Source organism: Ahaetulla prasina, chromosome 3 (assembly GCF_028640845.1).
Source record: "Ahaetulla prasina isolate Xishuangbanna chromosome 3, ASM2864084v1, whole genome shotgun sequence".
Classification (NCBI taxonomy): domain Eukaryota; kingdom Metazoa; phylum Chordata; class Lepidosauria; order Squamata; family Colubridae; genus Ahaetulla; species Ahaetulla prasina.
Window position 1 is genome coordinate 8,648,730 of NC_080541.1, and position 124,059 is coordinate 8,772,788.

General features: G+C 41.9%; 4 protein-coding genes across 15 annotated transcripts; 2 read left to right on the plus strand and 2 right to left on the minus strand.

Annotated features, from left to right (window-relative positions):
* The first annotated feature begins 4,001 nt into the window (after positions 1–4,001).
* Positions 4,002–15,350, plus strand: LOC131194916 (proto-oncogene Mas-like). The gene is made up of 3 exons (XM_058176502.1): positions 4,002–4,138; positions 4,672–4,882; positions 11,904–15,350. The coding sequence occupies exon 3, from the start codon at positions 12,601–12,603 to the stop codon at positions 13,555–13,557; it is 957 nt and encodes a 318-aa protein (XP_058032485.1). The 5' UTR covers positions 4,002–4,138; positions 4,672–4,882; positions 11,904–12,600; the 3' UTR covers positions 13,558–15,350.
* A 10,946-nt stretch (positions 15,351–26,296) lies between these two features.
* LOC131195756 (proto-oncogene Mas-like) lies at positions 26,297–99,647 on the minus strand. 12 transcript variants are annotated; one of them, XM_058177942.1, is made up of 6 exons: positions 99,513–99,647; positions 88,164–88,206; positions 75,676–75,815; positions 31,359–31,452; positions 30,791–30,848; positions 26,297–27,479 (listed from the first exon to the last, which is right to left on the minus strand). In XM_058177942.1, exons 4-6 carry the CDS (start codon positions 31,381–31,383, stop codon positions 26,480–26,482), a joined length of 1,083 nt encoding a protein of 360 aa, XP_058033925.1. In that variant the 5' UTR covers positions 31,384–31,452; positions 75,676–75,815; positions 88,164–88,206; positions 99,513–99,647; the 3' UTR covers positions 26,297–26,479. The 12 variants fall into 12 exon arrangements, with proteins under 12 accessions (XP_058033925.1, XP_058033926.1, XP_058033929.1 ...); XM_058177943.1 differs by lacking the exon at positions 88,164–88,206 and adding an exon at positions 90,700–90,742; XM_058177946.1 differs by lacking the exon at positions 99,513–99,647 and adding an exon at positions 92,574–92,640.
* On the plus strand, positions 75,364–77,774 carry LOC131195757 (proto-oncogene Mas-like). Its single transcript, XM_058177955.1, has 2 exons — positions 75,364–75,900; positions 77,490–77,774. Exons 1-2 carry the CDS (start codon positions 75,529–75,531, stop codon positions 77,772–77,774), a joined length of 657 nt encoding a protein of 218 aa, XP_058033938.1. The 5' UTR covers positions 75,364–75,528.
* A 7,341-nt stretch (positions 99,648–106,988) lies between the features above and the next one.
* On the minus strand, positions 106,989–109,549 carry LOC131194180 (proto-oncogene Mas-like). The gene is made up of 2 exons (XM_058174906.1): positions 109,519–109,549; positions 106,989–107,857 (listed from the first exon to the last, which is right to left on the minus strand). The coding sequence occupies exons 1-2, from the start codon at positions 109,547–109,549 to the stop codon at positions 106,989–106,991; spliced, it is 900 nt and encodes a 299-aa protein (XP_058030889.1).
* Between the last annotated feature and the right edge of the window lie 14,510 nt (positions 109,550–124,059).

Sequence of the window (124,059 nt, forward strand, 5' to 3'; positions counted from 1 at the left end):
TCCACTGTCACATGACCCATCAAGCCACCAAATAAGCCACATCTACAGAACCGGTAGTGAAAAAATTTAGAACCCACCCCTGGCCTGAGCACTAAAGCATATGAAAAACGGTTGCAGGATTTGAGTATAGCTACTCTACCGAAAAGAAGGACTAGGGGGTGACAAAATAGCAGTATGTAGGGCTGGCACAAAGAAGAGGATGTCAACTTATTTCCCAAAGCAGCAGAAAGCAAGACAAGAAACAATGGATGGAAACTAAGCAAGGAGAGAAGCAACCTGAAATTCTGGAGAAACTTCCTAACAGTGAGGACAACTAACCAGTGGAACGGCCTGCCTTCAGAAGGTGCGGGTGCTTCATCACTGGAGGATTTTAAGAACAGGGTGGGCAGCTACTTAAACGATATAGGGTCTCCCAGTGGTGAAATTCAAAAATTTTCCCTACCAGTTCTGTGTGCGTAGCTTGGTGAGGGGTGTGTGTGTGTGTCATGGGACTGGGTGGGCATGGCCAACTTTTTTTTGAACTTTTTTTTAGCATTTTTAATTAAAAAGAGTTTGTAAAAAGTTCTGACCATCAGCTGTGACTATCAGCTGTGCCCACGATCATCAAAACCTTTACTTTTTTAAAGTATATTTTTACTACCGGTTCAGGAAAACCAGTCCGAAACAGTAGCATTTCACCCCTGGGGTCTCCCGCTTGAGCAGGAGGTTCAACTAGAAGACCTCCAAGGTCCCTTCCAGCTCTATTCTAAATTGATTTGAATATAATGATTTGCATCCAGTTTTGGTCGCCACGATGTAAAAAAGATGTTGAGACTCTAGAAAGAGTGCAGAGAAGAGCAACAAAGATGATTAGGGGACTGGAGGATAAAACATATGAAGAACGGTTGCAGGAACTGGGCATGTCTAGTTTAACAAAAAGAAGGACTAGGGGAGACATGATAGCTGTGTTCCAATATCTCAGGGGCTGCCACAAAGAAGAGGGAGTCGGGCTGTTCTCCAAAGCACCTGAGGGCAGGACAAGAAGCAATGGGTGGAAACTAATCAAGGAGAGAAGCAACTTAAACTAAGGAGGAATTTCCTGACAGTTAGAACAATCAACAAGTGGAACAACTTTCCTGCAGAAGTTGTGGCTGCTCCAACAATGGAATTTTTTAAGAAAATGTTGGATAGCCATTTGTCTGAAATGGTGTAGGGTTTCCTGCCTCGGCAGGGGGTTGGACTAGAAGGCCTCCAAGGTCCCTTCCAACTCTGTTATTCTATTATATATTATAATAAATATACAAGCTAAAGCAGATGGTAGTCATAAAGGCAACAAAAACTTACAAATCTTAATTAGGCTTTAAAAAAAAGGATACATTCCCCTCCCCCAAAATCTCAATATATTAACAATAACAATGAACGATAGTCATTACAGTATATAAGCAAAGAACCCACACACCTAATAATTAGTGCTATAAACCAGGAAAAACCCACCTTTTCGATCTCAGGAATAAGCAGAAAACAAGGTCAGACAATGCAGAAGAGGAAGCAGGAGAAGAAGACCAGAGGAATGGGGAGAGTTGCCTGTGGTTTGCTTTTGATCAAGGTAACCACAGCAAGAGAGTGTGATACCCACAACAGGTGGCAAAAGGAAATGATTTGTTTCAATAGAAGAGAATATACATAGCTCAGATTTGAACCGTGGAGTCCTTGATGCTCTCTGAGCTTGGTTCTTTCCTTGGTTCTTTCCTGTCTAACTCAGACATTTCCTTACCCCATTAATGTAGCTGTCGGGGTTCCGACGGATGCCCTAATTATTTCATGAGCCTTGAGCCAAGTTTCAAAAGAAATCCAGTTTATTTATTTATTTTATTTTATTATTCGAATTTATATACCGCCCTATCTCCCGAAGGACTCAGGGCGGTTCACAGGCATATAAAACATCAATGTACAAATTAAAATAATCCTTAAAAAACTTATTCTAACGCCCAAATTATTAAAAAATAGAAATATAAATATAAAATATAAATATTAAAATCAATTTAAAACCCCTCTAAATTTAAAATCTAAGCCAGTCCTGCACAGATGAATAAATGTGTCTTGAGCTCGCGACGGAAGGTTCGAAGGTCAGGAAGTTGACGGAGTCCTGGGGGGAGTTCGTTCCAGAGGGTGGGAGCCCCCACAGAGAAGGCCCTTCCCCTGGGTGTCGCCAGACGACACTGCCTCGCTGACGGCACCCTGAGGAGTCCCTCTCTCTGAGAGCGCATGGGTCGGTGAGAGGTATCTGGTCGCAGTAGGCGGTCCCGTAGATAACCCGGCCCTATGCCATGGAGCGCTTTAAAGGTGGTCACCAAAACCTTGAAGCGCACCCGGAAGGCCACAGGTAGCCAGTGCAGCCTGCGCAGGATGGGTGTTATGCGGGAGCCACGAGGGGCTCCCTCTATCACCCGCGCAGCCGCATTCTGGACTAACTGCAGCCTCCGGATGCCCTTCAAGGGAAGCCCCATGTAGAGAGCGTTGCAGTAATCCAGGCGAGACATCACAAGAGTTATTTATTAGGAGCAACATGTAGGCACATCCCCAAGTGGAGTTAGCTCTGCCCCATGTAATTTACGTCCCAACTATGACCCTGTTTCCCCTCCTCCTCCCACATTCTCCAATGGAGCACTTTCACAGGCTGTAGAGAACACACCTCTCCAGCTATTTCTAGTAAGGTAGGCTGTGGCCTTGAGAAAGGTATGCATGGAATGTGCTTCTGTTCGCTGCTGTGTTGCTCCATCAGTTTTCCCCCCCTCCTTCCTGTGGCAACTCAAGAGCAGCCCAGGTATGCTTTACGAGTTGACAGTAGCATCTGCAATGTGAATGAGTGTGGTGTTTGATGTCTATTTACATACAGTAGGTTGCCCTGCCAATGTTCAGTGTGTATGTGTGTCTGAGTGATTTTTCTTTGTGGAAAGGGAACATTTGCAAACAAACAACTAAGTTCAGACTCCAAAAGCAGAGGCATCTGTTGTGACCCAGGCCCAAGTAGGTAGTAGTAAACTCAGTCAGTGTAAAAACAAACTTTATTCGAATAGCTGAGAATTATTTCATTCTCAGCGTAGTCCAACTAAATTAAAGCAAATTCCTCTCAACACAATTCTTCAGTCCTATCACCAACCTTGATCCAATTAGGCAAACTGCCAAAGGCCTTTCTTGGCAAAAGTTCAGAAGGCGCCGATACAAAACAAATGCAACAAGACAAAGCTATCAACATTGTTTTCCAGCAAAGAGCCCAAACGCCATTGCTGGTCTTTTAAGCCTTATGGGAGGGGCCAATCATCTCTTGGCCCTACTCCTGAGTCATCCTCTTTGCTTTAGCTGCTCTTGCCTTCTGGCAGGTCTTCTCATGCATGCATTAGGCACAGGCTCCTCCTGTTCTTCTGCATCACTATTGTCGGCCTCTGGAGGCTCTGGAGTCCGCACATCACTCCCTGATGGCACTGGTCCCACCTCTGCCTCCGATGCAGAGCCCTCATCCGGGCCTTTTCCAGCCTCCAGGACTGGCCCATGTTCTTCTTCAGCCTCATCGCTGTCTTGATTCCATTGCCAGATCCGCAGGCTGCTGGCAGACCACAACAATATCTTTGTGATCCCAGGAATAGGCAGGATCTCAAGACCAGGCAGGATCTTCTGCAGGTAGGAGGCAGGAAAACACAAGAGTTGAACCATAGCAAAGGTATGTGATAACCACAAGAGATGACAAAATGACTCATTTCCAAAGAAGAGAATTGTGCAGTTCTTGATGTTCTTTCAGTTTGGTGGTTTGCAAACATTTCATTAACCTATTAAGGTAACGTCTTCAATGAATTTGAGTGTGGGGGTTGATACCTGTTTATATACTGTAGCTTGCCCTGCCAGCGTTGGTGGGGAATGGGGATTCCAAGCAACCAAGCTCGGAAACCACCAAAGACTCCGTAGTGACTAATTTGTTCCATATTAAACTTCATTTAGCTATAGAGAAGACATTTTCTCTGAATCTGTCCAGTTATACGATCAAGAGAAGCAAAGAAAGGAAGGGAAATTTTGTATGCAGAAAAGGGTAGGGGACACACATTTCTTCACAAGAACAATGAACGGGGCAGATTCTATAAGCGGATTTTGGAAGTCGGTAGCACAGGTAAGACGATTTTTTTAATCTAATTTCAAAGAGTTGATCATGAAGCATCGTTTCTCGGGGCCTGTAGGAAGAGCTAGAGAAAGAGATCTTTGAAGACTTCTGAATACACAGAAGAGTTGGAGCCAGACAGATTTCAGAAGGGATGTATCTTCATAGGTTGGAACAATGACACCTAAGGCAAATATAGCCCTGTTCAATCTTCTAGTGAACCTCACAAAAAATAGAAAGCTACAAAAAATATCTATCTATCTATCTATCTATCTATCTATCTATCTATCTATCTATCTATCTATCTATCTATCTATCTATCTATCTATCTATCCATCCATCCATCCATCCATCCATCCATCCATCCATCCATCCATTAAATTGACTTGAATTTTCATCTAAATATTTCAAAAATAACTAATGTTTGCAAACAAAGGATGAAACAGGATTTAGGTTCCCTTCCATGGGTTTTCTCATTCTCACAGAAGTTCTAAAGTTTTGCTTCTCCTTCCAAATTGTGATTAAGTCTTTCCTTTGCAAAACAGCTGGAGATACCCTTAACAAAATGTGAAGCAAGTTCCTCTTCTTTACTGGAAATCTATTTCTAATGCCGAATAAATTCTGCATGCTCACCACAGCCGCATCAAAGGCAGACCAAACCGGAGTCGTTCAAGAAATCTGAAGCTTTCTGAGCTTCCTTGGATTCTCAAAGAGATCTGTTTAATCACACCAGGAATTCTTTTACTTCATCATCAGGTATGTCCTTAGCAAAGATAGAACTCTCATCATGGGAACTGTTATATGAAAAAAAAAAAAATCTCCATTCAGAATAAGTCTCAGAAACTGCAAGGACAACATTTGTTGATAGTATGATTTCTTACGAAAGGTTATCCATCACAGATGACCAGTTCTTTTTAAAAAAAACAAAAACCCAGTTATTTATTTATTTAATTTATTTATTTAGTTTGTTAAATAGAATAGAATAGAATAGAATAGAATTTTTATTGGCCAAGTGTGATTGGACACACAAGGAATTTGTCTTGGTGCATATGCTCTCAGTGTACATAAAAGAAAAGATACGTTCATCAAGGTACAACATTTACAACACAATTGATGATCAATATATCAATGTAAATCATAAGGATTGCCAGCAACAAGTTATAGTCATACAGTCATAAGTGGAAAGAGATTGGTGATGGGAACTATGAAACGATTAATAGTAGTGCAGAATTCAGTAAATAGTCTGACAGTGTTGAGGGAATTATTTGTTTAGCAGAGTGATGGCCTTCGGGAAAAAACTGTTCTTGTGTCTAGTTGTTCTGGTGTGCAGTGCTCTATAGCGTCGTTTTGAGGGTAGGAGTTGAAACAGTTTATCTGCAAATATTTTCATGGCCCTCTTCTTGATTCGTGCAGTATACAGGTGTATAAGATAACAGATAAAAGTATAAACATGATTATGAATACAGGAAATGGATACAAATAAATGGACAGTAGGACAGGGACGGTAGGCACGTGCGCTTATGCACGTCCCCTTACAGATTTCTTAGGAATGAAGTGAGGTCAACAGTAGATAGTCTAAGGTTAAAGTTTTGGGGGTTTGGGGAAGAAACCACACAGTCAGGTAGTGTATCCCAGGCGTTGACCACTCTGTCATTGAAGTCATATTTTCTACAATTGAGTTTGGAGCAGTTTACCATAAGTTTGTATCTATTGTGTACTCATGTATTATTGCAGTTGAAGCTGAAGTAGTCATTGACAGGTAGGACGTTGTAGCAGATAATTTTGTGTACTACACTTAACTCAGACCGAAGGTGGCGTAGTTCTAAATTGTCTAAGCCCAAAATTTCAAGCCTAGTGGCATAAGGTATTCTGTTGTGAGCAGAGGAATGGAGGACTCTTCTCGTGAAATACCTCCAGACTCGCTCAATTGTATTAATGTCCGATATACAGTGCGGATTCCAGTTAAATGATTGGTTGGAGTAGATACATCATTTCTAGATGTAGCCATTGGTATTTACATGCCAACCGACTTGCCATGAAAGCACTCATGGCTCCAGCTGAGTTTTCACATATGTTTGGAGGCGATGTGCAGGTTTCTGATGCTCCCATAGAGTGTTTCCATTGTGTAACCCTGTGAATTGTAAGCCGATACTCTTTAGTGAGGTCTCAGACTTGGCCAAGTGATCCCAGAGCCCTAAACCTACACATCTGCTCTTTCTCTTCTTGACAGATGTGGCTGTTTGTCAAGAACATTGTTTCCTTTCAAATGTTTTTTTTAATTTAATTTTGTAATAACAGTATACATAAACATTGTCATAAGTAAAAAACATATCATGAAATATATATATATATATATGTGTGTGTGTGTGTGTGTGTGTGTGTGTGTGTGTGTGTGTAAAGAATATGCATCAACTATATTAATTTGATATAATGAAGGGAACAATAGGAAAGGAATGGTAGGCACTATTGTGCTCTTATGCACGCCCCTTATAGTCCTCTTAGGAATGGGGTGAAGTCAATAGTAGACAGTTTTTGGTTGAAGATTTTGGGATTTTGAGTAGAGACTATGGAGTCAGGTAATGAGTTCCAAGCATTAACAACTCTGTTGCAGAAGTCATATTTTCTGCAATCAAGTTTGAAGCGGTTGACATTAAGCTTGAATCATAACATAACATAACATAACATAACAACAGAGTTGGAAGGGACCTTGGAGGCCTTCTAGTCCAACCCCCTGCCTAGGCAGGAACCCTACACCATCTCAGTCAGATGGTTATCCAACATTTTCTTAAAAATTTCCAGTGTTGGAGCATTCACAACTTCTGAAGGCAAGTCGTTCCACTTATTAATTGTTCTAACTGTCAGGAAATTTCTCCTTAGTTCTAAGTTGCTTCTTTCTTTGATCAGTTTCCACCCATTGCTTCTTGTTCTACCCTCAGGTACTTTGGAGAACAACCCGACTCCCACTTCTTTGTGGCAACCCCTGAGATATTGGAACACAGCTATCATGTCTCCCTTAGTCCTTCTTTTTGTTAAACTAGACATACCCAGTTCCTGCAACCGTTCTTCATATGTTTTATCCTCCAGTCCCCTAATCATCTTTGTTGCTCTTCTCTGCACTCTTTCTAGAGTCTCAACATCTTTTTTACATCGTGGCGACCAAAACTGGATGCAATATTCCAAGTGTGGCCTTACCAAGGCATTATAAAGTGGCACTAACACTTCACGTGATCTTGATTCTATCCCTCTGTTTATGCAGCCCAGAACTGTGTTGGCTTTTTTAGCAGCTGCTGCACACTGCTGGCTCATATCTAAATGGTTATCCACTAGGACTCCAAGATCCCTCTCACAGGTACTACTGTTGAGCAAGGTACCACATATACGGTACTGGTGCATTTTGATTTTTTTGTCTAAATGTAGAACCTTACTTTTTTCACTGTTGAATTTCATTTTGTTAGATAGCGCCCAATGTTCAAGTCTGTCAAGATCTTTCTGTAATTTGAGCCTATCTTCTGGAGTGTTGGCTATTCCTGCCAGCTTGGTGTCATCTGCAAATTTGATGAGTTCCCCATCTATCCCCTCGTCCAAGTCATTGATGAAGATGTTGAAGAGTACTGGGCCTAAAACAGAGCCTTGGGGTACTCCACTGCATACTTCCCTCCATGTGGATGTAGTTCCGTTGAGGACTACACGTTGAGTGCGGTTGGTCAGCCAGTTACGAATCCATCTGGTGGTGGTGCTGTCTAACCCACATTTTTCTACTTTATCTAGTAGTAGGTTATAGTCTACTTTATCAAATGCTTTACTGAAGTCCAAGTAAATTATATCGACAGCATTCCTCTGGTCTACTAATTTTGTCATTTTGTCAAAGAATGCGATAAGATTACTCTGGCATGATCTGTTTTTGACAAACCCATGTTGGCTTTTGGTTATTACTTTGTTTGCTTCTAGGTGTTTGGTGATTCGTTGCTTGATTATCTTTTCTAGAATCTTCCCCGGTATTGAGGTCAGGCTGATAGGTCTGTAGTTTCCTGGGTCTGTTTTTTTTCCTTTTTTGAAGATGGGAACTACATCCGCTCTTTTCCAGTCCTCTGGCAGCTCCCCTGAATCTAGTTTTTGCTCTTGTAATATTGCGATTGAAGCTGAAGTAGTCATTTACAGGAAGGATATTGCAATAGATGATTTTGTGTGTTAAACACAGGTCATGTCAAAGTCGACGGAGTTGTAAGTTTTCTAATCCCAGGATTTCAAGCCTGGTGGTTTGTTAGAAACTTTGTGAAGATGTCGCTCTTGGCTCTTTTCTACTGACTCTCCCACCCGGGTGATGCAGTTCTTAACTCCTCGTTTTCATTCTGGAGAACTGTCGCTTGTGTTGTGCAACCGAACTCCTTGATTATGGTTTTGTTTTTTTTCAGGTCACAAAGAGCAGAGATATTTCTGCAATTGTCTCCTATCTATCAAATATTCTTGTCTCTTGCTTACCTTTTCCCTGCTCTTACACATTTTATATTATTGCAAAAATATGTCCTTATGTTTGGGCCATTCTACAAAAGAGGATTGACTTGGGGCAGATGATTTTTTTTAAAAAAATATTTTTTTATGATTATTATTTTTAAACTAGGCATCCATATTGTGTGTGAACAGAGTTGATTCTGGGTATCATTCATATTAATCCAATTCACAATAACAGTGTTAGTAATCTCTATCACGTTTATCAAATTTAAGTAATCCTCATTTTATTGTTCAAACATATATAAGCAAGAAATGCCTAACTCCTCATCTTCATCTCTGCCTTCATCTGTGTCTTTCTTATTCATTCTAAACCTTTAAACATTGTAAGAATATTCTTTCTGCGCCAACTCAGTAAGCTCAAACTGCCCAAGGAGCTGCTGATTCAGTTCTACAGAGGAATTATTGAATCTGTCATTTGCACCTCTATATCTGTCTGGTTCGGTTCTGCAACCCAACAAGAAAAACACAGACTTCAGAGGATAATTAGAACTGCAGAAAAAATAATTGCTACCAACCTGCCTTCCATTGAGGACCTGTATACTGCACGAATCAAGAAGAGGGCCGTGAAAATATTTACAGATCCCTCACATCCAGGACATAAACTGTTTCAACTCCTTCCCTCAAAACGACGCTATAGAGCACTGTACACCAGAACAACTAGACACAAGAACAGTTTTTTCCCGAAGGCCATCACTCTGCTAAACAAATAATTCCCTCAACACTGTCAAACTATTTACTAAATCTGCACTACTATTAATTTTCTCATCGTTCCCATCACCAATCTCTTTCCACTTATGACTGTATGACTGTAACTTTGTTGCTGGCAATCCTTATGATTTATATTGATATACTGACCATCAATTGTGTTGTAAATGTTGTACCTTGATGAAGGTATCTTTTCTTTTATGTATACTGAGAGCATATGCACCAAGACAAATTCCTTGTGTGTCCAATTACACTTGGCCAATAAAAAATTCTATTCTATTCTATTCTATTCTATTCTATTCTATTCTATTCTATTCTATTCTATTCTATTCTATTCTATTCTATTCTATTTCTCTGTTATATATGAACAAATTTGGCTGGGTATCATTCATATTGATCCAATTCACACTAACATTGTTAATAATCTCTATCTCATTTATCAAATTTATATAATCCTTTTTATATTATTTAAACGTACATAAAAGGAGAATCCCTAATGTCATCTCTTCTAATAACAGTATTAGCAATCTCTATCACATTGATCAAATTTAGGTAATCCTCATTATATTGTTCAAACATACATAAACAAAAAATGCGTAACTCCTCATCTTTGTCTCTATCTTCATCTGTATCTTTCTTGTTCAATCTAAACATTTCTCTATTGTATATGATCAACTTTAACTAGGTATCATTCATATTGATCCAATTCGCACAAACATTGTTAATAATCTCTTATCACATTAATCAAATTTACGTAATCCTCATTATATTATTTAAATGTACATAAAAGAAAAATGCCAAATGTCTGTAAACTTCTAATCTTTCTATTATTTTTATTCATTCTATAAACTATTTATTTATTTATTTATTTTTATTTTTATTTATTTATTTTGTCACAACATCATACAAACAATAGGACAGGAACGGTAGGCACGTTTGTGCGCTTATGCACGCCCCTTATGGTCCTCTTAGGAATGGGGTGAGGTCCATAGTTGAAAGTTTTTGGTTAAAGCTTTTAGGATTATGGGAAGAGACAACAGAGTCAGGTAAAGTATTCCAAGCACTGATGATTCTTTTACAGAAGTCATATTTTATGCAATCTAGATTAAAGCGGTTAACATTAAGTTTAAATCTATTGATTGCCCTTGTATTATTGCAATTAAAGCTGAAGTAGTCTTTGACAGGAAGGACATTACAATAGATGATTCTGTGAGTAAAACTTAGGTCTTGTCGAAGGCGACGGAGTTCCAAGTTTTCTAAGCCTAGGATTTCAAGTCTGGTGGGATAAGGTATTTTGTTGTTTTCAGAGGAATGGAGAACTCTTCTTGTAAAATATTTCTGGACACGTTCAATTGTATTGATGTCAGAGATGTGGTGAGGGTTCCAAACAGGCGAGCTGTATTCTAGAATTGGTCTAGCAAATGTTTTATATGCTCTGGTTAGTAGTGTGGTGTTTTTGGAAAAGAAGCTACGCAAAATTAGGTTTGCAACTCTTAGAGCTTTTTTTGCTATGTAGTTGCAGTGGGCTTTGGCACTTAGATCATTTGACATGAAAACTCCAAGGTCTTTAATGGGATGGGGGTCGTCTGTAAGGTAATGTCCATCTAGTATGTACTTAGTTTTTGGGTTCTTTTTTCCTATATGTAAGACTGAGCATTTGCTGGTTGAAATTTGGAGCTGCCAATTTTTAGACCAAGCGGATAGAACATTATGTTCTAATGTTTCCCCTGTGTAATTTTATTTCTGCCTCCTTAGCTTAAGGTGGCTTTTCCGGTGTTCTATGTGGCCGTTGTTTCATTGTATACTTTATTTCATTTCATTAGCTTGCAGTTTAGCTTGGTTTGGTTTAGTTCAATGAGATGGTAGCTACCTAGAATCCTTGCGAAATTGTCACCAACCATGTGAGATTCTGCATTATTAGAAATATTTAGTAGGGAAGACCTTTATCAGTTAATATTCCAAAAAGATATTTTTTTCTTCTCTTGTGATGTTTATCTGGGAGCAAACATAAACCAACCAGAATGTTATTAAACGTTCTGTTATTTATAAGGTAAAGGTTCCCCTCACACATACGTGCTAGTTGTTCCCGACTCTAGGGGGCAGTGCTCATCTCCGTTTCTAAGCCGAAGAATCAGTGCTGTCTGATGACAATTCCGTGGTCATGTGGCTGGCATGACTCAACCCCCAAAGGCGCATGGAACTCTGTTACCTTCCCACCAAAGATGGTCCCTATTTTTCTACTTGCATTTTTACATGCTTTCAAACTGCTAGGTTGGCAGAAGCTGGGACAAGTAACGGGAGCTCACCCCGTTATGCGGCAATAGAGATTCAAACCGCCGAACTGCCGACCTTTCTGATCGACAGGCTCAGCGTCTTAGCCACTGAACCACCACGTCCCGTTTTTATTATTTATAGGTGGTCCCAAAGAGAACATTTTAGAAGGATAAGAATTATGATTAATAACTTTGTACGGCAGTCGATTTGCACTTTAAAATAAAGATGGAAAGATCCATACTGTATTGTATGCCATTAAAGTAATCATCTTTTTTTTTTTAAATTTTAGATATGACACAGTTCTTGGGAAGAAGCAGAGGAAACCAAACTACCCACAAAACAGAAAAGATCTCCTCTTTTAACTGACAAAGTGATCACGTTAACTGTTCTCCATGAGTCATTTCTGCTTTGCTTGTATGGAAAGGCATTAAGGTGAAACAAGACCTCGACTCTGTAGGAGTCAAATTCTTTACGTGCTCCGAAACCAGAAGATGCTGGATGATGAATTGACCCATATGGCTGAAAACTGATGGGAGAAAATAATCTACAGACACTGATGCAGTGGTGGGATTTAGCCAGTTCGTACCACTTTGGGAGAACTGGTTGCTAACTTTCTGAGCAGTTTGGTGAACTGGTTGTTGGAAGAAATCATTAGGGCAGAGAACCGGTTGTTAAATTATTTGAATCCCACCACTGCACTGATGTCACCATTTCTACCTTCTTGAACAAGAACCGATGCAGAAGTACCCAAAAGGATAACCCAACTGATTTTGTTGCTGAAGATTTTCTGCGAAATTGTCCACATCTTGTCCACCTACTTCTTCCAAAAATCAGAACAGATGCAAAAGTCACTTGATGGCTGTTGACTAAACCAAGGGTGAGGGCTTTGTCCTTTAGCTTTTTCTGGATCCATCCTTGGCTCTCAAGACGAAGCAGAAACAAGACAATCAGAGTAAGATTCATTTCCACAGACGACAGCAACCAATATGAAAACTCCATACTTTTCTGGAATAACGGATGCCGAAACGGGAAGTTTTGCATTCAGGTATAGCGATCACAATGAGACTGAGGAAATCTACTCAAAGAGCAGCGTCGATCAGCCGGAATATCAGAAAAAAGTCATCTATTCTTTAATCCTTTTAATCTGTATTCCAGGCATTATCGGAAATGGAATTGTCATCCGACTTCTGGGATGCAAGATTAAGAGAAATTCTTTCACTGTCTACATCCTCAATTTAGCCACGGCTGACAGTGGGACCCTCATATTCCTATTTCTGACAGGAATTCTGTACCTGACTAAGAGATGCTTCCCCTTAATAACAGCAGAATGTTTCATATGCACTTACTGCACTGGTCAATTTCTTCTGACAATCATCAGCATCGACCGGTGCTTGGCTCTCTTCTTCCCAATTTGGTACCGATGCCACCAGCCTTCATATTTATCCCACATACTCTGTGCCTTCTCATGGCTGGTCTCTTTGCTCCTCTGTGCAATTCACTATGCTCTGTTCGATGCAAGACTGACTAAAATCTTCCCTTCGTTCTATCACATCCTCATATGTACCTCTATTTGTATCCCACTCATGTTGGTTTCCAGTCTTGCCCTCTTCATCAAGGGCTACCTTAAATCACAGATGCAGAGGCGGGGGAAGCTTCTCAAAGTCACCTTGCTGGCCCTGTTTTTCTTCCTCGTCTTTTCTATTCCACCATGTGCCATTTATCTCAACGAGACTCTTTTCAAGCACAAGTTCGCCAATTTAACTACCTATGGCTACCTCTGCGCCTGTCTAAACAGCAGCGTTAACCCACTGATCTATTTTCTGTTGGGGAGAAAGAAAGAACTTCATTCTACATGCAACCTAAACATTATCCTCCAGAGGGTTTTCAAGGAGGAAGAAGAAAATGGAACGCAGACGGAGGTCCAGGTTGATAGCCAGTTATGATTTACTCATGAGAGTGATAAAAAATAATAATCCATATTTCTATAGCGCCCTGCCAGGAAATTGATAATTAATTCAGAGAAACCTCCTCTGGCAAACCAGTATTGGCAAAAATATAATGCCAAGGAGATTAGGAAATTAGCCTGTCTTTTTCTCAATTGTAACAGTGGTTTCTAAGACATTTTGTACAGGTCCTATTGAGGTGTAATACAATAACAGAGTTGGAAAGCACATTGGAGGCAGGGGTGAAATCTACTTATCTTCTTTACTGGTTCGGAAGTGCATGTGATGTGCATCACATGTGATTTTGAACCTTCTGTACATGCACAAAGCCTCCTGCGCATGCACAGAGGGTCAAAAACAGGTTACTTCCTGGTTAAAACCAGGAAGTAAGGACATCTGGGTGGGTGGGCGGAGCCTCACGCAGCCGCCGCTACCCCTGCTTGGAGGTCTTCTAGTCCAACCCTCTGCTTAGGCAGAACACCCTACACCACAGGTGACTTTAACAACTCCTGGATTAAAGGGGTTAAAGTTTTCTTCAATCTTGGTAATTAATGATGAGAAGCTAAATGAATGGTTTTCCTTACCTTCATATTTCTGCAGCTGATGTTTGTTCACCTGCAGGCATAAGTCAAAATGTTCCAAATACTGTTTCAACTGCTTTGATGTTCCTAGGTATTTTATCCTCGCTGTCAGTCACCCAGCAAAGTTCATTTACTAGTGAGAATTGATCGGTGATTCTGAAAACTTGATTCTGTGTTAGCATCCATACTAACAGGCCATCCACCCAATATATATATAAATATTTGTTTTCTGAGGTTTTCGCGGGTATTTGTATGTAGGTCTTTGGTTATTCGGGTTTTTTCCCATGTAAAATTGGAAGTGTCTTGGCGTCTTTCGACGAAGTCTCATTCGTCATCTTCAGGCTTCAGCTTCATTGCTCCCAGAAGCACGAAGCTGAAGCCTGAAGATGACGAATGAGACTTCGTCGAAACGTCGCCAAGACACTTCCAATTTTACACGGGAGAAAACCCGAACAACCAAAGACCTACATACAAACACCCGTGAAAACCTCAGAAAACACACACACACACACACACACACACACACACACACACACACACATATAACCTCAGAAAACAAATATATATATATTTATTTCATACATACATACATACACTTCATTAATATGTCATGCAGATGTATTGCAACGTTGATTTCAAATTTTTTTGCCACCTTGCAAACTGTCTTGATTTTTTTTTGTAATATTTTGTGTAATAACAATTAAAGTTTACAAGCATATTCATTATTTAATCTATTTTTAGCTTAATACCAATACTTTAAATATCTAATACTATGACAATCCTCTTCTTAATTTATTTAACTCTATTAACTCTATTAACTTTATTAATACATTTTCTATATTTCACCCATCTATTTTTATTTCTAATTTTTATATTTGTTCTCTAACCATCAATAAAATGACTCCCATATAATATAATATTCGGTTTGTTCTTTTCCTTTAATTGCCAGTGTTAACCTATTCATTTCTGCACATTCTAGTATCTTCCTATTCACATTCTCCTCGGTAGGGATCTCTTCACTTTTCCAATTTTAGTGCAAATACAATTCTAGCTGCAGTTATTACATGGATAATCAAATATACATTTTCTTTTTCCAATTTCTGATTTTGATTTAATTAAAATTGTAGTCATCTATTTTTATGGTTTGTATTTTCTATTTTTATCTCTTGTTAGTCATTTTAAATATTGAATAAACAGAAAGGAAGGATGTAAATTTAGCAAATAAATGAATAAGAAATAACAGTTGTGTAGAAGTCATGTATTTGCCTCTGACCCCTGAGATTCCCCATTTCAAAGGATGGATGGAAGGCCGAGTCAACCTTGAGCCTGGTGAGATTTGAACTTCCGAATTACAAGCAGCCAGCAGTAAGTAGCCTGCAGTACTGCATTCTAACCACTGCGCCACAGTAATGCTGGATTGTTCCCACTTTTCTTTTCTACCCGCCAAGAACGATCTTCCTCTTCTTTGAAAATTACTCTTCTATTACTCCAAGATCGTGGCCAGAAAGATCATATAATACTTTCTCCACTCTACTCAATTCTTTTTTAAAAAAAATAAATTTTATTAAATATACAATTTAAAAACATTAGACATGGTGTGACTTGTCCGGTACATACTTTTCTAACACTTTTTCTTTCGTGTAGATTATAATATAACATCATGCATATTCCATATATACTTTTTGTACATTCAATCACACTCCAGTTACATACATATTCCCTTCATATCTATTCAAATCCTGTTTACTCCTAATATTACTACTACTACTACTACTACTACTACTACTACTACTACTACTACTATTATTATTATTTTCTTGTTTTTTTCTTTTTTCTTTTTCTCTTTTTCTTTTTTTTCTTCTTTCTACTCAATTCTATGTTGGTCAAAGCCAAGTATGGAGGGTTGAGAAAAATACCACCACCAAGTTCTTTTTAAATGGAATTTTTTTAAAAAAATAATGACTGGCTAGGATTAGTACATGGGGAAGAAGCTTAAGATGAGAGGCAATGTAAATACAGTGTAAATTTAGACCAATCTCTAATCTTCCACTCCAGGGTAAAGTGACTAGGAAGTTGGTGAGCTCACAGCCCCAGTTTGACTTACTGTATTTTTCGGAGTATAAGACGCACCTTAGTTTTTGGGGAGGAAAATAAGAAAAAAAGCTGATTGGAAGGTGGATTGGACTCTCTGAATACCCCCCATCAGCTGCTCTCAGAGGTGAATTTTAGCAACAGGCTCCTTGGTTGTGAGCTCTGTGCCTTGCTTTTTTTTTTTTGCTTTTTTTTCTGCGTCTGAAAGCCTCCGAAACAGCTGCAGAAAAAAAAGCCTCTGAAGCTCTGTTTGGAGGCTTTTTTTCTGAAGCTTTTTTTCTGATGCTTTTTTCAGCCTCTGAAACGTCTATTTGAGAAGCTGGGCGGGGCTACATTTGACGTGTAAGACGCAACCAGATTTTCATCCTCTTTTTTGTGGGAAAAAGGTGCATCTTATTCTCCGAAAAATATGGTAAATAATACTGATTTTCCTGGTGCCTTTTCAATGGGATTTAATTCACATTATGATTTTAAGATTGCTTTAGTTCAGATTGTACTAATTTAGTGGTAAAGAGTTTAAGAAACTGAGGTCAAATGTCGAAAGCATTATGAGGTAACTTCAGAGGGAGAGGTTAAAATATAAGAGAGGTTAAAAATAGCTGCGTAGAACATTAAAAACAAGGGTAGCTCAGTGGCTGAGATGCTCAGCTTGTCGGTCGAAAGATCGGCAGTTCAGCGGTTCGAATCCTTAGTGCCGCATAATGGGGTGAGCTCCCGCTACTTATCCCACCTTCTGCCAACCTAGCAGTTTGGAAGCACGTAAAAAAAAAAAATGCAAGTAGAAAAATAGGGACCACCTTTGGTGGAAAGGTAACAGCTTTCTGTGCACCTTTGGCATTTAGTCATACCGGCCAAATGACCATGGAGACGTCTTCAGACAGCGCTGGCTCTTTGGCTTTGAAACAGAGATGAGCACTGCCCCCTAGAGTCAGGAACAAGTAGCACAAATGTGCGAGGGGAACCTTTACCTTTTGAACATTAAAAATAACCTTTTTTCAATTTTTATTTTATTTTCTTGTTTTTCTTTTTCTTTTCTCTTTTCTTTTTTCTTCTTTCTACTCAATTCTTTTTAAAAAATAATGACTGGCTAGGATTAGTACATGGGAAGAAGCTTAAGATGAGAGGCAATGTAAATACAGTGTAAATTTAGACCAATCTCTAATCTTCCACTCCAGGGTAAAGTGACTAGGAAGTTGGTGAGCTCACAGCCCCAGCTTGACTTACTGTATTTTTCGGAGTATAAGACGACCTTAGTTTTGGGAGGAAATGGAGATTTTACAGTATCCTTCCTCTGCCACACCCACAAGTCATGCCACCTCCCCAAGCCACACCCACAGAACCGGTAAGTAAAATTTTTGAAACACACCACTGATAAAATGTTGTTTATTTCAAGTTTTAGCTTGACCAATCCTCAAAGTACTTTAGGTTGTTTACAATAAAACATTAAAAACAAGGGTAGCTCAGTGGCTGTGATGCTCAGCTTGTCGGTCGAAAGATCGGCAGTTCAGCGGTTCGAATCCTTAGTGCCGCATAATGGGGTGAGCTCCCGCTACTTATCCCACCTTCTGCCAACCTAGCAGTTTGGAAGCACGTAAAAAAAAAAAATGCAAGTAGAAAAATAGGGACCACCTTTGGTGGAAAGGTAACAGCTTTCTGTGCACCTTTGGCATTTAGTCATACCGGCCAAATGACCATGGAGACGTCTTCAGACAGCGCTGGCTCTTTGGCTTTGAAACAGAGATGAGCACTGCCCCCTAGAGTCAGGAACAAGTAGCACAAATGTGCGAGGGGAACCTTTACCTTTTGAACATTAAAAATAACCTTTTTTCAATTTTTATTTTATTTTCTTGTTCCCTTTCTATACATTTTCCAGATAGTTTTAGTTTTGTTTAATTTAAAGAAAATGTTTCAGTAAAAATCAGAGAGAGAGGTTAAAATATAAGAGAGGTTAAAAATAGCTGCGTAGAACATTAAAAACAAGGGACGCGGTGGCTCAGTGGCTGAGATGCTCAGCTTGTCGGTCGAAAGATCGGCAGTTCAGCGGTTCGAATCCTTAGTGCCGCATAATGGGGTGAGCTCCCGCTACTTATCCCACCTTCTGCCAACCTAGCAGTTTGGAAGCACTGCTTAGTCAGTAAAAGTTCAGGTTGACTTTTACTGACTAAACCACATTTCTTAAAAGTGTGGGTTAAGTCCTCCTGCGGTTCCCCATAACCCACCCCTCCCAGGGTCCAGGTCAAGAATATTATCCCAAACAGCATTAGATTAGATGAGAGAAGGAAAATGCCATAAAACGCAGAGGTGGGTTTCAGCAGGTTCTGACCAGTACTGGAGAACCCTGTAGTGAAAATTTTGAGTAGTTTGGAGAACCGGTAGTAAAAATTCTGACTGGCTCCACCCCCATCTATTCTCTGCCTACCAAGTCCCAGCTGATCGGGAGGAAATGGGGATTTTGCAATATCCTTCCCCTGGATTGGGAAGGGAATGAGGATTTTGTGGTAACCTTCCCCTGGATTGGGGAGGAAATGGATTTCAGTGAAACCTTTTTAAAAGGGTTCAGTATTTAGAATAGAATAGAATAGAATTTTATTGGCCAAGTATGATTGGACACTTGGCCAATAAAATTCTATTCTATTCTATTCTATTCTATTCTATTCTATTCTATTCTATTCTATTCTATTCTATTATTTCATGCCTTTCTTTGGTTGTATCCTCTTAAAGGCTTCCTCCAGCCAGATAATAGAATAGAATATAAAATATGATCTTTTTTTTATTGGCCAAGTATGATTGGACACATAAGGAATTTGTCCCTGGTGCATAAGCTCTCAGTGTACATTCAAACAAACAACAAAGTGATACAATCATAAGATACCCATAGGAAAAGATAACAGAAAAGATGAGAAGGATAATAGTAATACAGCACTACAGCATGGGTAAATATCTTCAAGGATATGACAGTGCTGTGGGACTTAGGTGTTAGCAGAGTGATGGCATGGGGGAAAACTTATCTTTGTGTCTAGTTGTTTTGGCATGCAATGCCCTATAGTGGAGGAAACATGGAGGAGGAGCAGAGACTGGCGGGTGGGGGGTGGGGGAGAAAGTGGAGTTGGAATTGGAGTTGAAATGGTCTGGTCTGATTTTAGGATTCTCTTTTTCTCCTGGTTTATTCTCGGGTCCCACTGGGGCACCTCCTGGTTGAAAATCAGGCAAAAGAACCACGGACCAAAATCAGTAGCGAGGTCCAACATCAATGGATACTGACACTGATTAGCTGTGGAAGCCCAGGGAGAAAGCAAGTGATGCCATGGCACAAAGACTGGATTATGTGATTTGTGTGATTTAAAAACAACATTGTTTTGTATGATGACATCAAGATGTGCGCAGAGTTGCCTGTGTTTGCAGGTCAGTCTGGTCTTAACTTAGTTGGAGTAGTGGATGAGGGGAAATGATTGAACGATTCCTTCCTTCCTTCCTTCCTCCCTTCCTTCCTTCCTTCCTTCCTTCCTTCCTTCCTCTTCTTTCCTTCTTTTCCTTCCTTCCTTCTCTTTCCCATTTTCTTTTGACTTCTCCTTCCTTCCTTCCTTCCTTCCTTCCTTCCTTCCTTCCTTCCTTCCTTCCTTCCTTCCTTCCTTCCCTTCTTTCCTTTTTCTTCTTTCCTTCTCTTTCTTTCCTTCTTTTCCCTTTTTTCTTCTTACTTCTTTTTCCTTCCTTCCTTCTTTTTGTTCCTGCAATTCTGTTGGATGCCTCAAGGCCTTAGTTTTCTGCTACTATGGTAAGTGTCTGCAGCAACTTCCATCAGATCCACTTTCTAACCTGGTTCTAAATAATGTTTACATTATATAAATTAACCTCATGAAATCTGTCCTCCCCTATTTGCTAAACAGATTTAAAAGTTCAGGTTGACTTTTACTGACTAAACCACATTTCTTAAAAGTGTGGGTTAAGTCCTCCTGCGGTTCCCCATAACCCACCCCTCCCAGGGTCCAGGTCAAGAATATTATCCCAAACAGCATTAGATTAGATGAGAGAAGGAGAATGCCATAAAACGCAGAGGTGGGTTTCAGCAGGTTCTGACCAGTACTGGAGAACCCTGTAGTGAAAATTTTGAGTAGTTTGGAGAACCGGTAGTAAAAATTCTGACTGGCTCCACCCCCATCTATTCTCTGCCTACCAAGTCCCAGCTGATCGGGAGGAAATGGGGATTTTGCAATATCCTTCCCCTGGATTGGGAAGGGAATGAGGATTTTGTGGTAACCTTCCCCTGGATTGGGGAGGAAATGGAGATTTTACAGTATCCTTCCTCTGCCACACCCACCAATCCAAGCCATGCCCACCAAGCCAAGCCACACCCACAAGTCATGCCACCTCCCCCAAGCCACACCCACAGAACCGGTAAGTAAAATTTTTTGAAACACACCACTGATAAAATGTTGTTTATTTCAAGTTTTAGCTTGACCAATCCTCAAAGTACTTTAGGTTGTTTACAATAAAACATTAAAAAAAAACACAACACCCTGTAACAATAAAAGCAAGTAAGTGCAAAATAAAACTGTCGTGCGAACCGGGCACCTTGCAAGACAACCGTTCAAAATGAAATTAAAGTCAAAAATTCAAAAAGTCCAGGAAAATAGAAAACAAAAAAACTACGCCTGGTGCCGAAAAGATGCAAACGCCAGACTTTCTGGGAAAGGAAACTCCATTAATGGACGAAAAAGTTCTCCGAAGAAGGAGGAGGAGGAGGAGAAGGAGGAGGAGGAGGAGGAGGAGGAGGAGGAGGAGAAGGAGGAGGAGGAGGAGGAGGAGGAGGAGGAGGAGTGGTGGAAAAAAAATCGCCACATGGGTAAAGAAAAAAGAACAGGAATGTAAATTCCTCCTTTTAAAAACATCCTTTTGTCTATGCACAGTTCTGGAAAAATGAAAAGGTACCAACAGAGGAAGAAATAATCAAGAAAATTCTGGACTGTGCGGAGATGGATAAATTAATGAAAGAAATAAAAGAAAAGGAAGAGACAGAATAGAATAGAATAGAATAGAATAGAAGAGAAGAGAAGAGAAGAGAAGAGAAGAGAAGAGAAGAGAAATAGAATAGAATAGAATAGAATAGAATACTAACAAGTATGGATTAAGTGGTATGACTGGTTAGAGAATAGGAAAAGTAAATATGAATAAATGACAGAGAAGAGAAGATGATAAATGTATAAAATATTGTCAGTGAATAAAACTAGATATAAAGGGAGGATAGAGAGAAAGATAAGAGGGGGGAAAAATGAGGAATACATAAAGGAGAAAGTATGTGGAATGAAACTGACATGTAAAGAGAAAAAACATATTATGTGTTTGTGTTTGTGTTATAGATGTTTGTGTTGTGTTGTATTGTTATAGTAAAATTAATTTAAAAAAAAATTGGGGGGAAAATAAAAACATCCGTTTGGGTTAGCAACATTTTATTTTATTTATTTATTTATTTTGTCACAACAATATATGTAGGTATCATACAAAAAGATTATACAGTATATAAACACTTATATGAGTAAATATAAGGAGGTATAAGCATATATATATATATAGGAAGAAGAAAAGAAAAACAATAGGACAGGAATGGTAGGCACATTTGTGCGCTTATGCACGCCCCTTATGGTCCTCTTAGGACTGGGGTGAGGTCAATAGTAGAAAGTTTTTGGTTAAAGCTTTTAGGATTATGAGAAGAGACCACAGAGTCAGGTAAAGTATTCCAAGCACTGATGATTCTGTTACAGAAGTCATATTTTCTGCAATCTAGATTAAAGCGGTTGACATTAAGTTTAAATCTATTAGTTGCTCTAGTATTATTGCAATTAAAGCTGAAGTAGTCTTTGACAGGAAGGACATTACAATAGATGATTCTGTGAGTTAAGCTCAGGTCTTGTCGAAGGCAACGGAGTTCCAAATTTTCTAAGCCTAGGATTTCAAGTCTGGTGGGATAAGGTATTTTATTGTTTTCAGAGGAATGGAGAACTCTTCTTGTAAAATATTTCTGGACATCCCGTCCTCTGCCATGCAGAAACTCAGGGAGGCTTTTATAGAGTCGTTTTATTCCTCCCCTCATTCCAAAGCGATCCCAGATATGAAGGCGACGATGGCTGATGGTTAAGGCTGTTAATAATCCGGATTTTTCTCCACCTTGAACATCTGGTTTCTGTCTCGTTAGCCCCGCTGGCTGGCGATCCTGAAGGCGGTGCGCTCCGGAGCCAGACCATCCAAATCCTCTAGTCCGAGAAGGGCGATTGGGTTTTTTTTCTCCAAGCCCTCTCCGGGAAGGTTGTCCGTTTTCCCGAAAGCATCTTCCCAACGCCGCTGTCCAAAAGTCACCCGCCACGATCGGCCAAGCTTGCAGCCGAGAAAACTTCCTTTCCGAAGTAGCGAAAGAAGGACCGGAGCTGGTTTATAAAGGACAGCAAAAATCAGCCCAGCCTCCTTTTGGCCCACCAAGCAAGAGTGAGCTTACACGGCTGTGCGTCCTTTGCACGCCCTGGGGAGAACCCAGCCTTTCTCCTGCTCGCAAGGCTGAGTTCAGCTCCCGAACCGTTGAAAGGGGAGGCTCGACTCAGCCCGGATGGGATCTTGCAAAACGGGAAGCGCTTTGCCTGCCGCGGAATCCGGCTCTTGCATTCACACGACACTGGGGGCGGGGGGGGAGCATCACAAACTACCCCCCTTCTCTCTCTCTCTCTCTCCTTCTGCCCCCCGCCCCGCATGTTGCAGTCCTCAAGCTTGGCCCGCGGAGTTTGGTGGAAGGTCCGATGCTTGAGTCTCCGGGCGAAGGGAGGAAGTTGTGGGCGAGGGTGACGTGAGAATGGTTGGACTTCTCGGTCGGGTCCTGCAGAGACCGGTGTCTGCTTCGGGCGGGGTTTGAAAGGACTGGAGGTTTTATTTATTTTTATTTTTAATTTATTTTATTTATTCCGTCAAGCATGCGGTTTATGACAGATGCACGTGTAAACTACCATATCGCAAGGTCTAAAATGGACAGCTAACATCAAAAACGTCATCAAAAAAGCACAGCAAAGAATGTTCTTTCTGCGCCAATTCAGAAAGCTCAAACTGCCCAAGGAGCTGCTGATCCAGTTCTACAGAGGAATTATTGAGTCGGTCATCTGCATCTCTATAACTGTCTGGTTTGGTTCTGCAACCCAACAAGAAAGACACAGACTTCAGAGGATAATTAGAACTGCAGAAAAAATAATTGTTGCCAATCTGCCTTCCATTGAGGACCTGTATACTGCACGAATCAAGAAGAGGGCTGTGAAAATATTTGCAGATCCCTTGCATCCCGGACATAAACTGCTTCAACTCCTACCCTCAAAACGACGCTATAGAGCACTGCACACCAGAACAACTAGACACAAGAACAGTTTCTTCCGGAACACCATCACTCTGCTAAACAAATAATTCCCTCAACACTGTCAAACTATTTACTAAATCTGCACTACTATTAATCTTCTCATTGTTCGCATCACCCATCTCCTTCCACTTATGACTGTATGACTGTAACTTTGTTGCTTGTGTCCTTACTATTGATATTGATTGTTTCCTGATTGCTTATTTGTACCCTAGGACTATCATTAAGTGCTGTACCTTAGAATTCTTGATGAATTCTTTCTTTTATGTACACTGAGAGCGTATGCACCAAGACAAATTCCTTGTATGTCCAATTACACTTGGCCACTGAAAAATTCTATTCTATTCTATTCTATTCTATTCTATTCTATTCTATTCTATTCTATTCTATTCTATTCTGTTCTATTGTCTCTCTTCTCTTCTCTCTACCTTTTCCTTCCCTCCCCTCCCCTTCCATTCCATTCCATTCAATTCTTCTCTCTTCCTTCTCCTCTTCTCTCCTCTCTGTTCCCTCCCCTCCCCTCCCCTCCCCTCCCTTCCCCTTCCATTCCATTCCATTCCATTCCATTCCATTCCATTCCATTCCATTCTATTCTATTCTATTCTATTCTATTCTATTCTATTCTATTCTATTCTATTCTTCTCTCTTCCTTCTCCTGTCCTCTCTTCTCTCTCACCTCCCCTCCCCTCCCATTCCATTCCATTCCATTCTTCTCTCTTCCTTCTCCCCTCCCCTTCTCTCTTCTCCTCTCTCTTCCCTCGTCTCTCCTCCCCTCTCCTCTCCTCCCCTCCCATTCCATTCTATTCTAATAATGAAATGTCTGCAAGGAAAGCAACCCAGCCCAGAGAGCTCCAAGGACCCCTCATTTCAACCCTGAGCTAAACATATTCTCCTTTATTGAACCAGGGGCCTTTGATTCTTCTAATCATGTTTTAAAAAAGGAAATCAAACTTGCAATCCTCCCTCTAGGGGGAGAAACATAAATGAAAGCCAAGGATGGGGATTGCAAGGTTTATTCTGCTTTGCAATCAAGGTTTGTTTAGTCTTTGGTCATCAAGGTTTGAATTAATGCTGTGCCAACCTTTGCCTTTGAGGAGCTGACACAAAGAAGAGGGAGTTAAGTTATTCTCCAAAGTACCAGAAGGCAGGACAAGAAGCAATGGATGGAAACTAATCGAGGAGAGAAGCAACCTATAACTAAAGAGACATTTCCTGACAGTGAGAACAATGAATCAGTGGAACAACTTGCCTCCAGAACTTGTAGATGCTCCAACACTGGAAGTTTTTAAGAAGAGATTGGACAAGCATTGGTCTGAAACGGGATAGGATTTCTTGCTTGAGCAGGGGGTTGGACTAGAACAGAGATCCTCAACCAAACTCTGCTTCATTTGTTTTTGTGGCTTCTGGACGTTTGCCAGGAAGGCCTTTGGCAGTTTGCCTAATCGGACTGAGGTTTGTGAGATAACTGAAGAATTTGTGTTTGGGAGGCATTTGTTTTTATTTGAGTTGAATGACGCTGGGAATGAAGTAATTCCCAGCTGTTTGAATAAAGTTTATTTTTCCACGGACAGTTTACCTACTTAGGCCTGGGCAGGCAGCCCCATGGGCCAGATCTGTGCACCCCGTGGCCAGATACATCCCACAAGCCTTGAGTTTGACACTCCAGTTTTGGAGGAATCTGGGGATGTCTGTGTATTCTCAATATAGCTAGCAATGCTGATAAAAATGTAACTCAGTTTCCTTCTCAAGTGCACAAATGGTTTGATGTAAAATGCTCTAGAGTGAAGCGAGGAAGAAAAGTGGCTGATATGAGCATAAGGCACAGGAGTACACATTGATCAGTGTTGGAACCCCATTTTTGGCCTCTGTGCATCCCATTTTTGGCCTGTTCCAAAAATGGCCTATTGCCACGTGGAAAACAGAATGCACGGAGGCCGAAAATGGGGCACATGGAGGCTGAAAACGGGATGCGCTGAGGCCAAAAATGGGTTGTGCAGAAGTGGCAATAGGTGGGAGCAATCTCCGCAGCCTGGAACAGCTGATCATTGGTATTCCGGGAGGCCGATCCAACCACCAATCAACTGTTTGTGCTAAATCTGACTAGGCTGTTTCCTGTTTGCTGCAAGGAGGTAAATTGGTGGGAGGAAGAAGCCAAATGTTGGGGCCGGTGGTGGGTGGGGCTTTGGCAACATTCGCTCTATAATACGCACAGACATTTCCACCCACTTTTGGGGGTGGGGAGAGTGCATCTTATAGTCCGAAAAATACAGTACCTAGCTAAATCCTAAGAGAAACAAGGAGATGATCTTCATAGCAGCTCTGTGTAGAACCCCCATGGAGTACACATTGATCAGTGTTGAAGCCCAGACAACAACTGAAAGTGGTGAGGACAGCCGAGAAGATTATAGGAAGCTCACTTCCCGTTATTCAGGATGCTGCTTATAAGCGCTATGTGCTTAGAGCTTGAAGCATTGTTAGAGACCCCATACACCCACTTCATGGCCTGTTTCTGTTGCTTATCTCTGGGAGGAAATTTTGAAGCACCTATAGCAGGACTACTATGGTAGTTTCGGTAACAGCTTTGTTCCTTACGCCATCCATCTGTAAATTTTTAATTATGTATATGTATACATCCAAACACGACTCTGTTGTTTCTCTGTGTCATATATTATATGTAGGTATATGCAATAACATTATTTTATTTTCTTTGTCATATTTCATTTTCAAAATTACGAATACAGCAGTATTTTTCTGTTTACATTGTTTTTGGATTAGCTATTTTGTTCGGCAGATTCCATCAATTTCGTACGTTCTCATGGACTCCAGATATTATTTGAGGTTTAGAAAATGAATAAACCATGATAGTGAGTCTTCACAACTGGTCTTCCTCCGTAGTTTTCACATCTTCCATGCTTCCCTGCTCATCCTTAAAGATTCTTTGCAGAGCCACTTTCAGAGTTGCTCTGGGCTGCTCCTTTCCTCTCTTCTTCCTCCCCACTAAGAAATAAAGGAGTGGGTTAATGCTGCTGTTGAGAGCCGTACATCCTATCCCAACGGTCATGAGGACGGGATTATAGGAACCAAAATATTCAATGACATAAAAGACATCCATTGGGAGAGAAAAAAGGAAGAAGAAGAGGAGAGCCAGAAAAATGGTGGTGAGCAGCTTCCTTTGATTGCTTTGTGATTTAGACCTCATATGAATCCAGAGGGTCACAGTGGACACAACCATGAGAGGCGTACAAAGTAAACCATTCACAATCAGCTGGTAAAGAAAACGTGAACTTCCAAAGCTCTTGGTTAGATACAGAATGAAGTGCACCGCAGAGAGCAGGAAGGAGAGGCTCCAGATGAGGCCACAAACAAGAGTGGACAGATATGGGGGACGGTGAAAGCGATGCCAGAGTGGGAAGAAGACAGCCACGCACCTGTCCAGGCTGATGGCCGTCAGCAGAAACTGGCTGGCAGAATAGGTGAAGGAAAAGAGCTCAAAAAACAAGAAGAAAAAAGTTTTGACAAGGTAAGTTCTTTGGCCCAGAGATAACACCATCACAAAGATTGCTGCCATAATGAGGGATGCGAGGACCCCTGAGTCAGCGATGGAGAGATTCAGGATGAAAGTGGTGAAAGGATTCCTCTTAATGGAAAAGGCCAGGAGATAAATTGTCCTTCCATTTCCCACCAGGCCTAAAATACAAATAAGGGCAATGAAGCCATTGATAAGGTTTCGTGTTAAATTATCGGAGAGTTGCTCATATGGATAAGGATAAATTTCCGGTATGCCGGTAATGTTGGAAGCAATTTCCACAAGTTTGGGATCACTCACAGCAGGTTTAAGAGGATTCGGAAAGGTTTCATCCCCTTCTTTTATCCTAATAACAAAAAGAGATCAAAAGAGAATCAGTCCTTCTAACAGAAATGTATACAAGTATGCCCACACATACACACACACACGCACACACACACACACACACACACACAAACTGACAAACACACATACACACAATTGATTTTTTTTTTACTTACAGATATCTAATTTTTAACTATTTGATGACAACTACAGTCCTAAAATCAATGTTTCCTACCAATCCCCATTGTTATTCACTCTGGCTGAGGGCAGAGTAGGGTTACTGGGTTAGGGTTAAGGTTAGGATTAGGGCAAAGGACGGATGAACAATTAGAAAGAAGGAAAAATGGGGGAAGGAAGGAGGATTCGATTATTTGTTTAATATCTGCATTCACCTTCTTTGGAGGAGGAGAAGGGATTGCAATTGTGTAGAAAGGCACATAACGGGAAATGCACATTGAAGAAAACATGTTCGCCTTCAGCAGGTAACGGATTAAGGTGTTGTCAGTTGCATCCAGAGCTTGTTAATTCTAATATAAATACCGTTGGAATGTATGAGAAAAGTGCTATGACACAGAAAAAAACTGCTTAGTAAGAGTCTGAAAAAATGAAACCATTTTACCCTATTTTTCAGACTACAAGATGCACCGGATGCACCAAGATTTCAAAGAGGTAAACAAGAAAAAAAAAGTTTTTGCCCTCCCCAGCCCCCAGGAACATTCTGCAGGCCTCCCAAACCCTCTGTGCGTCCCGTTTTTGCGAAAAGCAGGCAAAAACAGGATGCGCAGAGGGTTTGGGAGGACCTGCAGAGTGGTCCTGGGGGCTGGGGTAGGGCAAAAACACGATGCATGGGTGGGGGGGTTGGGTTTGGGAGGCCAAAAACGGGCCCGTTTGGTTTCAAATGGTGGCCCAATCAACGTGTTTGATTCCAGGGCACAATGTTAGTCTGGAGCACACCAAAGCTACATGATGCACAGCTGCAACTCTTCAAGGAAATGTGCTTTTTATTGGCACCGGGTGTAGGGAAAAGATTCAGCAGCTTTGCCAAATTCTAAACAGGTATGAGGGGAGCACTTGCAGCTGCTCCAAGCAGGCTTGCAAATGTGACGTGAAATGTTGCGAAGAGGTAAGACACATGGCTGCAGACAGAGAACCACCCAGGCTGGTCTCATATAAGATACCTATTCAGGTCTAGTGCCTAATGATAAGTATCGCATCTTCGTAATTTTTATTTTGTTTAATATCTGCATTCACCTTCTTTGGAGGAGGAGAAGGGATTGCAAGTGTGTAGAAAGGCACATAACGGGAAATGCACATTGAAGAAAACATGTTCGCCTTCAGCAGGTAACGGATTAAGGTGTTGTCAGTTGCATCCAGAGCTTGTTAATTCTAATATAAATACCGTTGGAATGTATGAGAAAAGTGCTATGACACAGAAAAAAAACTGCTTAGTAAGAGTCTGAAAAAAATGAAACCATTTTACCATATTTTTCGGACTACAAGATGCACCGGATGCACCAAGATTTCAAAGAGGTAAACAAGAAAAAAAAAGTTTTTGCCCTCCCCAGCCCCCAGGAACATTCTGCAGGCCTCCCAAACCCTCTGTGCGTCCCGTTTTTGCGAAAAGCAGGCAAAAACAGGATGCGCAGAGGGTTTGGGAGGACCTGCAGAGTGGTCCTGGGGGCTGTAGGCAAAACACGATGCATGGGTGGGGGGGCTGGGTTTGGGAGGCCAAAAACGGGCCCGTTTGGTTTCAAACGGTGGCCCAATCAACATGTTTGATTCCAGGGCACAATGTTAGTCTGGAGCACACCAAAGCTACATGATGCACAGCTGCAACTCTTCAAGGAAATGTGCTTTTTATTGGCACCGGGTGTAGGGAAAAGATTCAGCAGCTTTGCCAAATTCTAAACAGGTATGAGGGGAGCACTTGCAGCTGCTCCAAGCAGGCTTGCAAATGTGACGTGAAATGTTGCGAAGAGGTAAGACACATGGCTGCAGACAGAGAACCACCCAGGCTGGTCTCATATAAGATACCTATTCAGGTCTAGTGCCTAATGATAAGTATCGCATCTTCGTAATTTTTATTTTGTTTATTTTACTCCCATCCCATCTCTCCTTCAGAATACTGACGTCTTTGCACTACAAAGAGTCTGCTAGAGCTGGTGTCAAGACCCTGGTTATTTTCAAAGAGGGATTGTTGTGCCTCGCTCGCCCCCCCTCTCCGCAGCTGGGCCCCTCTCATCTCCTGTTATCTCAGCCAGAGACGGATAATGAAGACGAATGGCCTGGCACACCTTCAGCCCCCAGTCCTGGCACCATGCCCGGACAAACGGAGCAAATAAACCCCTCCCCCACAGCATGTGAACATGAGGAACAGGATGCCAATCACGAGCTGGAATTGCCGACAGCTGGAGGGTGGAGGGATCCACGTTTCCGGAGAATGGAGAGGCGACGTCAGCAAAAGGAAGGGAGGGGTAGGCCTGGATAAGTGCTGAGTCGTGGAGCCACACCCCATGGCCTATATAAAGGATCTGCTTTCTGGCATTCTTTGAGTCAGGCAAAGTCTAATCTGGATTGCTGAAGTCACACCTTGGACTCCTGCCTGCCCTGAGAACTCTGACAGAACTTTGGCAAAGCTGCAGAGGCTTTATGGCCATGCTTGATACAGACTTCCCCGACCCGGCCGTCAGAGGAGGAGTGGGACACAACAGGGATGATCCACTCTCTGGGAAAATCTGTCCCTTGTCTACCCCCCTGCACTAAATCCAGGGGTGAAATCCTGCAGGTTCTGACAGGTTCTGGAGAACTAGTAGCGGAAATGAGTAGTTCGGAGAACTGGCGAATACCACCTCTGGCTGGTCCCAGAGTGGGGTGGGACTAGAAATGTTGCAATATCCTTCCCCCAGGAATGGTGAGGGAATGGGGATTTTGCAGTATCCTTTCCCCAGGAATGGGGTGGGAATGGAGATGTTGCAATATCCTTCCTCCAGGAGTGGGGAGCGGAATGGGGATTTTGCAGTGTCCTTCCCTTGCCATGCCCACCAGGCCACGCCCATAGATCCGGTAGCAAAAAAAAATTGGATTTCACCACTGACTGAATCTAAAAATCAACATTGGCTTTCCAGGGAATCTGAAGTATCTGGATATTCCCCTCCAAAGTATGTTAGGAGCAAGCTGAGTTGGGTAGCTTCCTTCATCCACAAGCAGCTTCCTTACCAGCAGCTGCAATGGGCAGAGAAGGGGAGCAATTTTCCTTTTAGAGTGTTATGAAACAATTGGAAGACTTTAACTCCATTCCTGCAAAGAAAACATTTTATATTGTAATATTCTTACCCAGCAGAGAATTGAGGCCAAATTTGATAGACGCCAACGAAAGCTTCACGACCATGATCTAAGGAAGAAATTAAAGTATAGAATAGAATAACAGACTTGGAAGGGACCTTGGAGGTCTTCTAATCCAACCTCCTGCTTAGGCAGGAAACCCTACACCACTTCAGACAAATGGTTATCCAACATCTTCTTAAAAACTTCCAGTGTTGGAGCATTCACAACTTCTGGAGGTAAGTTGTTCCACTGATTCATTGTTCTCACTGACAGAAAATTTCTACTTAGTTCTAAGTTGCTTCTCTCCTTGCTTAGTTTCCACCCATTGCTTATTGTCCTGCCCTCAGGTGCTTTGGAGAATAGCTTGACTCCCTCTTCTTTGTGGCAGCCCCTGAGATATAGGAACACTGCTATCATGTCTCCCCTAGTCCTTCTTTTCATTAAACTAAACATACCCAGTTCCTGCAACCGTTCTTCATATGTTTTAGCCTCCAGTCCCCTAATCACGGGCCGTCACGTGAGAACACGAAAGATTCGCCCACACTGGTATATAGTATAGTTTTCATGCTTTTCATACCTGAGTAATTAAATCCTTGCTCCATTGTTCAAAAAGTGTTGTTTGTTTGCTTAGAAAGGTTCAATTCATTGGTTAAGTCGGACAACCCGAGACACTGCAATTTAAGGGAAAATGTAATTATTAAAAGAAAGTAAATTTGTGCATACTTCTGATTGTCAAAATGGCTGAAAATATTGAGTTCTTGGGAAATTCAAAATCCTTGTTCTGTTGGAAGTGAAATCTGGTCCAGATCTTATTCGAAACTGGGAGAAAGATGCAGGAGAAATGCACTGAAGGCAAGCTGCAATTGGAAAGGAGGTCTCCATTTATTTAGCAGCCAGAAATAATAGCGATAGACTTAGACTTAGACATATACTGCTTTACAGTGCTCTACAGCCCTCTCTAAGTGGTTTATAGAGTCAGCATATATCAGAGTTTGTTGCAGAAATTAAAGAAATTAAATTAAATAAAGCACACACAGGCAGACTGATGCAGCAGGATTCATTAACTTATTTCTTTTTGTCACAACAGTATACACAAACAATTGTCATAGATAAAACAACAAGTCTTGAAGAAAATATATATATATATATGAGTAAAAAATATGCAGCAACTATATTAATTTGATATAATGAAGGGAACAATAGGAAAGGAACGGTAGGCACTATTGTGCTCTTATGCACGCCCCTTATAGTCCTCTTAGGAATGGGGTGAGGTCAACAGTAGACAGTTTTTGGTTGAAGATTTTGGAATTTTGAGTAGAGACTATGGACTATGGTCTCTGTGTGTTAAACACAGGTCATGTCGAAGTCGACGGAGTTGTAAGTTTTCTAATCCCAGGATTTCAAGTCTGTTGGTATAAGGTATTTTGTTGTTTTCGGAGGAGTGAAGAACTCTTCTAGTGAAATATTTCTGGACTCATTCTATTGTTGTCAGGCCTGGAAACCATATTAGACTTTAGGTTTCCAGACGCTGCCACATTTTTCCCCTGAGGGGAAGAAGGGGGGCTGAGGGGTATGGTAACATTCTTTAGACGGTCAAGGTCGGATGGGGTTCACATCTGCAGGAAGAGTGGCAAGAAGATATTCGAATGGACTGGGAGAACGTGGGACCATGTGACCATCAAAGGGGTCAGGGGGGTGGGACTCTTGGGGTTTGTATAACTGGGGAAAAGAATCCGGAACTTCAGTTTTGGAATTGCACTCATCGTGTGCCAGTCTCCTCATGCTAGTAAAGAACTCTGGAAAAGAAATGTCTCTGAGTTTCTTTTACGCAGAAGAGGTATTTCTGGAACCTTGACATTATTCCAAAACTCATAAATTTATTTTGCTAATGGTACCCTCTCCTCCTCTCAGAGGGGGCCCGTTAGAGGGGTGCTGGGCCCCAGTCTCCGCAACCTCCACAGCGGTGCAAAGACCCAGTGAAGATGGAAGAGCAGCAAGTTGAGAGCGTAGAAGGAGCGGCGAAACATGATCCTGACGATTTAGTTGAAGTCACCTATTTCCCATCTGACGAGAGGACCCGAAGCCCCGAAGTGGTAGAGCCTGCTTGTCAGCTTGGAGCACGGCCCAAGGACTCTGATTCATGGGTAAGCTGCCAGTCGGGAGAAAACATTTCCCCGGGACGGAATGGAGAGCCCCCTCCCTCTTCTCAACCTCACTGGAGGACAATAAAACCTGGAGGATCGGGAGAGTCACTGGATTGGGACCTGAGAAACCCCCTGAAATCCCAGTCCCTATTAGACCTCCCTGAAACTTTTGAGCGCCTGGAAGTGAGACCTCGAGAGCCTTTAGCTCAGCCTAGATTCACCTTCCCTCCCACCAGAGAGAGAGAAATTACTGAAGCTCGAAGCCGTTCCGATGAACGCAGGAGGACCCCCCCTCCCTCTTTCAGACGGCAGGAAGTTCAGGCAGCACCAGGGGCTTGGGGGGAATCACAACTCCCCCCTCCAATTGATCTTTCCCGCCAACAAAGGCCTTAGCTGTGACAGCTCGAAATTACAAAGCCCAAGCTGACAAACACCGTTCCCTTCAACCCCCTTTTCGCATTGGAGATAAAGTCTTTTTGTCTACTAAGTATCTAAGATTAAGGATATCCAGCAGAAAATTCGGTCCAAAATTTTTGGGTCCTTTCCCCATTGTAAAAATTATTAATCCCGTTACCGTCCAACTCAAGCTCCCTCGAATGTTGGGAAAAATACACCCGGTATTCCATACCAGCTTATTAAAACCTGCTAGACAGTCTGGTCTGAGACCTCAACCTGCCGCTCCCCCACCACCCTTGATAATCCAAGGTGAAACCCACTATGAAATCAAGAAAATCCTTGACTCTAGACTATATAGAGGTCAATTACAATATTTAGTCCACTGGAAGGGATATCCATTATCTGAATCTACTTGGGTCAAAAGTTGGAAAGTAAATGCGGACAATTTGATTAAACAATTTCACGACACTTTCCTTGACAAACCTAAAAAACCTCTTGGAGAGGGAGGGGGGGGGTAGAAGGGAAGTGTGGACCACTGACACTCTTCTTTATCGACTCTTTGTTTTCTTTCCTAGGATATAGCTTCTTTTTCCAAGAGGGGCCTGTCAGGCCTGGAAACCATATTAGACTTTAGGTTTCCAGACGCTGCCACATTTTTCCCTGAGGGAAGAAGGGGGCTGAGGGTATGGTAACATTCTTTAGACGGTCAAGGTCGGATGGGGTTCACATCTGCAGGGAGAGTGGCAAGAAGATATTCGAATGGACTGGGAGAACGTGGGACCATGTGACCATCAAAGGGGTCAGGGGGGTGGGACTCTTGGGGTTTGTATAACTGGGGACAAGAATCCGGAACTTCAGTTTTGGAATTGCACTCATCGTGTGCCAGTCTCCTCATGCTAGTAAAGAACTCTGGAAAAGAAATGTCTCTGAGTTTCTTTTACGCAGAAGAGGTATTTCTGGAACCTTGACAATTGTATTTATGTCAGAGATGTGGTATGGGTTCCAGACAGATGACCTGTATTCAAGAATAGGTCTGGCAAATGTTTTGTATGCTCTAGTTAGTAGTGTAGAGTTTTTAGAAAAGAAGCTGTGTAAAATTAGGTTTACAACTCTTAGGGCTTTTTTTGCTATGTAGTTGCAGTGGGCTTTGGCATTAAGGTCATTTGATATGAGAACTCCAAGATCTTTGACAGGGTGGGGGTCGTCAGTTAGGTAATGTCCATTAAGTTTGTACTTGATGTTAGGGTTCTTTTTTCCAATATGTAAGACTGAACATTTGCAGGTTGAGATTTGGAGTTGCCAAGTTTTAGACCAATCGGAAATTAAGTCGAGATCTTCTTGAAGGGTAGAAGTATTATTAGTGGTATTAAATAGTTTGACATCATCAGCAAAGAGAACACAATAACTTGAGATGAGGTCACAGAGATCATTTATGTATAGTATGAAGAGTGTTGGTCCAAGAACACTACCTTGGGGAATGCCACTTTTGACAGGAACAGGATTTGATAGAGCATTGCCAATTTTGACCACTTGTTGTCTATTTGACAGGAAGGCATTTATCCAATTGTGAAGAGGTCCCAAAATGCCGTAGGATTTTAGTTTGAGGAGTAGTTTATCATGTTCTATATAACTTCTTTATATACATAATAAAACATGAAGAAAATTTACAATACCAGCAGCAGATTTCTTCCAATGTGGCAGTTACAAGCAAAACACAAGAGTACAGCAGACTTCAGAGCTCAGAGCTTAATACAAAGAGAGCTTCCTCTATACAGGGCAGTTAAGCTTCTGCACAGACTCAGTTGCCTAAGCCATGCCCAGATTTCAGACTTTAGTTTCTGTTTCCAAATAAGCCTCATTGGCTGAGCCTGTTATGATGCCTATTCATTGGCTGACCTTGTTACCATGTCTCTGCTAGTTCACGAATAATCTGACAGCATATTGCCCCCAACAGTTTAGGTCCTCATTTTACCCACCTCGGAAGGATGGAAGGCTGAGTCAACAATAGTGACAGCAGCATATTTCTGGGATGGATGACAAATTGGGGTTGAGAATAATAATAATAATGATAATAATGATAATAATGATAATAATGATAATAATGATAATAATAATAATAATAAACAACAACAACAACAACAACAACAACAACAACAACAACAGAGTTGGAAGGGACCTTGGAGGCCTTCTAGTCCAATCCCCTGCCCAGGCAGGAGACCCTACACCATCTCAGACAGATGGTTATCCAACATTTTCTTAAAAATTTCCAGTTTTCCAGAATTCCAGAATAGATGGGCTTTTATACAACTTTAGGGGCTTTGTGATTAAGATGCCTGTTCATGTCCTTTAATATTTTAATGGCTGTTGCCAGAATCCTATGGGGTCATGTAGAGGTCATGGCTGGCTCTATAGGCAAAAGGGGAAATGCAAATTATTATATTCTGTGGGTTCCGTAATAATTGAGGCTCCACAGATGTTCACACATAACGTTTATTTTAACTCACAGAGACCAGCAACAACCAGCAGACCAGGCCTGCTTTGACAGCCCTCTTTCTATTCAGCTCCAAAAGCGGGAGCCAATCAGAACAGAACAAGAAACCATCTCCACCACTAGGGGCCGCCACTGCCGGTGCAGGACATAACACTTCTTTCCCCCTAGCTTGCACAATCGTAATCCTGGAGATACGCTGGGCGCCGCTTGATTCGGCTGGACCTTCGTGGCTCCGTTGTAGCCATGGTCACTGGCTGACCCAACTCCTCAGCCTCTTCTGTGGGGGACGTCTCCGGCCCAGGGACCCCTAGCCCCTCCACCGGCAGAGCAGACAAGGCTTCCTCTCGGTTATCAGGTACAGGGGCTGGGCGTCTTATTCCCTTGTAGCTTAGCTCCTCTGCCCGGGATGATTGGGTTGGGCTACCTCCTGGCTCTTCCTGAGTGCCCCACTCTGGCAGCTGCCCATCCCATCCTCATCGCCAGTATTATATTCTGTGGGTTCCGTAATAATTGAGGCTCCACAGATGTTCACACATAACGTTTATTTTAACTCACAGAGACCAGCAACAACCAGCAGACCAGGCCTGCTTTGACAGCCCTCTTTCTATTCAGCTCCAAAAGCGGGAGCCAATCAGAACAGAACAAGAAACCATCTCCACCACTAGGGGCCGCCACTGCCGGTGCAGGACATAACACTTCTTTCCCCCTAGCTTGCACAATCGTAATCCTGGAGATACGCTGGGCGCCGCTTGATTCGGCTGGACCTTCGTGGCTCCGTTGTAGCCATGGTCACTGGCTGACCCAACTCCTCAGCCTCTTCTGTGGGGGACGTCTCCGGCCCAGGGACCCCTAGCCCCTCCACCGGCAGAGCAGACAAGGCTTCCTCTCGGTTATCAGGTACAGGGGCTGGGCGTCTTATTCCCTTGTAGCTTAGCTCCTCTGCCCGGGATGATTGGGTTGGGCTACCTCCTGGCTCTTCCTGAGTGCCCCACTCTGGCAGCTGCCCATCCCATCCTCATCGCCAGTATTATATTCTGTGGGTTCCGTAATAATTGAGGCTCCACAGATGTTCACACATAACGTTTATTTTAACTCACAGAGACCAGCAACAACCAGCAGACCAGGCCTGCTTTGACAGCCCTCTTTCTATTCAGCTCCAAAAGCGGGAGCCAATCAGAACAGAACAAGAAACCATCTCCACCACTAGGGGCCGCCACTGCCGGTGCAGGACATAACACAAATCCTAGGAGTTTTGTTTATCTGAGCTAATCTTGTCAGTTTCTGCTCCTTTCCTATTGTTCTGCTTATGCAGAGCTGCTGGCTGCCTTTTATTTATGAATATAGTGGTCTGGCTTTACAAACTATCCGTTCATAAATCCTAGCGTCTTCAGGCTTCTGCTTGAGGCTGTTTCTCTATGGTATAAACACTGGGGGCTAATTTCTGCCTTTGCTCAGGAGATTTTTCTCCTCTTCTCCTTTAGGGGAAATATTCTATTCTATTCTATTCTATTCTATTCTATTCTATTCTATTCTATTCTATTCTATTCTATTCTATTCTATTCTATTCTATTCTATTCTATTCTATTCTATTCTATTCTATTCTATTCTATTCTATTCTATTCTGTCTCTTCCAATATTCTGTAGAATATGCCATTCTAGAAAGTGGGGGGGAGGCTTCTCACAGTTGGTTTGCTGTCCTATTGTTGGAAGAAACGTCCATCTGGGTTCAGTTCCAAGTGGGGAAAAAGACACTGGAAACATGGAGACTGCTTGGAAAGATGGTTTAATGGTGGTCAGGATCACATGGCTTGAGTTCCTGAACAGAAAAGGGCTGAGATTCTGAGCGCGCCCTGGCTTTATGCTTTTCTCTGAGCTTTGAACTTCCTGGGGCACAGGAAGAGTATCCTGATTGGTTGTCAGACTCCTAGGGGGTTGGGGTCTTAGCTAGCCTTGCTGGCTGATGTAATCTTCCCAGGTGCCATGTGGTGAGTTTCTGTTGCTACATGGGTCCTATTCAGGGGTGAAATCTAAAAATTTCCAGTTTTCCAGAATTCCAGAATAGATGGGCTTTTATACAATTTTGGGGGCTTTGTGATTGAGATGTCTGTTCATGTCCTTTAATATTTTAATGGCTGTTGCCAGATTCCTATGGGGTCATGTAGAGGTCATGGCTGGCTCTATAGGCAAAAGGGGAAATGCAAATTATTATATTCTGTGGGTTCCGTAATAATTGAGGCTCCACAGATGTTCACACATAACGTTTATTTTAACTCACAGAGACCAGCAACAACCAGCAGACCAGGCCTGCTTTGACAGCCCTCTTTCTATTCAGCTCCAAAAGCGGGAGCCAATCAGAACAGAACAAGAAACCATCTCCACCACTAGGGGCCGCCACTGCCGGTGCAGGACATAACACAAATCCTAGGTGTTTTGTTTATCTGAGCTAATCTTGTCAGTTTCGGCTCCTTGACTATTGTTCTGCTTATGCAGAGCTGATGGCTGCCTTTTGTTTTTGAATATAGTGGTCCGGCTTTACAAAATATCCGTTCATAAATCCTAGCCTCTTGAGGCTTCTGCTTGAGGCTGTTTCTCTATGGTATAAACACTGGGGGCTAATTTCTGCCTTTGCTCAGGAGATTTTTCTCCTCTTCTCCTTTAGGGGAAATATTCTATTCTGTCTCTTCCAATATTCTGTAGAATATGCCATTCTAGAAAGTCGGGGGAGGATTCTCACAGTTGGTTTGCTGTCCTATTGTTGGAAGAAACGTCCATCTGGGTTCAGTTCCAAGTGGGGAAAAAGACACTGGAAACATGGAGACTGCTTGGAAAGATGGTTTAATGGTGGTCAGGATCACATGGCTTGAGTTCCTGAACAGAAAAGGGCTGAGATTCTGAGCGCGCCCTGGCTTTATGCTTTTCTCTGAGCTTTGAACTTCCTGGGGCACAGGAAGAGTATCCTGATTGGTTGTCAGACTCCTAGGGGGTTGGGGTCTTAGCTAGCCTTGCTGGCTGATGTAATCTTCCCAGGTGCCATGTGGTGAGTTTCTGTTGCTACATGGGTCCTATTCAGGGGTGAAATCTAAAAATTTCCCCTACCAGTTCTGTGGGCGTGGCTTAATTGGTGGGCGTGGTTTGGTGGTCAGATGACTGGGTGGGTGTGGCCAATTACAATAAATAATAAAAATAATAAACAAAGTATAAAAAACAATAAGAGGTATCAAAAACCAACTTTTACACTTTACACACACACACCACAACACAACACAACTGACTCACACACAATGTAAAAGCAGCTACACTTCACACTTCCCACAGCCACAAAATGCTCAAAAACCAACTTTCACACTTTACACACACACACCACAACACAACTGACACACACACACACACACACACAGAATACCACATACAGCTTTCTGAGATTTTGTGTGTTTGTGTAGTTAGAGTGAAACACTACAGAAACACACCAAATCTTAGAAAGCTGCACAAATATTTTATTTTATTATTAAGGTTTGTGGACTTCAATTCCCAGAGTTCCTCAGCCAGCAAAGCCAGCCAGCATTAGTTGCTCAGTGATGAAATAGATTAGCTAAGTTTAGATTAGTTCTGTCTGGTGCTGAAAGTGAAACTGGGGCTTTCGGGCTGGGAAAAAAGCCATGTGGTCAATCAGTAATCAGGTAAGTGCCTTAGAATCTCTTAAAATAAGGTTTTCTACATGTTTTCTACAGAAAACATGTTGTTTTAAGGTTCTGTTGATGAGGAACTCAGGTGAGATCGCTAGAGGAGCCTTATTTTTTTTTTAAAGTTTAAAGGCTCTGCTGATCTCAGCTGAGGGGCAGGATCCTCAAAGACTTTTTTTACTTTTAAAGGCCTGTTTCGGCTGAAGAAAAATCTGTTTTTAAAAGTAAAAAAAAACCCTCTGCTGATGGTGCGGCTCAGCAGAGGCAGGGGGGGCGGGGCCAGGGATTTTTGCTACCGGTCCTCCAAACCAGTTGCTGCCATCGCTACCGGATCAGCTGGCAGCCGCAGCCGGTCCGAACCGGGAGCATTTCACCCCTGGTCCTATTGTGTTGTAGATGATGGTCCCATTGACAAAGGTGGGGAGAATGAGTTTCTGTCTCTGACCCATTGACAAAGGTGGGGGAGGCAGGAAGCTGCAGGGAGCTGCTTTGTCCTTAAAACATGTTTCTCCATTTCTCATCCAGGGAAATATAATATGCTGCCCTTTTTAATATTTCCTAAGATATTTCATTCTTCTAGGAGTGGGGTGGGTGCTAACTTCCTACACGATCTAGAATGATGTTCCTACTTTCTCCTCAGTAGAAAATAGACCAGTGAGTTAACACAGACAGTAGCCACATGTAATGAAACTGGAAATAACATTGTTGATAGATTGGAAATAACAGCGTTGTGTAGGAAGTTAGCACCCACCCCTCTCCTAGAAGAATGAAATGTTTTAGGAAATATTAAAAAGACAGAATATTATATTTCTCTGCATGAGAAATGGAGAAACATGTTTTAAAGACAAAGCAGCTTCCTGCCGCCCCCCCACACCTTTGTCAATGGGCCAGAGGCAGAAACTCATTCCCCCCACCTTTGCCAATGGGCCATTAAGACCTCAGCCAGGCTCACTCATTTCCCCCCACCTTGGTCAATGAACCACCATCTGCAACACAATAGGACCCATCTAGCAACAAACTCACTAGCAACAGAAACGCACCACATGGCAAGGCTCAAGCAAGCTTTGGAGACAGCCTACAAAGTTACCTAAGACCCCTGCCCCCTGGCAGTCTGAAACCAATCAGGATACATTTCTTATACAGGAACCGGAAACTCTGAGGTGGGGCACAACAGAGGGCATACAACCAAGGCACTCCCAGCATCTCGCTCCTTGATTCTGCTCAGGAACTCAAGCCATGTGATTCCCGTCCACCATGAAACCATCTTTCCAAGCAGTCTCCATGTATCCAGTGTCTTTTTCCCTACTCAGAAGTGAACCCAGATGGACATTTCTTCCAACAGTTGATATTTATTTATTTATTATTTATTTATTATTTAAATTTTTATACCGCCCTTCTCCCGAAGGACTCAGGGCGGTTCACAGCCAAATAAAAATACACAATAATATTACAATATAAATACAGTTAAAATACAATTAAAAAACTTATTCAATTGGCCGAGATTAAAAATTTAGAATAAGTAATAAAAAACCCAGTAAAAAACCCATAAATTTAAAAACTAAGCCAGTCCTGCGCAGATGAATAAGTGAGTTTTAAGCTCGCGACGAAAGGTTCGGAGGTCCGGAAGTTGACGGAGTCCTATATAAATGGCTGTTGGTGGGAGAGAAAAGACGAGGAAGAAAAACACAGCAAGCAATATGGCTAAGAGAAGCTTTCCTTGACACTTCCCTTCATGATTTAAGATAGCCTTGGAAAAAGGGGACCAGGCTGGAGACCACCAAGATATTTACAAACCGAAGTAAATATGAGAATAAGGAAATAGTGGGGAATCTTTCGAAGACCTATAACCAAAATTAGAGTATAATCAGAGGTGGGTTTCAGCAGGTTCTGACCAGTTCTGGAGAACCTGTAGCAGAAATTTTGAATAGTTCGGAGAACCGGTAGTAAAAATTCTGACTGGCATCTATTCTCTGCTTCCTGAGTCCCAGCTGATCGGGAGAAAATGGAGATTTTGCAGTAACCTTCCCCTGGAGTGACGAGGGATTGGAGATTTTACAGTATCCTTTCCCTGCCACGCCCACCAAGCCATGCCACGCTCACCAAGCCACACCCACAGAACTTGTAGTAAAAATTTTTTGAAACCCACCACTGAGTGTAATGAATTGCACAGAAGAGGGTAGATCATGTAATGGTGCAAATTATGGTGGATGGTGACATTGTTGTCAAATTGGGAAGAAGACAGCCAAGTAACAGTCAATGCTGATGACCGTCAGAAGAAATTGACCAGGAGTCAAGTGATACTACCAGCATTGTTAAGTGCTTCTAATATTTCTGTGAGGGAATCTTAAGCAGAACTATCTATATTTAATATTAATTAAATATATATATAATTATAATTATTTGTTTTCTGAGGTTTTCGCGGGTGTTTGTATATAGGTCTTTGGTTATTCGGGTTTTCTCCCGCGTAAAATTGGAAGTGTCTTGGCAACGTTTCGACGAAGTCTCATTCGTCATCTTCAGGCTTCAGCTTCGTGCTTCTGGGAGCAATATATATAATTATAATTATAATTATATATATAATATAATAATTTATAATATATAAATATAATTAAATATTAATACTACTTCAGCTTCAATTGCAACAATACACGAGCACACAATAGATTTAAGCTTAATGTTAACCGCTCCAATCTTGATTGTAGAAAATATGACTTCAGTAACAGAGTTATTAAGGCCTGGAATGCACTACTTGACTCTGTAGTCTCTTCCCAAAATCCCCAAAGCTTTAACCAAAAACTGTCTACTATTGATCTCACCCCATTCCAAAGAGGTCTGTAAGGGGCGTGCATAAGAGCACCAACGTCCCTACCGTTCCTGTCCTGTTGTTTCCTTTTGTTATATCCAATTAATATAGTCATTACATGCTCATACTCATATATATGCTTACATATTGTATAGTTATTTCATACTTATGCTTATATATATTGTGTGACAAAATAAATAAATAAAATAAAATCAATAAATATATTATTACATCCTTGATGTACTTGGAGATTTGTTTTTGTTTCATTTATGATTGGTTATCGATAAACTCATAAATAGCATTTCTGACCTATTGGGAAAGGCCAGGTCAGAAAACAGATACAGACATTAAATAGTGGAACTGAAGTAATATCAGCTGGAATGAGCTAATCTTGAAAGTCTGACAAATTAATCTATTTTGATTCTTGGCTTGGCTTTCTCTTTCTATGTAGCAATATTGCTACCGCTTCCCTTTAGATGGCTCCCATTTAGCATTTGAGCATTCTCTTCCTCTTTTTTCCATGTCTATCTGTTATTAGCATCAGGGAAGAAGAAGAAGAAGAGGCCCTGAAAGCCAGAGATCGTATAAGAGGGAAGAGCTCCTTCCCTCTTATATCCAAGACAACCAAATGGTCTCTGCTGATCTCCAGGATCACTTCATAAATCCTCTACAAAATGTCCTGTTTTTGGAAGGTTCTAGGCAGCTGAAATTTCATTAAACTACATTACATTCAGTGGTGAAATCCAATTTTTTTTACTACTGGTTCTATGGGCGTGACTTGGTGGGTGTGGCTTGGTGGACATGGCGGGGGAAGGATACTGCAAAATCCCCATTCCTGGGGGGAAGGATACTGCAAAATCTCCATTCCCTCCCCACTCTGGGGTCAGCCAGAGGTGGTACTTGCCAGTTCTTCAAACTACTCAAAATTTCTGCTACCGGTTCTCCAGAACCTGTCAGAACTGGCTGGATATCACCACTGATTATATTACTCTATACTACACTATAATATACTACACTAAACTATATATAAAACATATAAAACATATAAAACATTTGCTAGACTAATTCTTGAATACAGCTCGACTGGCTGGAACCCATACCACATTTCTGACATCAATACAATTGAACGTGTCCAGAAATATTTTACAAGAAGAGTACTCCACTCCTCCGAATACAACAAAATACCTTATGCCACCAGACTTGAAATCCTGGGTTTAGAAAATTTAGAACTACGCTGCCTCCGACATGACCTGAGTTTAACTCATAGAATCATCTATTACAATCTCCTTCCCGTCAAAGACTACTTCAGCTTCAGTTGCAACAATACACGAGCACACAATAGATTAAGTTTAACGTTAACTGTTCCAATCTTGATTGCAGAAAATATGACTTCAGTAACAGAGTTGTTAATGCTTGGAATACACTACCTGACTCTGTGGTCTCTTCCCAAAATCCCCAAAGCTTCAACCAAAAACTGTCTACTATTGACCTCACCCCATTCCTAAGAGGTCTGTAAGGGGCGTGCATAAGAGCACCAACGTCCCTACCGTTCCTGTCCTATTGCTTCCTTTTGTTATATCCAATTAATATAGTTATTACATGCTCATGCTCATATATATCTATATATTGTATAGTTATTTCATACTTATGCTTATATATACTGTGTGACAAAATAAATAAATAAAATCAATAAATATATTATTACATCCTTGATGTACTTGGAGATTTGTTTTTGTTTCATTTATGATTGGTTATCGATAAACTCATAAATAGCATTTCTGACCTATTGGGAAAGGCCAGGTCAGAAAACAGATACAGACAGGAAATAGTGGAACTGAAGTAATATCAGCTGGAATAAGCTAATCTTGAAAGTCTGACAAATTAATCTATTCTGATTCTTGGCTTGGCTTTCTCTTTCTATGTAGCAATATTGCTACCGCTTCCCTTTAGATGGCTCCCATTTAGCATTTGAGCATTCTCTTCCTCTTTTTTCCATGTCTATCTGTTATTAGCATCAGGGAAGAAGAAGAAGAAGAGGCCCTGAAAGCCAGAGATCGTATAAGAGGGAAGAGCTCCTTCCCTCTTATATCCAAGACAACCAAATGGTCTCTGCTGATCTCCAGGATCACTTCATAAATCCTCTACAAAATGTCCTGTTTTTGGAAGGTTCTAGGCAGCTGAAATTTCATTAAACTACATTACATTCAGTGGTGAAATCCAATTTTTTTTACTACTGGTTCTATGGCCGTGACTTGGTGGGTGTGGCTTGGTGGGCATGGCGGGGGAAGGATACTGCAAAATCCCCATTCCTGGGGGGAAGGATACTGCAAAATCTCCACTCCCTCCCCACTCTGGGGTCAGCCAGAGGTGGTACTTGCCAGTTCTTCAAACTACTCAAAATTTCTGCTACCGGTTCTCCAGAACCTGTCAGAACTGGCTGGATATCACCACTGATTATATTACTCTATACTACACTATAATATACTACACTAAACTATATATAAAACATATAAAGCATATAAAACATTTGCTAGACTAATTCTTGAATACAGCTCGACTGGCTGGAACCCATACCACATTTCTGACATCAATACAATTGAACGTGTCCAGAAATATTTTACAAGAAGAGTACTCCACTCCTCCGAATACAACAAAATACCTTATGCCACCAGACTTGAAATCCTGGGTTTAGAAAATTTAGAACTACGCTGCCTCCGACATGACCTGAGTTTAACTCATAGAATCATCTATTACAATCTCCTTCCCGTCAAAGACTACTTCAGCTTCAGTTGCAACAATACACGAGCACACAATAGATTTAAGCTTAACGTTAACTGCTCCAATCTTGATTGCAGAAAATATGACTTCAGTAACAGAGTTGTTAATGCTTGGAAGACACTAGCCAGAGGTGATATTTGCTAGTTCTCCGAGCTACTCAAAATTTCCACTACTGGTTCTCCGAATTGCTCAAAATTTCCACTCCCGTTTCTCCAGAACTTGTCAGAACCTACTGGATTTCACCCCTAGTTCTAGGTAGCTAACATTTAATTAAACCACATTAGACTAATACACACTACCCTAAGTGTAATGTATCTTTAAGAATTGTGGAGGGAAAACTGAGCGGGAAAAAGCACGTTGCTGATTGGATGAAGCCTCTGGCTAAACTGTATATAAAGAGAGGGTTTTCCCAGCCCGGGTTGCTGGGTTCACCATATAGTAAAGAGCTGTTGTCACTACCCTGGTCTCCTGCCTCGTTATTGCCCGAATCTAACACTGGCGACGAAGGTGGGATCTCGAGGCTAAGAGCGCCAGGAAAAAAGCTGAAGTCACCAGGAAGACGCGAACCCAGCAAACAAGGGGCGGAAAGCAGCGATGTCCAGCTACACACCGCCAGCGCCATTCGACCCAGCGAAGGAAAAATGGGGGTCATACATGGCTCGCGTGTTTCCTCGAGGCAACGAACTTCAAGGAGTCTCAGACAACAGGAAGCGGCGTATTTCCTGAGCCACTGCGGTCCAGAGGTTTTCGACACAGAATCTGGAGCCAACGCTGTACAATCGGTGCCGTGGCAGACTCTACAGACTATGAAAGCATTATGCACCAACGTCCAAGTATGTGCAACGGTTAATTCAGGGAGCGAGGCAGCAAGAGGCGAGTCCATCAGCGATACATGGCAGCCCTGAGGAAAGCCAACCATTGCGGTTCCGAGACTTGGAAGAGGCATTGCTGGAGCAACTCATCCGTGGGGTCAGGGACATCCGTTAACGGGCGGCTGCTGTCCAAAAGCAACTACGCTGGCAAACGCCTTGGATGAAGCCAGGGCTCACGAGATGTCTACCCAAGCGGAAACCCTACAAAGCAGGTCGCACCAACGGCTGGTGCGAAATCAACCCCGTCCACAATGAAGAGGTCCAGGCCGCGGACGGTGAGGAGGAGGAAGGAGTCTTCCACACCGGGAGGCCGGAGAAAGAAGACCGGGGTGACTGCGCGAGTTGTGGAGGGCAACACCAACGACAACAATGCAAATTTAAGGATGCGACTTGTCGTGCGAAGGAAGGGCACATAGCACAGGTCTGTCGAGCACCCCAACCTTCCGCCAAAATTCAAACCGACCAATCAGAGCGCTGAACGCGGCGCCCGTGATTGGTCAAAAGGCGCAAGTTGAATCAGACTGTCGTGAGAGTGGGTCACGCAGCAACACGCCTAGAAAAAAATCTTTACAAAACAAAGATTGAGGGGTGCCGTGCCGATTGGAGGTGGACACGGCTCAGCGATCACGATCATGTCCTGGGACACTCGTGAAAGCCTTACCCGCCATCGAAAGCGCAAGCTGAAAACACAGAAATTAAAGGTACAAGACTACCAAGGGAATCGCATCCCTGTTCGAGGGTAACGTCCGTCCACGACGAGTATGGACAATACAAGAAAACTCTGCCCATCACCATAGTCGATGGGAACCTGCCAAGCTTGTTGGGACTGGATTGGTTCCAAGCATTGGGCATGGGAGTGACTGGAATCTTCAGAAACGAAGTCAACCTCAAAGACGCACTCATGAAGGAATTTGGGGACGAGAGACTGCCTGGGCAAGTACACGGGGACCCCTATCTCTTAACTTAGACCCAAGTTGCCCCTATCCGCTTAAAGGCTAGGAGGGTCCCGTTAAAGCCCAGGATTGACCGGGAACTGGACAAACTAGTAAACCAGGGAATTCTAGTGCCAGTTGACCATGCTAAGTGGGAGACCTCTATAGTCACCCCAGTCAAACCGGACGGGTCGGTCCGGATTTGCGCTGACTACAAGGCAACGCTTAACAAAGCGTTGCAAAAGAGTGCTTACCCCGTCCCGGTGGTACAGCACTTACTGCACTCAATGGGGCAAGGGCAGGTTTTTGCCAAGCTAGACTTGGCCCAAGCCTATCAACAGCTGCCTGTAGATAGCAGCACAGCCGAAGCGCAGACAATTGTGACTCACAGAGGGGCTTTTAAGTGTACCCGGTTACAGTTTGGGGTTAGTGTGGCTCCAGGGTTATTTCAGAACCTAATGGAGCGGCTATTGCAGGGACTACCAGGGGTGGTACCATACTTTGACGATGTACTGGTATCCGCTGAGAATCTAGAGGAATTAGGGGTAAGGCTGCGAAAAGTTTTGGGCATTTTCCGGTCTGCCGGTCTCAAAGTTAAACTGAACAAATGCCAGATCGGGGTTGAATCTGTGGAATTCCTGGGCTACCGGATAGACAGGGAAGGGATTCACCCCACTGAAAGCAAGGTACGGGCCATCAGGAAGGCCCCGGTTCCAAAGAACAAAATGGAGTTGCAGGCATTCTTAGGTCTGGTCAACTTCTACGCGGTATTCTTAAGAAATAAGGCAACAGTAGCCGAGCCGCTTCATAAATTACTAGCAAAGACGGCTGCATGGTCTTGGGGAAAGGCGGAAGCTAGGGCATTCGAAGGGGTAAAGAATCTCCTATCGAGTGATAGCCTCCTTATCCAATACAATGGCACGCTGCCATTAGTGTTAAGCTGCGATGCATCTCCCTATGGGGTGGGGGCTGTGCTCAGCCACAGGTTGCCAAATGGCACAGAAGCCCCTATTGCATACTACTCCCGAACCATGTCATCAGCTGAAAGGAATTATAGCCAGCTTGATAAGGAAGCCTTGGCTATAGTCTCCGGAGTAAAGAAATTCCATGAATATGTATTTGGTCGTGATTTCGAAATCATCACGGAGCTAGGCCTGTTGGCAGACCAACGCCCCGTGCACTTTCGCCCAGACTGACCGATGGACTATCTTCCTAGCGGCATATTCTTACAAACTACTACACCGGCCAGGAAGGAATTAGGGCATGCAGACGCCTGAGCAGATGCCCGTTACCAGAGACTATCGAAGACCCCACTCCGGGACACCAGTTCTGCTAATTGACTCTTTGGACTCTGGCCCAGTCACATCCAAAGAGGTGGCTCGGGCTTCGTACAAGGACATTACAATAAGGACTGTAATTGGTTGGGTACAAGAGGTTGGCCACGCAGCGCTTTAAGAATTTGTAAAAACGTGGGAACTCTCAGCTCAAGGGGTGCCTGCTATGGGGGATCGAGTGGTGATCCCGGAGAAATTGAGGAAAAGGTATTGGAGCTCCTTCACGAAGGCCACCCAGGGATCGTGAGAATGAAGGGTCTAGAAGCTATGTGTGGTGGCCCTTAATGGACAAGGAAATTGCTGAAAGGGTAGGGAAATGCCAGGCCTGCCAGGAGTCCAGACCGCTACCCCAACGGCCCCGATTCGGGAATGGGAGAGACCCCAGGGCCCTGGTCTAGGATCCATATCGATTTTGCCGCCCCTTCCACGGCCAAACCTTTCTGGTAGTAGTCGATGCCTACTCCAAATGGCTGGAAATCATTCTCATGAGATCCATGACAGCCGAGGCCGTGATTTCAGTCCCACGGCACCTATTTGTAACCCACGGGTTGCCCGACACTTAGTCTCCGATAACGCCCGCAATTCACGGCAACCCAGTTTGAGGGTACTTGGCAGAGGAGGGCATCCGACATGTCCTCTCGGCGCCTTTCCACCCTGCGACGACGGCCTTGCAGAACGTTTCGTTCGGAGCGCAAAGGAAGCATTGTCCAGAATCAGGCCAGGCGATTGGCAAACAAAAATCGATACATTCCTAGCAGTCCAACACAGAACCCCTGTGTAACAACTGGCGCAGCCGGCAGAGCTATTAATGGGTCGGAAGCTTAGGTGCCCACTAGACCGTTTAAACCCAAACTACACACCAGACGGTTACAAAGGCACACGGTAAAACAAGAGGGATGGCAGTAGGCGACCTAGTGTGGGCACACAACTACAGCGAGCCCGACCTGGTTAGCAGGAAAAATCCTAGAGATAACAGGACCAAAATCATATCTAGTAGAGATGAAGGATGGCCACATAGACCAAATAAGGAGGTAAATCAGAATCAGGCGAAACAGGCCCTGACTATCAATGTTTGAATCCACAGCTGACTCAAACCCGGGCAAACGCGGACTTATCTGAGTTCCAGGAGGTCCAGCGACCTCCTGAAAGCAGCAAAAATCTGCAAATAATCCAGGGCCGGATGGCCTAGAGGAGGAGCTGAGAGGAACAAAATGTCTCTCCGGTCAGCTCGACTCACTCCCAGAAAATGAATTGCGCAGGTCTGAAAGAGTCAGGAGACGCCCAGTCTACTTGCGTGATTATGTTGAAAAATAAGATGTTAATTCTATGTAAATATTGGTAAAGTGTTCTCTGGGAGGGAAGGAGTGTAATGTATCTTTAAGAATTGTGGAGGGAAAACTGAGCGGGAAAAAGCACGTTGCTGATTGGATGAAGCCTCTGGCTAAACTGTATATAAAGAGAGGGTTTTCCCAGCCCGGGTTGCTGGGTTCACCATATAGTAAAGAGCTGTTGTCACTACCCTGTTCTCCTGCCTCGTTATTGCCCGAATCTAACACTAAGGTAAACTATAAAACAAAAATAATAACATTGTTCTGAACGGGGCCTTCACAGAAGCAAGAAACACTTCTCGCAAAGAAAAAAAACAACAACCCTTTATTTACACCTTGGGAATTAACTGCATTCACCAACAGAAAGTCCAGGCAAGAGTGATGTAAGGAGTTAACTGAAGCAATAGCCCTTATCAGCTGGTTAGGATAAATGCAAGGCTGTGAGCTCCCAACCGGAAGGATGGAATTTAAGTCAGAGAAATAAGCAAACCTCAGTTCTGGCAAGAAATGCAAACGGTTGTCTGCTACAACCAAACCACTAACCTTTGCACTGCACATCAGAACAACTAGACACAAGAACAGTTTTTTCCCGAAGGCCATCACTCTGCTAAACAAATAATTGTTTATTTTATACATCTCTGACATCAATACAATTGAACGTGTCCAGAAATATTTTACAAGAAGAGTTCTCCATTCCTCTGAAAACAACAAAATACCTTATCCCACCAGACTTGAAATCCTAGGCTTAGAAAACTTGGAACTCCATCGCCTTTGACAAGACCTAAGTTTAACTCACAGAATCATCTATTGTAATGTCCTTCCTGTCAAAGACTACTTCAGCTTTAATTGCAATAATACAAGGGCAACCAATAGATTTAAACTTAACGTTAACCGCTTTAATCTAGATTGCAGAAAATATGACTTCTGTAACAGAATCATCAGTGCTTGGAATACTTTACCTGACTCTGTGGTCTCTTCCCATAATCCTAAAAGTTTTATCCAAAAACTTTCTACTATTGACCTCACCCCATTCCTAAGAGGACCATATATGATAAGCACAAAAAGCGACCGTCCTGTCCTATTGTTTTTTTTCTTTTCTTCTTCCTATATATATGCTTATACCTCCTTATATTTACTCATATATGTGTTTATATACTATATAATCTTTTGTATGATACCTACATATATTGTTGTGACAAAATAAAATAAATAAAATAAAATAAATAAATAAAATAATTCCCTCAACACCGTCAAACTATTTACTAAATCTACGCTACTATTAATCTTCTCATCGTTTTCATCACCAATCTCTTTCCACTTATGACTGTACGACTGTAACTTTTTGTTGCTATCATTAAGGGTTAAATTGCAACCTATGACCATCATTTGTGTTGTAAATGTTGTACCTTTGAGGAAGGTATTTTTTTTCTTTTTCTTTTATGTACACTGAGAGCATATGCACCAAAACAAATTCCTTGTGTGTCCAATCACACTTGGCCAATAAATTCTATTCTATTTTATTTCCACCTCTTGAAAATATATTCAAATGGTTTGACCAGCTTGATGAATTTTCCACTGTTCTTCAAAGATGGATGCCTCGTCTTTGATCAGCAAGATTAACATCAGTGAGCCAGTCCACACAAGAAGCCCAAACTATGAATATTAACGCTAACGCTAAACTTTATTGTAAGGTTCCCCTTTTCTAATCAAAACACCAGCAAGATAAGGCAAAAACTAAAGAATTTTTTAAAAAAAAAATTGAGAGAGAATATTTTAGAAAAATAGCAACTAACAATTAATAGGATGAGAATAGAATACATAATAGATATATTAAGAATCAGAGATGAGAAGATTGGGGTCACACCATTCTGGGGGGGGAAAATGCTGCTAAATCGAGTTCTGTTCTTTGCCAGACAATTTGCTGATCTCATCCTGATTATCCCCCAGTCCTATCCTGAACTCAAAGAGGAGTATTCTGCAAATAACAACCCTCACAACACAAACTCTTTACTGCTGAACATACCTGGTGATGATTGGAAGAATCTCCAAAAGAGACTACAAAGTGTCTTTCAGAATCTAAGGTTGAAATCTTTTGCAGTGATTTCCGTTGGCCTTCGCTTGATGCAGTTAGTTCCTTCTTCAGAAAAAGGGAAATGAACTGGGAATCAGCAGCTGCAGACTTTCTCAGAAGAAAAGAACTTGTGTCATATGTCTGACTTTTGCACCTTTTATCTCACAGGCAAGAAGTACTGAAAGATCGGAGCAAAAGGCTAGACGAATTTTAAAGTCATGAACTGAACGTCAACCCTGAAGCCGTTTTAGAAGGTCTTCAGGGCTGCCACGGCGAGGCTGGTTGGAGCTGTGGGAGTGGGAGGGGAAAATAGAGACAGCTGGAGACTTGTAAGCAAAATAAAATTCTTTTCTCCTGGGAATCAAGGATGTTCTCACCAGGTGCTGGGATAGTGTGGACTGAATCCAACTAGGGGTTGGGACAGTGACCTGGTTGGGCCATATGATGGACATGTGGACTGGGGTGTTGTGATCTAGGCCCAAGTAGTTATTACTAGACACAATCAGTCCTAAACAAACATATTTTATTAGAACAGCTGAGAATTACTTCATTCTCAGCTTAGTCCAAATTAAGTCCAAAACAAAGTCCTTCAGAAAAAGTCCTTCGGCCTTATAACAAACCTTTGTCTTCTTTGGCACCCTGCTAAAGGCTTTTCTTGGCAAGAATCCCACAAAGTTCAGAAACAGGAGACAAGAAACAATTGTAGAAACGTTGCTTCCCTACAAAGAACCCAAGAGCCGTTGCTGCTTTTTTAAGCCCTATGGGAGGGGCCAATCATCCCCTGGCCTTACTCCCGAGTCGTCCTTTTTTCTTCAGCTGCTCTTGCCTTCTGGCAGCTCTTTGCATGTGTGCACTAGGAACAGGCTCCTCCTGTTCCTCTGCCTCTCTGCTGTCCACCTCTGGAGGCTCCGGAGTCCGCACATTGCTCCCAGATGGCCCTGGCCCCATCTCTGCCCCAGATGCAGACCCTCCGTCTGGGCCTTCCCCTGACTCCAGGACTGGCCCATGGTCCTCCCCAGCCTCCTCACTCTCCGACTCCACTGCCAGCTCCGCAGGCTGCTGGTGGACCACAACACAGGGTGGGGGGAGAACTTTGATTTTTAATTTGGGTGGGGAAAACCTCTTGACTTCAGAATTGGGTTTTCACCAGATATGCCAATACGATATTTCTAATAAATTGGGACTTTGAGGAGCACCTTGGCCTTAGAGTTTTGATTGCCTTGGGTTTGTTACTTGGAACCCTGACACTGAAATTTGGTTCACACGGTTATTTACAATATGAGAAATGAAAAGTTATTTCTAATGTAGGGTTTAAGAATCCTCTTGTTAGACATGATGTAGTTAGAGTTTGGAATAGATATAAAATAAGGTTATTTCCTAAAGTGCCCTTAGGGGAGTCACCACAGAAGGATAGTGACCATGGATGGCATAGGACAGGGGTCCCCAACCTTGGCAACTTTAAGACTTGTGGACTTCAACACCCAGAATTCCAGCTTTGCTGACTGAGGAACTCTGGGAGTTAAAGTCCACAAGTCTTAAAAGAGCCAAGTTTGCAGACTCCTGGCATAGGACATAGGCTGACAACTTGACAAATGCTTTTGAATGATATGCAATTTAGATTGAGAATGAGGGAAAAAAAATTAGAAAAAGAAGGTTATACTTATCATGGTTTACATATATAAACTGCCTGAAAGATTTAAAGTGTATTAAAATATATAGATTATGGATTAAAAATAATTGTACCAATTTTCATCTTAAAAATTAAATTGCAATAACAACTTATAAACATTTGCAAGAAGAGCAACGTACATAACTCTTCCAGTTCTTGATCTATAAATTTTTCTTAATCCAATTTAAGTATTTATAAACATTTAAACATTTGCATAAATACTGCATTCAGTTTTGGTCGCCACGATGTAAAAAAGATGCTGAGACTCTAGAAAGAGTGCAGAGAAGAGCAACAAAGATGATTAGGGGACTGGAGGCTAAAACATATGAAGAACGATTGCAGGAACTGGGTATGTCTAGTTTAATGAAAAGAAGGACTAGGGGACACATGATAGCAGTATTCCAATATCTCAGGGGTTGCCACAGAGAAGTTGGAGTTGGGCTGTTCTCCAAAGCACCTGAGGGTACAACAAGAAGCAATGGGTGGAGGGGGCTTCTGCTGGCAACGCAGGCTTCGTGGACATTCCTTTGGGATCGTCTGCCCTGAGTTTCGTCAAACCGTCCCTGACAGCGTAAATGGGCTGTCAAACGGTTTGGAATTCTCTCCCCCGAGAGAAGGGGGAGGGAAGAGTGGTCAGGTTTGGGTAGAGCTCCCCGGGAGCCCCTGGAATTTAACCAGGGGATCGAAGGGTGAGAGCTCCCCTTTAGCCTGACGAAGCTCCGTGCCCAGGGTGCTTCTGTTTATACAGAACGAGAAGCCGCGACCATCTCTGTGCCAAGATTTATTTCTAAAGAGAACTCAACACAGACAGAACAAAGTAGGAGGACTAGCAAGAATTTGCAAGTAATAAATCTTAACTTCAGCTCTTAAATAGCTTTCCTTTGAACTAACTTTCAACTGGAGTGGATTTAAAATGGTGTTTGCAATATACAAAGGAAAGTGAAACTATAAAAGGACAAAGGAAGAGAAGAACACAACAAGCTACTTTTTAAATGGAATGAATAAGAACTGTTAATGATTTTTTCTTTTACCTTTTTCTTTATCACAATGTTTAAGAAGAAAAGTTTATTGAATTTTTTCTCTTTTGGTAGATTTTACAGTTTAAGAATGGCTCTAAGCAAACAGAACTAACTACTAAAATCGTTCATCTACTTCCTCTGTTTGGTTGGGTGGCCTATAGTATAGACCTATGGCAATATCGTTTTTCACCCCTTTTATATTGACCCAAATACACACAACAATGATGAAAATCATCTTGAATGTATTTGGGTCAATATAAAAGGGGTGAAAAACGATATTGCCATAGGTCTATACTATAGGCCACCCAACTAAACAGAGGAAGTAGATGAACTTTTTGCTAGTCAGCTAACTAAGGTATGTAGGAAGCACAATACAGTAGAAATGGGGATTTAACTTCTGACATCAACTCAAAACAAACTCTGCACCAAGTGGAAGATCCAACAGGTTCCTAACAAACCTAGCAGACAACTTTGTTTCCCAAAAAATAGAGAAGGCGACAAGAGGATCAGCCATATTGGACTTAATTCTCACTAACAGAGATGAAATGATAGAAGGTGTTGAAGCTACAGGAACCTTGGGGGCAAGTGACCACGCAATATTGGAATTCGACATTAAGCAAATACAAGTAGTAGAACAAAGTCAAACTAGAGTCTTGGACTTTAAGAGAGCTAATTTCAATAAACTTAGAGAGAGCTTGAGAAGGATTCAATGGATGAGAATCCTCAGGGGGAAAACAACTCAAGAAGCTTGGGAAATTTTGAAAAGTGAGATTATAAAAGCACAGTCTAACACAATACCAATGAAGAAGAAAAATAGTAGATCACAAAAGAAACCAGCATGGATGCATAAAGAACTATCTGACAAATTGAAAGACAAAAAGGACAAAAAGTGGAAAGAGGGGCAAATAACTAAGGCAGAATATCAGCAAATAGCCCGAGCCTGTAAAGATGAAGTGAGGAAAGCTAAGGCTCACAATGAACAAAGGCTAGCGACAAAAGTAAAAAATAACAAAAAAAGCTTCTTCCAACATGTTAAAAACAAGAAAAAAGTCAAGGAAACAATTGGCCCATTGCTGGGAGAAAGTGGCAAGAAGATGACAAGCAACAGGGAGAAAGCAGATCTACTTAACTCATATTTTGCATCTGTCTTTACACAAAAGGAAAAAACAATCCAACCTATCAAAAACAGCACTACAAAAAACAGATTAGAAACACAAGTTAAAATAGGGAAGAAAATGGTAAGTGAACACCTGTCTACCCTAGACGAGTTCAAATCACCAGGACCGGATGGATTACACCCCAAGGTTCTGAAGGAACTGGCAGACGTGATCTCAGAACCACTGAACTATATCTTTCAAAGATCCTGGAGCACAGGGGAGCTGCCAGAGGACTGGAAAAGAGCTGATGTAGTTCCCATCTTCAAAAAAGGAAAAAAAACAGATCCAGGAAACTACAGACCTATCAGTCTGACCTCAATAGATTCTGGAAAAGATAATCAAGCAACGAATCACCGAACACCTAGAAGCAAACAAAGTAATAACCAAAAGCCAACATGGGTTTGTCAAAAACAGATCATGCCAGACTAATCTTATCGCATTCTTTGACAAAATGACAAAATTAGTAGACCAGAGGAATGGGAGCGTATGACCCGTTTGAGCTTCTAAAGCAACGAACTGCAAGGAGTTCAGACAACCGCAAAGGGCATATTTCTTGAGCCACTGCGGTCCGAGGTCATCGACATCGCGGAAGCCCTGGCAGAGCCAACGCCGGTACAATCGGTATCGTGGCAAACTCTGCAAACCCTGCTAAAAACCATTTCGCCAACACCGTCCAAATCGTCGGCGTTTTGAATTTGGAGGCGCCGACAGCTGAGGCGAATCCATCGGCGACTACATGGCCGCCCTGGAAAGCCTCCAAAGACTGTGGGTACGAGACCTGGGAGGTGCTGCTGGAGCAACTCATCCGGGGTCAGAGACATGCGTTTGCGGGCGGCTGCTATCAAAAGCAATCTAACGCTGGCAACGCTCTGGGCGAAGCCAGAGCGCATGAAATGTCCACCCAAGCGGCGGAGACCCTGCAAAGCCACTCACACAAGGAGGCAAAATCAACCCGGTGCACCAAGAGATCCAGACCGAATCCGGCGGTGAGGATGAGGAAGGGTTTGCCGAAAGCGCGGCAAAGGGCCGGGGCGAATGCGGAAGTTGCGGAGGTCAACACCAGCGTCAACACTGCAAGTTCAAGGGCGCTACATGTCGGTGCGAGAAGAAGGGCACCTAGCTCAAGTCTGTCGAGCTCCCCAACCTTCCGCCGAAAATTCAAATCGGCCAATCAGGCGCGGATCGGCAAGGCGACCGTGATTGGCTCAAACAAAAAGCGAATTCAAACAAGACGGTGTCATAGGCGCGCCTCAAAGTGGAGAAGATCTTCACCAACCCAAAATAGAAGGAGTGCCGTGCCGACTAGAAGTGGACACGGGTCAGCGATCACCATCATGTCCTGGGACACTTTGGCGGCTGCCAGCAGTAGCGCCACCTGCAAACACAACGGCTACGAGTCCACGACTACCAAGGGAATCGCATCCCTGTTCGAGGACCACCTCCGTCCAGTCGATCGGACCACACAGAAGACCCTGCCCATCACGATCGTCGAAGGGACCCTGCCAGTTTGTTGGGACTAGACTGGTTCGTGCATTGGGCATGGGAGTGACTGGCATCTACAGAAGTGACTGTAACCTGAAAGACACACTCATGAGCGAGTTCGAAGATGTCTTCAAGGACTGCCTGGGCAAGTACAAGGGACCCCTATTTCCTTCAACTTAGACCCCAGGTAGCCCCATTAGGTTAAAGGCAAGGAGAGTCCTTTGCCCTTAAACCAAGATTGACAAGGAGCTAGATAAGCTCATAAATCAGGGATTTTGGTGCCAGTCGATCACGCAAAGTGGGAGACGCCAATCGTCACCCAGTAAAACCAGATGGGTCAATTAGAATCTGCGCTGACTACAAGGCGGCTAAACAAAGCCTTACAGAAAAGCGCTTACCGGTTCCGTGGTGCAACACTTGCTGCACTCTTTGGGGCAAGGGCAAGTCTTTGCAAAGTTAGACTTGGCTCAAGCCTATCAACAACTGCCGTGAGCCAACACAGCGAAGCCCAAGCGATTGTAACTCACAGGGGCTTTCAAGTGTACCCGATTACAATTTGGGGTGAGTGTGGCACCAGGGCTGTTCAAAATTTAATGGAACGACTTCTGCAAGGGCTCCCAGGGTAGTTCCCTACTTGATGATGTATTGATATCAGCGAAAATTTAGAGGAATTGGGGGCGTTTGAGAAAAGTTCTGGGCATTTTCCGGTCAGCGGACTAAAGGTTAAAGTGAACAAATGCCAGATAGGGGTAGAATCCGTCGAGTTCTTGGGCTACAGAATAGACAAGAAGGAATTCACCCACTGAGAGCAAGGTCAAGGCAATCAGAAAGGCTCCAGCGCCCAAAAACAAAACAGAGCTACAGGCATTCCTGGGGCTAGTGAATTTTCTGCGGTCTTTTAAAAACAAAGCAACCGTTGCTGAACCGCTGCATAAGCTTCTGGGAAAAATACTGTTTGGTCTTGGGGAAAGTCGGAAGCTAGGGCTTTGAGCAGTAAAAACCTGCTCTCGGCGATAGCCTGCTCATCCAATATCATAGCTCATTGCCATTAGTGCTGGTTTGCGATGCCTCCCTTACGGGTGGGGCTGTGCTCAGCCACAGACTTCAAAGCGGCACAGAAGCCCCTATAGCCTTCTACTCCAGAGCGATGTCCTCCCAGAGAGGAACTATAGCCAGTTAGATAAGAAGCTAGCAATTGTGTCAGGGTAAAAAGTTTCACGAATGTTTTGGTAGAGACTTTGAAATTGACTGACCACAGACCGCTGTTAGGATACTGGCTGGCGACCGCCCAACGCCTGTGGCACTTTCGCCACGATTGACCCGATGGACTATCTTCTTAGCCGCTTATTCCTACAAGCTGCAGCATCGACCAGGAAAGAAGTGGGGCATGCGGACGCTTTAAGCAGATGCCCACTACCAGGGGCGATCGAGACCCCACTCGGGGCGCCCATCCTGCTAATTGACTCTTTGGACTCTGGCCCAGTCACATCTAAGGAGGTGGCTCGGGCATCATACCGGGACATTATGTTGAGGACTGTACTCGGTTGGGTACAAGAGGGTGGCCCGCTGCGCGGGCGGCGTTTTAAAATTTGTAAAAAGCGTGGGAACTCTCGGCTCAAGGGGTGCCTGCTATGGGGGATCGGTGGTGATCCCGGAGAAATTGAGGAAAGGTATTGGACCTCCTCCACGAGGTCACCCAGGGATCGTAAGGATGAAGGGGCTAGCAGAAGCTATGTGTGGTGGCCACTCATGGACTCAGAAATTGCTGAGAGGGTAGGAAATGCCAGGCTTGCCAAGAGTCCAGACCTCTACCCCAACGGCCCCAGTCAGGAATGGGAAAAACCCCAAGGGCCCTGGTCAAGAATCCACATTGATTTTGCTGGCCCTTTCCACGGCCAAACCTTCCTAGTGGTTGTCGGCGCTTTCTCTAAATGGTTGGAAATCATTCTCATGAGATCCATGACAGCCGAGGCAGTAATCGCAGCCCTCGCACCTATTTGCAACCCACGGGTTGCCTGACACGCTGGTATCCGATGGCCGCAATTCACGGCAGCCCAGTTTGAGAATACTTGGCAGAGAGGGCATCCGACATGCCCTCTCTGCGCCTTTCCACCCTGCGTCGAATGGCCTTGCAGGCGTTCCGTCCGGGCGCTAAGAGGCATTGTCAGGCTCAAGCCAGGCGACTGGCAAACAAAGATAGATTTCTTTCTGGCCGTTCAGCACAGAACCCCAAGCACTGCTACAGGCAGAAGCCCAGCCGAATTATTGATGGGACGGAAACTCCGGTGCCCACTTGACCGTTTGAATCCCATTACACCAGAGGGTTACAAGGGGAACTAGAAAAACAAGAAATGGGCATAGGCGACCGGTGTGGGCCCGCAACTATGGGGCGGCCCAAGTTGGCTAGCAGGGCAAATCATAAAAACAACGGTCCAAATCATACTTGGTTGAGTTACAAGACAACCGAGTATGGAGGCGCCACATAGATCAGATAAGAAGCGAATAGCTGAACAACCCGAGCTAAATGACAGATCATGACCACTCATTATTTGAACCCACAGCTGACCATAACCGGGAGGCGCAAGACTTAGCTGAGTCCCGGAGGTCCAGCGGCGCCATCAGGTTCCGATGGAAACAGCAGGAAAATTGCAGTAATCCAAGGCGGATGGCCAAGAAAAGAGTCTGCAATAATCCAGGGCCGATGGCCTAGAGAAAGAGCTGGGAGGAAAACAGCCCCTCCGACCAGCTCAACCACCAGGACTGAACCGCAGGTCCGAAAGAATCAGGAGGCGCCCAGGTTATTTGCGTGACTACGTGAAAAATAACATGTAAATAATATGTAAATATAGGTAAAGTGTTTTCTGGGAGGGAGGAGTGTTATGTATCTTTAAATATTTTGGCGGAAACAACACGTTGCTGATTGGTTGAAGCCGCCGGTTAAACAGTATATAAGGAGAGGTTTTTCCCCAGCCAGGTTGCTGGGTTCACCCTATATTAAAGAGCTGTTGTCACTACCCTGGTCTCCAGCCTCGTTACTTCCCGAACTTAACAGATTGGAAATTCTTTATTGTTAGATGTTAAGCTGATTGGTGAGCAGATGGTGGAAAATGTGTAAGATAGAAGACAAGGGGAAGGAGAATGCTTAAGATGTGATTTTGATGGTATTTTTTTTTTTAAATATATATATATATATATATATATATATATATATATATATATATATATATATATATATATATATATATATATATATATATATATATATATATATATATATATATATATATATATATATATATATATATATATATATATATATATATATATATATATATATATATATATATATATATATATATATATATATATATATATATATATATATATATATATATATATATATATATATATATATATATATATATATATATATATATATATATATATATATATATATATATATATATATATATATATATATATATATATATATATATATATATATATATATATATATATATATATATATATATATATATATATATATATATATATATATATATATATATATATATATATATATATATATATATATATATATATATATATATATATATATATATATATATATATATATATATATATATATATATATATATATATATATATATATATATATATATATATATATATATATATATATATATATATATATATATATATATATATATATATATATATATATATATATATATATATATATATATATATATATATATATATATATATATATATATATATATATATATATATATATATATATATATATATATATATATATATATATATATATATATATATATATATATATATATATATATATATATATATATATATATATATATATATATATATATATATATATATATATATATATATATATATATATATATATATATATATATATATATATATATATATATATATATATATATATATATATATATATATATATATATATATATATATATATATATATATATATATATATATATATATATATATATATATATATATATATATATATATATATATATATATATATATATATATATATATATATATATATATATATATATATATATATATATATATATATATATATATATATATATATATATATATATATATATATATATATATATATATATATATATATATATATATATATATATATATATATATATATATATATATATATATATATATATATATATATATATATATATATATATATATATATATATATATATATATATATATATATATATATATATATATATATATATATATATATATATATATATATATATATATATATATATATATATATATATATATATATATATATATATATATATATATATATATATATATATATATATATATATATATATATATATATATATATATATATATATATATATATATATATATATATATATATATATATATATATATATATATATATATATATATATATATATATATATATATATATATATATATATATATATATATATATATATATATATATATATATATATATATATATATATATATATATATATATATATATATATATATATATATATATATATATATATATATATATATATATATATATATATATATATATATATATATATATATATATATATATATATATATATATATATATATATATATATATATATATATATATATATATATATATATATATATATATATATATATATATATATATATATATATATATATATATATATATATATATATATATATATATAGAGGTAGAAAAGGGGAAAGAGGAAGAAGAAAGGGAAAGAGAGAGGTTAGAAAGGGTGGAAGAAGAGTAGGGAAGGAGGAGAGGATGTAGAAAAGCGAAGGAGAGGAAGGAAGGAAGGAAGGAAGGAAGGAAGGAAGGAAGGAAGGAAGGAAGGAAGGAAGGAAGTGGTAGCTGGGCAGGTCCGAATAAGTAACAAATGAAAGTTAATGACTAATGTTGAATAAGAGACTATATTGAATAGGTTGTTGGAAAATGGAAATAAAACTTTTTTACTAAAAAAAAAGAAGAAGCAATGGGTGGAAACTGGTCAAAGAAAGAAGCAACTTAGAACTAAGGAGAAACTTCCTGACAGTTAGAACAATTAATAAGTGGAACGACTTGCCTGCAGAAGTTGTGAATGCTCCAACACACATTTTAAGAAAATGTTGGATAACATCTGAGATGATGTATTTCCTGCCTCTTGGACTAGACCTCCAATCCTTCAACTCTGTTGTTGTTGTTGTTGTTGTTGTTGTTATTATTATTATTATTATTATTATTAAAAATCAGCATTCTTTTTTTTTTATTATCTACCTTCTAAAAAAATTCTTGGGATGACATTCCTTAGGACAATTTAGGAAATAGCCTTATTCTATATTTATTTCAAACTCTAAGTATGTCATGTCTAACAAGAGGATTATTAAACACTACCTTTTTTCCATTTCTCAATAACCTTGTGAAACAAATCTCAATCCATGATCTTAAAACTCCTGTAACCATTTGATATCATCGCCTCTTTAACCACTTCCTTTGCAGTTGCAAAAGTCAGAGACGCATATTGTAAGTTCTTTATTTCTTCAGCAGAAAGCCTACAGGTTGGTCCAATTCAATTCCCCTTTTTTTCTGAAGAAGGAACTAACTGCATCAAGTGAAGGCCAACAGAATTCCCGGGAAAATCTCATCCTTAGATTCTGAAGGAGACCTGCTATACTTTCCTCTGGAGATTCTTCCTATCATCACCAGGTTCGTCAGCAATAAAAGGAGAGGTTCTGTTACAGTCATTGTCATTTGCAAAGTATGCTTTTTTGAGTTCAGGACAAGACTTGGGGATCATCAGGATGGGATCAACTAATCACCAAGGATCCTCTGGTCAATAATGGAACTCAATTTAGCAGCAATTTTTTCCAGGATGGTGTGACACCATTGCTCATCTATGACTCCAATCTCTCTTTTTTTTTTTTTTTTTTTTTTTTTTTTTTTTTATCTATGTCTGTCTGTCTGTCTGTCTGTCTATCTGTCTATCTATCTATCTATCTATCTATCTATCTATCTATCTATCTATCTATCTATCTATCTATCTATCTATCTATCTATCTATCTATCATCTATCTATCTATGTCTATCTATTTTTTTAATTTTTTTTTTATTTTATTAAATTTTTATACCGCCCTTCTCCCGAAGGACTCAGGGCGGTGTACAGCCAAAATAAAACAGAATATATACAATTAAAACAACATTTAAAACAAAGCAAATTATAAAGGCTGATAATCTATCTATCTATCTATCTATCTATTATCTATCTATAGCTCTCTCTATCATCTATCTATCTATATACATCTATCTATCTATCTATCTATCTATCTATCTATCTATCTATCTATCTATCTATCTATCTATCTATCTATCTATCTATAGCTCTCTCTATCATCTATCTATCTATATACATCTATCTATCTATCTATCTATCTATCTATCTATCATCTATCTATCTATAGCTCTCTCTCTATCATCTATCTATGTACATCTATCTATCTATCTATCTATCTATCTATCTATCTATCTATCTATCTATCTATCTATCTATCTATCTATCATCTATCTATCTATCATCTATCTATCTATCTATCTATCTATCTATCTATCTATCTATCTATCTATCTATCTATCTATCTATCTATCTATCTATCTATCTATCTATCTATCTATCTATCTATCTCTAGCACTCTTTCTCTCTCTCATTTCTCTCTCTCTCTCTCTCTCTCTCTCATCTATCTTATCTATCTATCTATCTATCTATCTATCTATCTATCTATCTATCTATCTATCTATCTATCTATCTATCTATCTATCTATCTATCTATCTATCTATCTATCATCATCATCTAGCTATGGATTTTATTCTCATGCTATTAATTGTTAACTGCTACATTTTAAAAGATTTTCGCTCAATTTTAAAGTTCCTTTTTAATAGTTATTGTATTGTGATTGATTGGAAAAGAGAAGCGAGAAGCATCTCAAAAGGCAGTTTCCCTAGTTTTGTGGAAGATGAAAGTAAAGAAGGGTTTTCAGACTTGCTGGATTCTGTTACTGTAACCTCACAATAAAGGTAGTATTAGTATTCATCGTTTGGGCTTCTTGTTTGTACTAACTTACTGGTATGGATCTTGCTGACCGCTGACAGGACATCCAACATTGAAAGAACAATGGAAAACTCATCAAGCAGATCCAACCCTTAAAACAGTGGTTCTCAACCTTTATAGTGCTGCGACCCCTTTAATACATGCTGCGACCCCTTTAATACAGGACGGAGGCATTAAAGCGGAGACTCCTCCCTATTAAGTTTATTGCGCCTGAAGCCAGATTAGGCTAGCGATTGGGAATGATTGCAGCTGGCTTGAGAGGGAGACATCAGAGCAAAGATTTCTCTCTTTTTTAATTCATCGCGCCTGAATCCGAGTTCAGCTAGCTATTTGAAGAGCCTGCAGCTGGCTTGTGGAGTCAACCATTGGAGTGCGATTCTTCGACTCGCAAGTATACTTCCCATATTTCCGATGGTCTTAGGCGACCCCTGGCAAATCATCATTTGACCCCCAACGGGGTCGCGACCCACAGGTTGAGAACCGCTGCCTTAAAATATCAAGAGCGACCCTCCCAGAAGACACCAGATTCCATTCTCACGTTATCAACTGTTAGCTGTTTAATGTTTCAAATATTTTTGCTCAGGTTTTTTAAATTCTTTTTTTAATAGTTATTGTATTTGATATTTGGACTATTGATTGTATTTGGGCTTAGATTCTAATCACATTTTGATAGACTGATTTCAATCTGATATTTCTTGTTTCCCCTTCCAAATTACGATTCAGTTTTAAAGATTTGCTTTACATAAAATCGGTAGACACACTTTTACATTCCTGGTTTAGAGCAACACATAAAGCAAGTTCCTCTTTTCTTTAACATGAAAATCTGTTCCTTTTGTTGGATAAATTCTGCTTTTCCACACAGTTAAATCACTACAGACCGAACTGAATTCATCAAAGAAATCCAGCTTTCTGGATGTCTTTGGATTCTCAAACAGACCTGTTGACTCACACCAGAGATTCTTGCACATCATTACCAGGTAAGTCCTTAGCAAAGGTTGAATTTTCATTATGGTATCTGCTATATGAAAAGAACTTGTTCTCAGTTCAGGACAAGTCTCAGAAACTTCTAGGTTGAGATTATTTGAAAGCATGATTTCTCACAAAAAGCTATCCATCACAGATGACCACAGAAGGAAACAAAATCACTGTTCACTGAGCTTAGCATAATCTCTGGGTGAAAGAGGTTATCAGAATTGTGGAAGAGTGGCAGGTCTGACAGGGGTTTGCTCTCAAGAGCGAATTTTCCTGGATTTATGACCCCACCGAATTCCACTCCTTCCAACTTCAGCTCCTGTTTTTATCAGGAAAAGGAGAGGAATGTCGCTTCTGCTCTAGAGGACTTATTAAATTGATTGATATTCCAAGCAGGCAGAATTTCACAAGCGTTCGATCTTTGATGCAGAATCAACACGGCAAGTACCGACTCCCTTTTGAAACTTGAAACCTTTCTTTGTCTTTGATTAATTGACTTTTAAAATGGCGTCTAAAAGTGAAAGTAAAATTTTTAGTACGATGAAGCAGCGTTACTTGTGGATTGTTACAAGCGGAGTTTTTATACTGAAAGGAGGAAGGAGAGTTATTAAGTTTGAATTCCTGATTCTTTTGAAGACAGAATGGCAGCTAAACCTTTAAAGCCTTCTGGAAGAAGGGATCTGAACCAAGTCTTGAGGAAATATTGAAAGAACAATTAAAACTTTCTGAAGATAGGCAAAAAGAGATGATGGAGAATTTTAATGCAAAAATAAGAGAAGATATTCTCATGGCAGTTCAAGGACTGAGTAAAAAAATTGAAGGATTGGAAGTGGAAATGCAACAGATCTCTCAGTCAAATAAGCATTTAGAAGACGAAATGAAAGGTGTTCAGAAAAAAGTGGATCAAAATGAAGATCAGGTTGTGATATTACAATATAAACTTATGGAAGGAGCTCTTAGAATTCGTGGTATGCAAGAAGAGCGTGGAAGACTTAAGAAAAATTATATCAGAAGCATTGGCTGAATTTATTGAAGCGGACCCCAAGAGGTAGCTTACCAAATTGATAAAATATATAGAGTTAATTCTTGGATTGCAAGACAGAGAAGTAACAGATCTCTCAGTCAAATAAGCATTTAGAAGACGAAATGAAAGGTGTTCAGAAAAAAGTGGATCAAAATGAAGATCAGGTTGTGATATTACAATATAAACTTATGGAAGGAGCTCTTAGAATTCGTGGTATGCAAGAAGAGCGTGGAAGACTTAAGAAAAATTATATCAGAAGCATTGGCTGAATTTATTGAAGCGGACCCCAAGAGGTAGCTTACCAAATTGATAAAATATATAGAGTTAATTCTTGGATTGCAAGACAGAGAAAGCTTCCTCGGGACATTGTGGTTTATTTTTAATGCGATGAAGCAGCGTTACTTGTGGATTGTTACAAGCGGAGTTTTTATACTGAAAGGAGGAAGGAGAGTTATTAAGTTTGAATTCCTGATTCTTTTGAAGACAGAATGGCAGCTAAACCTTTAAAGCCTTCTGGAAGAAGGGATCTGAACCAAGTCTTGAGGAAATATTGAAAGAACAATTAAAACTTTCTGAAGATAGGCAAAAGAGATGATGGAGAATTTTAATGCAAAAATAAGAGAAGATATTCTTATGGCAGTTCAAGGACTGAGTAAAAAATTGAAGGATTGGAAGTGGAAATGCAACAGATCTCTCAGTCAAATAAGCATTTAGAAGACGAAATGAAAGGTGTTCAGAAAAAGTGGATCAAAATGAAGATCAGGTTGTGATATTACAATATAAACTTATGGAAGGAGCTCTTAGAATTCGTGGTATGCAAGAAGAGCGTGGAAGACTTAAGAAAAATTATATCAGAAGCATTGGCTGAATTTATTGAAGCGGACCCCAAGAGGTAGCTTACCAAATTGATAAAATATATAGAGTTAATTCTTGGATTGCAAGACAGAGAAAGCTTCCTCGGGACATTGTGGTTTATTTTGTGAAAAGGACTATGAGAAATCAAATTCTGCAAGTTTCATATCAGACAACTTTAAAATTGGAGAACAGGAGTTGAAGGTGTTGAAAGAGATTCCTTCAAAGATGTTAAGAGACAGGAAGGAATTTGCTTTTTACACAAGAACTTAAAAACATCAGATTCAATTCAGATGGGAGGTGCCAGTTGGACTGACACTATTCTATCAAGGAAGGAGATATAGAATTGACACTGTTTTAAAGGCAAAGTTTTCTTTCTACAGTTTTGAAAGTCGAAATAGAAGTGATAGAAAAACTTCAAGAGACTCAAGAAGGCGTGGTGACCCAAGAGCCTTTATTGCTGCCAGTATTAGAGGAACCACAAGAGCAAAGGGTGACAAGAGGAGCCCTTAAGCGTAAAGAAGAGCAACAGTCTCAAAGTAAAGTCAGGATCCCATTATGGAAGCTGTGGGAGGAGCTAGACGGAAGATACCGGAGGAGGAGCTTCCGTTGTCTGCTTCAAAGCTTCAGGAGGCCAGTAATGGCAAATAGAATCTTGTCATGGAATGTTAATGGCTTGAATTCAGCTCAGAAAAGAAGGAAAATATTTCACTACTTGAAACAATTTAAAAATGATGTGATTTGTTTGCAAGAGACACATATAAAATTATCAGACCAAAAATATTTAATTAATTCAAAATTGGGTAACCATTTTGTTGCATCAGCTTTGGAAAAGAAGCATGGAATTGTTGTATATATCAGGAAGGATATACCAGCTAAGCTAATTGAGGCAGATATTCAAGGAAGATTTATTGCTATTGAACTGGTGATAGATGCAGAAAAGACTTTGTTGATAGGTATTTATGCACCTAATCAGCAACAAGAAAAGTTTTACAAAATGTTACATGAGAGGTTGACCCTCTGGGATTATAGTTCGTTTATTTTATTAGGAGACTGGAATGGAGTAATTGATACAAGAAGGATAAGAGAACCTCCTCCAAGAAGATACCTATACATGCAAAATTACCAAAATCCTTTTTGAAATGATGGAAGACTTTGAGTTTAGAGATATATGGAGGTTACGGAATCCAGATGAGAGAGATTTTACTTTTTTCTGATAGGCATCAATCTTTTCACGCATTGATTTTATTTTAATTTCTAATGACTTGCTTTCTAGGGTGAAGAAAACGAAGATATTTCCGAGGTGTTTAACTGACCATAGCCCAGTATGGATGGAATTATTACAAGGGAAAAAAGGTGGTAGAACATGGAGGTTGAATGAAAATCTGTTTAGATATGAGGATAATGTAACTTATTGTAAGAAACAGTTAAAGAATTTTTGATTTTAATATGTACAAAGGGACACCTATAGGAACTGTGTGGGAAGCGAGCAAAGCGTTTATTAGAGGATATTGATTTACTTGGACAACAGGCAAAGGAATAATAAACAAAGGCAGCGTAGATATTTGGAAGAAGAAATTCAAGGAAGCAACAGTTATTAATTCAAAACCCACAAGATCATAAACTTAAAGAGGCTATAAAAATATTACAGAGTCAATTTAATATGTTAATGGCAGACCAGGTGGCAACGAATATACAATATACTAAACATAATACCTTTTGTAATGCAAATAAACCTGGGAGATGGTTGGCATATAATTTAAGGAAGAAACAGAAAGCACGTGTCATACAAAAATAGAATATAAAGGTAAAGAGATATACCAACAGGATAAAATTAAAAGGCATTCTCAGAATTTTATACTGCACTATATGCAAAAGACAAAATATTGGATAGGGACATTTATGATTATTTGAAAGATTATAAGGTGAATATTCTAACATTAGAACAGAGGAGGAGCTGAACGGCCGATAGCTACTGGAGAAATAGTGGAGGCAATTAAACAATTAAAATGGGAAAACCCTGGTACAGATGGTCTTACAGCAACTTATTATAAAAAACACAGGATGAAATATTAGGCCCACTTAAAGAATTATTTAATCAGATACAATTAGGGTGGAATACCCCGTCATGGAAAACATCTTTTATTTCACTGATACCGAAGAGGAGCAAGTCTGCTCTAAACCTGGTAACTATAGGCCGATTTCACTTTTAAATAATGATTATAAGATTTTTGTAAAAATAATAGCAAATAGATTAATGTTAGTTTTACAACAAAGAATTCATACTGATCAATCTGGTTTTATAAAAGGGAGGCAGATGAGGAATAATGTTAGACAGATTATTAATATATTGGAATATTTGGAAAGAAGAATACTTCAAGCACTTATTTTTTGTGATGCAGAGAAAGCCTTTGATCGATTGCATGGGGATTTTTTATTTAAATTAATAGAGAAAATGCAATTTGGAGACTGTTTTATTAGAATAATTAAAGCGATTTATGGAGAGCAAACAGCACAGATTATAGTAAATGGTAGTTTGACAGAAGTTATTAAGATTGCGAAAGGAACAAGACAGGGATGTCCCTTATCACCTTTTTGTTTGTTTTGACTCTGGAACCATTATTAGATAAAATACGAGAATTAATGAAAATAGAGGAATTAAGATTAGACAATATACTAAACATAATACCTTTTGTAATGCAAATAAACCTGGGAGATGGTTGGCATATAATTTAAGGAAGAAACAGAAAGCACGTGTCATACAAAAATAGAATATAAAGGTAAAGAGATATACCAACAGGATAAAATTAAAAGGCATTCTCAGAATTTTATACTGCACTATATGCAAAAGACAAAATATTGGATAGGGACATTTATGATTATTTGAAAGATTATAAGGTTAATATTCTAACATTAGAACAGAGGAGGAGCTGAACCGGCCGATAGCTACTGGAGAAATAGTGGAGGCAATTAAACAATTAAAATGGGAAAACCCTGGTACAGATGGTCTTACAGCAACTTATTATAAAAAACACAGGATGAAATATTAGGCCCACTTAAAGAATTATTTAATCAGATACAATTAGGGTGGGAATACCCCGTCATGGAAAACATCTTTTATTTCACTGATACCGAAGAGGAGCAAGACTGCTCTAAACCTGGTAACTACAGGCCGATTTCACTTTTAAATAATGATTATAAGATTTTGTAAAAATAATAGCAAATAGATTAATGTTAGTTTTACAACAAAGAATTCATACTGATCAATCTGGTTTTATAAAAGGGAGGCAGATGAGGAATAATGTTAGACAGATTATTAATATATTGGAATATTTGGAAAGAAGAATACTTCAAGCACTTATTTTTTGGATGCAGAGAAAGCCTTTGATCGATTGCATTGGGATTTTTATTTAAATTAATAGAAAATGCAATTTGGAGACTGTTTTATTAGAATAATTAAAGCGATTTATGGAGAGCAAACAGCACAGATTATAGTAAATGGTAGTTTGACAGAAGTTATTAAGATTGCGAAAGGAACAAGACAGGGATGTCCCTTATCACCATTATTGTTTGTTTTGACTCTGGAACCATTATTAGATAAAATCGAGAATTAATGAAAATAGAGGAATTAAGATTAGACAATATGAGTACAAAGTTAGAGCTTTTGCAGATGATGTAGTGGTTACGTTAACAAATCCTATAAATTCAAGTAGATTTTTGTTGGAAGTAATTGATAAATATGGAAAGGTATCAGGATTTAAAATAAATCAGAATAAAACAAAAGTGATAATTAAAAATATGTCTATACAACAGAAACAAAAACTAGAGGAAATGACAGGATTTGAGGTAGTAAAAAAGGTTAAATATTTAGGGGTCTATATTAGCTCATCGAACAAGAAACTTTATAAGAATAATTATGACTTGCTATGGCAAAAAGTTCAGAATGATATGAGTGGCTGGAAGAAATTGCAGTTATCCCTATTGGGAAGGATTGCGGCTATTAAAATGAATGTGTTACCTAGATTTTTGTTTCTGTTCCAGATGATACCTATAATTAAAAAGGATAAAAATTTGGAAGATTGGCAGAGTGGGATTAATAAATTTATATGGCAGGGTAAAAAGGCGAGGTTAAAATGAAAATAATACAGGATTCACGGGAAAGAGGTGGTTTAAGAATGCCTAACTTTAAACTATATTATGAAGCAGTAACCCTTTCAGTAATAAGTGACTGGTTTAACTTAACAGAGGAAAGAATTTTGAATATAGAAGGTTATGACTTGTTATATGGATGGCATGCGTACTTATTTTATGGAAAAAAGTGGATAGGGCTTTTAAGAATCATGTGTTGAGAAGTGCTCTTTTGCGGGTCTGGAATAAATATTCCTATAAATTAGATTACAAGATTCCTATATGGGCGAGCCCTAGACATGCAATAGAGAATATAAATATAGAACAGAAACAGGAAATGATTACATATAAAGAACTTTTGTATGCTGAAGGAGGTAGATTGCAATTAAAATCATTACAGGTATTAAATGAAGAAGGGAGGAATTATACTTGGTTTCAATATGGGCAAATAAGTGCTAGATGGAAAGAAGATCAAAAAATTGGTATAATGCAAAGGGAGGAAAATTTAATAAAGCAAATTAGAAATCAGACCCAGGAGCATATAAAGAGATTGTATAATGTGTTGCTTGAAATAGATTAGGAAAAGGATTTGGTAAAGGATTGTATGATAAAATGGGCACAGAATATTCAGGAACCAATAATGTTGGAAACATGGGAGAAAATTTGGGTTAGAAATGTTAAGTTTACACAAGCACAGAATTTAAGGAAAATTTTTATAAGATGTTTTATAGATGGCATTTAGATCCCAAAAATTATCATGTATGTATCCTAATATCCAAGCGAAATGTTGGAGGTGTGATTGTGATGATGCTACATATTTTCATATTTGGTGGACTTGCAAGAAAATTAAGGTCTTTTGGATAAGAATTTGGTGGATTATTCAAAATGTACTGAAGAAGAAGATAAAGTTCCTGCCACAATTTTTCCTTTTGGGAATTATAACGGATTGTACAGGGATTGAGACTAAATTGATTTTGAACTTAATAACAGCAGCAAGACTATTGATTGGACAATACTGGAAGAAGAAGAGATACCTACAATAGAAGAATGGATATTGAAAGTTATTAATTTGGCTGAGATGGCTAAAATCTCAGCGTTTTAAAAGACAATACGCAGGAAAGATATTTAATTGAATGGAAAAAATGGATTGATTATTTACAAAACAGATATCAGATTAAGAAATATCAGATTGCCTTTGAATAATTAGAAAGTTATTTTATGTAATGGGGAGGGGGTTGGGAGACGAAAAGCTTTGGATGTGGTTATTTGGATTGGAAGGGAAAATTTTATTCTATGTTTGGTTTATGTATAACTTTACCTTGTGATTGACCGGGAAGCCGGGGTGGGGAGGAGGGGAAAAAGGGGAAAATGTTTTGTTTTTTTTTTTTTTTTTGGGAGGGAGGGGAAAAAAAGGGGGAAAAATGTTTTTGTTTTTTTAAAACTCTTTCAATAAAAAAAAAAAAAAGTTCTTCATTACTTCTCCAAAAATTATCATGTATGTATCCTAATATCCAAGCGAAATGTTGGAGGTGTGATTGTGATGATGCTACATATTTTCATTTTTGGTCGACTTGCAAGAAAATTAAGGTCTTTTGGATAAGAATTTGGTGGATTATTCAAAATGTACTGAAGAAGAAGATAAAGTTCCTGCCACAATTTTACCTTTTGGGAATTATAACGGATTGTACAGGGATTGAGACTAAATTGATTTTGAACTTAATAACAGCAGCAAGACTATTGATTGGACAATACTGGAAGAAGAAGAGATACCTACAATAGAAGAATGGATATTGAAAGTTATTAATTTGGCTGAGATGGCTAAAATCTCAGCGTTTTAAAAGACAATACGCAGGAAAGATATTTAATTGAATGGAAAAATGGATTGATTATTTACAAAACAGATATCAGATTAAGAAATATCAGATTGCCTTTGAATAATTAGAAAGTTATTTTATGTAATGGGGAGGGGTTGGGAGGCGAAAAGCTTTGGATGTGGTTATTTGGATTGGAAGGAAAATTTTTATAAGATGTTTTATAGATGGCACTTAGACCCCAAAAAATTATCATGTATGTATCCTAATATCCAAGCGAAATGTTGGAGGTGTGATTGTGATGATGCTACATATTTTCATATTTGGTGGACTTGCAAGAAAATTAAGGTCTTTTGGATAAGAATTTGGTGGATTATTCAAAATGTACTGAAGAAGAAGATAAAGTTCCTGCCACAATTTTTCCTTTTGGGAATTATAACGGATTGTACAGGGATTGAGACTAAATTGATTTTGAACTTAATAACAGCAGCAAGACTGTTGATTGGACAATACTGGAAGAAGAAGAGATACCTACAATAGAAGAATGGATATTGAAAGTTATTAATTTGGCTGAGATGGCTAAAATCTCAGCGTTTTAAAAGACAATACGCAGGAAAGTTATTTAATTGAATGGAAAAAATGGATTGATTATTTACAAAACAGATATCGGATTAAGAAATATCAGATTGCCTTTGAATAATTAGAAAGTTATTTTATGTAATGGGGAGGGGGTTGGGAGACGAAAAGCTTTGGATGTGGTTATTTGGATTGGAAGGAAAATTTTTATAAGATGTTTTATAGATGGCACTTAGATCCCAAAAATTATCATGTATGTATCCTAATATCCAAGCGAAATGTTGGAGATGTGATTGTGATGGTGCTACATATTTTCATATTTGGTGGACTTGCAAGAAAATTAAGGTCTTTTGGATAAGAATTTGGTGGATTATTCAAAATGTACTGAAGAAGAAGAGATACCTACAATAGAAGAATGGATATTGAAAGTTATTAATTTGGCTGAGATGGCTAAAATCTCAGCGTTTTAAAAGACAATACGCAGGAAAGATATTTAATTGAATGGAAAAATGGATTGATTATTTACAAAACAGATATCAGATTAAGAAATATCAGATTGCCTTTGAATAATTAGAAAGTTATTTTATGTAATGGGGAGGGGTTGGGAGGCGAAAAGCTTTGGATGTGGTTATTTGGATTGGAAGGAAAATTTTTATAAGATGTTTTATAGATGGCATTTAGATCCCAAAAAAATTATCATGTATGTATCCTAATATCCAAGCGAAATGTTGGAGGTGTGATTGTGATGATGCTACATATTTTCATATTTGGTGGACTTGCAAGAAAATTAAGGTCTTTTGGATAAGAATTTGGTGGATTATTCAAAATGTACTGAAGAAGAAGATAAAGTTCCTGCCACAATTTTTCCTTTTGGGAATTATAATGGATTGTACAGGGATTGAGACTAAATTGATTTTGAACTTAATAACAGCAGCAAGACTATTGATTGGACAATACTGGAAGAAGAAGAGATACCTACAATAGAAGAATGGATATTGAAAGTTATTAATTTGGCTGAGATGGCTAAAATCTCAGCGTTTTAAAAGACAATACGCAGGAAAGATATTTAATTGAATGGAAAAATGGATTGATTATTTACAAAACAGATATCAGATTAAGAAATATCAGATTGCCTTTGAATAATTAGAAAGTTATTTTATGTAATGGGGAGGGTTGGGAGACGAAAAGCTTTGGATGTGGTTATTTGGATTGGAAGGGAAAATTTTATTCTATGTTTGGTTTATGTATAACTTTACCTTGTGATTGACCCGGGAAGCCGGGGGGTGGGGGAGGGAGGGGGGTGTTTTGTTTTTGTTTTTTGTTTTTTTTTGGGAGGGAGGGGGAAAAAAGGGGGAAAAATGTTTTTGTTTTTTTAAAACTCTTTCAATAAAAAAAAAAAAAAAGTTCTTCATTACTTCTCCAAAAAAATTATACATGTCAGATGATGAACTGACCTTGAATGACTCAAAACGGACAGAAGAGAATGATAACCTTCTGATATCACCACTGTTGTCTTCTTGAGCAGAAATCAGAAATATTTATGTGAGGAAATAGGCAAAAGCATTATCCAAGTGACTTCCGATGAAGGTTTCTGTTTCTCACATCTTCCACCGTAATTCTTGGAAAAATCAAAATAGATGCAAATAACATTTGATCTCTGTTGACTAAAATAAGGGTGAGCGGTTGGTTCTTTAGCTCCTTCAACAAGAAGCAAAAACAAACAACCAAAGCAAAAAAAAGATTCATTTCCATAGAAGAAAACAACCAAAAATGATCACCATCTTTTCTGGAGTAACGGATGCTAAAATGGGAAATTTGACAGCCAATTATACTAAATACAATGGCACTGATGACATACCCTCAGAGGCCAACATTTATCAGCTTGACTATCAGAAAAAAGTCATCCATTCTTTAATCATTTTAATTTGCCTTCCAGGAATTATTGGGAATGGAACTGTCATACGAGTTTTGTATTCCCAGATGAAGAAGACTCCTTTCACTATCTATATCCTCAATTTGGCTGTGGCTGACAGTGGGACTCTCGTATTGCTATTTATTTCCGCAATTTGGCACATAACTACTGAAAACTCCAACCTAGAAATCATAGAATGTTTAGTATGGACTTACTGCACTGGTCAATTTCTTCTGACAATCATCAGCATTGACCGGTGTTTGGCTCTCTTCTTCCCAATTTGGCATCGATATCATCAGCCGCCATACCTCTCCACCATACTCTGTGCCGTTACCTGGATCGTCTCTTTTTCCTTCTGTGCAATTAATTACACTTTGATTTTAGTTAAAGGCTCTCGAAGCATCTGCCAATCCTACCACATTTTTATATATACCATTTTCATATGGACCCCACTCACGTTATTTATTTATTTATTTATTTATTTATTTATTTATTTATTTATTTATTTATTTATTTATTTATATTTTTATACCGCCCTTCTCCCGAAGGACTCAGGGCGGTGTACAGTCAAATTATAAAAACAATACAATATACAATTAAAACAAAAACTTAAAACAAGAATATTCCATAAATGGCCGAAATTTAAAACAATCAAATTTAAAACCCTTAAAATTCATAAATAATAACCCCAATTAAAATTATTTAAGATTAAAAATTTAAGCCAGTCCCGTTTGAATAAACAAATGAGTTTTCAGCTCACAGCGAAAGGTCCGAAGGTCAGGTAATTGGCACAAACCAGGGGGAAGTTCGTTCTAAAGGGTAGGGGCTCCGACAGAGAAGGCCCTTCCCCTGGGGGCCGCCCGCCGACATTGCTTGGCGGACGGCACCCTGAGAAGACCCTCTCTGTGTGAGCGTACGGGTCGGTGGGAGGCATAAGGTAACAGCAGGCGGTCCCGTAAGTACCTGGGCCCTAAGCCATGGAGCGCTTTAAAGGTGGTAACCAAGATCTTAAAGCGCACCCGAAAGACCACAGGAAGCCAGTGCAGACTGCGCAGGAGTGGTGTTACATGGGAGCAACGAGTGGCTCCCACTATTACCCGTGCAGCTGCATGTATATCTCCTCCACCTACATATTTAATTGATTTTGTTTCCTTCTGTGTTCATCTGTGATGGATAGCTTTTTGTGAGAAATCATGCTTTCAAATAATCTCAACCTAGAAGTTTCTGAGACTCGTCCTGAACTGAGAATGAGTTCTTTTCCTATAGCAGATACCATAATGAAAATTCAACCTCTGCTAAGGACTTACCTGGTGATGATGAGTGACGCACAGTCACTCATGCCCTCGTTACATCTCGCTTGGACTACTGCAATGCTCTCTACATGGGGCTCCCCTTGAAGAGCACCCAGAAGCTCCAACTGGTCCAGAATGCAGCCATGCGGGTGATAGAGGGAGCACCCGGGGTGGAAAAGTACAGCTGCGTGTCATCAGCGTACGGATGGTAACTCACCCCGAAGCCACTGATGACCTCGCCCAGCGGCTTCATATAGATGTTGAACAGGAGAGGCGAGAGAATCGACCCCTGAGGCACCCCACAAGTAAGGCACCTTGCGGTCGATCTCTGCCCCCCTGTCAACACCGTCTGCATCCGGTCAGAGAGATAGGAGGAGAACCACCGATAAACGGTGCCTCCCACTTCCAAACTCTCCAACCGGTGCAGCAAGATACCATGGTCGATGGTATCAAAAGCCGCTGAGAGATCTAACAGGACCAGGGCAGACGAACAACCCCTATCCCTGGCCCTCCAGAGGTCATCCACCAACGTGACCAAAGCTGTCTCCGTACTATGTCTGGACCGGAAGCCGGACTGGAACGGGTCTAGATAGACAGCTTCATCCAGGTACTGGGGAAGCTGCCATGCCACCACACTCTCTACAACCCTCGCCACAAAACGAAGGTTGGAGACTGGACGATAATTTCCTAAAATAGCCGGGTCCAGGGGAGGCTTCTTGAGTAGGGGGTCTCACCACTGCCTCATGTTAGCCTCTAGCCTGGCCCTCTTCTTCAAAGGCTTCCTTAAATCACAGATGAAGAGGCGAGGAAAGCTTCTCAAAGCCACCTTGCTTGCCTTGATTTTCTTCCTCATCTTTTCTTTTCCGCCGATCGTCATTTATCTCATCAATCTGATTTCCAACGACAAATATTTCAATTTATTTACATACGGCTACTTATGTGCCTGTCTAAACAGCAGTGTTAACCCATTGATCTATTTTTTCTGGGGAGAAAGAAGGAACACCATTCTACGTTTAACCTAAAAATTAGCCTCCAGAGGGTTTTCAAAGAGGAGGAAGAGAGTGAAGAGCAACCAAAGGTCCAGTTTGAAACCCATTTATGATGTACTAATGAGAGTGAAAACCAGGGGTGAAATTCAGCCGGTTCTGACAGGTTCTGGAGATGTTTAAATTTTGAATGTCACATTTTATTTAAGAAAACACTGTTTACGAGCTTTGCTTTTTTTCCTTTTTTCTATTTCCCTTTCTTTCAATGTCCATGACTTTTGTGACTTCATATATTGTTCTATTAAATAAAATTGTGAGTTAAAACAGTGGCCCCCAAGGCTCCAAGGACCAGCAGGGGTGGAGAGAGGATGGTTTTGTGTGTGTGTGTCCATCACTTACAAAAATGAAGTTTTGCACACTAACCCACTGTCAACTGGCAAAGCATCCCTAACCTCCTCTCGAGTTGTCATAGGAAAGGGGGGGATGGGAAATTGATGGAACGGCATGGCAGCCAAAGACAGATGCACATTCCAGACGTATCCCTCTCAAGGCTGTCTCCCAGGGTTACTTATAGCAGCCAGAGGGGAGTGGTCTCTACAACCCGTGAAATTGCCCTATTGGCGAATGTGATTGATGACACACCCTGGGGGGAAGGGGGAAACAGGGGCATGATTGGGGCTGTAAATTATGTGGGGTCAGTTGGCTTCATTTGGGAACCTGCCAACATGAAGCTCCTAATAAATAACTGGATTTCTTTTGAAGCTTGGCTCGAGGCTCATGATTTAATTAGGGCATCAATCAGAACCCTGACAGCCGCAGCTTGTGCAGCCCGGTTCCCAGTGGGTCACAGACTGGTACCAGTCCATGGATCACAGGTTGGGAAATCCTGAGTGAAAACATTTCCAATGTATATCAGGTCCTGTTTTTTATCTGCTTAAGGAGCCATGACAAATAGTATTTCTTAATATTTTTCTGCTTTTCTGGATATTTATTCCTGGAATAATATTTATTCTGAATATTTATTCCTGGAATAAGTTTATTTACCACCGACTAGTAAACAAATTAAAGGCTGGGATTTTTCCTCACCGAGGAATCACAATCATCAGATCTTGAGAAAAAAAGTCTGTCTTGAAGAAGATATTACTTATAATTCACCCATATTCAGATATATGATATAATAAATGTGCTTTTACCAAAGTGTAAAATCTCTCCAATGTACAAATAATTTTCTGATTTAATAATAAAAATATGGACATTTTGATTTGGAAAACAAAAGTCCAAATTTTGATAATATTGATTAAAGGTAAAGGTTCCCCTCGCACATATGTGCTAGTCATTCCCAACTCTAGGGGGAGGTGCTCATCTCCGTTTCAAAGCCGAAGAGCCAGCGCTGTCCGAAGATGTCTCCATGGTCATGTGGCCGGCATGACTCAACGCCAAAGGTGCACGGAACACTCTTACCTTCCCACCAAAGGTGATCCCTATTTTTCTACTTGCATTTTTTACGTGTTTTCGAGCTGCTAGGTTGGCAGAAGCTGGGATAAGTAATGGGAGCTCACCCCGTTACACGGCACTAGGGATTCGAACCGCTGAACTGCCAACCTTTCGATCGACAAGCTCAGCGTCTTACCCACTAAGCCACCGCGTCCCTTAATATTGATTACATCAATATTTAAAATATGAAATTTGGGGACAATGGGTTGAAAAACATAATAAAGACAATAATTTAATCATCCTAGAAATTAAGTATATTTAAACTTTCATACATGTCAGGGGCAGCAAACCAGAACACCTACTATACATAAGTAGGCCAAAATAATTTCTTTACTGTTGATCGAAGATCTTACCAGACTGACTGTCCCAAAGGTGCTTTTTCAGGAGGCAACTGGACTTCCTTGTTTTTTTCTTTTGAAGACGTTTCGCTTCTCATCCAAGAAGCTTCTTCAGCATTGACAGGCTAGTGGGGAGAACTGAAGAAACTTTTTGGATGAGAAGTGAAACATCTTCAAAAGGAAAAAAAAAAAAGAAAGTCCAGATGCCTCCTGAAAAAGCACCTCTGGGACAACCATGTCCTGGATCAGGGGTCTCCAACCTTGGCAACTTTAAGACTTGTGGACTTCAAGCAAAGCTGGCTGAGGAACTCTGGGACTTGAAGTCCACAAGTCTTAAAGTTGCCAAGGTTGGAGACCCCTGATCTGGATGACTGAGAATCTCTATAGTCTTTTACCTGACTGACTGCATTCATTTGGGGAGCAGGCATATAAAAACTTCAAGACTTTGATTCCTGTCACTTCCTCCAGTGGAAGGACTCCAAGCTACACCCCCTCTTCATTCCTCCCTCTACTCTAGTCAGTAATTCCACCACAATACAGGAATAATTGTTACTGCTATTATTATGAAATATGATTGAGTTATATAATGTCAAGATATTTGATATGAATGTCTCTCTTCTTCACTTCTAGAAACTACATATGCAGCATGGTTTCCAAATTTTTGCTCTTTGGAATCCTAAATTACATTAATTTCCCATGTTCTTACTGAACAACATATTGTTTATTTTTATTTATTTATTTGTCAATCATATATAAGATAACAGGTAAAAGTATAAACATAATTTGCATACGTGAAAAGGACGTGAAAAGTAAAAAAGGAATATTAGGACAGGGACGGTAGGCACGTGGGTGCGTGCCTCTTACAGACCTCTTAGGAATGGGGTGAGGTCAACGGTAGACAGTTTAAGCTTAAAGTTTTAGGGGTTTGGGGAAGAAACTACAGAGTCAGGTAGTGCATTCCAGGCATTGACCACTCTGTTGCTGAAGTCATATTTTCTGCAATCAAGTTTGGAGCCGTTTGCCTTGAGTTTGTATCTATTTGTTGACGACATGAATGAACAATGGTATTGATGCTTCACAACTGGTCTTATGAGGTTTGCTGCTATTTATGACTCTTCATAATTGGGTTTCATTTGTGGTTTCCTGCTTTTCCGTGCTTCCCTTCTCATCCTTGAAGACTCTTTGCAGGGCAACCTTGTAAGATGTTCTGGGCTGATTTTCCCCCTTCTTCCTTCCCACTAAAAAATAAAGGAGTGGGTTGATGCTGCTGCTGAGTGCCGCACATCCTATCCCAATGGTCATGAGGAGGGGATTATAGGAACCTAAATATTCAATGACATATAAGGCATCCATTGGGAGAGAGAAAAGGAGGAAGAAAATGAGAGCCAGCAAGATGGTGATGACCAATTTACTTTGATTGCATTGCCATTTAGACCTCGTATGAATCAAGAGAGTCACCGTAGACACAACCATGAGAGGCGTACAAAGTAAACCATTCACAATCAGCTGATAAAGTAAAGGGGGACTTTCAGAGTTTCCGGTCTGGTGGAGAATGAAGTGCACCGCAGAGAGCAGGAAGGAGAGGCTCCAGATGAGGCCACAAACCAGGATGGACAAATATGGCGGACGATGGCAGCGATGCCAGAGTGGGAAGAGAACAGCTACACACCTGTCCAGGCTGATGGCTGTCAGCAGAAACTGGCTGGCAGAATAGGTGAAGAGGAAGAGCTCAAAAAATAAGAAGAAAAAGATGGCCAGAAGATTAGTCTTTTCATGGAGAGTTAAAACAGCCACAAATATAGCTGTAATAATAAAGGATGTGAGGGCCCCAAAATCAGCGATGGAGAGGTTCAGGATGAAAGTGGTGAAAGAATTCCTCTTAATGGAATAGACCAAAAAATAAATTGTTGCTCCATTTCCGATCAGGCCTAAAATACAAATAATGGCAATGGAGCCATTGATAAGGTTTCGCGTTAAAACATCAAGCAAAGTAGTTCTAAAATATTCCCTCCAGCCATGACTCCTGTAAGCAGGAAAAAACAAAAAGAGAATCAGTCCATGATTATCTTTTGAGAGCTAAATGCAATTTCATTTTAATGTATGCCAATTAGTGTACAGTGAAAGTGACAATAAAGCTCTCCTCTCCTTTCCTTTCCTTTCCTTTCCTTTCCTTTCCTTTCCTTTCCTTTCCTTTCCTTTCCTTTCCTCTCCTCTCCTCTCCTCTCCTCTTCTTTCCTCTCTTCTTCTCTCCTCTCCTCTCTTCTTCTCCTCCCCTCCCCTCCCCTCCCCTCCTTCTCCTTCTCCTTCTCCTCTCCTCTCCTCTTATTGTTGTTGTTAGTTGCGAAGTTGTGTTCGACCCATCGTGACCCCATGGACAATGTTCATCCAGGCCTTCCTGGCCTTCTCTCCCCCAGAGTCCCCCAGAGTCCATTTAAGCTCATGCCGACTGCTTCAGTGACTCCATCCAGTCACCTCGTTCTCTGCCGTCCCCTTCTTCTTTTGCCCTCAATCCTTCCCAGCATTAGGGTGTTCTCCAGTGAGTCCTTCCTTCTCATTAGGTGGCCAAAGTATTTGAGTTTCATACTCTACACTACTCTACTCTACTCTACTCTACTCTACTCTAGAATAGAATAGAATAGAATAGAATAGAATAGAATAGAATAGAATAGAATAGAATAGAATAGAATAGAATAGAATAGAATAGAATTTTTATTGGCCAAGTGTGATTGGACACACAAGGAATTTGTCTTGGTGCATATGCTCTCAGTGTACATAAAAGAAAAGATACGTTCATCAAGGTACAACATTTACAACACAATTGATGATCAATATATCAATATAAATCATAAGGATTGCCAGCAACAAGTTACAGTCATACAGTCATAAGTGGGAAGAGATTGGTGATGGGAACTATGAGAAGATTAATAGTAGTGCAGATTCAGTAAATAGTCTGACAGTGTTGAGGGAATTATTTGTTTAGCAGAGTGATGGCCTTCGGGAAAAAACTGTTCTTGTGTCTAGTTGTTCTGGTATGCAGTGCTCTATAGCGTCGTTTTAAGGGTAGGAGTTGAAACAGTTTATGTCCAGGATGCGAGGGATCTGCAAATATTTTCACGGCCCTCTTCTTGATTCGTGCAGTATACAGGTCCTCAATGGAAGGCAAGTTGGTAGCAATTATTTTTTCTGCAGTTCTAATTATCCTCTGAAGTCTGTGTTTTTCTTGTTGGGTTGCAGAACCGAACCAGACAGTTATAGAGGTGCAAATGACAGACTCAATAATTCCTCTGTAGAATTGGATCAGCAGCTCCTTGGGCAGTTTGAGCTTACTGAGTTGGCGCAGAAAGAACATTCTTTGTTGTCCTTTTTTAATGATGTTTTTGATGTTAGCTGTCCATTTGAGATCTTGCGATATGGTAGAACCCAGAAATTTGAAGTAGAGTCTACTCTATTCCACTCTACCCTTGCAGAAATCCCTGAATGTTGAAATAGAATTACATATGGTGGGCACCTCTTCTGCTCTCATTCTTCATAAACTGTGATTATACAGGACACATCCCTAAAACTGGGGACAGCAAACAACAGTGCCAACCTAGTTTGAGCACTGCAACATTTGAGCACTGCTGCATCTTTCCTTTAGGACAGAGTTGTTCAACGTCCATGTGAGTGGCCAGCAAAAATTGCATATTGCCCACTTAAATGAGTTAGCATGCATGTTCACTCGCTTGCCCACTGCTCACGCAAGTGAGGATGTGTGTGCATATGTGCTCACTGGCCATTTCCACAGCCCAGTTGCAAATCCCTCATGGCCCACTAGTGGGCGGTGGCCCACAGGTCGGGGACCCCTCTTAAGGAGATCAGAATCTGTGATTATCAAGATTCTAGTAACTTCATGCAACATGTCAATGTGGTTCTCTAGTAATTCTCAAATGGAGAAGAGGGCCTCACTGGGAAGCTTTCCCTTGTCTGCCAGCTACACAAAATCCAAAAATCTGCACTGAATCACCTGGGAATCTCATATTTCTAGACATTCACCCAAAGTGGTTTAAGAACAAGTTGAGTTGGTCATGTTGTGGTCTGCCAGCAGCCTGCGGAGCTGGCAATGGAGTCGGACAGCGATGAGGCTGAGGAAGAACATGGGCCAGTCCTGGAGGCTGGGGAAGGCCCAGATGAGGGCTCTGCATTGGAGGCAGAGGAGGGTCAGGGCCATTGGGGAGTGAGGTGCAGACTCCAGAGCCTCCAGAGACTGATAATAGTGAGGCAGAGGAACAGGAGGAGCCTGTTCCTAATGCATGCATGAGAAGAGCTGACAGAAGGCAAGAGCAGCTCAAGCAAAGACGATGACTTGGGAGTAGGGCCAAGAGATGATTGGCCCCTCCCATAAGGCTTAAAAGACCACTAACAGCGTTTGGGCTTTGCCGGAAAACAACGTTGATAGCTTCGTCATCTTGCATTTATTTTGTATTGGTGTCTTCTGAACGTTTGCCAAGAAAGGCCTTTGGCAGTTTTTTCCCGAAGGCCATCACTCTGCTAAACAAATAATTCCATCAACACTGTCAAACTATTTACTGAATCTGCACTACTATTAATTTTCTCATAGTTCCCATCACCAATCTCTTTCCATTTATGACTGTATGACTATAACTTGTTGCTGGCAATCCTTATGATTTATATTGATATATTGACCATCAATTGTGTTGTAAATGTTGTACCTTGATGAACGTATCTTTTCTTTTATGTAAGAGCATATGCACCAAGACAAATTCCTTGTGTGTCCAATCACACTTGGCCAATAAAAAATTCTATTCTATTCTATTCTATTCTATTCTATTCTATTCTATTCTATTCTATTCTATTCTATTCTATTCTAATTGGACCAAGGTTGGTGATAGGACTGAGGAATTTGTGTTGGGAGGGATTTACTTTAATTTAGTTAAACTACGCTGAGAATGAAGTAATTCTCAGCTGTTCGAATAAAGTTTGTTTGGTTTTACACTGACTAAGTTTCCTACTACCTACTTGGGCCTGGGTCACAACAGGTCAACCTCTATCCTTTAGAAGAGGCCCTCATTCCAGCAGCCACAATGAGCAGAGCAGTGGATGACTTTTCCTTTGGTATGTGATGAAACAATTGGAAGGTGTTCTGACCCAGCCTTAGCAGAAACAAGAAACATACTCCTTGTCATAAAAAACCCCTCTTTATTTACCTCCTGTGAATTAATGGCATTCACACACCGAAAAGTCCAGGAACTAATCCTTCAAAGAGTTAACTGCAGTAACAGACCTTATAAGTTCCTTGCAATAATTCAAGGGTGTGAGCTCCCATTCAAAAGTCTGCAAATTAAGTTCCAGCAAGCAGTCTGTGTGGCATGAAACTCCATGAGCAAAATCTTCAGAAATACGAATGGTTGTCTCCTACGAAAACCACTCCCCTTTCCTTCTATTTATTCCCCAGCCAGGGAGGGGCCATTCAGCATCCATGTGTGCCTTGCTTCCCGAGTCGACTCTTTGTCCTCAGTTGTTCTTCTCTCCTAACAGCTCTGTGCATACATGCATCTGGAACAGGCCCCAGCTGTTCTTCCTCCTCACTCATGTACAATTTAATGTACAATTTAAAATGCAAATTAAAAAACTTATTTTATAATTAGCCTAAAGAGTTTAAAATATGTAATAAACTAAAACCCCATTTAAAATTATTAATAAAAATTTAAAATCGATAAAATTTAAGCCAGCCCCGCGCGAATGAAAAGATGTGTCTTCAGTTCGCGACGGAAGGTCCGAAGGTCAGGTATTTGGCGTAAACCCGGGGGAAGCTCGTTCCAGAGTGTGGGAGCCCCCACAGAGAAGGACCTTCCCCTGGGGGCCGCCAGCCGACATTGCTTGGCGGACGGCACCCTGAGAAGTCCCTCTCTGTGAGAGCGTACGGGTCGGTGGGAGGCATGTGGTAACAGCAGGCGGTCCCGTAAGTACCCAGGCCCTAAGCCATGGAGCGCTTTAAAGGTTGTAACCAAAACCTTAAAGTGCACTCGAAAGGCCACAGGTAGCCAGTGCAGTCTGCGCAGGAGCGGTGTTACGTGGGAGCTACGCGTAGCTCCCTCTATCACCCGCGCAGCTGCATTCTGGACTAACTGAAGCCTCTGAGTGCACCTCAAGGGGAGCCCCATGTAGAGAGCATTACAATAATCCAAGCGAGAGGTAACGAGCGCATGAGTGACTGTGCACAAGGCATCCCGATCAAGGAAGGGGCGCAACTGCCGAACCAGGCGAACCTGGTGGAAGGCCCTCCTGGAGACGGCCGTCAAATGATCCTCAAACGACAGCCGTTCATCCAGGAGGACACCTAAGTTGTGCACCCTATCCTTTGGGGCCAATAACTCGCCTCCAACAGTCAGCTGCGGCTGCAGCTGACTGAATCGGGATGCTGGCATCCACAGCCACTCCGTCTTGGAGGGATTAAGCTTGAGCCTGTTTCTCCCCATCCAGACCCGTACGGCTTCCAAACACCGGGACAGCACTTCAACAACTTCATTGGGGTGGCCCGGGGTGGAGAAGTACAGCTGGGTGTCATCAGCGTACAGCTGGTATCTCACCCCGAAGCCACTGATGATCTCACCCAACGGCTTCATATAGATGTTGAACAGAAGGGGCGAGAGAATCGACCCCTGCGGCACCCCACAAGTGAGGCACCTCGCGGTCGACCTCTGCCCCCCTGTCAACACCGTCTGCGACCGGTCGGAGAGATAGGAGGAGAACCACCGATACATGGTGCCTCCCACTCCCAATCCCCCCAACCGGCGCAGCAAGATACCATGGTCGATGGTATCAAAAGCCGCTGAGAGGTCTAATAGGACCAGGGCAGAGGAGTAACCCCTGTCCCTGGCCCTCCAGAGATCATCCACCAATGCAACCAAAGCTGTCTCCATGCTGTATCCGGGTCGGAAGCCAGACTGGAACGGGTCTAGATAGATGACTTCATCCAGGTATTGGGGTAGCTGTCGCGCCACAGCACTCTCTACAACCTTCGCAATAAAGCGAAGGTTGGAGACTGGACGATAATTGCCCAAAATAGCTGGGTCCAGGGAGGGCTTCTTGAGGAGAGGTCTCACCACCGCCTCTTTCAAGGCGGCAGGGAAAACCCCTTCCAACAGAGAAGCATTGATAATCCTCTGGAGCCAGCCTCGTGTCACCTCCTGAGTGGCCAGTACCAGCCAGGAAGGACACGGGTCCAGTAAACATGTCGTGGCGTGAAGCCTCCCCAACAACCTGTCCACGTCCTCGGGAGCCACAGGGTCAAACTCATCCCAAACAGACTCGACAAGACGTGCCTCCTCTCCCAATCCCCAACCGGCGCAGCAAGATACCATGGTCGATGGTATCAAAAGCCGCTGAGAGGTCTAATAGGACCAGGGCAGAGGAGTAACCCTGTCCCTGGCCCTCCAGAGATCATCCACCAATGCGACCAAAGCTGTCTCCGTGCTGTATCCGGGTCGGAAGCCGGACTGGAGCAGGTCTAGATAGATGACTTCATCCAGGTATTGGGGTAGCTGTCGCGCCACAGCACTCTCTACAACCTTCGCAACAAAGCGAAGGTTGGAGACTGGGCGATAATTACCCAAAATAGCTGGGTCCAGGAGGGCTTCTTGAGGAGGGTCTCACCACCGCCTCTTTCAAGGCGGCAGGAAAACCCTTCCAACAGAGAAGCATTGATAATCCTCTGGAGCCAGCCTCGTGTCACCTCCTGGTGGCCAGTACCAGCCAGGAAGGACAGGTCCAGTAAACATGTCATGGCGTGAACCCTCCCCAACAACCTGTCCACGTCCTCGGGAGCCACAGGGTCAAACTCATCCCAAACAGACTCGACAAGACGTGCCTCCTCTCCCTCGCTTGGATCATCCCAATTTCGGTCCAGGCCGTCCCAGAGCTGAGCGATTTTATCGTATAGATAACCACTAAACTCCTCGGCTCGTCCCTGCAAAGGGTCATCCCGCACCTTCTGATGAGGTGCCTCCCCAGTGGCTGGGAAACATCAGGCAGCCCAGGCTCTATCTCTGTGTCCGATGCTGAGCATCCATCAGAGTCTTCCCCAGGCCCCAGAACTGGCCCACGTTCTTCCCCAACCTCCTCATTATCCGAGTCTACCGCCAGCTCTGCTGGCAGCTGGCAGGCCACAACGGAAGGCTAATTTCATTACCTCAAAGAAAATATTTTGTACCATAAAGTAGGGACGTGGTGGCTTAGTGGCTAAGGCACTGAACTTGTCGATCAAAAGGTTGGCAGTTCAACGGTTTGAATCTCTAGTGTCGCGTAACGGGGTGAGCACCCATGACTTGTCCCAGCTTCTGCCAACCTAGCACTTCGAAAGCAGGTAAAAAATGCAAGTAGAAAAAATAGGGACCACCTTTGGTGGGAAGGTAACAGCGTTCCGTGCACCTTTGGCATTGAGTCATGCCGGCCACATGACCACGGAGACGTCTTCGGACAGCGCTGGCTCTTCGGCTTTGAAACGGAGATGAGCACCGCCCCCTAGAGTCGGGAATGACTAGCACATATGTGCGAGGGGAACCTTTACCTTTACCTTTTACCATAAAATACTTACATCTCATAGTAGGTTGACCACGCAGTGGGGCAGTTGTTGTAACCTAAGGATTCAGTTACAGAAAATCATGATTATTGTCAAAATGCACATATATATTTTAGAAACATCTTCCACAGTTGCATCTTTATTTTTATGTCTTTATGTCTGGGTCTGTGTACAAATAAATAAAAGAATCCTCAATAACATTTTCCTGTGGTCACCCCACAGAGTCCCTGGTGAATAATCTGTTTTTCTGATGCATTATATAATAATAATAATATCAGAGTTGGAAGGGACCTTGGAGGTCTTCTAGTCCAACCCCCTGCCCAGGCCCTACACCATTTCAGACAAATGGCTATCCAACATTTTCTTAAAAATTTCCAGTGTTGGAGCATTCACAACTTCTGCAGGCAAGTTGTTCCACTGATTAATTGTTCTAACCATCAGGAAATTTCTCCTTAGTTCTAGGTTGCTTCTCTCCTTGATTAGTTTGGGGTGGCCGGGGTGGAAAAGTACAGCTGGGTGTCATCAGCGTACAGCTGGTATCTCACCCCAAAGCCACTGATGATCTCACCCAGCGGCTTCATATAGATGTTGAACAGAAGGGCGAGAGAATCGACCCCGCGGCACCCCACAAGTGAGGCACCTCGCGGTGACCTCTGCCCCCTGTCAACACCGTCTGCGACGGTCGGAGAGATAGGAGGAGAACCACCGATACATGGTGCCTCCCACTCCCAATCCCCCCAACCGGCGCAGCAAGATACCATGGTCGATGGTATCAAAAGCCGCTGAGAGGTCTAATAGGACCAGGGCAGAGGAGTAACCCCTGTCCCTGGCCCTCCAGAGATCATCCACCAATGCGACCAAAGCTGTCTCCGTGCTGTATCCGGGTCGGGAGCCGGACTGGAACGGGTCTAGATAGATGGCTCCACCCAGGTATGGGGGTACCTGCCGCCCCCCACCCCCCCCTACAACCTTCGCAACAAAGCGAAGGTTGGAGACTGGACGATAATTGCCCAAAATAGCTGGGTCCAGGGAGGGCTTCTTGAGGAGGGGTCTCACCACCGCCTCTTTCAAGGCGGCAGGGAAAACCCCTTCCAACAGAGAAGCACTGATAATCCATGAGCCAGCCTCGTGTCACCTCCTGAGTGGCCAGTACCAGCCAGGAAGGACACGGGTCCAGTAAACATGTCGTGGCGTGAAGCCTCCCCAACAACCTGTCCACGTCTTCGGGAGCTACAGGGTCAAACTCATCCCAAACAGACTCGACAAGACGTGCCTCCCACTCCCAATCCCCAACCGGCGCAGCAAGATACCATGGTCGATGGTATCAAAAGCCGCTGAGAGGTCTAATAGGACCAGGGCAGAGGAGTAACCCTGTCCCTGGCCCTCCAGAGATCATCCACCAATGCGACCAAAGCTGTCTCCGTGCTGTATCCGGGTCGGAAGCCGGACTGGAGCAGGTCTAGATAGATGACTTCATCCAGGTATTGGGGTAGCTGTCGCGCCACAGCACTCTCTACAACCTTCGCAATAAAGCGAAGGTTGGAGACTGGACGATAATTGCCCAAAATAGCTGGGTCCAGGGAGGGCTTCTTGAGGAGAGGTCTCACCACCGCCTCTTTCAAGGCGGCAGGGAAAACCCCTTCCAACAGAGAAGCATTGATAATCCTCTGGAGCCAGCCTCGTGTCACCTCCTGAGTGGCCAGTACCAGCCAGGAAGGACACGGGTCCAGTAAACATGTCGTGGCGTGAAGCCTCCCCAACAACCTGTCCACGTCCTCGGGAGCCACAGGGTCAAACTCATCCCAAACAGACTCGACAAGACGTGCCTCCTCTCCCTCGCTTGGATCATCCCAATTTCGGTCCAGGCCGTCCCAGAGCTGAGCGATTTTATCGTATAGATAACCACTAAACTCCTCGGCTCGTCCCTGCAAAGGGTCATCCCGCACCTCCTGATGAGGTGCCTCCCCAGTGGCTGGGAAACATCAGGCAGCCCAGGCTCTATCTCTGTGTCCGATGCTGAGCATCCATCAGAGTCTTCCCCTGGCCCCAGAACTGGCCCACGTTCTTCCCCAACCTCCTCATTATCCAAGTCTACCGCCAGCTCTGCTGGCAGCTGGCAGGCCACAATGGAAGGCTAATTTCAATACCTCAAAGAAAATATTTTGTACCATAAAGTAGGGACGTGGTGGCTTAATGGCTAAGGCACTGAACTTGTCGATCAAAAGGTTGGCAGTTCAACGGTTTGAATCTCTAGTGTCACGTAACGGGGTGAGCGCCCATGACTTGTCCCAGCTTCTGCCAACCTAGCACTTCGAAAGCAGGTAAAAAATGCAAGTAGAAAAATAGGGGACACCTTTGGTGGGAAGGTAACAGCGTTCCGTGCACCTTTGGCATTGAGTCATGCCGGCCACATGACCACGGAGACGTCTTCGGACAGCGCTGGCTCTTCGGCTTTGAAACGGAGATGAGCACCGCCCCCTAGAGTCGGGAATGACTAGCACATATGTGTGAGGGGAACCTTTACCTTTACCTTTTACCATAAAATACTTACATCTCATAGTAGGTTGACCACGCAGTGGGGCAGTTGTTGTAACCTAAGGATTCAGTTACAGAAAATCATGATTATTGTCAAAATGCACATATATATTTTAGAAACATCTTCCACAGTTGCATTTTTATTTTTATGTCTTTATGTCTGGGTCTGTGTACAAATAAATAAAAGAATCCTCAATAACATTTTCCTGTGGTCACCCCACAGAGTCCCTGGTGAATAATCTGTTTTTCTGATGCATTATATAATAATAATAATATCAGAGTTGGAAGGGACCTTGGAGGTCTTCTAGTCCAACCCCCTGCCCAGGCCCTACACCATTTCAGACAAATGGCTATCCAACATTTTCTTAAAAATTTCCAGTGTTGGAGCATTCACAACTTCTGCAGGCAAGTTGTTCCACTGATTAATTGTTCTAACCATCAGGAAATTTCTCCTTAGTTCTAGGTTGCTTCTCTCCTTGATTAGTTTCCACCCATTGCTTCTTGTCCTACCCTCAGGTGCTTTGGAGAATAGTTTGACTCCCTCTTCTTTGTGGCAACCCCTGAGATATTGGAACACTGCTATCATATCTCCCCTAGTCCTTGTTTTCATTAAATTAGGCATACCGAGTTCCTGCAACCGTTCTTCATATGTTTTAGCCTCCAGTCCCCTAATTCATTCTAAGATGCCTGCCCCAGAAATATTTAACCTGGTAATTAATTATAAAACAAAATCACCTCAAAAGGGAAATTTTTCTTCCTTTGTTTTCCCTTCATTTTCAGAAATGGTTCTGGACCTCTAATCACATATTTTTTTTCTTAAAGTTTTCTTAAAGTACATGAAAGATGACTTCATCCCTTGTGTCCTTCCAAAGGACAATTCTTGGATGATGTTGCATACAGGAAATGTTGCAGATATCACCATGTTCAGGGATGGGTTTCACTTACCTTTACCACCAGTTGCCTCCGTGTGTGCGCGCTGTCCGCGCATGCGCCCAGCCTTCCATGCATGTGCTTTGCTCGCTCATGCTCCTTCTGTTCATGCGCCCAGCCTCAAAAACATGCCTAAATAGCATGACTTGAAGCTGGGGTGGGCCTTCTGTGCACGTGCCCAGCCTCAAAAACGTGCCTAAATAACATTACTTGGAGCTGGGGTGGGCCGACCCGCAATTGCCATTACCGGTTTGCCTGACCCAGTATGAACCGGCTGAAACCACCTCAGTGTCAGGTTTCCAAGAAACAACCTCCAACAACCCCAACAAAATAAAGCTCTGAGGCTTGAGGTTCCTCAAAGTCCCAATTTATTAGAGATGTCAGGTTGGCACAGCTGGGAAAACCCAAATCTGAAACCTTCCAGGTTTTCCACACCCAGCTGACAGTTCACAGCCCTGCCCCACACCCACAAGTTCATCACATTGTCCAATCAACTCTTCAAACTCGATTGGATACAATCTTCAGGCAGCCTACATCAGACGTTGTGTGTCCTTGAATACGGAATGTTGTTATGACTAACTTTCTACCGCTCCAACAACAACCCCCTCCCAACTTCCCCAGCTAAAATATGTGGTAGGTAAGAAGCAAAAAAGAAAATTGCCTTCCAAAACTGACTCTCTGACTGTGTTAACATTTTTACATTACCCATGAAAGCAATTTTGTGAAAAATAAAATCTTTCAGGAGACATTTTGTGAATGCATTCATGGAATGTCTTCAAAATGTCAATGCAGTCTTAATCCCAGTATGGATGGGACAACAAGAACTCATGATTTGGTGCTAAAATTTCAATTTGGGAATAAGCTCACAAAGCATTAGGAACCTTGGAGGTTTTTTCGTTATCAGTAGTATCCACAAAGGAAAGGAAATTATATATCATATAATTTTCATACTATTCATACCTTCTGAATCTGAGTAATTAAACTGCTGCTTCATTGTGCAAACAACACAAAGTGTTGTTTTCTTGTTTAAAAAAGTTCAATCTGTGGATAAGATGGACAATCTGGGACACTGTAATGTAAGAAGAAATACAATTATCAAAAGCAAGCACACTCGTGTTTTTTTCTGATTGTCAAAAAGATTTGTGCTCTTAGGGAATTCAAATTCCTTTGACCACACGAAACAGGCATAATAACCTATACTGGCTTTCAATCAAGCAATCAAAACTGATTTACAATCTGAGCTAAAAATGCAATACAACAGAGCAGAAATGCAGTATGGTAAGTGCAAAAAATGAATTTTAAAAATGGAAAGAAAGTATTTAAAAGGTTAGCAGTGTTGGAAGAAATATCTATCTGGATTCAGTTCCAAGTAGGGAGAAAGACACTGGAAACATGGAGGCTGATTGGAAAGATGGTTTACTAGTGAACAGGACCAGGTTTTAGGTCCTGGACAGCTGACCTCATGGAGTGGAGCGTGAGTGTTATTTATATCCTCTCTTGGGCCTTGTCCTTGAGCTTCCTGTTCCTGTGGCAAGGGCATGTATTCTATTGGCTGTCAGACTCCCAGGGGGCTATGCAGGGGTCATAGCTGAGGTTGTCTGAGATAAATTTGGTTATCCATGTTTCTAGTGTCTTTCTTCCCAATTGGAACTGAACCCAGATGGATATTTCTTCCAACACTGCTAACTTTTTAAATACTTTCAAGTTTTAAAATTCATTTTTTTGTACTTACCATACTCTTACTCAACCTTGCTGAGTGATGCAATGAAGGGGCTTGGTTGTGCCATGTGGTGAGCTCTGCTGATAGATAATCCAGGTATGTTCTGGAGGGTCATGTCTTAATCCCATCACCCTGGAGCTGGAGGCCTTTTGTCTTGTAGATAGGCTGGTCCAGTCTTTCTCAATGGGCACCAATTATCTGCTGGTGGCTGCAGGGAGCTGCTGTTTGTCTTTAAAAACATGTTTCTCCTTTTCTCGTCCAGGGAAATATAATATTCTGCCTTTTTAATATCTCCTAGAATATTTCATTCTTCTAGGAGAGGGGTGGGTGCTAACTTTCTATAGTAGCTAATAATTAATAGCATGAGATAGAACCTGTTGTTATAATAGGGTATATTTAGGAGTCACGATTCAAACAGACCTATCAACTAATGTTCTGCAAAATGTGAGCACAAGGTGGAAGACAAATAGACAAACAGAAGAAAGCAATGGACATAGGATACAGAGGTGGGTTCTACTTATCTTTACTACTGGTTCGCAACAGGAGTACGCAGGCGCATAAGCTTCCTGACATCATCCAGGTTGGTTGGCGTAGTCTCCCACTGGTTTTACTACCAAACCGGTCCGAACCAGGGGCAACCCACCACTAATAGGATAACTATGTTGTTGTTAATTGTGAAGTCATGTCCGACCCATCGTGACCCCATGGACAACATTCCTCCAGGCCTTCCTGTCCTCCACCATCCTCTGGAATCCATTTAAGCTCACGCTGAATGCTTCAGTGACTCCATCCAGCCACCTCATTCTCTGTCGTCCCCTTCTTCTTTTCCCTTCAATCATTCCCAGCATGAGGCTCTTCTCCAGTGAGTTCTTTCTTCTCATTAGGTGGCCAAAGTATCTGAGTTTCCTCTTCAGGATCTGGCCTTCTAAAGAGCAGTCAGGGTTGATCTTCTCTAGGACTGACTTGTTTGTTCGCCTTGCAGTCCAAGGGACTCACAGGAGTCTTCTCCAGCACCAGAGTTCAAAGGCCTCAATTCTTTGGCGCTCAGCCTTTCTTATGGTCCAACCTTCACAGCCATCCATTGCAACTGGGAAAACCATAGCTTTGACTATACGCACTTTTGTTGGCAGGGTGATGTCTCTGCTTTTTAGTACGCTGTCTAGATTTGCCATAGCTTTCCTCCCCAGGAGCAAGCGTCTTTTAATTTCTTGGCTGCAGTGCCCATCTGCGTTGATCTTGGAGCCCAGGAAAATAAAATCTGTCACTACCTCCATTTCCTCCTCATCTATCTGCCAGGAATTGAGAGGGCTGGATGCCATGATCTTAGTTTTCTTAATGTTGAGTTTCAAGCCAACTTTTGCACTTATCTCCTTCACCTGCATCAAGAGGTTCTTTAGTTCTTCTTCACTTTCTGCTACAGGATAACTGTAGCAAGCTTATGATATGCTCATAAATGGATATAGCACTGATCTGTCCTGTTTCTCTGTTGGAAATAATAATCTGATATGTTCTGCCATATTCTTCCTGTGTTTCTCTACTTGTGTAAAAACAAAAAATAGTAGAAATTCAGATCTTTGGGTGTGATGAATAACCTGGCTTGGCTCTCTGGAGTTCAGGTTTGATTTTAAATTCTGTTCTGTATGCTCTTATTGAAAGTGAAACTACTTTCATAAAGAACTTACAAAAAGGGAAGTGTTCTAAAAGACTCTGTAATATTTGCCTTCCTATCTTCCTTGTCCACGTATTTATTCAGCAGTCCAGTAAATTACTATTAGCTAATAACCATGTGCGTATGGTTTTGAAATCTGACATAGATGGTGTCTTAGTAAAAAGTCTTGTGAAAGTTTCACAAACTCTGTGTTAAGAACAGTGTATGTGTTATCTCACATGCAAGATGCACAAGAAGAACTTAAAGATTATCAAAAGGCTATATGAATTTTAAGGTCATGAACTGAATGTCAACCCTGGAGGAATAGAGACAGCTGGGGACTTGTAGCCAAAATAAAATTCTTTTTCCTGGGAACCAAGGACGTTCCCACAAGGTCCTGGGGAGGCATGGACTGAAACCCACTGGGGTTGGGACTGTGACCTGGTTGGGCCATGTGACGGACATGTGGACAAGGAAGTAACAGGCAACAGAGAGAAAGCAGAGCTGCTTAGCTCATTCTTTGCATTGGTCTTCACGCAAAAAGAAACTATAGCCCGACCTACCAGAAACATAACTGTAAAAAACAGACTGGAAATAAAAGTTCAAATAAGGAAAAAAATAGTAAGAGAACACCTGTCTGATCTTGATGACTACAAATCACCAGGACCTGATGGATTATATCCCAGAATTCTAAAGGAGCTGGCAGATGTCATTTGAGAACCATTGCACCACATCTTTAAAAAATCCTGGAACACCGGGGAACCATCAGAGGACTGGAAAAGAGCTGATGTGGTTCCCATGTTCAAAAAAGGGGGAAAAAACAGACCCAGGAAACTACAGACCAATCAGCCTATCAGCCAATCAATACCCGGGAAGATCCTTGAAAAGATAATTAAAAAACCAAATCCGCCAACACCTAGAAACGAGTAAAGAAATAACTAGCAGTCAGCACGGGTTTGTTAAAAACAGATCACGCCAAACCAGTCTTATCTCATTCTTTAACATAGTGACTAAATTAGTAGACCAGCAAAATACTGTGGACATAATATACTTAGACTTCAGCAAGGCATTCAACAAACTAGACCACAACCTACTTCTTCATAAGCTAGAAAAAGGTGGGATAAATAGCTTCACCACTAGATGGATTCGCAACTGGCTGAAAAACCATATTCAACGAGTGCTCCTTAATGGGTCTAAATCTACATGGAGAGAAGTAAGCAGCGGGGTGCCACAAGGTTCCATTTTAGGCCCAATAATCTTCAATATCTTCATAAATGACCTAGATGAGGGAATAGAAGGGGAACTCACCAAATTTGCAGACGATACTAAGCTGGCAGGAATAGCTAACACCTTAGAAGATAGGCTCAAGATCTAGATGGGTTTTGACAGACTTGAACACTGGGCCCTAGCTAACAAACTGAAAATCAATGTAGAGAAAAGTAAAATCTTACACTTAGGTGAGAAAAACCAAAAGCACACATATAAACTTGGGGAAACCAGGCTTAATAGCAGTGACTGTGAGAGGCAACTTGGAGACTTAGTGGAGAATCAGATAAATATGAGCCAGCAGTGTGCAGCGGCAGCTAAAAAAGCCAACACAATCCTAAATTGCATTAACAGAAGGATACAATCAAGATCAAGTGAGGTAATAATACCACTCTATAAAGCCCTAGTATGACCACACTTAGAGTACTGCATCCAGTTTTAGTCACCACACTATAAAAAGATGTGGAGACTCTAGAAAGAGTGCAGAGAACAGCAACCAAGATGGGGACCGGAGTATAAAACATATGAAGAACGGTTACATGAACTGGGCATGGCTAGACTAGTGAAGAAATGGACCAGGGAGACAGGATAGCAGTCTTCCAATATTTGAGGGACTGCCACAGAGAGGAAGGGGTCAAACTGTTTTCCAAAGCACCTGAAGGCCAGACAAGGAATCATGGATGGGAAACTGACCAAGGAGAGATTCAACTTTGAAGTGAGAAGGAACTTTCTGACAGTGAGAACAATCAATCAGTGGAAGAGAAGTTGCATTCAGAAGTTGTGGGAGCTTCATCACTTGAGACTTTCAAGAAGAGACTGGACTGCCATTTGTCAGAAATGGTATAGGGTCTCCTGTTTGAGCAGGGGGTTGGGCTAGATGACCTATTAGGTCCCTTCCGACTCTGTTAACTGATTTCTGTTAATCTGTTAAGCTAATAACCATGTGCATATGGTTTTGAAATCTGACACAGATGGTGTCTTAGTAAAAAGTCTTTCACAAGATTGACAAACTATGTGTTAATCTGATATCTGTTTTGTAGATAATCAATCCAACAAACTATGTGTTAAGAACAGCTTATGTTTACACCGAATACAGTTTATGTTTACACAGAAGACAGTACTGCTGGTTTCTGAGCATGGTGGTTGGCTTAGAGTAATTTCCCCTGTACTATGTTAGGTAACATCAAGTAATGAAACTTTTGGAAACCAAAACGTCACCAGTGACTCTACAGTGCTCAAACGTCACCAGTGACTCTGTGTATCACTGTGTGATACTGAACTGGGCTGGAAAATTAACCGTGTGGAAAAACATTGCATAGAAGATGATGTCTGTGTTGTAACACAGTTTCTTAGCAATGCCGGTTGAGGCCAAGGGAGAACTTTGTATCTTATCCTATCTAGAAACCGGTTAGGCTTGGGACCACATAGGGAATTGCAGTTTTGTTAAACCAAACACTATCTCAGGACTCCAAGGAACATCCCCAATGAAATAAAGCTCTGAGGCCTGAGGTTCCTCAAAGTTCCAATTTATTAGAGATGTCATGTTGGCGCAGCTGGGAAAACCCGAATCAGAAAGCTTCCAGAGTTTCCACATCCAGGTGACACTTCACAGCCCTGCCCCACACCCACAAGTTCATCACATTGTCCAATCAACTCTTCACACTCAATTGGATACAATCTTCAGGAAGTCTCCATCACAGTCCTTGAATCCGGAATGTTGTTATGACTAACTTCCTACCACTCCAACAACAACCCCCTCCCAACTTCCCCAGCTCTAATATGTGGCAGTTAAGAAGCAAAAAGAAAATTGTCTTCCAACCTTGACACACTATCTACTAACTCTTAATCATTTGCTGCAACCAACTTGAAACAGATCTTTTGCAATTCTCCAAATTATATAATTTCTGTATGGTTTTCTCCACATTAAATTTCATTTGGTTGGATAGGGCCCATTGTTCAAGTTTTTTTTTTGGAACTTGAGCTTGTCTTCTGGGATGTTGGTTATTCCTGCCAGCTTATCACCATCTGCAAATTTGACGAGTTACCCTTCTATCTCTCATCTAAGTCATTTATTAAGCTATTGAAAAGTACTGGGCCTAAAATGGAACTTTGTGGTTCCTCATTGTTTACTTCCCTCCATAGATGTATTACCATTAAGGACTGCTCACTGAGTACAGCTTGTCAGCCAGTTACAGATCCATCCAGTAGTGATCCTATCTATTCCACATTTTTCTAGCTTACAAAGAAATAAGTTATGGTCTACTTCATCAAATGCCTTACTGAAGTCTAAGTATACTATGTCCACAGTATTTTGTTGGTCTACTAATATAGTCACTTTGTCAAAGAATAAAATAAGATTAATTTAGCATGGTCTCTTTTTAACAAACCCGTGCTGGCTTTTAAAAGAACTATAAGTTATTTTTTTAAAACATTTTTTTCTATCTTCAGTAGGATTTTTGAAAGACATAGTAACAATAGTTCTGAGACAATAACTGCCAGTTTCTTCATAAGTTTTTTTTTCTTTTTTGAAGAAACTCTGGGAAGTAATCCATCAGGTTCTGGCTATTTATATTCATCAAGATAAGATGGGTGCGCTCTAACTATTTTTCTTGCTTATTTTAATTTATATTTCTAGTCTGTCATTTATGGTTAGGTGTTTGGTTGTCTGGGCTATAGTTTCTTTTTGCGTGAAGACTGATGCAAAGAATGAGTTAACCAGTTCTGCTTTCTCTCTGCTGCCTGGTACTTCCTTGCCATATTCTCTCTTTAATGGACCCACTGTTTCCTTGACTTTTTTTCTTCTTCTTGTTATAGCACCAAGGAATTACCTGAGGATTGGAAAAGAACTGATTTGGTTCCCATCTTAAAAAAAAAAGAGAGAAAAGAAGGACTAAGGATGACATGATAGCATTATTCCAGTATTTGGGAGGTTGCCACAAAGACCAGGGTATCAACTTTTTCCCCCAAAGCATCAAACTTTAAGCTTTATTACAGGAGGGTTTTAAGAAGAGATTGGATAGCCACTTGTCTGAAATAGTACAGGTTTTCCTGCTTGAGCAGGAGGTTGAACTAGAGGACTTCCAAGGTCCCTTCCAGATTTCTTCTCCCTTCTGAATTGAAATTGAAGTTGAGTTTCATTGTTGGCAGGAGGATCCTGCCAGATTTGCTGATCCCATCCTGCCAAATCCTATCCTTAACTCAAAAAAGGAGTACTTTGCAAATCACAATTACCACAACAGAAACTCTATCTTTACTACTGACATACCTGGTGATGAAAGGAAGAATCTCCAGATGGGACCAACAAGTCTTTTTTCAGAATGTTTCAGTATGAGATGTTTTTCAGTGAATCCAAATATTCCTCACTTGATGCAGTTACAGTGAGAAAGAGGAATTGAGCTGAACCAAGCTGCAACATTTCTCAGAAAGGAAAAAAAAAAAGGAAGTTGTGTAATATGGATCTCTGGCTTTTGCAACTTTTTTTTTTTTAATTTGCATTTATATCCCGCCCTTCTCCGAAGACTCAGGGCGGCTTACACTATGTTAGCAATAGTCTTTATCCTATTTGTATATTTATATACAAAGTCAACATTGCCCCCAATAATCTGGGTCCTCATTTTACCTACCTTATAAAGGATGGAAGGCTGAGTCAACCTTGGGCCTGGTGGGACTAGGACCTGCAGTAATTGCAGGCAGCTGTGTTAATAACAGACTGTCTTACCAGTCTGAGCCACAGAGGCCCTATTAACTTAAACACAAGGTGCAAAGGAAATGATTACAGATACAATCATATCAAAGGGTCATAGGAGTTGAATTGTAGATGTACCCGGTTGTACCCGGTGCCTCATTAACAAGAAGGTGGTTAGCGAGCTAAATAGGAGTAAGAACAATGGCCAAGCCCATTTGATTTGAGCAAGTGGATGGCTCAATGCTTGGAGTGGGGGCACCGGCTAACATATAGCCATATAGCTGGTGAAACTTGAGATGGGGGAGCATTGGGAGCTCATCAGGTTTGTGGTAGTGGCAACAATGAACAAATCCCTGATCCTCGGGCTAGTGTGGCTGGACAAATGGGGACCCACAATATGGTGGGAGGGGGGCTTCTGGAAACTTAGGATAGTGGCCAGCCCCAGTCCATCATCACATGAACAGGGCATAGCCAGGATGTTAGCTGACCCTTACAAGAGTATTGTCAGGCTGTGGATGGGCCCGCAATCCTCCAGGCCTATTCTGACCTGGCAGAGGCATTCAGTGAGGCAGAATGCAAGGCAGTAACCCCCCACTGGTCCACAGACTGCAGTATCAAATGAATACCTGGGGCGAAATTGCCTAAACCCCAGATGTATTCGATGATACCAAATGAAATGGCAGAGCTTCATAGATATATTGACAAGAACCTGTCTAGGGGTTTTCTCTGACTGAGTAGGTGTTCTGTTTCCCTCTCCCAATACTCCCAACAAAAAGTCAGTCAAAGATCTTCTTTTCAAGTTTATTTACATTTGGCTGGATTCCTTCTGGCACAGAGATGTTCTGGCCATGTCTACCCACGCGCCTGCCAAGTCTCTGGAGATAACTAGGAAATTATAGATAAGGCAAGAGTCACTCACGAATATATTCTTCCCTCCATTGAAACAGTTTGCCCGCGCAAATTCACTGCTTTGTCCAAGACAAAAAGCCAGGAAGCTCCGCCTCCTGCTTTATAGCCCCTGTGGGTGTCACTCCATGACTCATCATCATTTGACCTTGTTCCAACGCCTCCTCTGCTGCGCGCGCCGGTCACGTCTGCACAGTCTCGCATCAAGCCAAGATTGTTCTTGGGGCGTTGCCAAATCAGAAGAAGGCCCGGGGGAATCAGGCCTTGCCAACCCCTCCTCCTCCTCCTGGGTGGGTGCCAGGGAGGGAGAGGGCCCAGGGGAAGCAGGCCTTGCCAGCTCCTCCTCCTCACTCTCTGAATCCTCCTCCTTCGAGTCCGGGAACCTGGGTCACAACAGTAGGTCTCATCTGGCAGCACCTGTACTGTTCTAGGAGAAGAAGAATGGGTTGTTATGCCTATGTGTTGACTTTTGAGGTCTGAATAGTATTTGTATGGAACATCTCTACCTTTTACTCCTGATGAAAGACATGTTAGCGACCCTGGCAAACGGGCAGGTTTTCACCAGGCTGGATTTACAGGAGGCATACTATTGATGAGTGGAAAACTCAATTGCCCATTGGAGAGCTACCAGTTCCAGGTGATGCCGTTCGGGTTACAAGGGGTTCTGGCGGTTCATGCAGCTCATCAGCAAGGTGCTGCATGAACACGTATACCAGGGCGGGGGGGGTCCTTGTTTACCTGAACGACATCCTGATTTACACCACCACCATGGTGGAATACACCCAGTTAGTGTGTCAGGTGCTCCAGAAACTCTTGGTAGCTAAGTTGTACGTGAAGCTTTCCAAGTGCGAGTTTCACCAAACCCAGTTGGATTACCTAGGCTACCGTATATCCAGCCATGGGGTGGAGATGGATCCAGGCAAGATCCAAACAGTATTGGAATGGCAAGTCCCTTGGACGAGGAAACAATTACAAAACTTCTTGAGCCTCTCCATTTTTTATCGGCAATTCATCCCGTTGTTCTTGTGGCGCATGAACTGCATGAACACCGCCGAAGCCTCTTGTAACTCAAATGGCATCACCTGGAACTGGTAGCTCCCCAATGGGCAGTTGAACGTGGTTTTCCACTCGTCACCCGGTCGGATTCAGACCTGATAGTATGCCTCCCAGTGCCACGATGTGAAGCAGACCGGCTATACCTGGCCAAATGACAATTTTGGTGGCCTCATATGTGAGTGGAAATTGAGGAATACATAAAGAGCTGTCCGATCTGTGCAGTAAGAAAAGTGAAGCCTGGAAAACTGCTGGGGCTACTAAAAACTGTGGCTGATCCAATCCACCCATGGGAGGAGATAACCATGGATTTCATCATGGACATGCTCGAAAGACACACAGTCATATGGACGGTCATTGATTTATTTTCAAAGCAGGCCCATTTCATACCATGCGGGAGTTTACTGTCTACATGGAGACTCACCAAATTGTTCATTGGAAATATCTACCATCTCCATGGAGTGCCCCGGCATATCATCTCAGATAGGAGAGTTCAATTCACTGCCAGGTTTTGGCATGACTTTGTCTGACTATTCAGCTCAACCCAGGGCCTGAGTTCGGCATTCCACCCCAGTACCAATGGGACCGTAGAAAGAGCCAATGCCATGACTGAACACTATCTGAGATGCTACATCGCATACCAACAGAAATATTTGCCAAGCCTACTTCCCTTCGTGGAGGTGGCGTATAATAATATGGTCCATGGGAGCTCTGGGTTCACCCCCTTCTGGGTGGTGAATGGGATAGAATTCATAGCTATACCCGAGTTGCCCTGTGACCCCCAGTTCTCACGAACCCTGAAAGAATGGGCTGATACAATAGCAGAGGTCTGGGGAGCAGTGAAAAAGGCATTTCAAAAAGTGACTGAAGCCTATAAGGTACAAGCGGACAAGAAATGGGCAACACCAAAACCCTTTAAGGTTGGTGACCTAGTGTATCTCTCCACAAAGTACATCAAACTGAGGATACCATGCAAAAAGCTTGGCCCAAAGTACCTAGGACCGTTTCCTATCACCCAGGTGATTAACCCTGTGACTGTGGAACTGAAGCTCCTGTCCTTACTAGGCTGGGTGCATCCTATGTTCCACAGCAGCTTACTGAAGTCCATAGAGACCACCAAGTTAAGACCCCTACTGGAGCCCCCTGGGCCTGTGGGAGCAGATCACTACAAGATAGACAGATCTTGGACTCCCGGTTACATAGGGGAAAACTCCAGTACTTAGTCAGGTGGAAAAGATACCCCACCACTGAAGCATCCTGGGTTCCAGAAAGGGATGTAAACACTGACTGGATGCTGCGACAGTTTCACCAACAGCATCCAGACAAACCGGATGTGTGTGTGTTGGTCGCATGCAATACTGCAGCTGCTAACACCCCTATGTTATGTCTCACAGATGGACCCCTGGTAGAGGGAAGCCACTTGTTGAGCCTGGTCCACAGGCTCACCATACCTGGAGGGGACACGATGGCAAGGGCACCAGCGGTCGTGGTCACCGGAGCGGTGGCAGATGAAGCGGCGATGGGTGCAGCGTTCCACCACCCATGAGCACGCTGTCAACAAGCCTGAGCCGTAACAGAAGCCTCCTGAGCCTCCCAGCTGATTCCATGTGACCACTGGGCCTCCGACTCACAGCTGATGCTGCCGGCGTGGATTTGGGTGGCTCCTTGCAACCGGGGCTGGCCCGGAGCACTGCTGGGGGAGGCTACAGGACTAATTAGGCTGACCGGATCCTGGCCTGCCAAGAAACAAAATCGGATGCTGGCTGCTGGGGATGTGCGGCCACTGGGTAATTGGGGGGTGGGCACACAGGTGATAAACTGCACTGCAAGGCAGATGCTCCCAGCACTGACTTTACATGGACTTGCTAAATGCCATCTCACTTTGTACTGAGGCTGGGCCTGTTAATAGGGATTAATCTCACAGTTTTGCCGCAATTGTGATTTATTTGTGTTTGCCTTATTTGTTCCCTGCCAGGCGTGCCCTGATGGCTGAGAATAATATTTATTAATAATGAACTGTTATAAAATATAATTTGATAGTATGCTTGAATGTTTTAACGATAAAAAATATCGCTATTTATTTCAGCACATTCCCCCCCCCCTTACAGTTTCTTTCATTACACATATAAATTTGTATCAAATTTATATGGTATTATATGAATATGAGCAAATGCTCTGTCTTACACATTGGAAAAAAGAATCAGAACACTAAATACAAGCTTGATGGACATTAACTTGTAGATGACCCTCACCCCGTCAAAGACCTTTTCATACCAAACGATCTAAGTGCCAAAGCCCCCTGTAACTAAGCAAAAAAGGCTTTAAGAGTTGTAAACCTAATCTTGCGTAGCTTCTTCTCCAGAAAGATTACACTATTAACCAGAGCATACAAAACATTTGCTAGACCAATTCTCAAATACAGCTCGCCTGGAACCCACACCTCATTTCGGACATTAATACAATTGAGCTTGTCCAGAAATATTTTACAAGAAGAGTTCTCCACTCCTCTGATCATAACAAAATACCTTATGCCACCAGACTTGAAATTCTGGGTTTAGAAAATTTAGAACTCGGCTGCCTTCGGCATGACCTGAGTATAACTCATAAAATCATCTGCTACAATGTCCTTCCTGTCGAAGACTACTTCAGCTTCAATCGCAACAATACACAAGCACACAATAGATTTAAACTTAATGTGAACCGCTCCAATCTTGATTGTAGAAAATATGACTTCAGTAACAGAGTTGCGAAAGCAACGCCGATCCACAGCGAAGAGATCCAGGCAGAATGGGAAGATGAAGAAGAGGAAGAAGTTTTCCACACCGGGAGGCCGGAAAGAGGCGACTGTGACAAGTGCGTGAGTTGCGTAGGCCAACACCAACGACAGAATTGCAGGTTCAAGGACACAATTTGTCAGCGGTGTGAAAAGAAAGGACATATAGCTCAGGCCTGCCGAGCCTCCCAACCTTCCCGCCAAAAATTCAAACTGGCCAATCAACAGGGCGCCGGTTCCGTGAAGCGACCAGGGATTGGCCAGTTCAAAAAAGGCGCGAAGTCGAATCACACCACTGTGCAAGTGGGCCACGCATCGACACGGCTAGAAAAGAAAATATTCACTAAGACCTACATTGACTTCAGTAGGTCAGTGTAAAATGGAGGTGGATACTGGCTCATCTATCACGATTATGTCTTGGGACACAATCGCGAGGGACCTGCCAGAAGTCGCGAAACGCCAGCTGCAACCCCAAAAGCTGAGAGTGCAAGACTACCAGGGAAACCGAATCCCTGTTCGAGGAGTCACGTCGGTCAGAGTGAGATATGGACATTTCAAGAAAACCCTGCCGATCACCATCGTAGATGGAAACCTGCCCAGTTTACTAGGTCTGGACTGGTTTCGAGCCTTGGGAATGGGCATAACCGGAGTTCACAGTAGTGGCGTCAACCTGAAGGACAAATTGCTGAGGGAATTCGAGGACGTTTTTCAAGACAGCCTGGGCAAGTACATGGGGACCCCCATTTCATTCAATTTAGATCCCCAGGTAGCTCCCATTAGATTAAAAGCTAGGAGGGTTCCGTTCGCTCTCAAACCCAAGATTGACAGGGAACTAGATAAATTAGTAAACCAGGGAATATTAGTCCCCGTCGACCATGCAAAATGGGAGACACCAATAGTGACCCCAGTCAAACCGGACGGATCAGTCTGTATTTGTGCTGACTATAAGGCAACGCTTAACAAAGCATTGCAAAAGAGTGCTTATCCCGTCCCCATAGTGCAACATTTGTTGCACTCATTAGGGCAGGGACAGGTCTTTGCCAAACTCGACCTGGCTCAAGCCTACCAACAATTACCAGTTGACAACGAAACAGCCAAAGCACAGATGATTGTCACACACCGGGGCATTTTTAAATGCACTCGACTTCAGTTCAGAGTTAGTGTAGCCCCATGGTTATTCCAAAACCTCATGGAACGGCTCTTACAGGGTCTACCGGAAGTAGTCCCATATTTTGACGATGTACTGATATCAGCAGAAAACTTGGAAGAATTAGGGGTCAAATTGCGGAAAGTTTTGGGCAATTTCAGGTCTGCGGGGCTTAAAGTTAAACTCAACAAATGCCAGATAGGAGTTGAATCTGTAGAATTCTTGGGTTACCGGATAGATAAGGAAGGCATCCACCCAACTGAGAGCAAAGTGCGAGCCATTAGAAAGGCTCCACCCCCAAAAAACAAAGCAGAATTACAAGCATTTTTGGGGCTTGTAAACTTCTATGCGGTATTTTTAAAAAATAAGGCAACAGTAGCCGAACCACTACATAAACTGCTAGTGAAAAAATCTGTATGGACTTGGGGCAGGGTTGAGGCTAAGGCATTTGAAGGCGTTAAGAAACTTTTGTCCAGCGATAGCCTTTTAATTCAGTATAATGGGACGTTGCCATTAGTACTAGTTTGTGATGCATCACCCTACGGGGTAGGGGCTGTCCTCAGCCACAAGTTACCGAACGGTTCGGAAGCCCCTATCGCATATTTTTCCCGCACGATGTCCGCAACAGAAAGGAACTATAGCCAACTAGACCGGGAAGCGCTTGCTATAGTCTCTGGGGTTAAAAAATTCCACGAGTATCTGTTTGGGCGGCGATTTGAAATAGTCACAGACCACAGACCTTTATTGGGACTCTTGGCGGGGGACCGTCCAACACCGGTTGCATTATCACCCAGGCTGACCCGTTGGACTATTTTCCTGGCAGCATATTCGTACCAACTGTCTCACCGACCGGGCAAGGACTTGGGACATGCGGACGCTTTAAGTAGATGCCCATTGCCAGAGACTATTGAAGACAATTACTGATTTTAAAAACATCATTCGGTAAGAATTATTCCTAGAGTTGTTATGATGATTTATTTTTTTTAAAGGATTTGTATAAAGACATTTTTCTGTTCAACATCTTCACTTAGAAAATTACACATGCAGCAATATTTCCTGTTGACATTGTTCAGTGATTAGCTATTTTGTTTGGCAAATTCCATCAGATCTGTATGTTCTTATTGCGCCCATATATCATTTAGGGCTTTAAAAATGACTACACAATGCCAGTGACTCCTCACAAACAGGTCTCCTCCATAGTTTTCTGATCTTCTGGGCTGCCTTGCTGATCCTTGAAGATTCTTTGCAGAGCCACCTTCAAAGTTGCTCTTGGCTGCTCCTTTCCCCTCTTCTTCCTCCCCACTAAGAAATAAAGGAGTGGGTTGATGCTCCTGTTGAGAGCCGTGCATCCTATCCCAACGGTCAGGAGGAGGGGATTATAGGAACCAAAATATTCAATGACATAAAAGACATCCATTGGGAGAGAAAAAAGAAAGAAGAAGAGGAGAGCCAGCAAGATGGTTGTGAGCAGCTTCCTTTGACTGCGTTGAGATTTAGACTTCATACGAATCCAGAGGGTCACAGCAGACACAACCATGAGAGGTGTACAAAGTAAGCCATTCACAATAATCTGAAAACAGAAAAGTAAGATTCCAAAGTTGGTAGTTTGGTAAAGAATGAGATGCACCGCAGAGAGCAGGAAGGAGAGGTTCCAGGTGAGGAGACAAAGAAGGGTGGGCAAATACGGAGGACGATGGCAGCGATGCCAGCATGGGAAAAGAACACCCACACACCTGTCCAGGCTGATGGCCGTCAGCAGAAACCGGCTAGCAGAATAGGTGAAGAAAAAGAGCTCAAGAAATAAGAAGACAAAGGCAAACGGAAGATTAGTGCTTTTATGCAGAGTTAAAACAGCCACAAAAACAGCTGCAATAATAAAGGATGTGAGGACCCCACAATCTGTGATTGAGAGGTTCAGGATGAAAGTGGTGAAAGAATTCCTCTTAATGGAAAAGGCCAGGAGATAAATTATCCTTCCATTTCCCACCAGGCCTAAAATACAAATAAGGGCAACGGAGCCATTGAGAAGGGCCGGTTTAGCTCTGCCTGGTAAGGCCTGTTATTAAGAACACAAAGCCTGCAATTACTGCAGGTTCGAGCCCGGCCCAAGGTTGACTCAGCCTTCCATCCTTTATAAGGTAGGTAAAATGAGGACCCAGATTGTTGGGGGGGCAATAAGTTGACTTTGTAAATATATACAAATAGAATGAGACTATTGCCCTATACATTGTAAGCCGCCCTGAGTCTTCGGAGAAGGGCGGGGTATAAATGTAAACAAAAAAAAACAAAAAAAAGAAGGTTGCTTGTTAAATCAAGCACAAGAGTAGTTCCAAAATATTCAGTCCAGCCATCACACCTGTTAACAGAAAGAGAAGTAAACAGAATCAGTCCTCGTCTCAAAAAGCTGTGAACTGCTCAGATATTCATATCATTGAACAGGTTTTGCGCTAAATTATCAAGCAATTGATCATATGGAGAAGAGTAAATTTCTGATATTTTAGAAATGTTTGAAGCAAGAAATTTGACACGCCCTAAGATTGAGAGGATTGTCTTCATCCCACCAGTTCACCTTCAGTGGATAACTGATTAAAGTCTTGTCAATTTCAGTTAGAGTTTGTTAACTCCAATAAATACGGTTAGCATTTATTAGAGAAGTGCTAGGCTAGTGTTGGTGAACCTTTTCAGCATTGAGTGCCAAAACAGGAGAGAGCACGCGTGCATGGGGGAGCACCAGAAACCGGGAGAGCAGCTCCCCGGCACACACACGCAGGAGTGCCATAAACCATAAGAGCAGTGCCTGGTCACCTGGTCTTCCAGTTTCTGGCACACATAAAGCCCAGCTGGCCAGTGTTCATGTGTGCACCGGAAACTGGAAGCTCAGCTTCCCGGTGCATACATGCATGCCAGGGAGCTGCTCTTCTGGTTTCTGGCACATGCATGAAGAAAGCTGGCCGGCACGCATGTGCTGGAACCCAGAAGAGCAATGGGTTACCGCTGGCATACCCGGAGAGATGGCTCCGCATGCCCCTTCCTGTCAGGGTTCCAAGGAACACCCGCAACAAAATAAAGCTCTGAGGCTTGAGGTTCCTCAAAGGTCCAATTTATTAGAGATGTCATGTTGGTACAGCTGGGAAAACCCGAATCTGAAAGCTTCCAGGTTTTCCACATCCAGCTGACAGTTCACAGCCCTGCTCCACACCCACAAGTTCATTACATTGTCCAATCAACTCTTCACACTCAACTGGATACAATCTTCAGGCAGTCTACATCAGATGCAGGCAAAAGTCCTTGAATCCGGAATGTTGTTATGACTAACTTTCTACCGCTCCAACAACCACCCCCTCCCAACTTCCCCAGCTAAAATATGTGGCAGTTAAGAAGCAAAAAGGGCCGGTGAATAGCGCAGGCTGGTAATGCCTGTTATTAAGAACACAAAGCCTGTTATTAAGAACACAAAGCCTGCAATTACTGCAGGTTCGAGCCCGGCCCAAGGTTGACTCAGCCTTCCATCCTTTATAAGGTAGGTAAAATGAGGACCCAGTTTGTTGGGGGGGCAATAAGTTGACTTTGTAAAAATATACAAATAGAATGAGACTATTGCCTTATACACTGTAAGCCGCCCTGAGTCTTCGGAGAAGGGCGGGGTATAAATGTAAAAAAAAAAAAGAAAAAAAAAGAAAAAAAGAAAATTGTCTTCCAAAACTGACACTTCCGGCACACGTACCAGAGTTTCGCCATTACAGTGCTAGGCTATAGAAAAAAGTTACTCAATTAGATACTCAGACAATTTTTAAGCTTTATCTGATGGAGGGACCAAATGGGGACAGAAAGTAGCACATGTCATCATTCTGGCAGATGTCTAGTAAATCTAGGTTAGAGGAAGTTATAATCAAATATTAGAATGGAGAGCTGACAAAGACTCAAAAAAGATTCTCTCCTTAGGTGTTTAGAAGAAGTGACAAAGTGTGTATTTTCATGTCACAATGGAAACCTTGTGGTTTCCACACTTGACTAGGACATGGGGAGCATGTATGAGTAAGTATCCAGGGTTTTAATATTAAATGGGAGTACGTTTTGTCCATGTTTCTTTTTTCAGGTCTTCTAATGGACCACTACGAATCTCCTCTCTTCTACTCTTTGCTCAGTTCTCTTCCATCCCCTCCCTCCCTCCCTCTCTCCAGCACATATGTGTGAGGGGAACTGTTGTGACCCAGGTTCCTGGACCCGGACTCCTGGACTCGGATGATTCAGAAAGTGAGGGAGAAGACCTGGCCAGCCCTGTTTCTCTTGAGCCCTTTCCCTCCCTGGCACCCACTCAAAGGGAGGAGGAGGGGCCGGCAAGACCTGATTCCCTGGAGCCTTCTTCTGATTTGGCAACGCCCCAAGAACAGTTTTGGAGTGATGCAAGGCTACGCAGATGTGATCGGCGTGCGCAGCAGCAGAAGAGTTGGGGGAAAGCCAAGTCATAATTGTCATGCAGTGACATCTGCAGAGACTATAAATAGGAGGCGGGACTTCCTGGTTTTTTGTCTTGGACAAAGCAATGAATTGGCGCGGGCTAACTGTCTCAATGGAGGGAAGAATATATTCGTGAGTAATTCTGGCCTTATCTATAATTTCCTCGTTATCTCCAGAAACTTGGCAGGCCCGTGGGTAGACGTGGCCAGGACATATATCTATGTAAATAAAAGGAGAAAAGAAGGCCTCTGACTGACTCTTTGCTTGGAGTATTGGGGGGAGGGAAACAGAACAGGAACCTTTCCCTTTCCCTTATCTTATGAAACAATTGGAAGGCTAACTCCATTCCTGCAAAGAAAACATTTTCTACCATAATATACTTACTCATTGAGGGATATAGGCGAAATATTATAGAAGCCACCACTTCCCCCAAAGTCGTCATCATCTAAGGAAGAAATGATAGTAAGTCAAGACTGTGATCAATAACAGCAGGCAGCAAAAGTGCTAATGTGTTTTAGAAAAGGGGTCTCCAACCTTGGCAACTTTAAGCCTGGAGGACTTCAACTCCCAGAATCCCCCAGCCAGCTTTGTTGGCTGGGTAATTCTGGGAGTTGAAGTCCGCCAGGCTTAAAGTTGCCAAGGTTGAGACCCCTGGTTCAGAAAGTTCTTCCATACATTCAGTGTCTTTCTGACTGGGAGTCTGTCTGTGAATAAATTAAATAATCCCCAATGGGTTTTTTTTCTTTCAAAAAGTTTTCATTTTTGTTTCTCATAAACATATTTGAATGTACAATCTTTTATCCATCATTTTCCATTCATCTTATCCTTTAACTTTCATTTTTAGTTGTTCGGGACCATTTATCCTCCTTTATTTTAACACAACCTTTCCTCTTCTCTTCCATCTCTTCCTACTTTCTTCGTTCTTCCTCTCCTTCTCTTTCCTACTTCCCCTTCCCTTCCCCCACTCCTCTCTTCTCCTCTTTTTCTAACCCTCTCTCCTACTCCTCTTTCCCCTCCCTTTTCTTCCTCTCCTTTCCCCTTTCTTCTATCTCTCCCTCTCCTCTCCTTTCCTCTCTTCTCCCCTCCTCTCTCTCTAATCCTTTCCCTCTCTCTTGTTGTTTCCCTTTTCAATTCGATCTAGAATGGTATTTGAGCAGCCCCGATTATCTATTTGCATCCATCTTCATTTCAGTTTCTTATTTGTTTAATAATTACATCTGTTTCATCATTTGTGTACACTTTTAGAATAATCTCACTTTTTCCCATTCCCCCCCCCAGTCCTCCTTTTCCCTTTACCTGAGTTTCTAATATTCTGATTATTTTTTCTCTTATTAATCTTTTACTTAACTATTTTATCTCCCAATGGGGTTTTTTTCCTTGTAATTGCCCAGATAGTCATTAGCCAATACCCAATTCCTATGGTCCTCTCTAAGAGGCCCAGGAATTATAATGATAATTAATTCAAAAATGCTCATTTTGGAAAGGAAACAATTTTTCCCACCCTTATTTTTCCTTCATTTCCAGAATGCTTCTGGACCTCCAATCACACTTCTTGTTCTTAATGTTCTCTTGAAGAACATAGAGGTTGATTTCATCTCTTGTGTCCTTCTGGAACGATGTTGCCTGCAGGAAGTGGCAGCTAGCAATGTGTCCATATTTCTAAATTCTCCATAAGATTAAGTTAACAAATAATTCCCACAAAGGTGTTGGTTACCACCTTTAAAGCGCTCCATGGCTTAGGACCGGGTTACTTACGGGACCGCCTACTGCCACCTTATGCCTCCCACTGACCCATGTGCTCTCACAGAGAGGGACTCCTTAGGGTACCGTCAGCCAAGCAATGTCGGCTGGCGGCCCCCAGGGGAAGGGCCTTCTCTGTGGGGGCTCCCACCCTATGGAACGAACTTCCCCCTGGACTTCGACAGCTCCCTGACCTTTGGACCTTTCACCGCGAACTTAAGACATATCTATTTTCTCACGCAGGACTGGCCTGAATTTTAATATTTTAGATGATTTTATGGGTTTTAATTTTAATTAGTTTTATAGGGTTTTTGAATGTATTTTAAAGCTTGGGCCAAATTTAAATAAGTTTTTTAATTATTGTTTTTAGTTGTATAGTATGTGTCTTGATTGTTGTTTTATTTGGCTGTTAACTGCCCTGAGTCCTTCGGGAGAAGGGCGGTATACAAATTAAATAATAATAATAATAATAATAATAATAATAATAATAATAATAATAATAATAATAATTATTATTATTATTATTATTATTGTGTGTGTGTGTGTGTGTGTGTGTGTGTGTGTGTGTGTGTGTGTGTGTGTGTGTGTGTGTGTGTGAAGCCATTTTGTGAATGCACCTACAGAATGCTTTCAAATTTCCAGTGTCTTCCCCACCAATCCCAGGAGGTGAGGGAACAACAGGAACTCATGATCTCATACTAGAATTTGAATTTTGGAATAAGTTTAGGAAGTATTATGAACACTTGAGATCTCTTCATCAGTTGTACCCAGAAAGGAAAGGAAGATGATATATAATATAGTTTACATGATGTTCCTACCTTCTAGGGAAATAATTTCTTCTTCCATTGTACAGAAATTGTTGTTTGTCTGTTTGGAGAAATTCAGATCCAAGTTAAAGTGGACAATCTAGGATACCACAATTTAAGCGGAAATGCAATTATTAAACGAAAGTAAACTTGACTGTTCTTGAGATGATCAAAATGGCATAGGGAATTGTGTTCTTGGATTCAAATTCATAATCACTGCTGGTTCGCCATCTGCAGAAAACAAGTATAATCCTTCCCAGCCCTCAAACAACCAATCAAAATTTACAGCCCAAGACCAAATACAATCAAAAAACCATCAACACAATGTAATAACCGTTAAAAAGGAACTTTAAAAACATGAGGAAAAATTGTGCTATTTCATCAAATCATCTGAATAGAATCTCTTTGTAATAAATAAATAAATAAATAAATAAATAATTTAATTTGTATACCGCCCTTCTCCCGAAGGACTCAGGGCGGTTTACAGCCAAGTAAAAACTACAATAAATAACACAATACAGATAAAACAATAACTAAAAAACTTATTCAAATTTGGCTCCAATTTAAAATACATTTAAAAACCATAAAACCCAATTTTAAAAATTAAAAACCCAATAATAACGTCTAAAAATTCTATGCCAGTTCTGCGTGGAAAAATAGGTACGTCTTCAGCTTGCGGCGGAAGGTCCGAAGGTCCGGGAATTGTCGGAGTCCAGGGGGAAGTTCGTTCCATAGGGTAGGAGCCCCCACCCTAAATGTCTTGGAAACCAGACATTTGATTATGGTTGAAAAAATGACAGACTAATTTCTTAATTTCCATGGCACTAAATATCTTCTTATCCTGTATTAACCAGAACAGGGTTGTCGGAATGTAACATAAATGCTGGCAGAAAGCTATAGAAAGATGGAAGTTTTTCGTTTTGTGAGAACAATATATCTCTGGACCTTTAGTTACTTTATTCATCCTCCTTGAAAACTCTCTGAAAGCTTATTTTTAGGTTGTACATAAAATGATGCCATTTCCCAGTGGAAAATAGATCAGCGGGTTAAAGCTATATAGCTGTACCTTGCTATAGGTAATAAAATTGAAATATACAGTATTGGAAATAATGCTGATGAGATAAATGGCACTTGGTGGAATACAAAAGATGCGGAAGAAAACAAGAGCAAACAAAATGGCCACCAGAAGCTTCCTTCGCCTCTTCATTTGTGATTTCCGGTAGCCTTTGATGAAGAAGACCAGACTGGAAACCACCAGTCTAGCCCTGAGATGCAAACTGAGGTAAATATGAGAATAAGGAAGTATTGGAGAAACTTTCAAAGACCTGTAATCAAAATCAGAGTGTAATGAATTGCACAGAAGAAGATAGAGGCTATCGATATAATGGCACAGAGTATAGTGGACAAGTGTACTGGTTGATGGTATAGTGCAGTGGTAGTCAACCTGGTCCCTACCGCCCACTAGTGGCCGTTCCAGCTTTCATGGTGGGCGGTAGAGGTTTTATCCAATACTGAAGCACTTTCCTTTTTTTTTTTAATTTAATTGACTTTTTAAAAAAATTTCATAGCATTATTTAAAAACATTTTCATTCGGTTTTCATAAAATTCCCCATGACAATTTAAATTTCTGAAAAGGTACTATTTGTATCGCCCGCGCATAAATTTAGCTCACGTTACGTAAGTGAAACGAAATGGCTCTATAGTGCGACTGCAAACAAAAGAGCCTCGTCCCAGAATAGCTCACGCATCTCCCCCCACACCACCCAGCTGTAACAGACAAGCAGAGCTGGTATCTGGCACCCCCCCCAACCCAATTCACAATGTGCGAGAGGCATGCGTAGACAATGATACACGGCGCATTACTGTGAAACCGGTGGGCGGTTAGAAAATTTTACTACTAACAGAGATACAAAAGTGGGCAGTAGGTATAAAAAGGTTGACTACCCCTGGTATAGTGGTTGATGGCATCTATGCCAAATTGGGAAGAAGACTCTCAACCACCAGTCGATGTTGATGATTGTCAGAAGCAATTGACCAATGCAGTACGTACATACTAAACTTTCTATTTTTTTTTCTATGAGTGAATCTTCAGCATTTAAGTGTTGAATTGCAGAGACAGACACAAACATAAAAGTCCCATTGTCAGCCACAGCCAAATTGAGGATATATAGATGATCAAAGGAGTCCTCTTCATTTGGAAATGCAAAACTCTGATGACAATTCAATTCCATTTCCAATAATTTCGGGAATATGGATTAAAAAGATTAAAGAACAGAGGACTTTTTGCAGACATTCAGGCTCAGAAATGCTGCCCTTTGAGTGTATGGCAAGAATGAAATTGTCCTCGGTATTATTGAATGTTAAATTTTCCACTTTAGCACTCACTATTCCAGAGTAGATGTTTGTCACATTGGTCATGATCTTCTGTGGAAATGAAACTTATTTTTATTTTTTTATTTTGGTTTCTTTTTGTTTCTGCTTCTTGCTGAGAGATATTGATGAGTCCAGACAGCTAAAGAACAAACCACTCACTCTTATATTAGTCAAAAGAGATCAAATGTCATTTGCAGCAGTTCTGATTTTTCCAAGAAGCATATGCAGGAAAAGCAGAATTTATTCAGCGAAAGGCAGGGGTGAAATCCAGCAGGTTCTAACAGGTTCTGGAGAACCGGTAGTGGAAATTTTGAGTAGTTCAGAGAACCAGCAAATACTAACTCTGGCTGGCCCAGAGTGGGGTGGGAATGGCGATTTTGCAATATCCTTCCCCCAGGAGTGGGGAGGGAATGGGGATTTTACATTAGCCTTTCCTGCCACACCCACAGAACCGGTAGGGAAAAATTTTGGATTTCACCCCTGGCGAAAGGAATAGGTTTCCACATTGAAGAGAACTTATTTTACATTTTGCTATAAACTAGGAATGAGAAAGCATTTGTACACATTTTATGCAAAGGAAATGTTTAAAAATCAAATCAGAACTTGGAAGGAGAAAGTAGAAACACAGAATCATCTATTGCAATGTTCTTCCTGTTGAAAACTTCTTCAACTTCAATCACAACAATACAAGAGCAAACAACAGATTTAAACTTAACGTTAACCGCTTCAATCTTGATTGCAGAAAATATGACTTCTGTAACAGAGTTGTTAATGCTTGGAACACACTACCTGACTCTGTGGTCTCTTCTCAAAATCCCAAAATCTTTAACCAAAAACTATTGACTATTGACCTCACCCCATTCCTAAGAGGTCTATAAGGGGCGTGCATAAGAGGAGGTCAACCCTGACTGCTCTTTGAAGGCCAGATCCTAAAGATGAAACTGAAATACTTTGGCCACCTAATGAGAAAGAAGGACTCACTGGAGAAGAGCCTAATACTGGGAAAGATTGAGGGCAAAAGAAGATGGGGACGACAGAGAACGAGGTGGCTGGATTGAGTCACTGAAGCAGTAGGCATGAGTTTAAATGGACTCCAGAGGATGGTAGAGGACAGGAAGGCATGGAGGAACGTTGTCCATAGGGTTGCGATGGGTCGGACATGACTTAGCAACTAACAACAACAACATAAGAGCACAAACGTGCCTACCGTTTCCTTTCCTATTGTTCCTCTTCATTATATCCAATTAATATAGTTATTACATACTTATGCTCATATATATGCTTATATATTATATAGTTATTTCATGTTAATGCTTATATATACTGTTATGATAAAATAAATAAATAAATTAAATAAATTAAAAATCAGTCCATCAAGCAATCCAAATATAGTTAGAATCCCAGATCAAATGCACTCAAAAGACCCGCTATCAAATACAGCAACTATTAAAAAGGAATTTTTAGAAAACTGAGCGAAAATCTTTGAAAAGTCAGCAGCTAACAGTTGATGGAAGGAGAATAAAACTCAATGGCTTCTAACAGTTGCAGCTCTTGAACATATACTGTACCTAAAGGGTTTGAGATACTTGATGAATTTTCCATTGTTCTACAGAAATGGATATCTTGTCATTGATCAGCAAGATTAATATCAGTGAGGCAGTCCAAACAACAAGCCCAAATTATGAATATTAATCTGACACTAATCTTTATTGTGAGGTTTCCCTTTTCCAATCATAACACCAGCAAAACAATATACTAGCTATAAAAAAGGAAATTTAAAATTTGAGAGCAATTATTTTAAAAGTTAGCAGCTAACAATTAATAGTATGAGAAAAGAATTCATAAATATATATAAATTTATATATATAAATATATATAAATTAAGGTCTGTTGGAGTGAGAGATGATGTCACCATCCTGGAAGAAAATTGTTGCTATATTGATATTCATTATTGGGCAGAGACTCCTACAAGATTTGGTGGTCCTATCCTGATGGTTCTCCAGTCCTATCCTGAACTCAGAAAGGAGGACTTTCCAAATCACAATTACCACAACAGAAACTCTATCTTTACTACTGACATACCTGGTGATGAAAGGACTAATATTCAGAGGAGACCAGCAGATCTACTTCAGACTGTAAGGGTGAGATGTTTTTCCACGAATCCTGATTTGATGCAGTTACAATGAGAAAAGAGAATTGAGAAGGACCAAGCTGCAAACTTTCTCAGAAGGAGAGAAAAAAAGAACTTGTATAATATGTGTGTCTGACGTTTTCAGCTTTAACTGTTATTGCACACAAGATGTAAAGAAAGTGCTTAAGAGATATGATCAGATCAGAAATCTATAGGGGTTTTAAGATTGTGAACTGAGATTTGATTCACACTGTGATTTACAAGAAATGGAAAGCTAATGTAGCGCTGAAGAATCCTCTTGTTAGATACGGCATACTTAGAGTTTGGAACACAAATGGAATTATAAGATGATTTTCCAAATTGTCCTTAAGAAGAACTCTTTTTTTAGACAGGAGATGAAAGCGAAGCAACTATGGATAGCATATGCTGACATGTTGCTTTGGGGTAATATGGATTTTAGACTTGAAACAAGAGAAGAATTGGAAAAAGAAAGCTATACTGGTTTTTAGGTATGCAACTACCTGAAAGATTTAAAGTGTGTGCATGTGCATGTGTGTGTATAGTCAAGGCTATGGTTTTCCCAGTTGCAATGGATGGCTGTGAAAGTTGGACCATAAGGAAGGCTGAGCGTCAAAGAATTGAGGCGGTGGTGGAGAAGACTCCTGTGAGTCCCTTGGACTGCAAGGCGATCAAACTGGTCAGTCCTAGAGGAGATCAACCCTGACTGCTCTTTAGAAGGCCAGATCCTGAAGATGAAACTGAAATACTTTGGTCACCTAACGAGAAGGAAGGACTCCCTGGAGGAGAGCCACATGCTGGGAACGATTGAGGGCAAAAGAAGAAAGAAACGACAAAGAACGAGGTGGCTGGATGGAGTCACTGAAGCAGTCGGCATGAGCTTAAATGGTCTTAGCGGGATGGTAGAGGACAGAAAGCCCCCTTATCCATGGGGTTGCGAAGTGTTGGACACGACTTCACAACTAACCACAACACCACCAATGATGAGAATTTTATTGCAAAAGCTTATAAAGTTATCGCAATTTAATCCTGAAAATGAATATGTGAAAGATTGTACGATTAAAAAAAAATTGGTTATAATATTATGTTTGATTAATGGGAAACATGGATTGGAGGAATGGCAGACTGGAATTAATAAATTTATATGGGAAGGTAAAAAAGCGAGGGTTAAAATGAAAATAATTCAAGACTCACGGGAAAGGGGAGGCTTAAAAATGCCCAATTTTATTTATTTATTTATTTATTTATTTTATTAAATTTTTATACCGCCCTTCTTCCAAAGGACTCAGGGCGGTGTACAGCCAAGATAAAACACGAAATATATACAGATTTAAAACATTTAAAACCTAGCAAATTACAAAAAAAGGCTGATAATTAAAATTTAGTTCTAAAAATTTTAAAAATATTAATAAAACCCCGAATTAAAATTTAACACTGTTATGCCAGTCCTGCTTGAATAAATAGGTGTGTTTTGAGCTCACGACGGAAGGTCCAAAGATCAGGCACTTGACATAAGCCAGGGGGAAGTTCGTTCCAGAGCGTCGGTGCCCCCACAGAGAAGGCCCTGCTCCTGGGGGCCGCCAGCCGACACTGTTTGGCGGACGGCACCCTGAGGAGACTGTAATGTATCTTTAAAAGTTTTGGCGGGAAAATAGCACGTTGCTGATTGGTTGAAGCCTCCGGCTAAACTGTATATAAAGAGAGGTTTTTCCCAGCACTGGCTGCTGGGTTCACCATATAGTAAAGAGCTGTTGTCACTATCCTGGTCTCCTGCCTCGTTATTGCCCGAATCTAACACTGGCGACGAAGGTGGGATCTCGAGGCTAAGAGCGCCAGGAAAAGAGCTGAACTCACCAGGAAGACGCGAACCCAGCAAACAAGGGGCGGGAAGCAGCGATGTCCGGCTACACACCGCCCACGCCATTCGACCCAGCTAAGGAAAAATGGGGGTCATACATGGCTCGTTTCGAGTGTTTCCTCGAGGCGAATGAACTTCAAGGAGTTTCAGACAACAGGAAACGTGCGTATTTCCTGAGCCACTGCGGTCCAGAGGTTTTCGACACCGCAGAATCCCTGGCGGAGCCAACGCCGGTACAGTCGGTACCGTGGCAAACTCTGCAGACTCTATTGAAAGCCCATTATGCACCAACGCCGTCCAAGTACGTGCAACGGTTCGAATTCGGGGAGCGCAGACAGCAAGAGGGCGAGTCCATCAGCGCATACATGGCCGCCCTGAGGAAAGCCTCAAAACATTGCGAGTACCGAGACTTGGACGAGGCATTGCTGGAGCAACTCATCCGCGGGGTCAGGGACATCCGTTTGCGGAGGCGGCTGCTGTCTAAAAGCAACCTAACGCTGGCAAACGCCTTGGACGAAGCCAGGGCTCACGAGATGTCTACCCAAGCGGCGGAAACCCTACAAAAGCAAGTCGCACCAACGGCTGGTGCGAAATCGACCCCGGTCCACAATGAAGAGGTCCAGGCCGAATCGGACGGTGAGGAGGAGGAAGGAGTCTTCCACACTGGAAGGCTGGAGAAAGAAAACCGGGGTGACTGCGCGAGTTGCGGAGGGCAACACCAACGACAACAATGCAGGTTTAAGGATGCCACTTGTCGGCGGTGCGAAAGGAAGGGGCACCTAGCACAGGTCTGTCGAGCACCCCAACCTTCCCGCCAAAAATTCAAACTGACCAACCAGAGCGCGGGAACGGCGAAGCAGCCCGCGATTGGTCAATTCAAAAAAGGCGCGAAGTTGAATCAGACTGTCGTGAGAGTGGGTCACGCAGCAACACGCCTAGAAAAAAAAATCTTTACGAAGCCAAAGATTGAGGGGGTGCCGTGCCGATTGGAGGTGGACACAGGCTCAGCGATCACGATCATGTCCTGGGACACTCTCGTGAAAGCCTTACCCGCCATCGCAAAGCGCAAGCTGAAAACACAGAAATTAAAGGTACAAGACTACCAAGGGAATCGCATCCCTGTTCGAGGGGTAACGTCCGTCCACGTCGAGTATGGACAATACAAGAAAACTCTGCCCATCACCATAGTCGATGGGACCCTGCCAAGCTTGTTGGGACTGGACTGGTTCCGAGCATTGGGCATGGGAGTGACTGGAATCTTCAGAAACAAAGTCAACCTCAAAGACGCACTCGTGAAAGAATTTGGGGACGTTTTCAGAGACTGCCTGGGCAAGTACACGGGGACCCCTATCTCTTTTAACTTAGACCCCCAAGTTGCCCCTATCCGTCTAAAGGCTAGGAGGGTCCCGTTCGCCCTAAAGCCCAGGATTGACCGGGAACTGGACAAGCTAGTAAACCAGGGAATTCTAGTGCCAATTGACCATGCTAAGTGGGAGACCCCTATAGTCACCCCAGTCAAACCGGACGGGTCGGTCCGGATTTGCGCTGACTATAAGGCAACGCTTAACAAAGCGTTGCAAAAGAGTGCTTACCCGTCCGGTGGTACAGCACTTACTGCACTCAATGGGGCAAGGGCAAGTTTTTGCCAAGCTAGACTTGGCCCAAGCCTATCAACAGCTGCCCGTAGATAGCAGCACAGCCGAAGCGCAGACAATTGTGACTCACAGAGGGGCTTTTAAGTGCACCCGGTTACAGTTTGGGGTTAGTGTGGCTCCAGGGTTATTCCAGAACCTAATGGAGCGGCTATTGCAGGGCCTACCAGGGGTGGTACCATACTTTGACGATGTACTGGTATCCGCTGAGAATCTAGAGGAATTAGGAGTAAGGCTGCGAAAAGTTTTGGGCATTTTCCGGTCTGCCGGTCTCACAGTTAAACTGAACAAATGCCAGATCGGGGTTGAGTCTGTGGAATTCCTGGGCTACCGGATAGACAGGGAAGGGATTCACCCCACTGAGAGCAAGGTACGGGCCATCAGGAAGGCCCCGGTGCCAAAGAACAAAACGGAGTTACAGGCATTCTTAGGTCTGGTCAACTTCTACGCCGTATTCTTAAGGAATAAGGCAACAGTAGCCGAGCCACTGCATAAATTACTAGCAAAGACGGCTGCATGGTCTTGGGGAAAGGCGGAAGCTAGGGCATTCGAAGGGGTAAAGAATCTCCTATCGAGTGATAGCCTCCTTATCCAATACAATGGCATGCTGCCATTAGTGTTAAGCTGCGATGCATCTCCCTATGGGGTGGGGGCTGTACTCAGCCACAGGTTACCAAATGGCACAGAAGCCCCTATTGCATATTACTCCCGAACCATGTCATCAACTGAAAGGAATTATAGCCAGCTTGATAAGGAAGCCCTGGCTATAGTCTCCGGCGTAAAGAAATTCCATGAATATGTATTTGGTCGTGATTTTGAAATCATCACGGACCATAGACCTTTGCTAGGTCTGTTGGCAGGCGACCGCCCAACGCCCGTGGCACTCTCGCCCAGACTGACCCGATGGACTATCTTCCTGGCAGCGTACTCTTACAAATTACTACACCGGCCAGGGAAGGAATTAGGGCATGCAGACGCCCTGAGCAGATGCCCGTTACCAGAGACTATCGAAGACCCCACTCCGGGGATACCAGTTCTACTAATTGACTCTTGGGACTCTGGCCCAGTCACATCCAAAGAGGTGGCTCGGGCGTCGTACAAGGACATTACAATAAGAACTGTAATTGGTTGGGTACAAAGAGGTTGGCCCGCTGCGCCGGGCGAGCGTTTTAAAGAGTTTGTAAAAAAACGTGGGGAACTCTCAGCTCAAGGGGGGTGCCTGCTATGGGGGGATCGAGTGGTGATCCCGGAGAAATTGAGGGAAAAGGTATTGGATCTCCTTCACGAAGGCCACCCAGGGATCGTGAGAATGAAGGGTCTAGCGAGAAGCTATGTGTGGTGGCCCTTAATGGACTCGGAAATTGCTGAAAGGGTAGGGAAATGCCAGGCCTGCCAGGAGTCCAGACCGCTACCCCCAATGGCCCCTATTCGGGAATGGGAGAGACCCCAGGGCCCCTGGTCTAGGATCCATATCGATTTTGCCGGCCCCTTCCACGGCCAAACCTTTCTGGTAGTAGTCGATGCCTACTCCAAATGGCTGGAAATCATTCTCATGAGATCCATGACAGCCGAGGCAGTGATTTCAGTCCTCCGGCACCTATTTGTAACTCACGGGTTGCCCGACACTCTAGTCTCCGATAACGGCCCGCAATTCACGGCAACACAGTTTGAGGGTACTTGGCAGAGGAGGGCATCCGACATGTCCTCTCGGCGCCTTTCCACCCTGCGACGAACGGCCTTGCAGAACGTTTCGTTCGGAGCACAAAAGAAGCATTGTCCAGAATCAGGCCAGGCGACTGGCAAACAAAAATCGATACCTTCCTGGCCGTCCAACACAGAACCCCCTGTGTCACAACTGGCAGAAGCCCGGCAGAGTTATTAATGGGTCGGAAGCTCAGGTGCCCACTAGACCGTTTAAACCCAAACTACACACCAGACGGTTACAAAGGGGTACAGGGTAAAACAAGAGGGATGGCAGTAGGCGACCTAGTGTGGGCACACAACTACAGTGAGGGTCCGACCTGGGTAACAGGGAAAATCCTAGAGATAACAGGACCAAAATCATATCTAGTAGAGATTGAGGATGGCCGGGTATGGAAGCGCCACATAGACCAGATAAGGAAACGCATAACCAGGAAATTAGAAACAGACGAAACAGGCCCTGACTACCCAACGAATGAATCCACAACTGACTCAAACCCAAGGCAAACGCGAGACTTATCTGAGTTCCAGGAGGTCCAGCGACGCCAACCGGTTCCTTCGGAAAACAACAGGGACGACTCGGCAAATAATCCAGGGCCGGATGGCCTAGAGGAGGAGCTGAGAGGAACAAACAGTCCCTCTGGTCAGCTCGACTCACTCCCAGAGAATGAGTTGCGCAGGTCCGAAAGAGTCAGGAGACGCCCAGTCTACTTGCGTGATTACGTTGAAAAATAAGATGTTAATTTTATGTAAATAGTGGTAAAGTGTTTTCTGGGAGGGAAGGAGTGTAATGTATCTTTAAAAGTTTTGGCGGGAAAATAGCACGTTGCTGATTGGTTGAAGCCTCCGGCTAAACTGTATATAAAGAGAGGTTTTTCCCAGCACTGGCTGCTGGGTTCACCATATAGTAAAGAGCTGTTGTCACTATCCTGGTCTCCTGCCTCGTTATTGCCCAAATCTAACAGAGACCCTCTCTGTGAGAGCGTACGGGTCGGTGGGAGGCATAAGGCGGTCTCGTAAGTACCCGGGTCCTAAGCCATGGAGCGCTTAAAATTAATATAATTTTAAATTATATTATGAAGCAGCTGCTCTTTCTGCAATAAGTGATTGGTTTAATCTAAAGGAGGAAAGAATCCTGAATATAGAAGGTTATGATTTACTATATGGATGGCATGCATATTTAATTTATGATTAAAAAAGTGGATAAGGCTTTTTAAAAAATCATGTGTTAAGAACTGCTCTCTTGCGTGTCTGGAAAAAATACTCTTACAAACTAAATTATAAGGAAACATGGAGACAACATTTGAAATGGACATTATGAAACCTGAAGCTTTTCTTTTAGGGATGGCAACAAAGAATAGGAAAGAACATGGGCCTTTGTTTTTATATGTGAAATGAGCGGCAAGGCTGTGGTATGCCCAAAGATGGAAAGAAGAATAATGTACACCCACAAAGCAAGAAAAGTATCATGTGATTTCAAAGTTATCAGAACCTCAACAGTGTCTCCTTAA

What these genes read in the sequence shown, in the direction of transcription:
- LOC131194916 (XM_058176502.1), top strand. Translation starts at nt 12,601, where the DNA reads ATGAAAACTCCATACTTTTCTGGAATAACGGATGCCGAAACGGGAAGT.
- LOC131195756 (XM_058177948.1), bottom strand. Translation starts at nt 31,383, where the DNA reads ATGGAGCAAGGATTTAATTACTCAG. An exon ending in GCAAGGATTTAATTACTCAG is followed by an intron (nt 30,849 to 31,358) that starts GTATGAAAAGCA and finishes TTTCTTCCTTAG; the next exon opens with ATCATGGTCGTGAAGCTTTC. An exon ending in TGGCCTCAATTCTCTGCTGG is followed by an intron (nt 27,480 to 30,790) that starts GTAAGAATATTA and finishes TTTTGTTATTAG; the next exon opens with GATAAAAGAAGGGGATGAAA.
- LOC131195757 (XM_058177955.1), top strand. Translation starts at nt 75,529, where the DNA reads ATGAAGAAGACTCCTTTCACTATCTATATCCTCAATTTGGCTGTGGCT. An exon ending in TTTTTATATATACCATTTTC is followed by an intron (nt 75,901 to 77,489) that starts ATATGGACCCCA and finishes GGGTCTCACCAC; the next exon opens with TGCCTCATGTTAGCCTCTAG.
- LOC131194180 (XM_058174906.1), bottom strand. Translation starts at nt 109,549, where the DNA reads ATGGCGAAACTCTGGTACGTGTGCCGGAAGT. An exon ending in CTGGTACGTGTGCCGGAAGT is followed by an intron (nt 107,858 to 109,518) that starts GTCAGTTTTGGA and finishes AGGCCTTACCAG; the next exon opens with GCAGAGCTAAACCGGCCCTT.